The sequence below is a fragment of the Phragmites australis genome, chromosome 1, assembly GCF_958298935.1.
Source record: "Phragmites australis chromosome 1, lpPhrAust1.1, whole genome shotgun sequence".
NCBI lineage: Eukaryota > Viridiplantae > Streptophyta > Magnoliopsida > Poales > Poaceae > Phragmites > Phragmites australis.
Window position 1 is genome coordinate 52,474,577 of NC_084921.1, and position 142,724 is coordinate 52,617,300.

General features: G+C 45.5%; 8 protein-coding genes and 2 long non-coding RNA genes across 13 annotated transcripts; 4 read left to right on the top strand and 6 right to left on the bottom strand.

The window, feature by feature from the left end:
* Positions 1-524: 524 nt before the first annotated feature.
* Positions 525-2,812, bottom strand: LOC133926879 (fructose-bisphosphate aldolase, cytoplasmic isozyme-like). Its single transcript, XM_062373027.1, has 2 exons — positions 2,648-2,812; positions 525-1,811 (listed from the first exon to the last, which is right to left on the bottom strand). The coding sequence occupies exons 1-2, from the start codon at positions 2,673-2,675 to the stop codon at positions 763-765; spliced, it is 1,077 nt and encodes a 358-aa protein (XP_062229011.1). The 5' UTR covers positions 2,676-2,812; the 3' UTR covers positions 525-762.
* A 3,007-nt stretch (positions 2,813-5,819) lies between these two features.
* Positions 5,820-11,134, bottom strand: LOC133926885 (uncharacterized). The gene is made up of 14 exons (XM_062373038.1): positions 10,839-11,134; positions 10,193-10,248; positions 9,923-10,097; positions 9,742-9,843; positions 9,570-9,641; positions 9,035-9,151; positions 8,877-8,954; positions 8,090-8,152; positions 7,900-7,996; positions 7,634-7,712; positions 6,909-7,117; positions 6,648-6,793; positions 6,415-6,537; positions 5,820-6,277 (listed from the first exon to the last, which is right to left on the bottom strand). Exons 1-14 carry the CDS (start codon positions 10,926-10,928, stop codon positions 6,131-6,133), a joined length of 1,554 nt encoding a protein of 517 aa, XP_062229022.1. The 5' UTR covers positions 10,929-11,134; the 3' UTR covers positions 5,820-6,130.
* A 31,450-nt stretch (positions 11,135-42,584) lies between these two features.
* Positions 42,585-62,562, bottom strand: LOC133926891 (vacuolar protein sorting-associated protein 53 A-like). Of its 2 annotated transcripts, none has more exons than XM_062373058.1 (24): positions 62,240-62,562; positions 61,994-62,088; positions 61,644-61,700; positions 61,327-61,477; positions 61,135-61,205; positions 60,845-60,969; positions 60,035-60,195; positions 59,783-59,924; positions 59,459-59,522; positions 58,930-59,118; positions 58,801-58,842; positions 58,585-58,689; positions 58,445-58,504; positions 58,033-58,110; positions 56,934-57,041; positions 56,781-56,846; positions 45,299-45,376; positions 45,058-45,191; positions 44,246-44,339; positions 44,055-44,132; positions 43,911-43,973; positions 43,481-43,549; positions 43,270-43,365; positions 42,585-43,162 (listed from the first exon to the last, which is right to left on the bottom strand). In XM_062373058.1, the coding sequence occupies exons 1-24, from the start codon at positions 62,286-62,288 to the stop codon at positions 42,836-42,838; spliced, it is 2,502 nt and encodes an 833-aa protein (XP_062229042.1). In that variant the 5' UTR covers positions 62,289-62,562; the 3' UTR covers positions 42,585-42,835. The 2 variants fall into 2 exon arrangements, with proteins under 2 accessions (XP_062229042.1, XP_062229034.1); XM_062373050.1 differs by having other exon boundaries at positions 58,921-59,118.
* A 1,605-nt stretch (positions 62,563-64,167) lies between these two features.
* Positions 64,168-69,614, bottom strand: LOC133926901 (uncharacterized). 2 transcript variants are annotated; one of them, XM_062373079.1, is made up of 13 exons: positions 69,375-69,516; positions 68,990-69,023; positions 68,821-68,894; positions 68,675-68,739; positions 68,374-68,466; positions 68,201-68,302; positions 67,900-68,064; positions 67,705-67,793; positions 67,520-67,641; positions 67,084-67,265; positions 65,670-65,954; positions 65,397-65,544; positions 64,168-64,941 (listed from the first exon to the last, which is right to left on the bottom strand). In XM_062373079.1, coding segments are annotated over exons 2-13 (1,668 nt in total). In that variant the 5' UTR covers positions 68,992-69,023; positions 69,375-69,516; the 3' UTR covers positions 64,168-64,600. The 2 variants fall into 2 exon arrangements, with proteins under 2 accessions (XP_062229063.1, XP_062229054.1); XM_062373070.1 differs by lacking the exon at positions 68,990-69,023 and having other exon boundaries at positions 69,375-69,614.
* Positions 69,615-73,329: 3,715 nt separating this feature from the next.
* Positions 73,330-75,924, bottom strand: LOC133926915 (uncharacterized). The gene is made up of 3 exons (XR_009911204.1): positions 75,754-75,924; positions 75,534-75,664; positions 73,330-74,716 (listed from the first exon to the last, which is right to left on the bottom strand). It is a non-coding gene; the product is annotated as an uncharacterized LOC133926915 (long non-coding RNA).
* Positions 75,925-81,188: 5,264 nt separating this feature from the next.
* Positions 81,189-84,565, bottom strand: LOC133926920 (uncharacterized). The gene is made up of 3 exons (XR_009911206.1): positions 84,395-84,565; positions 84,175-84,305; positions 81,189-83,357 (listed from the first exon to the last, which is right to left on the bottom strand). It is a non-coding gene; the product is annotated as an uncharacterized LOC133926920 (long non-coding RNA).
* Positions 84,566-84,807: 242 nt separating this feature from the next.
* On the top strand, positions 84,808-91,097 carry LOC133886148 (uncharacterized; the record flags this gene model as incomplete). Its single annotated transcript, XM_062325888.1, has 12 exons — positions 84,808-85,027; positions 85,116-85,794; positions 86,116-86,200; positions 86,320-86,409; positions 86,550-86,623; positions 87,084-87,168; positions 87,263-87,352; positions 87,481-87,611; positions 89,476-89,557; positions 89,635-89,682; positions 89,942-90,196; positions 90,569-91,097. Coding segments are annotated over 11 exons (1,716 nt in total), but the record flags the coding sequence as incomplete, so codon positions are not given.
* Positions 91,098-95,899: 4,802 nt separating this feature from the next.
* LOC133926927 (lysine-specific demethylase JMJ705-like) lies at positions 95,900-102,912 on the top strand. 2 transcript variants are annotated; one of them, XM_062373105.1, is made up of 7 exons: positions 95,900-97,052; positions 97,152-97,230; positions 97,322-97,389; positions 98,087-98,237; positions 98,704-99,374; positions 100,085-100,756; positions 101,096-102,912. In XM_062373105.1, exons 1-7 carry the CDS (start codon positions 96,203-96,205, stop codon positions 102,577-102,579), a joined length of 3,975 nt encoding a protein of 1,324 aa, XP_062229089.1. In that variant the 5' UTR covers positions 95,900-96,202; the 3' UTR covers positions 102,580-102,912. The 2 variants fall into 2 exon arrangements, with proteins under 2 accessions (XP_062229089.1, XP_062229096.1); XM_062373112.1 differs by having other exon boundaries at positions 98,704-99,359.
* Positions 102,913-109,914: 7,002 nt separating this feature from the next.
* LOC133890726 (cysteine endopeptidase Rep1-like) lies at positions 109,915-111,594 on the top strand. The gene has a single exon (XM_062331239.1). It carries the CDS (start codon positions 110,425-110,427, stop codon positions 111,541-111,543), a length of 1,119 nt encoding a protein of 372 aa, XP_062187223.1. The 5' UTR covers positions 109,915-110,424; the 3' UTR covers positions 111,544-111,594.
* A 21,014-nt stretch (positions 111,595-132,608) lies between these two features.
* On the top strand, positions 132,609-136,218 carry LOC133890731 (protein terminal ear1-like). The gene is made up of 6 exons (XM_062331251.1): positions 132,609-133,326; positions 133,430-133,598; positions 133,690-134,157; positions 134,261-134,392; positions 135,310-135,451; positions 135,561-136,218. Exons 1-6 carry the CDS (start codon positions 132,609-132,611, stop codon positions 135,918-135,920), a joined length of 1,989 nt encoding a protein of 662 aa, XP_062187235.1. The 3' UTR covers positions 135,921-136,218.
* The last annotated feature ends 6,506 nt before the right edge of the window (positions 136,219-142,724 follow it).

Consider the following 142,724-nt stretch of genomic DNA (forward strand, 5'->3'; position numbering starts at 1 on the left):
CACCCAGCGGCGTGCGGGCATGCACACTCGAAAATTAGATTTTACCAAAAAAATAAGTACACCCAAAAGACCTTCAACATAAAAAAGGAGCACGGACAGCAGCGACACATCTGATAAAGTAGATCCAACGAGGGCATCAGGCAGAACTTTCTGCTGCACCGTGATATTCAGAAACCAAAACGGCAAGACATTGAGAACCGTGGCTACCAGCAAGCATATGAAGTAGTACTAGTGAAAGAATAGATTCCTAACATTGCACCATCTAATCAATTTGTTCACGAGAATAGATGGCCTAATTTGCCCAGGAGAATAGATGGCCTATATATATATATATATATATATATATATATATAAATAAAACAGAGATATCAGAGCAAGACGACTGGCTGCACACCGGCCTACTCAGCAGATAGATAGATAGATATCTATATACATATATATCCAGCATTACAGGAGAGATAGAAGACCAGAGAACAAAAGGTGGCTGCAAGATTTACCATCGACAGGGCAAGAATAAAAGGACATTAACACCGAAAAAACTTGTATGCTGATATAAAAAGTAATTAACCATCGTCCACAAGGGAAGCATAAGTTCCGGATTATTAAAACCAAGTTTTGACGTCATAAGACTCTGACGAGCAAAGTTCCGGATTATTAAAACCAAGTTTTGACGTCAGAAGACTCTGACGAGCAAACCACACTCGGCAACCTAATACTCGTAGGCAGGAGGTCCAAAACGGAGAGGCAACACGGAGAGGCAGATCAGTACTTGTAGTCCTTCACGTGGAGGCTCTCCGAGACACCCTCGCCGGCGGCGGCGTCACCCTTGTATGTGCCGAGGGTAGCCTCGGAGTTAGCCTTGCACCTGGTGAGGAAGGCCGCCCTTGCCTTCTCGATGTTCTCCACCTTGCCAGCCCAGGCCTTGAGGGTGCTCGCCTGAAGGGCACGGCCGAAGGAGAAGGACAGAGACCACGGCTTCTTGGTCTTGAGCTTGTTCATGGCGTTTAGGTTCAGGGTAGCCTCCTCCTCGCTCTGTCCACCGGAGAGGAAGACAACGGCCGGCACGGCAGCAGGGACGGTCCTCTGAAGGGTACGGACGGTGTACTCAGCAATGACCTCATGGCTCACCTTCTTGGAGTCAGAACCAGGGGTAACCATGTTGGGCTTCAGGAGGGAACCCTCAAGGAGAACATGGTGCTCGTTGAGAGCCTTGTAGCAGGCAGCAAGGACCGTCTCTGTGACATATGCACAGCGCTCAATGTCATGAGACCCATCAATAAGTATCTCAGGCTCAACAATGGGCACCAGACCGTTCTCCTGGCAGATGATGGCATAACGAGCCAAACCCTGAGCATTCAGGTCAATGGCAAGCTGTGATGGCTCGTTAGGGCCAATCTTGAGGACAGCACGCCACTTGGCAAAGCGGGCACCAGCCGCGTAGTACTTGGCACAGCGCTTGCCAAGGTCATCATGGCCTTGGGTGGTGGTCTCCTTGTCAGTGCCAGCAACCTCAATGGTACCCTTGTCCACCTTGATACCGGGGAGGACACCACCCTCGTTGAGGACATCGACGAAGGGCTTACCATCCTTGGTCTTCTGGTACAGGGTCTCCTCAAAGAGGATCACACCACTGATGTACTGGAGGGCACCAGGGCAGCAGAAGAGGAGCTCACGGAGGGCACGGCGGTTCTCCTCGATGTTCTCAACATTGATGCTGGAAAGGCGCTTGCCAATGGTGCCAGTGGACTCATCAGCAGCAAGGATACCCTTGCCAGGGGTGCCAATGTAGGCAGCGTTCTTGATGAGCTCGTCTGTAAAATAACCAGCACAGATGATTAGCTAAAAAGCAGCTCAAATTGGCAACAACCAATACACGCGTGTCAATCAAACTAGAACACATGTCGCACCAAATAACCTAATTATATGGGATAACACTGCATTATTCGAAACAACCGTGTCACATAAACATCATGATCAAGAAAAAATAGCTTGAGATTATATAAGCACATGATATCACCAAGAGAACTTATGAAAACGATCTATGGATCTACTAATATATATGCAACTTTGCATAGCACTATTACAGAAGAAAGCCATGATGCAACAGGAAAGTATATGGATTTAACAATCTGGTAGCATCACTTGAGACCAATACTAAAAGCTACCCCGTTATGTCACTAGTGCATGCTGGCAAGACAGCATGAAAAATTACTATCCACCATAAACCAACATAATCTGATCCCAACTCCCAAACTCTTCTGGAAACAACCTAGCCCCCAAAACTAAGAAGATACGGACCACTAAGCATCACATAATGTATGGATCTAAATAAAAATTAGCAAATTTACCACCTGCTCCAACTCCAAAACCCTTTCGACAACCACCAAACCCCTAAAAGCTAAGCATATAGGCACCACCAAGCATACCACCCTGTACGGATCTATAAATTTTCCACAAATCCTACACCTGAACGGATCTAACAAAACGCAACGAATCATTAGCATATTCATCTAACACAGATGGATCTGAGGGCACCAACTACCAACAGCAAACAACTAACAGATCTACGCACGACCGAACAGAACCGCAGGCAGATCAAAAAATAACAAGCAGGAGGGGAACGGCAGGAGGAGACGATGGATCGTACCCTTGTACTTGCCGCAGTAGGCCGACATGGTCGATGCTCCCGGGAGGCAAGGAGAATTGCAAGGGAGGTTGGGGGAGAATGGTTAGGCAGGGGGAGGCGGCTGTGGAGGAATAGGGCCGCGAGGGGGAACGGTATTTAAAGGAGGGGTTCAGGCGTGGACGATGGGAAAGAGACGGGATCCCGATCTGGGTGCGCCACCCGGGAGCGGGACCGAACCGTGTGCGCCTCAGTGTGACACACCTGGTTTCATGTGTATTTTCATCGGAGCCCTTGGTTTTGTGTCCAACTGCTCTTTTGTTTCTTTTTTTTCCCATAGGTGTGTCCCGTTTTGCATCGTCTTTGTGTATCCCGCCGTATTTTATTTTTGGTTGTCGTGGAGAGATATCCAGCCAAATTGTATTGTGCTATCTAAGTTTTTTCTAAATCAGCTAGATGAGTAGTCAAACTAACATTACATTCTAACAAGATTGACAAATAATACCGATAGTAGTAATGTAAATACATTATGTGCTACGGTGTCTAACCTATAGATCAATTACTTATTTATAAGAGTACAATTAAAATGAGTATGCATTCAATATTATTTATCTATTAATATGTGACAATCTACTCATATATTATTATATTTTTAAATAAAATCGTAATAAATTTTGTTATAACACCAAACATTCGGATATTCGAACTGATACTCACTATTATGTATCTTTTTTTAATTCAAAATTAAACACAATAGTATTAAATAATATCGGATTCAGATATCAATCATCTTTAAGTTAGTTCACAAGTCTTAGATGGACAGACGAGCGAGCAGAAAATATTCATTCAGTTTTCACCCTTCCTACCCCACAAACGCGTCCGATCCGCCGAGGCGATGCCGGGCGCTGCTGCGGGTCCGAGCGTCACACCTGCGCCCGTATGCCCACCGCGAGGACCCCGCCGATCCGGGGGCGGCGCGCGTCGCGGTTTCGAGCGTCCGCGGACGTAGGAAACCGTCGGTCGCAAGTGGTTTCCGACGGGCGTCCACCTAAACCTGGCTGCTGATCTCCCGTTTCGGCTCGCGGCTGCGCCTCGGTTTTCGCCCGTCCGCTTCCCGCGATCCACACGCACGGGCACGGTTCCCTCCGCTCCATCCAGCTCCCACCCAAATTTGGCTTCCATCTCTCGTCCTCTGCTTCCAGCTTCCTCCCGCGTTCACGGCTCCGAGCTCCTCTCTGGTTCACCGCGCTCACGTGCTCGTTTCCTCGTGAGCCCGCTTCATTATTGGCGATGGCTGCGCGGAGCCACGGAGTACTCCGTGCACAGCGGATTACGGCCGCAGCACGACGTCGGTTCGCCCAGAGCGTTCCAGAGGCTGGATGACCGGCCAGGTGGACGCCGCAAACGTTGTGCGCTGGTGGCGGCGTCGCTGTGCCTGCGCCTGACCGGACTGGAACGGACCTGCTGGACCGTCTCGCAAGTGCGACACGGCAGCTAGCTCCTCGGTCACGACTTCACGTGCTGTGACATATACCAGCATTCGGTTCACCGACCGCCATCGCGACTTCCTTTTTTAAAGGAAAAAAGAAAAGAAAACCATTGCAGCTTCCACTTCCAGAGTTGGGTTTTCAGGAAATTTCAGATGTACTATCAAACCATCACAGGTTCAAAATTGTTTCATCTATACTATCAAAACCAACTCTCACCCTCACAGAAGTTGAACTTCGTTTTTTGGATGAAACTACCCTCCCATTCGTTCTTCGCCGTTGTTTCCCGTCGCTGCCTCCATCTCCATCTCCAGTCCTGCCACCGCCACTCGCTCGAGCCGTGAGCCCGCAAATCGGGTCACCGAATCCATTCACCCCGCTGCCGCCAAGGCCAGCTCTCAGGTCGCCGCCGTCGAATCGGCTCTCGACAAGCCACTGTCGCCACTGACCAGATGTCGAACTGGTCTAGCAGAAAACCGCCCATCAGATACTAAACAAGTTCATCAGAAAGCCACTGACTAGAAGACGCCCGGTCGGCTCCCAGTCCAGCCGCTCAATTTAGCTGATGCTTGCACGTGAATGGAAGCATTTGTACAGAGTTTTTTCGGCAACATTTGTACTGAGTTTTTTTTACGTATGTGAATCGAATTGGCATATTCCATCAGCAAGAATGTGAGCAAAATACATAATTCAAAAATGCGTGAGGGTATTCCTCGCCGAAGAAGGCTATTATATGTGTCGCGGTTTGGGTCAATGTGCAAGAGTATTCCGGGCAATACAAGAAAATGAAACGGGAAAGCGGAATGGCAAATCACAGTTGCTAAGTGTCAGTCGAGTACAATCTCACTGAGCCGGTCTAGATTCGAGGCTTTCCATACTCTTAATGAAATCTCAGTGGCATCCTCCCGTGGTACTCATTTTTTTAATGCCAAGTCACGGTTGGTGGTATGAATGAAAGAATTTTGAAGTTGTGATGATATGGATGGAGGGGGGACTTTTTGATCATAATATTGGGTACTAAGCATAGTTTAATGGTACGGATGAAATTTCCTTTATGCACGAGTGTGCGATGGCTGCGCTATGCGTGAACCGGAAAAGGTGAGGGCGTTATATTTTTACGAGACAGCCGGCTTAGGTGACTGGCTGGCTTCTATATATTTTCGGTCTTCCACGATTCACATCGGTGCCACACCGGCCTTGAAACGGATGCTGGTAATCTGGTCTCTCCGGAAACGAGCTCGATACATCAGTTTGACAGACTTCGAGTTGAAAATACCATCAATGATTGGGGCAGCAGTAGATGTTTCTAATGAGAACCGTCCTGGAAGACATGATCAATTCTTCCTTTGCCTCCCAGCATTTTAAATGGAAACAGCAACAAGAAATTGAAACACCGGGACTTAGAATTTCATTACACAAAAGCAGATGCCAATTCAACTAGTTGTTCTTTTCCCCAGATTAAATATTTAAATGGATCCATCAGGCCTCCAGGATGTAAAGAAAGGCTGCTTGTACAGATATATCATGCCAACTTAATTCAACCTCGCAGAAAAAATGTCAAGTAAGTTTCAACCTTTCAAGTGAATTAAATATTGAGCAATAATGCTTGTATGCGCTGTCAGGCTCCAAACATTTGACCTAACATAATTTTGTCAAATTGCAATGAGAATTAAGTAGCATCATCATAGAATCACGCCCACTCTGAATAACCAACAGCAATGGTTCATCAAATAGCACATTCCTCCGTTCACCAAACAAAGGAACGAAGTCTATGAACCACGAGACCTTCAGACCAATATGGAGCATGTCACTTCTTCAATCAGGTTGTTACATATCTATAATGTTACGAGAACTATGAGGTGCAAACCTTTTAAGTGGTGTCACTTGAACACCACAAAATTCAATATGAATGAACCTAACAATCAATAAACAATCAAAGAAGAGAAAAAGAAGAGATGAAAACAGGAGTGTACAACAAGAAGCCCTGCAAAATTGAGGGCTGAATTCCCGGTTGCCCTTCCTAGATATCGTACTTCTTTGGCTGATGCCATTGCGCTAATGTTCTTGACAGGTAACCAAGCAATGATTTATTATCAGGGTATGTCCTCTTGCCATAGAGATGCTTCCCTCCAAGATCAGTATACTTCGAACTATTCTCTCTTTCGATCTGCACAACAATTAAAATGAGATGTATAGGTAAGCTGGAACATCAAGGGTCATTTTGCTACGTGAACTTTCTCCAAGTATTAAAAAGGCAAATGGCTTATCATCAAAGGAAAAGTGCACAGAATATGTTGCATGTACCTTGCTTATTTTTCCATCTCTCAAGTAGTACCTGATACCAGACCAATTAATTGATTGGGAGAAATGAGACCTGACTGCAGATATGGGATAGAGGAAATTGTCTACCAACACAGCAATGAACACCTGAAATTGAAGTCCAGCCAAAATAAGGTTACTAAATATGTTATCACTTGCCATAGGGGAATAAAACTGAGTCACTGAAAGTTAATTGGTCTACTGGAAGGGACACTTACAAGCCCCCAGTTGAATGAACCAAGAGATACTTTTGGTCCTTCGGGAGACAACATATTGCATAGTTGAATTTCCACCTTTGTCAAATTCCACATTGAAACAAGTTCTGCGAGAGTGCATATGAACAACAAGCCCACTAGTTTCAAACCTGAAATAGCATGCCACAAGATGACAAAAGTGGGATGAGATATTTTGACAACAGGCAAATAGAGGATTGTACAATCAATGAAGTGAGAGAAGGAGCGAGGAGAGAGCGAACTGACCACAAGATGAATCAGATGCTTCCTTTACAATTTCGCTGTATGGTGCTCGCAGAGCAGTCACTACATGCACCAAAGCCATAATATAGGGCAAAACAAATCCCCAAGACAAATAGCAATGTGACGTAAATAATGCGCGGTTCATCATCCAATTGACATTCGATACATATGATTCAAGAACAAAAGTTTGTTTCCTGAGGTAATTCCAGTATCTACACGAAAACCAAACATGTATATGCAGAATGTGATATTAGTCAAGATACATACATTTCTTCTCATAAGCTTATTTGCAGAGTAAATTAAAGAAACCCCAAGTACTGTGGCACAAGTAGTAGAAACCCATAGTATATTACAAAGTGGAAACATAACCCCAGGCGGGTATTTTAGTCTAGAGCCCTAGACGCTGCACAAAGCTACAGGTAAGGCAAGAGTCCCCCTGCCATTGGCACACCTACGCCATCTCTAGCTGCTGCATCCATTGTGGCGCACCAGAAGCCAGAACTGTGCCACCGCCATATATGAGGTATTACGGGTCACTTACCACTACACATTTCAGCACTTTACTCGTTGTGGCTCTTGTTGGGTCTCATCTCTAGCCTACCCCAACTTGCTCAGGACATAAAGCTTTGTTGTTGTTGTGACACAATGTATGAGGCTTACATAATTTACTCTTTCTTTAATTGAGCACAAATAAGATGCATATCTTTCCTATGCAAAATTTGCAGTACCTGGAGAAACTAAGATCACTTGCAAGAGGGTGTGGAAACACAGCAACAGGAGGTGAAGATATGAGCCTTTTGTGCTGTCCTGTGAAAGATACACTTAAATTCTTAAACACAAATTCTATGTGATCAAAATGCATATGCTGAGAGCACAAAAAAAATGATATGAACAAAGTTAAAAGCCTCAAATAGAAAAAGGTTTGAACATCATAAGCAGCACTTGTATACTGCCTTTAAGCATAGAGACGTAACTCCTTGCAAAGAAGAATTACCTGCTATTGCAGCCAGTGTCATATCATCTGAGTAACCACCGTCTCTTAATCCACTGACAACACCATATTGGTCTTGCCGAAAATCATCAGCATGCATCTAAAATAAAGCTGTGTTAGCAACACTACAAACACTCAAAGTTTATATGGAGCAAGTATAGAGAGATTTTGCTCATTAGGAACTAGATTATACCATCATACAACCACCCCACAAGAAGAAAGTCTTCCCACCAGTTGCAAATCCAATTGAGCACGGCTGTAGTATGGTTATTATCAGTAAATAGCAAGGCAAATAAACGGGAAAAAACAGTGAACACACACAGATACAGAACTACATAATAGCTAACGAGTACTTAAAAAAGAATGACAAGGTAAGATATGCTAACGAAGAGACGTCATGCAGCTAATAGAAATAGCACTGTTGTTATGCAAACCTATAATTCACAAAAAATCACATCAATGACCAAAGGAAGAGAAGCAAAACACTACGAAAGGGCCAGATACTGTTTCATTACAGAATACAGAATGATGGTGAGAATTCTCAATGGTTGTCATAGTCCAAACTCATGTTGCTTAGAATGTATTTTGGTGGCACAATAGGTACTGTGCTTAGCAGATAACATGATTAGACCAATAACGTGATTGAACTTTTTTTAAAAAGAGTGAGGCCTTTGGTGGAAGAAAATACTAAAGAAAAAAAAATCAAAGATCTCAAGTTATCAGTAGAAGCAATTGGATGTCAACTACAAATCATCAGAAAACTTCTGCCAGATAGAAGAAGAGGTTAGTAAAGAAATTGTATATGGGCAAGGCAGTGTCTTAGTGACTTAGAATAAACAACTTAATCTACAGGATACAACTGTGCATGATGTGAATTCTAGCTTAACTTTCTTGTATTTAATGATAGCAAACACCCATAACATATGGTTCTGATTGAATAACTTTGCAGGACATTAAATTTTAATGAGAAATCAACATACCATATGATATTCATATATGCAATAGCTACCCAAACTTCCAGAAGGTAAGTCAAGGGGGTATCCAGTTTGGATAAATATCTGCCAGCCACAAAGGAATACAAATGTTAACACAGAGAGGGTGATAGAAGAAGGGAGGAGTGGTTCAAGGAAAAGCAGACCTCAGGATTCTTCTCCATTTCTTTTGTGAGAGCTCCAATCGTCCCAGGATGCAGCCTCACATCATCGTCAAGAAACAAGACATATTTGCTATCCTTGTGCATATTTTCAACACCAATCTGTTTCAATTTGATAATACATGAGCAAAACTCCACTATCCTGTCACTTTAACCTTTTGGGGCATTTTTGGTAAAAAGAAAACAAGACCAAGAGATGATTGAAATTTGTGGCATTTAAGTTCCTCTTCAATACCATCATCCTCATGCCCACAAGGTATACAACTATAGCACTTACAGCTTATCATCTTTTGAGATTCTTTGGATAATCAAAGAAGTGAAGAATGAATGGTATGTAAAATGCAGAAAAGCATATTGGCACAGAAGAGAAACATAATAGAATGGACAGCTCAAATGCATGCACATTCAACAACTCTATTCCGTGCACTAGGCACTTCTAGAAGCATGAGCCAACAAATTTGCCTAATGTGAAAGGATAATGGGATACACATCGAGCATGAGAACGATGTCCTTTACGTACTAATTGATTGTGAATTTTCTGGCTACAAGTTGTTGAGAACCCAGCCACAACCACCTTTGCCTCCAGATTATCCTGAAAATTTTATCATCCAATAAGGTTACAAACTTACAATAGATGAAGAGAGGTTGACGAATATCATGACCATCAATTACTTATGAGGTAATCCACCTACCTTGTACTCTGCCATCAAACGGGAAACGGCATGATAAGCCGGGTCATCTGTGCTCTCTACTACAAACAGGAATTCCAGTGGCCCCCCATAAAGAGAAGTAATCTGTGCTTTTATCGATGTTAAAAGCATATAACAATTGAAAACATAAACAGCATTTGTCATAAATATTTTCCAGTTGAACCTGAGTTCTCCAATTTTGCAAATTATGCTCGCCAAAGCCCTTCAAAGGCATAATTACAGAGACCCTAGGTAAATTCTCCTGAAAGGAGTGCTCAAGCTCATCTATGTCGTCACAAAGAAATGCAAAACTATTTCCATCTACAAGTTTGCGCCTCATGTTCCTTATAACCTTTTTTCTGGTAAGAAAACATAGATTGTAAAGGAAAATCAGGTGCTACACTGTTTCCAGCCTTGTCAAGTAAAATTTTAATCACAAATTTCATTTCTTTACCTGACAAATGAAGCATACGCCCATCCAGCAGCAAGTACTAAACAGATCGCACACCCCTACATAAATGGGACATCGCATTATAAACAAGAAGCAAGATATAGTAAGAAAAAATGTCAATAAATGGAAAGCACCAAGAAGATATATGATGGCAGGTACTTAGCTTCAGAAGAAAAACTTAAAAAGGCCAAAACTTTAAAGAGACTACAGGATTTATACAATGTCATATCCTCGTGGACATTCAAAATGGATCGGAAAAGTCAAATAGCCTACAATTGGTAGCAAGTAGCGCATATAAAAGGAGTAAGACAAATTGAGATCGACAACGAATATGGAAACATCTGTCGGCTTCTCAAACGTAGAAATCAAATTTGCCCATCACCATCTCCCAGTTACAACAATCCAAAAGCACAGTTAACAGGTCTCCCACTGTGAAACTTTACAACCTCACAACACAGTTGCGCCGTCACAACCTCACTTTTAATTTCCAACTGGTGGGAGAACTCTCCGCCGGCGGGCCAAAATTACTCCTCGAAAGGTACCAATAGAAACAACAACAAAACTTTGCGCTCTTCCGCAGCTTCCAAACAATACCGCGCCGCCGCCCACAATCCAACCATAATGCGGGGCGCAGGGGCGAGGGGCTCACCTGGATCTGGACCACGATGGCGAGGATGCTGCAGAAGGCGCGGCTCGCGGCGGCCAGCGCCGCATCGGCTGCGGCTTCCATCGCCGCCATTGCCCACGGCGCCCCCCTCCCTCCTTCGGGCCCCTCCCGAAGCTTCTAGATGCTCCTGGAGAGGGGGAGGCGGAGCGAGAGGCCGCGGTTTCTCGCTGGATCTCCCGGGCGCGGAGGGCCTGACCTGAGCGGTAAGAAGAAGGAAGAGGAGGAGGAAATCGAAGCTAGGGTCTCGTGGGAAATTTGTATGTGCTGCCTCGTGTGTGTGTGTGGGGGGGGGGGTGATCTTGGGCTGGCTGGGTGATCTTTGTGATTAGGGCCACGGCCCTTACTCCCAAAATGCTTCTGTCCACCCTGCTCCGCATTTCTTATATTAGGGCCGCTACACGTACCAAAATGTGTACTCTCTCTGTTTACAAATACTTAATAACTTTGATTTTTACTATTTACATTACATTTTGGCTAACTCTAGTTTTTCAAATTTTTAGTTGATTGATATAACAAAAGTATCACTTGATATGTTATCAAAAGTAGTTTTATAGCATTATACACTTATACATGTTTGTTTATGTATTTGTAAAAAAATTGATAGTCAAATTTTAAATAGTAAAATTAAAGATGTTAATTATTTATAAACGGAGGGAGTAGTACATTATTTGTCTTGGCATGTTTCCTTATGTGTGACTTAGCCAAAAAAATTTACGATTGCTCTTGGCCTTTGAGGGATTTGTTTTCCCCAACAATGTTCCATATATGTAAGTGTTGAATGAAAGTGATGTATCGTAGTTATGTATTTGTGTTACTTTTATATAACAATAACCATAGTTTTATTTTATGTTAATCTCATATACTTTAATGAATTTTTGAAAATTTATTGTGATTATTTAGTTTTAGTATATGTCGGAGGATTAACTCCTGTCGCAGGGATTCCGAGAGACCCTTTTTAGAGATTCGGCCGGGGGGATGATCCTGAATAAGTTCGTCGAAGAAATGAATGAGAGTAAATACAACGGCCGGTGGTGGGGGTGATCGAACTAGTGCAAAAAGAAGTAAATGCACCAGAATTTAGACAGGTTCGGGCCGCACAGGGGCGTAATACCCTACTCCTGTATGGATGTAATAACTGTCCTGAGGAAGTCCCTCAAGGATGTTGCTGGTTACAAGAATATTGGCCTAACTAAGAGCTTGAGGCTCCTTGTTCTTCGGCAGGGACTATCCCTTGTGCCTTGTGTTCGTCTATGGTTCGGTGTTTGATGCTTGGGTGCTTGCGATCTCTTGTTGGATTGTCCGTCGATTGGGTCGTCGGATGTCCTCCCTTTTCTTCTGTGTGCCGGCTCTTTTTGTACTCGCCGGCTGTGACATGCCCCGAACGGGAAGGAGGGGGGCACAAGTTCCAAGACGCCATGACTGGGAAAGACGTGATCATTTCTTCTGGGTGAAGTGACCGGGGGTGGAAAATGCGTCGCACGCCCGGTCACCTATCACCTTAAACGCCCTGGCAACGGGCGCCGTGGAGAGGGCCCACCGGGAAGCCGCAGAGCAACCCGGCGTGCCCGCCCTGTCTTGTTCCTCTGCCACAGCAGGGCGGTAGACGGAACGCCTTGGTCCTTGCGATGTTATCACGAGACAAGCCGGATGATACGGGACGGGACCCGTGCAATTAATAGCCCACGCCTCTCTACCAAAACATGGCAGGAACTGACACCGCGGCGGGAGCAGTTGGAGATGTCAGGCCACGCACGCTCATTAAATGCGGCCTCGGACCTCTGGCTGATTGACACCTCATCGGTGGGCCCCTCGGGGGCCTTTCTGGGTCGTCGGGGCACCGAGTGCTTGGGGGTACTGTTCACCTCCCCGAGCACTCTCTCCCGAGAATGCCTATCATTGTCCTCAGGGTACCGGGTGCTCGGGGGTACTGTTCACCTCCCCGAGCACTCTCTCCCGAGCACTCTTGCACGAACCTTCAGGGAACCGAGTGCTCGGGGGCCGCCACGTGCAGCCCCGAGCACTATCTCCTGAGCACTCTTGTACGAATCTTCGGGGAACCGAGTGCTCGGGGGCCACCGCACGCAGCCCCGAGCACTCTCTCCCGAAACTTAGCTTTTCTGATCATCGGAGGACTAGGGTGCTCGGGGGTGACCGGGCACCTCCCCGAGCACTTTCTTCCCAGTACTTAGACTCTGTGGATCATCGGGGAACTGGGGTGCTCGGGGACCAGCGACTGTGGCCCCGAGCACCTTCTCTCGGGACTTGAGCTTTTCTCACCCCACAGGAGGGACCTCGCGGGATGGCGCCATGTGGCGGATGGCTGGCCTGGCCTCGGAACTCAGGGACCCTCGGTTCTTGATACACCGATAGTAGCCCCCGGGCCTATTGGCAGGTGATGGCACGGAGACTACGGATGGGCCCTTCATCACGAACGAGGTCGAGGCTGGCATGGACGCCATATGGCAAGCTTTCAAAAGGTGGCCATTCAGATCCGAGCCTTTGGTACGGCCCAACGGGGAGACGAATGGACACGCATCCACACAACTCCCGAAGGGCGTGACAACGGGACAGGCGGCACGCGCGGCTGCCACGCAGATCGAGGAAAATACGCCTGGCAGCCGCTGACACCGCACGACCAGTGGGAGATTCGCCTGGCAGTTGCATCGATCGAGGAAACCGTCCCGCCGAGTGCGCCGTGGCAGGAGACGTTTGAATTCTCTGAGGTATAAAAGGGGGAGGGGAGCGATCCGCCCCCCTCTTTACGCCATCTTGCGATCCTGCTCTTGCTTGCTTCCCGCTCCTGAGCCCTTAGAATCCCTTAGGCGATCAGAGCACTTCTCTCCCTCCACCACCCAGACAACCTCCCCCTCCGACGAGATGCCGAGAGCCGGGGGAAGTCGCCGCGACAGGACTCCGGACAGCGTACTGCCGGAGTCTCGCTTGAGGAGCGAGGAGGCGGCGGAGAGGGCTAGGAAACTGCTGGTCCCCGAGGGCCAGCAGGGGCCCTGAAGGTGACGTCGGCGAGCTTCCCGCCGGCGACGACCGACCCCGGGCGCATCATCTTGTTTACGTCGTTCGTGGCGGCGGGGCTGGTGCCGCCATTTTCAACATTCTTTCTCCAAGTCCTCGAGACCTACGGCGTGCAGTTGGTGCATCTGAGCCCCAACTCAGTCGTCGTGCTGACGGTGTTTGCGCACTTCTGCGAGATGTTCGTGGGAGTGGCACCGTCGGTGACGCTTCTTCGGCACTTCTTCGCCCTACGATTGGCCGGGAAGGAGAGAGGGTACTCCACGGCGGACGTCGCGGGCTGCTGCAACCTTCGGCTGCGGGACAGCATGGGGGAGCGGTACATCCCCCAGGTGCTGCGAAGCAAATGGGAGGAGTGGCGGCGGGACTGTTTCTACGTCGACGTCGACCCCCACGACCGCCTCGCCCTGCCAGAGGTGGCGGCAGAGCCCCAGAAATCGACATGGGAGGCACCGCCGCCGTCGGACGCGAGGTTGGAGCCGATCTTCGAGCGCATCGGTTTCCTGCGCGACGCCGGGCTGACCTCGGTGATGGTGGTGGCGGACTTCCTGCGCCGCCGCCTGGCACCCCTGCGGGAGCGAGCCTGGCCCTGCTGGCTCTACACCGGGCCCGAAGACATCACCCGGACCCAAATCGGCGCAAGCTGGGACCTGGGCCCGGCGGAGCTGAGGGGCATGCTCCGGATGGAGACGAGGGCCCCCGAGGATGACTCGGGAACAAAATATTATTGAATGTAAATTCGTCTGAATTTAACCACTCACTGGACAGCTGTCGGCCTTTCAGCCAACCGATCCAGGAGGGGCGTGCGCTCTGAGCTCGGGGTGCCCGGGGGCTTGGTTCCCTCAGCCGGGGCGCCCGAGCATCAAGGGGCGCGCGAGGAGCCCAGGGTCGGGTGATCTCAACCACTCATGCTTAAGCGGTAGGACCACCCGAGGACCCTTGGGGCCGAGCAGCGACCTAGGCATCGAGGCCCTTGCGGTCGAGTTGCTTTCGCTTTGATTGTCGATCTGTGACTTAAGAGAAAATGGAGAAATTCCTTGTTTGGTGCGCTCTGTTAGTGCGGTACTTGTTATAGACTGCTCTCGTTTTCGACCCGAGACCTCTCGAATACCCAGACTGGCGGACAAGAGCGGACAGAGGCATAACCCAGAGGTTCTATGGTTCGGTGGCGCCCGGGTATGACAGACCAGACCGAGCACCGATAGCCCGCCCCTGGGGCCTAGGCTCCGGACTACTCGAGCAGCTCAAGCAATAGTATTACCCAGAGCGCCCAGGGACTCGGTAGTGCCCGGAGACCTGCCACAACACCAAACAACACAGCCTACCACATCGGACGTAAGTCAGCAGCAACTGCCCGCGCGCATACCGGTCTGGATTCTTTTATCAGCGGGGAAAATGAGAGAGCGAACTTTTCTCGCACAATCGAGTATCTCACCAGACAGATTAAACATACGGAATCCAGAAAAACGGAATTGACACACAATTGCACATTAATATTCATACTGAATTGACAATTTTTTACAAGTTTGGGTGACTTACCCAGCTAGTGGTAGCCCCCGGTCAACTTGGGCGGGGGGGAAGCCCCCGGCCTGGTTGACCTGAGCCGCGAGCATGGCCATCTACGGGTAGAACTTACGCAGGCGCTCGATGTTCCACGGGTTGGGGAGCGGTTGCCCGTCTTCTGCAGCCAGCCTGAAAGAACCTTCTTGCGGGACCCCGATCATGGTGAAGGGACCTTCCCACATAGGGGATAGCTTATTCCTTCTTTCGCGTGACTGGACGCGTCGGAGAACTAGGTCCCTCACCTCGAGAGACCGGGCCCGGACATGGCGCTGATGGTAGCGCCGCAGACTTTGCTGGTAATGAGCCGCCCGGACGGCGGCACGCCGCCGGCGCTCCTCCAAGTAGTCGACGTCATCGCGCCTCTGCTGCTCCTGTTCGCCTTCAGAATAGGCATGCACCCGAGGGGAGCCTAGGGTGAGCTCGGAGGGGAGGACCGCCTCAGCGCCGTACACGAGGAAGAATGGAGTCTCCCCGGTGGCGCGGCTTGGCGTGGTCCGGTTAGCCCATAGCACGGCGGGCAGCTCGTCCACCCATCCCTTTCCGTGCTTTGCGAGCACGTCATAGGTCCGGGTTTTGAGGCCCCTCAGTATCTCCGCATTGGCGCGCTCAACTTGCCCGTTACTCCGAGGATGAGCGACGGAGGCGAAGCAGAGCTTGATGCCGAGGTCTTCGCAGTAGTCCCCGAACAGGGCACTTGTGAACTGGGTGCCGTTGTCGGTGATGATCCGGTTCGGGACACCAAAGCGACTGGTGATGCCGCGGATAAACTGGAGCGCCGTATTCTTGGTCACCTTGATGACTGGGGCCGCCTCCGGCCACTTGGTGAATTTGTCGATGGCGACGTAGAGGTACTCATAGCCCCCGATTGCTCGGGAGAATGGACCCAGAATGTCCAGCCCCCAGACCGCGAAAGGCCATGACAGGGGGATGGTGTGAAGAGCCTGAGCTGGCTGGTGAATCTACTTTGCGTGGACCTTGCAAGCTCTGCAGCGCCGAACCAGCTCGGAAGCATCCTGGAGGGCTGTAGGCCAGTAGAAACCTTACTGGAAGGCCTTCCCGACCAGCGTGCGGAACGATGCATGGCCACCGCACTCGCCCTCGTGGATCTCAGCGAGAAGCTCGCCGCCTTCTGCCCGGGAGATGCATTTCAGGAGAATACCGCATGCGCTACGCTGGTAGAGATCCCCATCTACTATGGCATAGCGTTTGGACTGCCGAGCAACTCTTTCGGCAGACGCCTCATCCCCGGGAAGGAACTTTTCCTTCAAGTACCCTCGGATGTCGTCCATCCACAAGGTATCTTGAGAACGTTCAGCAAGTGCAGCGCACTCGCCGAACGGCGGCACCCTGACGGGGCTTCCCACTGAGGGCACCGCCGGGGTCCCCTGAATTGAGTTCGAGGTTTCCCATTCGTCCTGTTCGACAGGCAGGACGGAAGGCCGTGTGAGTCTTTCTTCAAAGACTCCGGCAGGGACGCGCGCACGGGAGGAGGCCAGGCGGGAGAGCTCGTCGGCCAGAGCATTATCGCGGCGAGGGATGTGCCGCAGCTCCAGGCCATCGAAGCGCTTCTCCAGCTTCCTAACTGCTGCCACGTACGCCGCCATTTGAGAATCCATGCACTGGTACTCTTTGGATACCTGGTTGACCACCAGCTGGGAGTCTCCCTTGACCAGGAGGCGACGAATCCCGAGGCCCACCGCGACTCGGAGGTCAGCGACGAGACCTTCATATTCCGCCATGTTGTTGGATGCGCAGAACTGCAGCTGCACGACGTACCGGAGCTCTTCACCCGTTGGGGAGGTGAGAACCACTCCGGCCCCCGTGCCTTTCAGCGAGAGGGAACCGTCAAAGTGCATGATCCAGTACCCGGACGCATCGTGCCCGGGATATGCAGAAATCTCTTCTGGGACGACCTCGGGGACGGGTGTCCATTCCTCCACAAAGTCAGAGAGCGCCTGGCTTTTGATTGCTTGGCGACTGACAAAGTGTAGGTCGAACTCCGCTAGCTCCACCGTCCACTTGACAACACGCTCGGTGCCTTCTCGGTTTCGGAGGATGGGTCTCAGTGGATACGTGGTAACCACCGAGACCTTGTGTGCTTCGAAGTAGTGGCGCAGCTTCCGGGAAGCGATGAGCACGGCGTAGAGTAGCTTCTGAGCCTGGGGGTACCTTGTTTTGGCCTCCCGGAGGACTTCACTGACGAAGTACACCGGTCGTTGTACCCGACGGGCCCGGACCGCTGCCTCACCCTAGGGGCTGTCGCAGCCCCCAGGCTCGGCGGCGTGGTCGGGGTTGACCAGGTGTTCGGGCTCTACTCCCTGGTCGAGAGGAGCCGAGTGCTCGGGCTCGACCCCCTGCTCGGGGGGAGCCGCGAGGACGGGTGAGTGCCCGGGGGCGACCGGGAGCTGGGACCCAGCACCTGGCCCTGCGCACTCGTCGCGCTCCACCACCAGCACCATGCTTACGACCTGAGGAGTGGCCGATACGTAGAGTAGTAGTGGCTCGCCTTCGGATGGAGCCACCAGCACGGGCGGTGAGGTGAGGTACTTCTTCAGATCGCGGAAGGCCTGCTCGGCCTCCGACGTCCAGTCAAAGCGAACGGTCTTCTTCAGAAGCTTGAAGAGGGGAGCCCTCGCTCCCCAAGTTTGGAGATGAAGCGCCCGAGGGCCGCCATGCAGCCGGCGAGACGCTGGACCTCCTTGAGTCGAGCCGGTGGTCGCATCTGCTCGATGGCCCGGATCTTCTCTGGATTGGCCTCGATTCCTCGGCTGGAAACCAGGAAACCGAGAAGCTTGCCCGCGGGTACCCCGAAGACACACTTCTCGGGGTTGAGCTTAAGGCGGGTAGTGCGGAGGCTGTTGAAAGTCTCGGCAAGGTCGTCGAGCAAGGTGACGCGGTCTCGGGATTTGACCATGAGATCGTCGATGTAGGCCTCGACGTTGCGGCCAACCTGCGAATCAAGGGTGATGCGAATTGCGCACTGGAAAGAAGACCCAGCATTGCGCAAACCAAAAGGCATTAACATATAACAATAAGTCCCCACCGGAGTGGTAAAAGCAGTTTTTTCTTCATCCTCTACGGCCATGCGAATCTGGTGATATCCAGAGTTTGCATCTAAAAAACACAAAAGATCAAATTCCGCGGTTGCGTCTACAATCTGATCTATGCGGGGCAAGGGAAAAGGATCTTTAGGGCAAGCCTTATTTAGGTCGGTGTAGTCCACGCACATGCGGAGCTTGCCGTTGGCGTTCGGGACGATAACTGGATTCGCCAGCCACTCGGGGTGGAGAACTTCTCGGATAAATTTGGCGTCAAGGAGCTTGCTGACCTGCTCCCGGATGAACTCCTGGCGCTTAGGCGCCTGCCGCCGGACCTTCTGCTTCACCGGGCGTATGTCCGGGCGCATAGCCAAGTGGTGCTCAATCACCACTCTAGGGATCTCGGGCATGTCGGACGGTTGCCATGCAAACACGTCAGCGTTAGCCCGGAGAAAGGTGACGAGCGCGCTTTCCTATTTGCCATCCAGGTCACCATCGATGCGGATGACCTGGGAGGCGCCTTCGCCCACCACGACCTCCTTCGTAGGAACAGAGGCGTCGGCGGCGAGTCGGGGTTTGGATGAAGAGGGTCCCGGGCCCCCTGTGCAGCCTTCGACCTTGGCCTGGGCTGAGACCAAAGCCATGTACGACTGCTCGGCGCAGGAAACAGCGCCGCCGGAGTCGGCAGTCACGGAGATGGGGCCTGCTGGGCCCGACATCTTGACCGTGAGATACACATAGTGCGCAGCCACCATGAATTTGGCGAGCGCCGGACGCCCGAGGATGGCGTTGTAGGGGAGGGGGAGCTCCGCGACGTCTAAGAGGACGTTTTTCGTGCGGAAGTTGTCCCGACTCCCGAAGGTTACGGGTAGCTCGACCTGCCCGAGGGGCAGGGAGTGCCCGGGTGTCACTTCGCAGAATAGAAGCGACGGCTTTAGGCGCCTGGAGGACACCTGCAGCTTCTCGAAGGCCTCCTTGGAGAGGAGGTTGAGGTCTGCGCCCCCATCGATCAGCACTCTGCCGACCTTGACATTGCAAATGGTGGGGGACACTACCAACGGTAGTCGCCCCACGCCTACAGTACTGGAGGGGTGGTCGGCTATACTGAACGTGATCGAAGCGTCCGACCACCTCAGGGGCCTGGCGGCCTCTTCGCTCGGGGTTGCCGAGCATACCTCGCGCCGCATGGTCTTGATGCCATGCCGCGAGGAAGGCGCGCCTCCGTTGATGAAGGCGACGGTATGCTCGGGTTCCTGGAAGCCGAGCTCAGCGTCGCCGGGGGCGGCCTCAGCATCGCCTCCACCGCGGGACTCATCGCGCTCCCGCCGGCGTTGCTCGATGAGGCCTTTGACCGTACGACACTCTGTGAGATCGTGCCATCTGGTCTGGTGGATGGGGCACCATTTGCCTGGCTCGGGCCCCGCGGGAGCGGGGGCCCTCGCTGGAGCAGGAGCCCGGGCGGGTGTCGGGGCTCTTGCGGGTGCTGGCGCCCTTGCAGGCGCTGGGGCCGTCGCGGGAGCCGGAGCCCTAGGAGAGGCCCTGGCCGGTGCCCTCGCGGGCGCGGGCCGTCTATCGGCGGCCGCCCGTCGTTCTTGCCGGCGGTCGGGCTTTTGCGCCGGCCTATGAGCGGGGCCCTGGGCCGGTTCGACAGGAGCGGCTTCACGCTTTCTTCTCTTTTTCTTTTCCCGCCTGTCGGAGCGGGAAGAACTTGGTTAGTTGGCGGCGGGGCACGGAGCATGCCACGCCCGGGCCTCCGCCGCCTTGGCGCACTTGTCGGCCAGGGCGAAGAGTTCCGCAGTGGTTTCAATTTCGTGCGTACCTAGCTTCTCGAGCATCCACTCGTCGCGGACGCTCTGCCGGAAGGCGACGATGACAGCGTGGGGGGCTATCCGCATTTCTTATATTTGGGCCGCTACACGTACCAAAATGTGTACTCTCTCTGTTTACAAATACTTAACAACTTTGATTTTTACTATTTACATTTTGGCTAACTCTAGTTTTCCAAATATTTAGTTGATTGATATAACAAAAGTATCACTTGATATGGTATCAAAAGTAGTTTTATAGCATTATACACTTATACATGTTTGTTCATGTATTTGTAAAAAAATTGATAGTCAAATTTTAAATAGTAAAATTAAAGATGTTAATTATTTATAAACGGAGGGAGTAGTATATTATTTGTCTTGGCATGTTTCCTTATGTGTGACTTAGCCAAAAAAAATTACGATTGCTCTTGGCCTTGAGGGATTTGTTTTCCCCAACAATGTTCCATATATGTAAGTGTTGAATGAAAGTGATGTATCGTAGTTATGTATTCGTGTTACTTTTATATAACAATAACCATAGTTTTATTTTGTGTTAATCTCATATACTTTAATGAATTTTTGAAAATTTATTGTGGTTATTTAGTTTTAGTATATGTCGGAGGATTAACTCCTGTCGCAGGGATCCCGAGAGACCCCTTTTTAGAGATTCGGCCGGGGGATGATCCTGAATAAGTTCGTCGAGGAAATGAATGAGAGTAAATACAACGGCCGGTGGTGGGGGTGATCGACCTAGTGCAAAAAGAAGTAAATGCACCAGAATTTAGACAGGTTCGGGCCGCACGGGGGCGTAATACCCTACTCCTGTATGGATGTAATAACTGTCCTGAGGAAGTCCCTCAAAGATGTTGCTGGTTACAAGAATATTAGCCTAACTAAGAGCTTGAGGCTCCTTGTTGTTCGGCAGGGATTGTCCCTTGTGCCCTGTGTTCGTCTATGGTTCGGTGTTTGATGCTTGGGTGCTTGCGATCTCTTGTTGGATTGTCCGTCGATTGGGTCGTCGGATGTCCTCCCTTTTCTTCTGTGTGCCGGCTCTTTTTGTATTCGCCGGCTGTGACATGCCTCGAACGGGAAGGAGGGGGGCACAAGTTCCAAGACGCCATGACTGGGAAAGGCGTCATCATTTCTTCTGGGTGAAGTGACCGGGGGTAGAAAATGCGTCGCACGCCCGGTCACCTATCACCATAAACGCCCTGGCAACGGGCGCCGTGGAGAGGGCCCACCGGGCAGCCGCAGAGCAACCCGGTGTGCCCACCCTGTGTTGTTCCTCTGCCACAGCAGGGCGGTAGACGGAACGCCTTGGTCCTTGCGATGTTATCACGAGACAAGCCGGATGATACGGGACGGGACCCGTGCAATTAATAGCCCCACGCCTCTCTGCCAAAACATGGCAGGAACTGACACCGCGGTGGGAGCAGTTGGAGATGTCAGGCCACGCACGCTCATTAAATGCGGCCTCGGACCTCTAACTGATTGACACCTCATCGGCGGACCCCTCGGGGGCCTTTCTGGGTCGCCGGGGCACCGAGTGCTCAGGGGTATTGTTCACCTCCCTGAGCACTCTCTCCCGAGAATGCCTATCATTGTCCTCGGGGTACCGGGTGCTCGGGGGTACTGTTCACCTCCCCGAGCACTCTCTCCCGAGCACTCTTGCACGAACCTTCGGGGAACCGAGTGCTCGGGGGCCGCCACACGCAGCCCCGAGCACTCTCTCCCGGAACTTAGCTCTTCTGATCATCGGAGGACTAGGGTGCTCGGGGGTGACCGGGCACCTCCCCGAGCACTTTCTTCCCAGTACTTAGACTCTGTGGATCATCGGGGAACTGGGGTGCTCGGGGACCAGCGACTGTGGCCCCGAGCACCTTCTCTCGGGACTTGAGCTCTTGTCACCCCACAGGAGAGATCTTGCGGGATGGCGCCATGTGGCGGATGGCTGGTCTGGCCTCGGAACTCAGGAACCCCTGATTCTTCATACACCGACAGTATATTACCCAAAATATACTAGATGTATTCAGTTCATCCAGGATGATGTACCAATTCAGTTGTAGATGATGTGTACATGATGTAAGCAGGTGCATGGTAGGGGGTAACGGGCATAGTGAAGATACACATGTGCTAGAATAAAGCTCAACTAGGCGTCATGGGATGAGTTCACATTTACGGTGAGTAAAATGGTGAAAGCATGACCTACATGGAGTTGAAGGTCATTTGGGTGCCTCATTAGAGTTGACATTGCGATGTAACGAGAGATCATTCACGTCGGTTCTAAATGGTGTGTAATACATTTTTGTTTACGGGCATTTATCGTAACGACACGTGAGCAAACAATTAGCAAAGAAAAAAAATAGCCACCCGAAATTGCTAGATATATGGATTAAACCATGACCCAACCAAATTAATTCTTGTTACTTTAGTTTTCTAAGAATAGCAACTTTGAGTTCTCGGCAAGTTTTGCATCAAGGGTGTCAGGTCCTGTGTGCGCGTAGCAGATAAAACGGTGATCGTCAAAGAAAACAATCGACTCTGGGCTGGGACAGGGAGATACCACTGCATGGATGCGCATCTGTTCCTCGTGGAAACGTCTAAAATTCGCCAGAATTAGTTTTATTTGATTTCATTGTGGCTACAGCCTGTTATGACGCTGCATTTGCCTGTTCCTGCCCCCAGCCGAACCCAGCTCCTCCTTTGAGAAAGAAACGCGCGCGTGCTCACGACATCACTCATCTCAATGAAAGCTAAATTCTGGAGCTGTAGTAATTGGGGGTGAAATTCAGGCTCTGACTTTTTTCTTTCAAATTAGAAATAACCTGTTCCCTGTGAAATTTACGGCCAAAAATAAAATTTGAGCATTGAGAATTTTACAGTGTTACCTGAACACGGATATATGTGTTAAAATCTGACTTAGAGTTAGATATCCGATTTGACAAATAATATTTAAACATGTGAACCATAACTTAAAATCCGTTACAAATATCGGAATCCGACTCACGTTCAGAAGATCCAATTCACAAAAAAAAAAAATGATACGAGTGTCAAGTAGCACTGGATTTTTTAGATTCCTGATGATAGCACCAATGTTCATCGCTTCTGGACAACAAGATTCTGAATGACAGGCTGTCGTCCTAGGCACTAATGATGTACGTACTACCTCCAGCGCTGAACATAACACATTGCCCAAAAGTAGGCTTCTCCAACAATCATACTGGACTCTCTTAGTCTCAGGTGGGGTTTTCTTTGTCCCAGCTGAATGATACAATATTGGACTCCATTCATCTGCATTTGAATTGTTGGTAGTAGATGAACAATTGAAATACTCTGAAGGATGGTATTCTCGAACGTAATAGCGACAAAAATCTGAACAGCCAGCCCATCTTACAGAACCTGAAGAAACGAGCTCTGCATCAGCCAGCCCATCTTACAAGATCTGAACAAATGAGCACGGGCAGCGCAAGGCCGGTTTATTCAGAAACTAGCTACACTGCACTGCTACGCAAAAGCCAAACATGAGAAGACAAACTTTTTCTGGAAAAAGGGTCAAGCAAGTCCAAGTGTCCAACTCCTTTTCAGGATCAAGACTGCTTGCAACGTGTCCATTGAAAAATGACGGTAGCATTGAGTGAGTAGTAAGGTATCGTAGGGGACTGAGACTGTCTCTGAAGCCCAGAAAACAACATGGCAGGTGGAACCTGTCCATGCCAGCACTGCCTTGAATTACGCTGGCATGGTTGGCCGTCGAAAAGAACTGTGATCAGATCAACGAGATGGAATCATGCTGCACTTGATCAGGATTCTTTCTCCTTCCGAGACTGATCTCAGTATGGCCGGTTGGAAAGTTGTAGTGACAATTTCGAGAAAATATTTGCCTGTGCTGAAACTTGGCTTCTCAGTGCGCAAGCGAGAGATGGAACAAGGTCCCGTCAGAGATGCCCTTATCGCTGTGCCAGCTGCAGTCCCGAGTCAGATCCGTATCGTTGTCATGTTCTGCATCTGGAGAGACCGCAGGGAGCCCACGCACAGAGTAAGCCACCGTGTCTGCCCAGTTCATGAATGGATCGGAGGAGCCCGATCGGCTATTCTGCCTATGGACACACGCACATGTGGGCTGGGTTGGCGCAAGACTGGAAGCTTTGCCGAAACGAACCACACAACCGTCGTCACCGGTCACCACCTACGGCAGTTTTGCGGAGAAAGAGGAAGGATTTTTAGATGCTCAAATGGTTATCTACGACAGAACCGGATTCGGTACTGTTGAAAATAATAGCACTTTTAAATTTAATTTAATTCAATTTTTAATATAAGATGAATATAAATAAATATGAATAATCATTTATCGACTAGCTCGGACGAGCCTCAATAAAATTCGAGTAGAATCAACAAGAATTCAATCAACCCTACCAATCTCAACTAGCTACTCGAGAAGAATCTAGACTAGCTCACTCGAGAAATGTATCGACTAAAACACTCAAATAGTATATTGACTAATTCACTCGATTAAACACTCGAGTAGGATTGCAGTGTACGTACCTGGTGGCGACGTGAGATGCAGATGCCTCCTGATGTCGATGTAGTAGGCGATGACGAAGATGAACTAGTCGAAGTTAATCTCGATGTAGCAGACAACGATGACGGTGGAAATGTAAACGAAGTAGCATACGATGATATAGAGGAAACACATCATGAGCAGTCACAACGAGCGCTTCTCAAAAACCTTATGCGTCCTCTTTCGTATAGGATCTCAAGAGCGACGGGTTCTAGAGATCTGCTCTCCCATTCGTCGATGCACGACGATGAAGTGGGGTAGAGTAGTTTACATGCGACGGCGCAGCAGAGAGAAATTGACAAAACCTTAATTGTGAATATGCAACTCGCGTCTCACCTTTATGCGGTGGCTAACAAATATATATAGAGGGAGAGTCGCATGGTTAAAACGCATCACGATTGGAGGCGGTTATGCCGCCACGATCAGAATCTTGACCAACAAGATTTTCATATATTTATCTGTTTGTCTATGCAGCAAAAAGAATTAAACCGCAAAATGAGGCTGCATCTGCATAAGGAACTAGACCTAATTTCGGCGAACCATTCACGCAGGTGACGCGTGCTCACGCCCTCTGCCCCGGCCACGGCCCGGCGTGGCGCAGCGAGCGAGCAAGTACGTGTTCTTCTAGTCCTTCCATCCACACATGCTAAGTGGGTAGAGGAGAGAAACCCTTTTAAGTTAGTCTTCATCCACATCTACTAGTAAGGTGAGACTAAAGAAACACATATCTCTCATATGGTTGGACTTTTGAGATTTATTTAGAATTATACAAATATAATAGACTAAGCCAATATATTCTAACATTCCACCACCAGATCTCAAAGTCTCACGAAGATTTGCCTTTTTATTAATATTGTTTAATATACCAGTGTTTTAGTGAAGACTGTTAAGTTGAACATTCACCTAGAACATCAAGCTACACTCATTCACAACTTGGACAATAAACTAAGACTTGAATTGTAAGTCTTATGCAAATAAATTTCACTTAAAATCATAACTGATACTTGGCTGTTAGTAGGCTACCCTACTGGTAGAGCATATAAGTCATGCTTCATGGTCTCTTCATGAGTTTATTAGATATTACACAAGTCACATAGACTGCGATCAACAGTCAAGCTCATATATATGTGTTTTTCAAGAATGTCCTATAGGTTAGCATCTTCACTAATTAAAGCCAACATAACACGTTAATGCAATAACCAACCTGCCTTACAGATTTCGAGAATCTTGCATCTTTACTCGAGTAGCTTGTTCTTCCTAGGTCCTAATTCACAAGATCTTCGATCATATAGGCTGGGTTACCATTACTGTATAACTCACATAGGTCTCATACCTATCTCCTTTGATGCATTATCTATCACATTTCGTGATAGTCTCTTTGTAAATTCATTTGTTAGATTTTTAGATATTTGGATATAATCCAACGCTATCACTCTGGAGTTCCATAATTTTTTGACAGATTTCAATATTTTTTTTACATGTCTTAAGGATTTCATGTTGTCCTTAGAACTGTTCACTTTGACAATAACCATTGGATTATCATAGTTCATAAGGATGGCCGGTATCGGTTTTCGACCACTGGCAAATCCATTAAGAGCTCACATAGCTATTTTGCCTCAACAGTGGCTATGTCTAACGCTATGAGTTCTGCTTCCATGGTTGATCTCATCAATATGGTCTGTTTGTAAGACCTCCATGAAATAGTAGCATCGCCAAGAGTGAATGTATATCCACTTGTGCCCTTGATCTCATCAATATCGGATATCCGATTTGAATCATTAGAACCTCCAATACAGATGGATATCCAATATAGTGAAGTCCAAGATTTATAGTCCCGAGCAAGTAGCGTATGATTTGATGAAGCACATCACCCGAGTTAGAAGTAAACCGGCTCAATTTGCTCACATCAAATGAGATGTCAGGCATCGTAGCACTAGCTAGGTACATGAGTGATCTGATTATCTATAAGTATCTCAGTTGATCCCTAGCAATTGTTTTATTCTTTCGAAGTATTAAGGTAGGATCATAAGGTGTTGGAGCGATCTTGATGTCCATGTAGCTAAAGCGGCTCAAGATATTTTCAACATAATGGGATTGCGAAAGTGTAATTTTATTCTCACCTCTGATCAACTTAATATTTAAGATCACATCAGCCTCTCTCAGAGCTTTCACAACGAAATTTCTAGACATATATGATTTGATCTCATTAATCACATCAAGATTTGTCCAAAAAATCAAGATATCATCAACATATAAGTACAAAATAACTCCCCCACCCCCACCATAGCGATAATACACACATCTATCAGCTTCATTAACAACAAAACCCGTAGATGTTAACGTCCTATCGAACTTCTAATGCCATTGTTAGGAGCTTGTTTAAGGCTATACAAAAATTTCAACAACTTACATACCTTATCCTCTTGACCTTCTACTATAAACTCATCAGGCCGATCCATATAGATTTCCGCATCCAACTCTCCATTAAGGAAAGTTGTCTTAACGTCTATCTAATAAACGAGAAGATCATGTGAGTTAGTCAAGGATAATAGTACTCTTATTGTGGTCAGTCTAGCGATAGGTGAATAAGTATTAAAGAAAATTTCGCCTTCTTTTTCTGTATAACCCTTAGCTACAAGCCGAGCTTTATACTTTACGGTAGTACTATTAGACCTAAGCTTCTTTTTAAACACCCACTTACAACCTACAGGTTTACAACTATAAGGTTGATCTGTGGCATCCCAAGTCCCATTGGAGATAATGGAATCCATCTGCTACGAACAACCTCCTTCATGTAGTCTACATCTGAAGATGCATAAGTTTCTAAAATCGACTTAGGAGTGTCATCCATAAGGTACATAGTGAAATCATCACCAAAGGATTTTATTATCTTTTGTCTCTTACTCCTTCTCGGAGCTTCACTGTCATCCTCCTCTGAAACTAGCTCGAGTGGTTGTTCAGAATACTCTAGTGGTGTGATAGGTTTAGAAATTATCTTAGATATTTGACTACAAGTGTTATGTATATCCTTCATAGGAAATATGCTCTCAAAGAAAGTGGCATATCTAGACTCTATAATTATATCGACTAGCATGTTAGATATATTGGATTTAACTACTAAAAACTATAGGCAATGCTCTGATGAGCATATCTCAAAAAGACACAATCCATTGTATTAGGTCACAACTTGTGCTTTTTAGTTATTGGCACATTAACTTTCGCCAAGCATCCCTAAGTGCGTAAATAAGAAAGTAATGTTTTTCTCCCTTCTTATTCTTCATATGGGGTTTTCTACTTATTCTTAGTATGAACTCTATTTAGAACATGACACGAAGTCAATAAGGCCTCTCTCACCATATCTTAGATAAATCCGTAGTGTCTAATATGGTATTAACCAGGTCAGTTAGGGTGCCGTTCTTCCTCTCGGCTACCCCGTTTGATTGTGGTGAATAAAGAAGTGTTCTCTCATGAATAATTTCATGTTTCTTACAGAATAAGTCAAAATCACTCAAGAAGTGTTCTTTACTACAATCCGACCTAAGTCTTTTGATTTTCCTTTCTAATTGATTTTCAACTTCCGCCTTATAGATTTTAAAGTAGTCTATAGTCTCATCTTTAGATTTCAACAAATACACATAATTAAATCTAGATACATCATCGATTAAAGTCATGAAATATCTTTTTTTACTCTTCATCAACACACCATTCATCTCACAAAGATATAAATGTATGAGTTCTAATGTTACAAAATTTCTCTCATCGACTGTCTTGTAAGGCTTACGAGGTTGCTTAGATTGTACACAACTTTGACACTTGGAACCTTTGATAATGGAAAAAAATCGAAATTAAATTCAAGCTGGAAAGTCGAGTCATATAACCAAAGTTTATATGACATAACCGTGAATGCCAAACACTAGACTCATCACCATTAATATTACCACAAATATGGTTCATAGATTTATTGTAGAAACCAGAAAGAGAAAAGCAGAACAAGCCTCCCCACTCATAGCCTTTACCAATAAAAAGTCAATGTTTTGATAGAACTACTTTATTGAACTCGAGTACCATCTTAAACCCATCTCTATAGAACGGGAACTGATAACGAGATTCTTGTTTATTGAAGAAACATGTTGCACGTTCCTCAGTTGTAAGATCTTTCTCGAAATAAACTTCAGATCTACCGTGCCAACACTATAAGCATGAGCATAAGACCCATTCCCCATTAAGACGGAATAATCTCTAGTGATCTGATAAGAAGAGAACATTGAACTATCAGGACATAAGTGTACATTAGCCCCGATATCAATCCACCAACTGGTAGACTGATTCACTGAAAAAACAATAGGTAGATTATCATACCCACTAGTTCCATCTCCAGTGTTGTCAATCATCACGTTGAAAAACTTGGTGTTCTTCCCTTGATTAATCTTTCTTCCTTTGTGATCTTGGCAATCTTTGGCCCAATAGCCAACCTCGCCGCACACGAAGCAAGATTTATCATCTTTGTTTATCTTCTTCTTCTTGAAGTTGATAGTTTGTTTGTCCTTGTTATTTTTCCCTCTGTACTTGCCATTAGATGACTGTTGCACCATATTTGCGCTAAAATGTCCATCAACTCCTTTGTTATGCACATCCTTAGCTCGAGCTTTCTCCTTAACATCAGACTCTCAACAGAAATCTTTTGTCATGTTTTAGAGCAGTGACAAAATTCGTCCACGAGAAAAGTAATTTGACGATGATGCCCCCAGTCACAAACTTGTCCGGTAAGATACACTTTAGGAGCTTTAGTTCTTTTACAATGCACTGAATCTCATGAGACTGCTCGACTACCGATTCATTATCGATCATCTTGTAGTCATGATATTGCTCCATGATACATAATTCATGATCTACATCTAAGGCACCAAAATTTGCATTCAATGTGTCCCATAACTCCTTTGCATCCTTGTGTATGTATACATCACAGAGACAATCGGCAAGAGCGCTAAGAACACATCCTACGAAGAGTGTGTTGGCTTCCTCGAATTTCTTCTCCTTATCAAAGGAAAGAGTTCCTTTAGGTATGCTAGACGCAACCCAATAGCAGTTCATAGCCACAAGCCACAAAGTGGCTTTGACCTACCATATCTTAAAGTGCACACCGGTAAACTTGTCCGGCCTTAGTGCATTGGCAAAACCAGCCATCATTAAATCAAAGTGCATACGATAAGGTTTTTGGATTGTTGGAAATAATAGCACTTTCAGATTTAATTTAATTTAATTCCTAATATAACATGAACATGAATAGATATGGATAATCAATTATCAACTAGCTCAGACGAGCCCTGACAAGATTCGAGTAGAATCGACTAGAATTCGACCAACCCCAATCAACCTCGACTAGATACTCTAGAAGGATCTTGATCAGCTCATTTGAGAAATATATCGACTAAAACACTTGAGTAGTATATCAACTAGTTCACTCAATTAAATACTCAAGTAGGATTGCAGTATATGTACCCAACGACGACGTGAGATGTAGAATCCCCTATGATGTCGATGCAGTAGGCGATGACGAAAATAAAATAGTCGAAGTTGATCTTGATGTAGTAGATGGTGACGACGGTGGCAATGTAGACGAAATAGCACACGATGATATAGAGGAAGCAAATTGTGAGTAGTCGCGGCGAATGCTTCCCAAAAACCTTATTTGTCCTCTCCTATTGCAGGATCCCAAGAGCGACATGTTCTAGAGACATGCTCTCCCGTTCGTCGGTGCACGCTGGCGCAGCGAGATGGAGTAGTCTACGTGCGATGGCACAACAGAGAGAAATTGGCAAAATCTTAATTGCGAATATGCAACTCGCGTCTCCCTTTTGTGCGACGATTTTCATATATTTATCTATTTGCCCACACAGCAAAAAGAAGAAATTGTAAAAGGATGTTGCATCTGCATAAGGAACTAGATCCGATTTTGACAGACCATTCATGCAGGTGCCGCGTGACCGTGCCTTGACCAAGACCTAGCACACCGCAAAGAGCGAGCGAGCACGTGTTCTTCTAGTCCTCTTATCTACACATGCTAAATAGATGGAGGAGAGAAATCTTTTTAAGATAGTCTTTATCCACATCCATAGTAAGGTGAGACTGAAGAAATACATCTTTTTTATATGGTTGAGACTTTAAAATTTATTTAGAATTATATAAATATAATAGACTAAGTCTATGTGTTCTAACAGACACTGCAGAAAGCTTGGTAGGCCTGCTACAGATTTTGATTGTTTCGTAGGTAGCAGATGACCTCATTGCTTGGTAGGTGAAATCTAAATGGGAAAAAATCTGGAAACATACAGTTGAGATTAGAGCGACACACGTTGCATGGATGGATGGGCTGAAAAGGTAGGATACGAATGGACAAGTTGATCTGCAAATGTGTGTGATGTGTGTGGATGATGCTTACTTGCAACTCCCTGTAATTGCGTAGTGTGTTGCTTGAACCCAACTTGCAGGTATCGTGCCAGAGTGAACGATGGCCCGACTGAAGCAGGAAAAGTCTTCAATGATTGATTTTATTAGAGAATATTCTTTTAGCAGGGTGCATATGCTGTTCCTAGGTGCTAAGCGTCTCGTTCTCATCATCCCATGCATCATGTATGGAACTGAAGGGAAAAATAACATTTGTATTTTGATTTCTTCTAAAGTTGTTTTGTTGTAAAAATATCCTAAGATTCGGTTTTGTTGAAAAACATTTCCAAAAATTCAAAAAAAATTAAAATAAATCAAACAAAAATCTAAAAAAACTAGAGACAATTCTAAAAACTTCTGTTTTTTTTTTCAAAAATAATATTCTTTGCATCATATTTCATGGAGAGTAAGTTTAAAAAAAACGTACAGCTCATTTATTAATTCGAGTTAAATACATAGTTAATTATTTACTAATCCAAAAATCATGAAACCAATTTTTTTAGTCTTCTTACATGATCCTCTATCTTCTAAAAATACATGAAATCTTAAAATAGTTATTGTAACGTGCAGGACTGAGTAAATGTGTTACAGATAGATTAATTTATAACTAATCCATAACACCTCAAAATTAGTGAAATCACTTTTATTAGTTTACTTAAACAATGATTTGTGTAGGAAAAATAATTGTAGACATGAAAAAGTTAAAATAACATGAGTTAATAAATGGCTGCACGTTTTTCTTTTTTTCCAAACTTTCTCTCCATGAAATATGATGTAAAGGATATTATTTTTGAAAAACAAATTCACAAAAAGGTTTTAGAATTGTCTCTAGTTTTTTTAGAATTTTTTTGTGATTTTTTTTGAATTTTTTGGGGGGTTTTTTGCACAAAGCCAAACTTTTGGAGGTTTTTTTTTTTAACAAAACAACTTCTTTGGGAAGTCAAAATCCAAATGGTTTTTTGGGAGTTTTTGCATTTTTCCCGGAACTGAATGACCAACAATAAAGTTTATTCTAATATCATTTAACACACAGAGGATACACACCTACAAATTTACTTGTAGAATTTACACAACCATTGAAGTCTTCACACATGGAAATATGTTACGTTAGTTTATAATCCAAATGATGCAACTTCACTAAAACATTTAGTTATTTAGTTATTCTAGAGGATTATTCAAAGTATCTATAGTTTTTGTCGGAGGGGTAACTCCTGTCGCAGGGATCCTGAGGGACCCCTTTTTAGAGATTCGGCCAGGGGGTGATCCTGAATATGCTCGCCGGAGAAATAAATGGGTATGAATGCGATGGCCGGTGTGGTGGAATGATCCAATGCGAAACAGAGTAAATGCACTGGTGTTTAGATAGGTTCGAGCCGTACGGAGGCGTAACACCCTACTCCTGTATGAATACTATAAAAGCTCTGAGAAATTCCCTCAAAGATGTTGCTGGTTACAAGAGTGTTTTTCTATCTTAGAGCCTGGGGCTCCTTGTTCTTCGACCTGTGTGTAGCTGCCGGCCTTGGGTGCTCTTGATCTTCTCTTCTCTGCCTGTCTGAACCAACTCTCTAACGCCCTCTTTCCTCTTTTTGTGCCGCCGGCTGTTTTAAATACCCGCCGGCAGTAGCGCGCCCCGAACGTGAGGGGGGGCACGAGTTCTGAGATACCATAAATGGAAAGGACGTCATCATCACCTCTGGGTGAAATGACGGGGGGTGGAAAATACGTCCCACGCCCGGTCATCCGTCACCATAAATGCAGAGCGGCCCGGCATGCCCGTCCTATCTTGTTCCCCTGCCATAGCAGCGCGGCAGACGGAACGCCTCGGCCCTTACGACGTTATCCCGAGACGGGCCGGATGGCACGGGATGGGACACATGCAATTAATAACCCCACGCCCTTCTGCCAGGACGTGGCAGGAACTGACGCTGAGCGTGGCGGGAGCATTTGGAGGTGACAGGCCACACATGCTCTTTAAATGCGGTCTTGGGCCTTTGACGGGCTGATACCTCATCAGTGGGTCCCTCGGGGGCCACTGTCATGGGGCTTTCTGGGTCGTCGGGGAACCAAGTGCTCGGGGGTCACTGTTCACCTCCCCGAGCACTCTCTCCCGAGGATGCCCTTTGTTGTCCTTGGGGAACCGAGTGCTCGAGGGTACTGTTCACCTCCCTGAGCACTCTCTACCGGGCACACTCGTACGGATCCTAGGGGAACCGAGTGCTCGGGGGCCGCTGCACGCAGCCCCGAGCACTCTCTCCCGGAACTTCCTTCAGTGGGTCCTCGGGATACTTGGGTGCCCCGGGGGCCACCGCTCGCGGCCCCGGGCACACTTCTTCCAGTACTTTAGCCTTCCTGGTCGTCGGGGGACTTGGGTGCTCAGGGGCCACCGTATGCAGCCCCGAGCACTTTCTTCCTGGTACTTAGACTTCGTGGATCATCGGGGAACTGGGGCACTCGGGGACCACCGGTTGTGGCCCCGAGCGCCCCCTCCCGGGACTTGATCTTTTTTATCTTGGGGAGGAGACTCCGCGGGATGGCGCCATGTGACGGATTGCTGGCCTGGCCTCGAAATTCGGGGACCCTCGGTTCCTGATACACCGACAGTTTTACTTCCAATATACTTCGTGTGAATATTCCACCTGAAGAATACATCCGTGTGAATTTTCATGCAGCAATCACAAGACAACAAAAATAAAATAAGTGCCTTGTGAAGTAAAAAGAATTTTTATTTCTATTTTTAAATTTAAAAATTGCAAAATTATGCGGCCATTTTACAAATTTACAAAATACTATCAAAATAATCATGAAAAAAACAGAGAAACAATATGTGGTGTAGATGATATTATCATCTAGCGCTCCATAAAGTTCCGATAAAAATATGACTTGTAAGATGAGAAATCAGAACGACAAATTTCAAGGATGCTAAAATCTGTCATTTTTATTTCTCATTGTACATGTAACTGTTTGAGTCGAAATTTTGTGGAAGCATACTCTGCAAATTTCCGACAAAAATATGACTTGTAAGATGAGAAACCAGAACGACAAATTTCAAGGATGCTAAAATCTGTCATTTTTATTTCTCATTGTACATGTAACTGTGTGAGTCGAAATTTTGTGGAAGCATACTCTGCATGACATATTTTTATCGAATTTTTCATAACTATTTTGATTGTGTTTCGAATGTTGAGATCATTAGAACGTGGTATTTTTATAATTTTTAGACCCATTCAGTGGACGATTTTTCTTTTGCAAATTTGGGCACATAATGTTTTAATTTTTAATTAAAAAATATATAAGTACAAAAGTTTATAAAAAAAAGCACAAGAAACACACAAAGCAGCCCAGGTAAGCAGTGGGCAGCCACCCATGCGGCGAATAACAGCTCAAGACGTCGTTCGTGGGGGCTCTGTGAGCCGTATGGGCCGGTCTCTGTGCCTCCTTCCGATCGCTTCCGCACAGGACGCCTTAAGATTCGGGCTGGCGGCAGGCCCAGTAAGGCTTTGTTTCCTCTTTGTATTCTGGACCGTAAATTGTGGACCGTACAAGTTCATTTTGAGTGTATTGTGAATTGTGTTATAATTTAGATATATATATTTGTAGAATTTATTTTCAAAATCTGATCGTTTGTTTGTAAAATCCATAATCTAGAATCCGCAATCCAGGAACAAACAAACATGACCTAAGACGCCACACGTGTTGACGTGTGATTGGACTAATTCAGACATATATTTACAGAATCTACTTTCAAAATCTGATTGTTTGTTTGTAGAATCCACAATCTAGAATCCGCAATCCAGGGGCAAACAAACAGGACCTAAGGCGCCACACGTATTGACGCGTGGTTGGACTGGCAAAATTTAATTTAGAACTAGCTAAGTTTCTGTGTGTTGCAACGAAAATTCATGTTCTGCACGAAATAATTGGATTTTACACATTAACTATGTGTCAATCAAAACATATAAATTTGCACAATGGAACATGTGAAGCATTTCAACATTTCATAAAACTTCGAAGATGAAATTGCTTTCTATATAAACAAGAGCATCGTTATTAGCTAGATTAGTATGAAACATATCTAAAACATCAGACATCTTGTATGCAACATAGAATTAAATATCAAAAGCACACAAATAAAGTAATTTCTATCAACGAATTGCTATTAATCAGTTCAGTTTTCATCATTAAAGCCAATAGAAAACAAAAATTAACAACAACTAAATTCTCAATAAAAACTCAATGAACAAAACATTTCTAGTTACGATTCCGATTTGCCTACCGGAAGCACTGCAATTGTCTTTATCAGGCTGGTACTCTGAATTATATAATGGTCGTGAATTGCTAGTAAGATTATTGTAATCATAGAGAGTAGTAGTGAGCCGAATACAAATTGGTTGACATGAAACCCAACAAAAGAAAACCAGACCTAATGAAATCATGTGTAAATCATGTGTGTAGGTGGCTAACAATGGCTTTACTCATATTCTATGACTCATGGTCCCAAGTGTACAGGTCCACTCACTTACAAACAAATGAAAGGTGCAGAATCTTGAAGACCACAAATTCACACTTAGTATGACCTTATTACCCGTAACTTGTGTCATTCAGGTTACCCTCCTTGTTGATCTCGATTAACACTCCCACGAAGCCCCTCTTGGCAAGAAATAAGCACCAAGTTCAGCAAGAACTTATTTTTTTCGATGACCACACAATCAAGGACCAATGGTGAGTTACAGAGAATTGCCACACAAAAATATACACATATGCGTAACTCTAAAATCATGAAAAGAAGCCTAAAACAAGCAAGATGATCTTGCTTATCACAAATGAATCCCAAAACTCATCATCCAAAGTTTCTAAAGGTGAATATCTGAACCATTACAATACTCTTGAAAAGAATTAAAATCATTATTGCTAATTCAATGAACAGATTGGGAAAGATCGTCACCTTTATTTTTCAACACTTTAATCACGTACTCCAGTATATAACTTTCAACACTGTATCTGAAAAGACCCAATCAACCCAACTTGATAAGAACAGATCATACAGTAGTGGAGAGTCAGAAGGTTGTGTCCTCGTTGTGGTGGAGAAGCATTGTAGCTGTGTATCAGCAACCGTTGCCCATGCTGTCACCACCGTGGGTGATGGCGGAGGTGGTTGGCGATGGTGATGGTGGAGGGGACATCGCGCAGTGGGAGCCGGAGGAGGAGGAAAGGTGGAGGACATGGTCCCGGCCCCGGTGTCCGGGTCGAATAATAGCACATTGAGCGCCTAGAGCACCGCGACGAGTACTCACCGAAGTAGGCTGAGAATGCCTTGTTCTTGTCTGCGGCCACAGCAGCAGCCATGGAGGTGTGTGAGTAGTGCCGCACGCGGATCTCGCCAGAGCAGCTCACGCGACATTGTACATGCCGCTTGACCAGTCGGCCAGAAGCATCGCCGTGTGACCCGCATCCGCCTTGATGTGGAGGGGGGCATAGGGACACGGCCGCTCATGTTGTTGGGACAGTGTGCTTGAGGTTGGGATTTTCCATGACACGACCACCGCGGGGCTTGGGACACCACCAAGATACACGACCATCGCATGCCGTTTCCACGGGCTCTATCGGCTGCGACGGCATGTCGGGCACGCGTGAGCACGGCCCTCCTCCAGTCATGCTTGAGCACAGGAGACGGAACAGTCGCGTGGTAGAGCTTCACCAGCCAGCAAGAAGCACTGCTGCGAAGCATGGGACGTCGTCAGGGTGCACGACCACTGCGTAACCGTCTCCACCTCTGTCATCTGCGATGGTGTGCCAGGGCACGCACGAGTGTGTCCCTCGTCCTTTTTGGCTCTGCGCAGGAGCCAGACGAAAGAACCATGCGCCAGAGCTTCACCAGCCATCAAGATCCGCCTCGACATGGAGGCGGCAGATACCTCGAGATGCGATCGCTCGTGCCATCGAGATGGTGAGGTTGAGATTTGGATTTTCCACGGCAAGGTCAGCCGTCATGCGGTTGCTCGGGGAGGATCGTCATCGGGATGTGCATCACCACTGCCATCACCACTCAGCTGCCAGTTGCGATGGCGTGCCCTCCACTCCTCTTGTCCTGTCTCGCACCATGCACACGAGAGATGGAACAGCCACGCCAGAGAGTTCCACTGGTGCCTCGTCATGCCATGGTGGGAAGGGAAGAAAGAGGACGAGCTATGGTTCTCCGGTGGTGGGCTATTGCAGCCCACCGCTTGGCCCCGCCGTAGATCGCGTCGCCCGAAGCCGCGCGCCGCTCGTAGCCCACCGTAGATCACTTGAGTTTAGTCGAATCCTACCCGAGCGCCGCTTGTGCCCGCCACCGATCGCAAGAGTTGGGCAAAATCCCGCCCGAAGCAGTGCGCCGATGCATCACGTGAGTTGGGCAGAAAAAGGACCAAACTCGTGTGGTTTTCTCTGGGGTTTTTTCAACTGTTCCCGAAGGGGATCGTCCTCTTCCTAGTCTCGATGGGCGTTTGACCCAAGAGGAGGAGGGGGACGTATGAGGGTTGCGAGCTTGGGGTGGCTGGTCGAGGGATTGGAGCGAAGAAGGGAGAGAGGGGGAGACATGGATGAGGGTTGCAACAGCACATGGATTATGCAAAGGAGCGAGATTGGGGAGGATGGAACGCTCAGAGACGAGGGACCACCTGCCAACGTAGTATTAAGAGGAGGGGGCAGGATATCCTACTTGATATTGGAACAACGACCACTACATCTTTTTTAAGTATATAATATACTAGCTGAGTGCCCATGCTTTGCAATGGATTCTAGAATATTCTTCTAGCACTAAGTGAATCAACTAATTCAAATATGCCGACACATATATCGATAGACTACTCATTTCATTGTTCCCTATTATTTGCATCCTTTCAATTAAAATTGATAGGGTAATGAAAATGTACAATTGAAAATAATGAGGCATAATTGCAAAAGACTTATACCCATCGGCACACCCACAACATGCCAAGTCGGCCTCCTTCATAGCCTCACCGAGTAGCACACCACCCACCCACAAGCCTTATCTCTCCGATGGCATCATTGTCACCACACCAACTGGAGCGTCGAGTTTTCTACTCGTAGAACATCCTTCAAAATCTCACAAGTGAATCATAATTGAACAAAATATACCGTAATTGTTTTGTTTTTCAAGGAAGGTAATCAACAATATAAGGGACAATATAATAATTAGGCACAATACAATAATTTGATAAATCAGGATGCATATAATCTAGCTGGAATTTACATGAAACTAAACGATGAGCCCATTGCTGAAACTTATATGATAGCAAAGCATTCGGAAGAAAGATGGAAGTGTTAGCAGTTCTCTGGCTCATTACCATACACATCCGACTTTACTCATTCGCAATCTGTGGAACCCATCAAATCTTAACAGGAAAAAAAATTGAGATATGAATTGCCTTATCATCTAGCCTAACCATAAGTTCATAACATAACCTGAATGAAGAAAATCTTCAACTTCATCATCTCCTAGCTCATAGCTGCCCCCCATGTTTGAGTAAGAGGTGCTAATACCTCACTGAAGGTCCACTGTCTTGATCGATCAATCTTATAGACAAAAATTGGCTTCTCGAGTTAATATTTTGTGCTTGCTGCATCTTGAGCGTGTGCAACCATTAGTCTCAGTTCCTTCTCTTAGGCACGCCATGCCTCTTTAACCTCCACATGTCAATTTGCTACAACAGTACTCTCATTTTATCAAGAGAGCAAGTATATATGAAACTGATGAATCATGCAAAGAAAAGACAAGAAGCAAGTTGAGGTACATCATAACTGCAACCATATGGCTTTTGTAATTGCGGTTATATTAAAGCCTGAGGCATATAAAAAATTGGCTATTACATGCAATAGAAAACAATCTGCATTTACTAATTGTAGTTGATTAGCTAGGCTCCTAGTCTAAAGTCTTAACTACAAGAAGAGACCACGGAACCTGCCGGAAATTGTGGAGAGCTAATAAGCATGCAAGCTACAATTCATGAAATAGATGAGGAGAAATTAGTATTGATGAACTTATAGAATTTGTGGCTTGCAATAGACTTCTGTAGATAAACACACACATTGTACCTTACCCGCCCACCTTCAGCGACAGCGACACCTCTAGCATGATCTACAAGAAATACTGCTTGGGAATTTTGCGAATGAGGAAACAAGAGAAAAATACTGAGAGAACAGTAAATTTCAGGAACACAAAGTCTGTAAACAATATCGTTTACACAGAATATAGAGAAATGTCTACTGTCGTGTTTCATACCATCGTCGGTTGGGTGGGTATGCACCGATGCACGTAGATACCATGGCGTTGACGACCTTGCCAAAGCTTGTAGAAGGCCCTTACTTGAACTTGTGCTCGTCTGACGTCCATGATAGGACCTCCTTGTCGTTCTCTTAGCCATGGACACCTCTTCCGTGTGGTTCTCCATCTCCACTGGCACCATGGTATTTTGGGTTGTCATCCTCTGGCTCCTTAGCGGGGTAGCTCTCGTGCTATTGCTCCTCCCTGATCACCTTGACAACCGACCTCCCCAGTGCCAAGAGGCACAGAGTCATAACCATCTCATCGATCCTGTCCACCTAATCCACAAACTAAAACCTGCATCAACTATCACCCCATCACAAAACGCCTCATGGGCTTGAAACGCAAACAAGATTCCCAGGCCAATTCATCGAAACTAATGGGGGAAAATTGAGGATGCTCACTGAGGTCAGAGCCTGAGGGCCTTGGCCATGGCGTTGGTCATGTGGATCAAGAGGTGATGGTGACCTCCACCAGATCCAGCAGCTCATCTCCAGTGGTGGCCACGGCATCGCCACCAGATCTAACCACCACGAGCTCATAGAACACCTTGGTGGAGAGGTTAGGCGAAGATGGCAGCAGCGATGACGCTATTGGTCAGCACCAACCTTGTCTCGATCGAGCTAAGGTACCACGCAACCACAAGTGCCTCGACCGCACCGCCCCTCCTACTGCTAGGGGCACGAAGGTGGTGGAGGGAGGCACCAACGGTGACGGCGGCGGTGGGTGCAGGGGAGAAGGGGGCTTGGAGGAGATCAATTACGGCAGCAGGTGTGCGGCCAGAGGCATCAGGGGGAGGTGAGCCCTTGTCGATGGCGGTGCGGTCGGGGACGACGGTGGTGCACTGCTTCAGTCAGAGACGTAGCAGTGGGAGTAGCTTGGTCGTCAAAAATGCGACGATGGAGTGGATCGGTTGCTTGATTAGTGGCATAGGGGAGGAGAAGGAGGCGACGGCGGCGGGCCTGGCAGAGAGGAGGCAACGAGGGGGTGACGGGGAGACGTGTCGCTCAGGAGAAGATGGAGCCATTACGTAGGGGCCCATCTGGCGACGCAGCTCTTATGTGAGAGAGGGGATGGGGTGAACGATGGACTCATGGGATCCCTATGAGCACATGACTTATTAGAAATTTTTTAAGTAGTAAAGATAAGTAGAGATTGAAATTTTAAATGCATTTTTATCTCAAATTGTTTAACTACTTCAAATAAAACATTTTTGAATCCGTTTAACTACTTCAAATAAAACCAAGGAAATATAAAAATTCAAATAAATCTAGAAAAATCTAATAAATAAAAGAGAGCATGTTGAACCTAAAAAATATTTCTAGCTCATGATAATATTTATGATAATGTTAAATTAATTCTAAGTCTCATTTAACTACTTTTGTATTATTTTTTATCATTATTTTTGTTAATTAATTAATGTACTATTAATTTGCTAATGTGACATTAGGTTGTTACACCTTACCACAATGTTATGGATTTATGGAGAAATAACCCCCTCGGAGTGCGACACTAGTATGAGTGTTTGTTGTGCTCATGTGGTCACCGAGTCTGGATGACGACATCCTTCGATTTTTAAGTAGTAAAGATAAGTAGAGATTGAAATTTTAAATGCATTTTTATCTCAAATTGTTTAACTACTTCAAATAAAACATTTTTGAATCCGTTTAACTACTTCAAATAAAACCAAGGAAATATAAAAATTCAAATAAATCTAGAAAAATCTAATAAATAAAAGAGAGCATGTTGAACCTAAAAAATATTTCTAGCTCATGATAATATTTATGATAATGTTAAATTAATTCTAAGTCTCATTTAACTACTTTTGTATTATTTTTTATCATTATTTTTGTTAATTAATTAATGTACTATTAATTTGCTAATGTGACATTAGGTTGTTACACCTTACCACAATGTTATGGATTTCTAGAGACATAACCCCCTCGGAGTGCGACACTAGTATGTGTTCGTTGTGCTTGTGTGGTCACCGAGTCTGGATGACGACGTTCTTCGATATGGAGATATTTGGTAGGAGATTCTTCAAGTGTCCTAAAATAGACTCTGATTGCATGGTATGTTCCCATTTTATGCTCTTTCGCAGCTCTCAATTACATATTTTGAACTACACTCCTTATATCAACAACCACCTTATCGCTTTAAGCAATGGATCGACACGATAAGACCACCGTATAACAGGGAATGAATCAGAGAGGCTGAAACTAAATATGAGTGTGTCCTTAGAATGGAAGAAGCATCCCTAAGGCAGGAGACACGTCAGATGCGACATGAGGAACGTCAACGATGACAACAATAATGCAAAGACAAGATGAGGACTTTCAAAGGCGGGACAAGGAACACCGCCTTCGAGAGTAGGAATTAAAGAGGCGAAAGGACAAACTTCAGATGCGTAAAGAATTGCTTCAGATACGTCAAGCTCTCCTACGTTGCTAAATAGAGGAGCACGAGAGAGGCAAAAAAAATGGTCTCTGATATTCTAGTATCCTCATTCATGTACCGTGGTCTTTATAATAACCCTAGATATCTTATATCCACATCTATATGTCAATAAAAATATCAAGTTCTACCATCCAATGAAAGTACTACTACATAAAATTAAAAAAATGTATTATCTTATATAAATTGTTATCTCTATAGTGGAGAATATAAATTTTATAAAAACACTATTCTCTCCCTTTAAGTGGGAGAGAAATATTTCTCGACCACACAAATAGTGAGAAGACCCTTTGCATAGCCACGTTGACATGCCATGTCAGTTCTGAGCAGGTGATCCATATTGCTCACCCATTTGGCGGCCGAGAAATACCTATTTTTATTAATTTTGAAAACGGTCACATATTTATGCTATTTTTTTTATGAAAAGGCGGTTCCGACTCGCCACCTCGCTGCTTGCGCTACCGACACGTTCGCTCTCACCAAAAAGAAAAGAAAAACGACTGCACGCTCAGATGAGTTCCTAACCTGAGTTTTCAAGCACAAAACTAAAAAATTCTTATGCCATAACTAAACCTATCTCAAAATCTCTTTAATACAACTGAACTACTCGTTCTCCCAAAAACGGGACAATCTGTCAAAAAGGTTAACTTGTCATACACTGAAGGTTAAGAGTAGAGATGTAGGTGTACACAGTGTGGAAAGAATTTCCTATAACTATGTGCACTGAAGAGGGACGCAACCTATGAACAAGCACGAGCAAAAATTTAGGGGTTGAAAAGCTTGCGGAACGGACCGTCCTTTCGATCTTTGGCCGCCTCCGTCAATGCAAGGAACCTCTTGAATCCTGTGGTCGCTGCTCCCCGCCCAAGCGCTGCAGCTCGGGCAAGCACGTCCTCTCGGTTGGCCAGAGCACCCGTCAAGGCAGCCATGCTCGGTGTAATTGAAACGGCCGGAGTTGCGACCGGTGCGATCTGGACGGATGCAGTGGGAACCGGTGGCGCAACCGTCGGAGCCACGGTCGGGTGCTTGATGGCGGGGGCGTGCTTGTTGAAGTCTTCCAGGATAGCTTGTTGGTCTGCTTTCTTCAGGCCCTGTGACAGAACAGTATCAACCATGGAGAATGTCAGATTAACGCAAGTGATGGGAGGTTGTACTTGTCATCGAAAAGAGGCCAGATTTTAATGTTAAAAGTGAAAACCTTGAGGTCAAGTATTCGCTGAAACTCAAGAGGCGTCCCTTCTGGAAGTAGGGCACGGTATGTATTAGCAACAGAATCAACTGGTGACAAAATAACCTGCATGGAGTCATACCGTTAGCTTGATACTATCTGGAGGCACTCATCTGCAAAGTGCTTGTTTCAGCAATAATGATGTAAATAAGCAACACTCAAGCTCATTTCCCCAATTTACCTTAAGGAGTGCTTCAGCTTTACTCATTTCCCGGCTTACAAATTTTGAGTAACTAGCTGCAACTGTACTCTGTTACATACAATGAAAAAAACACACACAAATAAGATATGCAACATAACTAAGAAATCTATCTTCTCGTTTATGATTGCAATCCAACATAAACTACAAATCCGCTAGATTTGCAGCCTTTATCTTTGAGTAAACAAATTTGTTGCATTTCTTCAGCAAAAACCTTCTTTGAATACATAAGAACAAGATTATTTTATCTGCACAATTGCACTTCCCAGTGCCAAATTTCTTCCCACAGATTCAAGAATACTTGAAACAGAAAAACCATTCCACTTGGCAGGTTCCTCAACCAGCAACTATATTATATAAGGCATATCGACCATGTATTACGTTGATGATTTTGTGCTGATTGGAAGGTTACCTGTTTTCCAAGAGCTGGGATGTCTAGGAGAATAGTCTTAACTGCTTGAGTGTCCAAAAGCATCTAGGGGAAGAAAATGCAAAGCGATGAGAAATGTCCTAAATAGTGAATAAAAAAACAACTTCATATGGAATTAATATCTACCTGTTGTGCACCAGTTTCAGATATATGCTTGCACTTGTATATATTGAGATAAAACCGAGGACCAAGAGAGGCTGCAAGCTGCATGATAACAATCAAGTATAATAGACTATGATAGCCAATATGTAGTTTATAACAGAAGATGAAATACCTACAAGGTTTTTTGCCATAATAAATATGAATAGTAAACTTACTTTGTCCAGGAAATACTGGAAGTAGGTAGGTGAAAGCAGGCTGCCAAGCACAGGAATACTGCTGGACAGAATAGAGCTGATACCATTCACATATCTGGCATAGAACAGTGAACCCTCTTAGCAGATGTTAATATACATGAAAATGATAATATATTGTTTTGGCTGATCTGAAAATTTTGCAAGGCACAGAATGCTTATAAAGCAAATTAAGATATTAATTTTGTTTTAAAAAAAGAAGAAGACATTGTCTCAAAATTTCAAAGATATATTTGATGTGTATATGGTGGCAAAACCATTTTGGGTGCTACCATGCTAATCGGTGACATTTCAATGGACTATAGTTTAGGAAAACTTGATGGATGGGATCACAAATACAGAATTTCCCAATTTATTAGGGTCAAATTGTCCATTCATGCAACCCCAAATCCACCTTATCTTGTTCAGTCCAGCAATCCAATATTTGTGTTCTAGTATATATGTAGTCTACGGTAAGACAGTTTTGCAGTCCACAACGAATGGACTGCAAATTGGGAACTGTCTTTCTGGTCAAATATTTGCTGGACTGCAAATTGGGAACTGCCCTTCCGGTCAAATAAAAATGACTACACCCACTGCAAATATGTGATATCATTGTTATGCTATGAGTTATGATAAGACTCCCAAAAATTTCAATTTTCAATCAAATCTAGGCTGTGGGACTTGGACTTTTGTAAAGCGTGTGACCTGTGTTCCATATTAGCTTCAAAGCACACAAAATGAATTTTAACAGAGAATGTAACATAATTACATAAAAGGATTCAACAAGATCATACTCTGATTGGTCACCGACGCTTTCAAGGGTGGCCCATGGAACACGAGTCATTGCAACCATTTCAGCATCAAATTTGGTTTCAAGCCCATGCACAAGTGTCATCAATGCTTTTGTGATCACAGCCGAGAATTCATCCTGCAAGTATTGAACTATTGACTATTGAGGCCTGAGAACTCTAACAATAACTGCCATATTCACATAAGGTGGGGGGGGGGGGGCAACAAAAGATAACGATCAGTCACCTGAACTTCAGACATGTCCACCTTGTCAGCAAACTGAGGGTTAATCATCTTGGCAACATTCTCAGCTAACTCGCCGGACTGTAAAAATTTTGCAGATGTAATTAATAGCACAACAAGAGTTTGAGAGAAACTCAGTCACACATGCAAGCATGTCACACACAAGGGAAAAAGATTAGCTACATGCTGCTGCGGAAGTGCTAGATTTGCAAAATGCCGCTGCAAACATCGGATAGCCTAATAACAGAATTTTGCTCCTAATCTTTTCTACTAACAGATTTTTGCTCCTAACTTTGCTCATAATTTTGCTCTCTGCCAGCCTAATTCCGTCCTCCAGCCTTTCCTCTTACCCCAGCGTTCCTCTTTTTTCCTCTAAGCAGATCTGATAAAAGGGCCAACCTATGGAAAGCTTCTCAACAGGAAATAGCCCATTGGAGATTCCTAATGCCAACTCCTCTCAGCCTGCTGAATGCCACCGCTGAGGGCAGCATTGATGGATAATGATGGCAAACCAGTTTACAAGATACTGTTCTAGTCTCAAATTGCAATCAAGACATGAGTATCTCATCTTTAATTCTTTTGAGTTTTGATTGATCTCCAACCAGGAACCATTGTGGTGCCCATTTCCAGTGCCACCCACTCCCAACACCAGCCTTCCAATGTGAAATGGTGCCATGGAGATGTTCCATCGGGGAACTGGAGAAGTGGTGCCCATGGAGAACTATGGACTAGTAACATAAATTTGACAATAGAGAAGGGCAGGCCAGGAGCCCAGGATACAAGAGTTCTGAAAATATGCAAGGGGAGATTTGGTATTATTGGATTACTATTATTCTTTTGAAATCAGTAGTATCATTTTGCAAATTAATCAATGTTTACAGTACCAAATCTCAAAGAGGCTTGCTTATAGTGGCACTTTGCAAGTTCGTACCAATGAAATGGCATAAATATGTAAACATTTACTGAACAGAAATGTCACTCATAATTGAATGTGTGAAACTAGAATGTAGTATGTACGGACCGGCATGGTGGTTCACTGGTTTGTACGGCCCCCAAATTAAAGCTGAGAAAATTATTTTTATGCAGGAACTCAGAGAGACCAGGGAGGTTTGTGCTGGTCAATGGTTAGTGGCTGGGGATTTCAACTTGATCTATCAATCCGAGGACATAAATAATACTAATATCAACAGAGCTATGATGGGATGGTTCTGACGGCTTGTTGATGACTTGGAGCTGAAGGAAATCCCTCTCTTGGGACATTGTTACACATGGTCCAATGAGCGGGAGGCCCCTACGTTGGTCAAGCTTGACCATGTTCTATGCACGGCTGATTGGGAACTGATGTTCCCGGGTTGTTTGCTGCACAACCTTGCTACGGAGATATCTGATCATTGTCCACTTCTTCTCGGGTTGTGTGATGGCACAAGAGCCAAGAGGAGGTTCCATTTTGAAAGTTTTTTCGATGAAGATTGCTGGATATCATGATGTTGTTGCCACCTCTTGGAACCAGCCGCTTCACACCTCTTGTCCTCTGGAGTGTATTTCAGTCAAGCTCAAGAGGCTCTCTTGAGCTCTCTAGTCTTGGGGTCACAAACAAGTGGGTAATGTTAAGCTCCAATTGCAAGTGGCCAGTGGGATTCTACACTGGCTTGACATGGCTCGGGACGTGAGAGCTCTCTCTCCAGAAGAAAATTGGCTTAGATGTGAGCTGAAGCGGCATTGTCTTGGGTTGGCCTCTCTAAAGAGGGCCATTGCTCACTTACGCTCCCGGGTTGTTTGGTTAAAGGAGGGAGATGTTAACACTTCTTTCTTCCATCTTCAAGCCAGCTTCCGGAAAAGAAAAAACTTTATTGCAAGGCTCCAAGATGGGGATCAAATAGTGACGAGGCAATCTGAAAAGGAGGTGGTATTTGATTTCTATAACAATCTCCTTGGCACGGCCGAGCAGAGATTGTCTACTTTAAATCTTCCTTTCTTCCACCAAGACTCGATTGATCTTTCACCATTAGATGATCCATTCACAGAAGAGGAAGTGTGGCACGCAGCGAAGCAGCTGCCCATGGATAAAGCCCCCGGTCCAGACGGGTTTACGGGCAGTTCTATTGCACTTGCTAGAATATTATTAAATGTGATCTGCTGGCTGCCTTACATGCTTTGCAGCAAGGAGATGGTCGCAAATTTGGGCTTTTAAACTCAGCCTACATAACCTTATTGCCCAAAATGGTAGATGCGATACATGCCAAGGATTTCCGACCAATAAGTCTTAATCACAATTTCGCTAAACTGGTGGCAAAAATATTGGCCAATCGTTTAGCCCCACAGTTGTCTTCCTTGGTCTCACCCAACCAAAGTGCTTTCGTCCGTGGCCGATGCATCCATGATAATTACATGCTTGTGCAACAAACGGTGAAGTATCTTCATAGCCGGGGATGACCATGATTACTTTTGAAATTAGATATCACCAAAGCCTTTGATTCGGTTTCTTAGTCCTTCCTGTTGGAGATTCTTAATCATGTGGGATTCGGACGGGTTTGGTGTAACATCATTTGTCGGCTCCTCTCCACAGCTACCACTCGGATCCTTCTAAATGGGTAGCCAAGTGAGGTGATCAAGCATCGACAGGGCTTGCGCCAAGGTGATCCACTTTCGTCGATGTTTTTTATTCTTGTGATGGACGTGCTGAATTCTCTCAATAGTCAAGGCGGGTGAAGCGGGTCTTCTATCACCCTTGGCTGCAAGGGCATGCTCATAGGATGTCTCTTTATGCGGATGATGTGGTGCTCTTCCTTTGACCGGTGCCCCAAGAATTGCAGCTAATCAAAGACATTCTCATGGTCTTCGAACAAGCATTGGGGCTAAAAACAAATCTCCAAAAATGTTCAGCGGTTCCCATTCAATGTGACGATCATGATATTGAGATCATGGATGAGCTCTTGCCCTGCCCTATTAACAACTTTCCTTGCACTTATTTAGGCCTCCGATTTCAGCCAAAAAGCTCCGCAATACCATACCGTTGAAGTGGCAACTACGGTTTTGTTTGGCAAGTAGATATGTACGTGAAATTAGTTGTTTAAACTAGTCCATAAGAGTGGTTCAAAAGATGGAACCGAGGATGAATCAAAGGACGACCTTCCCTCTCCTCTCCTTTTCGCCTCCGCCCGGTGCAGCCCACCCCCATAGCCCCACGCTGGCGCCTACTCTAGGTCTGACGGCCATAAACCAAAGCCTATCATCCCTTCCACGGCAGGCCTCCCCTATCTCCCATGCGTTGGGGTCCCATTCTTCTCCTTTAGCTCCATCTGTTTTCCCGACGGGTCGTCCAAAGGCGTTGCGTTGGCACGACGGCATCCCTACCTCCGTTGGGTCTGCCAAGTCCGTTGAGTCGGCCTACCCTCGTTTGGGTTCTTATCGCGACGCTGTTCATGGAGAGCTTCCCATGGTGCTGGCAACGGCACCTCCGGTCACCTCATGGTTGCTCTTCTGCCTACGGCCTTGGTGGCGGGGCGTCAGTCTGCAACGACGTCGCTCCCATCCAGGGCTCGTGTCCTCGTCCGTTCTGAAGCCCATCGTGTTTCTGGTCTATCTGGCGATCGGGCTGATGGTTGGTGGCTTGTGGAGGGTCGACATTCTAGGCGGCAGCGACTCTACCCTCCTCAGTTGCCACGCAAGCCGGTTCCAGATGATCTCCGAGGCAAGTGTTTTAATTGTTTCTCTGTGAGCCACTGCGTTGCGTAGTGTCAGCGCCCTTCTCGCTGTTTTCGCTGCATGGCCTTGGGGCATTGTTCCTTCGATTGTCCGCATGCTCATCCATGTCTGGCGTCTTCCGTTTTGAATGGTCTGCCCCTCGCGGAGAAGCGGCGGTTCGACTGGCGCCGCCTCTCTCCTCTGTCGGCTGCGGGTGTTCCTGTTATGCTCTTAGGTCAGCGGTTCGACTGGCGCCGCCTCTCGTCGCCGTCAGCTGGGTGGGTTTGTTCTGTTGGCTCCCCCCCCCCCCCTGGTTGTTCAACAAGGTGTGGAGGGCCTAGATTCAGCCACCGTCATTTCATCATCACAGGTTTTTTCTGTGATCAATCGTTCTTCAAGGATCGCGAGGGCAGAGGATGACCTTCGTCGGGTTGTGTTCATGACGGTCGATGGCACCAGGCCGATGGTTTCCTCACGTCAGGTTTGAGTTGGATCCCGTTCTCTGGCTATTCATTCGTCGGCACCTGAGGATTTCCTCCTCTTCCTCCCTGATGAGATGGCGGCGAAGCTGGTTCTTGATTGTGGTCGGTCGGTTCGCGCCGCCGGTCTCACGTTGCTTATTAAGCACTGGACTAGGCAAGTTCATGCATCTGACAGAGTTTTGCCTTATAAGGTCGAGCTGGTTCTTCATGGAGTCCCGGCACATGCGTGGGATTTGGCAACTACGGAAAGGTTGCTTGGGGCGTTCTGTTGGATTCAGCATCTCCATCCTTCCATAGCTGATCATTCAGATCTATCTTCATTTCGTTTCACGGTCTGGACTCTCCATCCGGACCTTTTGCCATCCTCTATGGATCTTGTCGTCGAGCCGGCAGGGTCCGGTTCGGTGGATGGACTTTCGGTAAAGATGACGCTGTCGTATATGATCAATATTGTTATTGCTGATGTTTTCGAGCCCCCTAGATCTCCTCTGGATTTGCCGCTTTGTCAGTGTGATTGTGTGGATGGTGACAGGAGGCAAAGGCGGCGTACTGGACCTTCGTCGGATCGTCCTGGTGCTTCTGGTGACTCCGGCGATCGTGGTGTTCGCACTGCTTGAGTTCCGATGAAGTCTCGGCTGGGGCCCAACAACGTCGGGTCGGGTCGCGTTGTTTCTGGGGAAATGGCAAGTGGAGTTATTCCTGACACTTCGGGAGTGAAAACTGCTTGTTCAACGCCGCCAGCTGCTATCTTGGTTGATTCTCCTCAGGTTTCAATGTCAGTCGTTGGCTCTGAGGGAAACGAGGTGGAAGTGGAGTTCATTATAATAGATCCTTGTGCCGCAGTTGGGGATTCTATCGAGTTTGAATGCGGCCTTGCTGATTCCTATTTGGGAGATCCTGCTTGCTCTACAGCCTAGGTGGATGTCCTGGGGGGTCCAAGGGTCGTTGTTGCGGATAATCTCCAGAGGCCGGTGGGACTGTATTCTCCAATGAAGCCTTATGCTACCTCGCCAACCTTGGTTATTCAGGCGCCTGCTCCTTCTAGGACAGTAGATGTTTCCTCCAAACCTCTGCTTGTATATTCGAGACGACATCACCGGATTGTGGGCCTGTGTGTCCCAGTCGCTGGCCCGGTCTCTTTGGATGCACCTTCCCCTTCGTTTTGTCCGACTGATGTTCAGTCACGCGTTTTTTAAACCGTGTGTCTAAGCTGGTGGATGGCCTCCTCCCTCAACCAAAAATTTTGAAGAGAAGGCCAAAAGGTCCGCCGCCTGGTTCCTTGCTGAGGCATAGTAGACGGGTGGCTAGTTGTGCACCTTGGTCTCCAGAGCCTAAGGTTAGGAAAACTGAAAGGAGCATCATGCTGAAGTTGGGCCTTATGTCGGACAGGGAACAGTTTGATCAATGTGCGCAAAACTCATATAGCAAGCTCTTTGACCAGCCTCTCTCCTCTACGCATATTTCCGCCTTGGCTGCTATCTTTGGATGTCTCTGGATGAAGCGGATCAGGTCAGAGTGACAGAAGGGTTAACTGTTTCAGTTTGAGTGCTCTGATTTACGTGGTTGTCTTGGTCGTCTCTGTTTGTTTTGTGATGAATCAGTCTAATATATTGATTTGAAATGCACATGGCCTTAACAAGAAGGTGCGGCGTGATGCTGTTAGGGAGGTAGTAATTTCTTCGAGGGCTGATATTGTGTGTCTGCAGGTGACAAATGTGGCCTCAATTTCTGTTAGTTTGTTGCCCTCTATCATGGGTGCTGATTTTGATCATTTTGTGGCCCTACCAGCTATCGGTACAAGGGGTAGTGTCATCATCGCCTGGAAGGGGGCAGTTTGCAGGCTATAGGGACGAGGGTCGATAACTATACCATTTCAGTGCAATTCGCCCAATTGAACGGGCCCTTGTGGTGGTTTACAGGGGTCTACGGTCCTCAAATTGATTTGGGAAAGCTATTGTTTCTCTAGGAGTTGCGGGATGTCCATGCTCTGTGTGATGGCCCTTGGTTTGTCGCTGGCGATTTTAATCTGATTTATCAAGAGGAGGATAAGAACAATTCGAATTTGAATCGTGCTATCATGGATCGTTTCCGTCGTTTTTTGGATGACATTGCAATCAAGGAGATTTCCCTTTTGGGCTTGTCGAGGGTAAATCCCTGACAATGATTTCGAGGTATGTTGGATAGTGAGTGCATGATCGGCGTTCCAGGTGTGCCTGTGGAATGTGTGTATGTTTGTTGCTCAAGAACATCAGAGTTATCCAGGTTCAGACCCCCCGTGGAGTAATAGCCCTACATCATGTATATTCTTCTCTATCCTCTCCTTTTACAAAAGATATCCCCTTTATATTCCAGGGGGAGAAGTCTTACAAGTGGGCCCAACAAAGACCCATACCTGCCTAGAGAAACAATATAAACAATCATTACAAGCATACATTTGTTGTGCCTGCCCTGGGTCCCGGCGGCGCCCGTCCCGTCCATCGGTCGCACCCCCGTTTGTCGCGCCCGAAGCGCTCGGCTTGCCCTGTCCTGTCGCAAGCTTCTCAAGCGCGCCTGTTGCGCCCCCTGTCACATCTGCGAGCCCGTCTCGCAACAATTAATATTTGCAGGATGGGATAAGGTAACTCTGCGCTGACAATACCGCCTCAGCCGGAGTGGACTGCCTGGGGAAGGAAAACGGCGTGAGTAGCGGCATTAAATGAGGTTTGACTGGCCTAGACGAGTACCTGCCCCGCGACCAGTAAGGATTGGTCGCGAGAAATCCTGCGAAGGCCCTGGCCATGGTCGCGCTGGTGTCGACTGGTCGTACGAGGGTCATGAGCCAATGAACGAAAGTGGATACTGCCCAAAACTGACCATTGCGGGCCATCCCGGTGGGGGACCCCTATATTCTTTACATCAACAGGGCTGAAAGTTCACTTGGTCTAATGAACGTGCTTCCCCAACTCTTGTAAAGTTGGATCGGGTGTTCTGCTCGGTTGATTGGGAGGACATCTTCTGGATTCCTTATTGCAAAGCTCGGCGTCTACGGCTTCTGATCATTGTCTGCTTAGTCTCAGCCTTAAGATCAATACCCGAGGCAAGCGCAGATTTCACTATGAGAGTTTCTGGCCTACTCTTCATGGTTTCCATGATGCTATTCAGCAAAGTTGGGACGCTCCGATGTCATCGGTTTGCCCCGTCACGCGTTCTACATCAAATTGGCACGACTAAGTAGAGGTCTCGAAAGTTGGAGCCAATGGAAGGTGGGAAACATTCGAGCCCAACTTCTTATGGCTAAAGAGGTCCATCGTCTGGAGATTGCGCGTAATCTTCGGCCTCTCTCTACTGAAGAAGAATGGTTGCGCAGGAAATTGAAGTTGCATTGCCTTGGTTTGAACTCGCTTGAGCGCACCATTGCTCGACTGCGCTCGCGAATTCTCTATATAAAAGAGGGTGATGCTAACACTTCTTTTTTCCATCAACATGTCAGGTTTTGAAAGAGAAAAATTTATACCAAACCTGCATGTCGGCGATCAGTTTTTGACAAGCTAAGAGGAGAAACATGCTGCTGTTTTTGAATTCTACTCCAATCTATTGGGAACGGCTGCAGATATGTTACTTCGCCTAACCTTGATTTGTTTAATCAACATCAGAATGAGCTTGCTTCCTTCCTTGGATGAGCCTTTCTCTGAGGATGAGGTCTGGACAACAGTTAAGGAACTCCCTCCGAACAAAGCATCGGGACCCGACGGTTTTACGGGTAGATTCTATAAGTCTTGCTGGTCTATAATTGAAGAGGATCTTCTGGGCGCTATTGTGGCTCTGCATCAAGGAAGGGATGCTAAGTTTTGGTGTCTTAATACAGCTGTTATCACTCTTTTGCCAAAGAAGGTCGATGCATTGCAAGTTAATGACTATCGTCCCATCAGTTTGATTCACAATTTTGCTAAATTGGTCACCAAAATTTTGGCAAACAGATTGGTGCTAAACTTCCTTAGTCTCGGTTAATCAAAGTGCTTTTATCTTGGTTATGGATGTTCTAAACTCGCTTATCAGCCGAGCATGTCAAGTAGGTCTGCTGAAACCACTCCCCGTTCGAGGTCTTCATCGTAGAGTTTCTCTATATGCGGATGATGTGGTTGTTTTTCTTAGACCGGTTGCTTCTGATTTGAGTTTAATCAAGCACATTCTTCAGCTTTTTGGGGAGGTTTCGGGCCTCAAAACTAACATTTTGAAATGTTCTGTGTCTCCGATTCATTGTCTCGAGGAAGATACGTCAGTCATAAGGGGCTTCCTGCCTTGTGAGGTGAAGCATTTTCCGTATTCTTATCTCGGCCTCCCTCTGGTGATTGGTAAGCCTTCCAAAGTTGTCCTCTGACAACTAGTTGATAAAGTCTGACAATCTCCTGAGGAGAAAGGCTTATTTGTTGAACCAGGTCAACAAGCTCATTCTAGTGCGCATGGTTCTCACGATAACTCCCATTTATCAAATGATTGCCATGGATCTCCCCAAGTGGGTTCTCAAGGCAATAGACAAACGAAGCCGTGGCTTTCTTTGGTCAGTCAGGACCAAGTTAAAGGTGGCAACTGTTTGGTGTCTTGGCAGCAAGTGTGTCGCCCTCTTCATCTTGGTGGTTTGGGTGTCCATGATTTGGCGTGTCTTGGTTGGGCTCTTAGGATGAGGTGGTTATAGCTCCAAAAGACTAATCTGTCGCGGCCTTGGGCTGGTTTTCAGGTGAAGGTTCATCCAAATGCTCGTGCTTTGTTTGCCATGGCTACCGTTTCTTTGGTGGGCGATGGCACGAATACTAAGTTTTGGATTGATCATTGGTTGCATGGTACAGTCGGTTGCTGATTTGGCTCCCAATATTATTTCATTGATTTCTCAAAGGGCGATCTACCAAAGATCGGTTTTTCAAGCTCTATTTGATAGGAGTTAGGTATCTGATATCAAGGGTGCCCTATCAGTGAGGGCTATTATGGAGTACCTTCATCTTTGGGATATGTTGGATGGTTTTTCTCTGCAGCCAGGGGTTCAAGACCAACATCTTTGGAGGCTTTCAGCTTCTGGAATGTATTTGAGTAAATCAGCTTACAACGCTTTCTTTGTTGGTTCGATTGGGTTTGCTCCATGGAAGAGTGTTTGGAAGTCCTGGGCACCTCTGGAATGCAGGTTTTTCATTTGGTTGGTTATTCTTAACTGTTGTTGGACGGCAGACAGATTGGCTAGGAGAGGATTGCCGCATCCAGAAGCTTGTCCACTTTGCAATCAGGCTGATGAGACGATGCAAGATCTGTTGGTTTCTTGTGTGTTTGTTCGTCAAGTTTGGTTTGATGTCCTGCAAAGGGTTAGGCTGCCCTTGGGCGTTTTGTGTTCTCGAGCTGGTGGAGTCGTGCTATTAAGAAAGTCCCTAAGCAACGCAGGAAGGGACCCAACACTCTTACTATCCTTGTTGCCTGGGAGGTTTGCAAGCACTGAAATGACTGTGTTTTCAATGGGATGGTCCCAAGCGTTAGTTCGGTGCTGAGGTCGGTCGCGGTTGAGGCCTCCCTTTGGTGTGCAGCTGGGGCTTCTTGGCTTCAATCTTTGTTAGCTGGATAGCCTCGTTTTCTTCTTCGTTTCTTGGTTTTTGGTTTTTGTTTAGCGTAGGTGTGTGTTTGTGTGTGTGGGGTGTTTGTTTGTCTGTTTGGATCTGGTTTATGTTGTTGGTGTTTCTTCCTTCTTAATTATATGACACACAGCTCTCCTGCACACTCGAGAAAAAAAAGCTCCGCAAAGCAGATTTGCTGCCAATCATTGAGAAAGTGGCGGATAAGCTTCCGGGTTGGAAAGCTACTCTAATAACACGGGTTGGTCGAACAATTCTGGTCTGTGTGGTGCTCACGACCATCCCCATCCATCCATCTTCTCTTTGCCATGGACTTACCCATGGACGGCTCATGCTATTGATAAGATATGCCAGGGTTTTCTTTGGAAAGGCAGAAAAGATATCAATGGAGGACATTGTCTAGTGGCGTGGGAAAAAGTTTACATGCCGCTAAACCTTGGAGGACTAGGTATTCATAGCTTGGAGAAACTCGGTTGGGCTCTAAAGATGAGGTGGTTGTGGTTGAAGAAGACTTAACCTGACCGACCTTGGGCTTGTTTTCAGATCTCAGTGCACACAAATATCTCTTCCATGTTCGCTATTTCCATCACCACTCAAGTGGGCAATGGCCACAACACCAACTTTTGGTCAGATAGGTGGTTGCATGGGCATTCTCTTATGGATTTAGCTCCAAATCTGGTTGCAGCTGTTCCAAAGAGGATTAAGAAGTAGCGAACGGTGGCTCAAGCCCTTGAAGATCACCTTTGGGTTAGTGACATCCAGGGTCCTCTCACAATGGTAGTTTTGATTGAATACTTGCAAGTGTGGGAAGTCTTGGAGGAGTTTGAGCTGCGCCCATAGGTACCTGATGTTCATACTTGGAAGCATTCTTATTCGGGCCTTTTCTCCACAAGATCGGCATATAAAACATATTTCATGGGAGCCGTGGATCTAAACCATGGAAGAGACTATGGAAGTCTTGGGCTCCTTTGAAATGCAAATTCTTTTTATGGCTGGTCATTCGCAACCGTTGATGGACAGCTGATCGTTTAGAGCGCCGAGGGCTTGATCATCCCAAACATTGTCCAGCATATCCTTACCAATTGTGTGTTTGCAAGAAGTGTTTGGCGTCAGCTATTTCAGCACCTTGGCCTTCAAATGCTTACCCCTAATCAGATGGATTCCAACTTCTCTGATTGGTGGAGGCACACCCATAAGAGAGTAGAAAAGCATCACTGCAAGGGTTTCAACACATTGGTTATTTTAGTTGTGTGGTGTTTGTGGAAACATCGCAACGATAGTGTCTTCAACGGTCCTGCTTCGGATGGACATAGGGTGCTGAATGCCATCAAGGATGAGGGTCATCTCTGGTGTATGGCAGCGGCTAGAGATCTTAGGGAAATTTGGCCGGGTTGAGGATGTTATTGTTTTCTGGTCATGTGTTTAGGTCGTTTTGTTGTTGTCTGTAGTGTTGTACAGGTTTCAGGGTGTGGTGTGAGTGTTTTTGGCTCCCCTAGTTCGGGGCCTTTCGATGTATTCGGACTCTATCTCCTTTTCTTTTAATACAAAGATAAGCAGCTCTTATGCATGTTCGAGAAAAAAAAAAAGAATGTGGTCTGAATATGGTGTTTCTGTCAAACAAGTGGTAAGTGAATCAGTGATTAATAATTCCATAATTTCATTCCATTTCCTTCAACACCAGGCTACCAGTTATTTTGTGGTAATCACTGATTCAAGGGAAAATTGACTTACTGTCTGGTGACAATATTCTGCAGTGTTAACAATGTAGCATATCGTCCTCTCATCCCTGTCCGAGGTCTGCAGTAATTGCCACAGGACATAAATTGCTGCTACTAGATGAGGAAAACAAGAGGAGAAAAAACAATTCAATGGTGACTATCATACCCTGATCTGCCCATCGGTGCCAGTAGCAGCTGCAACAATACCAGTACCACCTTTTGGTAACCTGGCATATAACCTAGCAGCATAGGATTTAAGTATTCTTTGAAATACCTAGCAAAAACAGAGGGGAAAAATGGTAATGAATCCATTCGAAGCCCATACTTCATCAGCTTTGATAGAAATACCTAATAGTAAAAAATCAGTGATTAACCTGTTGAAACTCAATCTTCATCAGCTTTGGTACTATTATAAAATCTAAACATCAACAATAATAGTCAACATGTGCTCAAAGAATTTCTAATATTACAGGGGCCGGTGTTCACTCAACAGAACTACTAACCCAGACTCAACACAATTCATACGGACGGTAAATTTCATTTCATATGATAGCTTGTGCAGGTTAGCTCATGGTGCATTTTCCTTCTGTAGGTATGTAGGTATGATTACGGCTCTGTAGCCTCTCACCAATTCAACAGTGCATAAAGATCAATAGCAGAGGTAGCAAACAAGAAACAATGATACTAAATAATGAAATCAACAGTCTTCACTGCATGCCACTTTAGGCAATAGAATCATGAGACCACCCATTGTTATGCCCAAAATAAACTTTAGAGTTTCAGCAAAGTAAAATATTTGATATATTGGATTGGGGTCTGTTCACAAGAGATTTAATATCCGAGTATCAGTCAAGCCCACTAAAAGAAATAGTAGATAGCACTGCAGACCAAACTGCTCAGGAAGCATATAAACAGTAAGAAGATTAAATAAGAAAATAAAAGGCACTGACAGCTGCATAAACAACATGCATCAAGGAAACAATTATGTGTTTTTCATGTTGTTACACAATTTAAGTGATTTTTCATCATCTGAGACATATATGTGAACTTATTCGCATTCGATTCGTATATATTCCATCTTGGTATTCGATGTATCCATGGTGACAGGTGTTCCTATTTGTTTCCACATCTGGGGAAAATTATGAAAGCAAGCATTGTAGTCCATTCATATTCGATCTGTTTCACCCCTACTTGGAGCAAACAAGGAACTGTACATAAAAGGGAAAACTTCCAAGTGCCAACAAAAGCTGGAAATAATTGCTTACCTGAAACAAGTTATATAATGTTTGGTTCTTTGTTAATGCGCTGCACCTCTTTAAGCTTTTCCTGATCACCAAGAAAACCTGCACAAGTGAAATTGTAAAGCAGATCAATATAGTAATTTGGAAAGAAAAAAAATTGCCGAGCACAAAATGGCAACTATCACATAAAATCTACCGGAAGGCTAGCTTTGGAAAAGCTAGACCTAGCTTGGCAGTTTCTACCAGTCCACACACAAGGTTGATAAATCCTTCCACTAGAAATCCAAGAGGAAAAACAAGATAGCAGGAACTAGCCACTTTTTGACCAATTCCATAGGCTTTGTTGTTGTTGTTGTTTGACAATGCGTGGAAACTGCTATCAGCCAGCTGGAGTAAACCTTCTAGAAAGAATATTGTGAATCATTATATTATCTACCTGCATGCTACTTGATAGAATGTTTGTCTGACTTCCTTCCTCTATTTCCCATCTTTCTTCCTGACAGAATAGAAGGGTGAGCCAATGGAAACAGACCTCAAGTACCATGGGTTCCAATTATATGTGAATGTAGCATGTACCTGGACAAGTTTATCTAATTGATCCACTAAAGATTTCTCCTCAAGTTCTATGTACACAGACATATATGGTTCAAAACAAGAAGATATGATTCCATGGAAGTTGAACTGCAAGAACACGGGGCAAAATATGAGATGAATATACAGCATGGATCATAATCCAAAAGTTATGGAAAAAGCACTAAACATGCACTGCACAATGGCTGATAGACTACTAACCCCAGCACCAGGAACTGACAAAGCTTTGTGTTTGTCTTTGTCCTGCCAGTAAAGAGTTGGTAGAAGAGTTGGAAAAATACATAATAACAGGAAGAAAAAAATTAAAAGTTAGGACTCAACAGCAGATACTTGTTCAACTTCTTCATTGGATACTGCCAGTTTCTTCTCGTATTTCTTCCGTATGTCTGAAACAATTTTATTGCGTTCCACACCCTCATCTTCATCATCACTCCCGGACTCTTTATTTCGAGCACTCGTAGTTCCACCACTGAATTTCTCTGCCAATTCTTCCTCAAATTCAAGGGTTCTTTGGAATGCCTGCATTGCAAGAATCTCAAATGTTCAGTACAGAAGTTCCATTGTCAAATGAATCAGTTCACATACTCAACTCAGGCATCCAAAAATTTCACAGATATCTCTACCACTCCAAGACTTGTAACACTACAACATTATGAAGCACACAAATTTGTTTGTTTTCTTGATCTTTTGTTACATTGCAGGAAATGGGGCCTTGAAGCAAAATAAGACCACTAAAAAATCAGCTAAAGGCCTACAACACTAAAAAAAGTAGGCTATCAATCATTTGCACAGCATTGTAAGATAAATGGCACATAGTCATCTGTTATCCATGCTTCCAAAACATAACAAGGGAAATTACCAATAATAAAGTTGCAACATCTGGCTTTTCTTTGAGATTGTTAAGGATATCAACAAGCTGGGCCCTGAAAAGAAGACTTTTCATCAGTAAATTGATTAGCAAGGAGGAAGATAAGAATTGATCATAATGTTGTAGCGTAACTTTTGCAGTTGAGGGGAGACAATAATAGATTAAAATTTAAGAAACCAATTTTGTAAAACCATGAGTACCAATATAATGCAGCAAACAAGAAGTAAAATCAAGTGATGATACTGCTTTAGTTCTATGTAATCTTAATTTGGAGGAAGATCATTAACTGCAAAACTAGAGAGGGTGAAATCAGACCTTGTAATCTTACAGAACTGGATACACAACAGATAGTCAACATGCCAGGAAGGTGGAAATATTTTCCAGGTGTCTTCATTTGAGCGTAGTCGGCGTTTAATCCATGCATATCTCCTTTCAGTCTTATCTAACTTGGCAAGTTCTGATTTTTTTTTCAGAAGTATCAAAATAATAGTGAAGAAAAATGAGTAGGTAAGTTTATACTAAAATTATAAAACAGACTGATCTACGTAGCATATGCAAGGTTTTCACCTGCTCCTTCAAAAATCTGCCTATATGAGGTGAGTTCCTTGCTACAAAAATTCTTTACTAGTTCTTCCCTTACAGATGGTTCCAATGCATCAACCACCAAGCAAGCATCAGATAGCTGCTGCAATAGCATGGAATCTTCTGTTTCCTTCCCAGTTCCTAAGCTGCAAAAGTTCCACTTAGGTGGTTTATTTCACAGTACAAACAAATAGACATAGAAAGCAGAACAATTGCCAACTAAGTAAAGCTTTGAATTGTTTCATTGTCATAAATTTATCAAGCACAAAATATGCTCTGGGTTACCAAACTGTTGGTTACCAGCAGGGACCAGTATTTGGTAAACCCAGCTCTTTAGGGGACATATATTACGATGTTTTAGAAACAGGTCTACTAGGCCATGTAAAAGGCCATATACAAGGAACTGGTGCCCCTACCAGTTACCAGATGATTGCTGGTTAGGCCACGTAATCAGGCCAGCAAGGTCGTATAATCACTATACATTTTACCGATTTTAGTACCTTAATTACATTTTTTTTGTTCATTACAAGCTATTCTGTACTACATTTTATTTGAATTATTATGGTGAAATTCCACAATATTACTTGAAAAATGGAAAACAGACGAAAAGGTTGCCACTCTGCAAATTAGGCCATTTATTTCCAGCTGACACGTGGACTTAACTCGTCCTGTGCCAGGGTCTTCCTCATAACACATGGCTAATTTACTGGTACGGGATTGGCCAGAATCTGGCACTGGCACCAAGTGGTACTAGCCTTTTTTTTCAATAACAAAAAGAGTTTAATAACTGTGCACCTTGAAAAATCTGAAAATACATGAGATTTGAGGATTTTCTTGATGTTCTTTAATTTCTCCCTGAGCTCTGTAATCTTCGGCACATCCCTATAAGCTTCAAAATGACTGCATAACTGGTTTACTGCCTGAAGAATGAAATAGAATTAGGAATTTTGTCAGAACTTGTCCACACAATTATTAGCATTGGCATGACAATCATGCAGAACGATCACAGTAAGTATTAAATATTGCAGGCATTGACATCAATTCTAGAAGGTCTACAAGTGTATAAGCAGCTAGTTCTACTTTACCTCCAGCTGTGCAGCTGCTTCTTTATACTGCCGCTTTGAGGCCATAACTTGAAGTTGCTCGACAGCAGAAACTGCATATGAGCATATAGACATATAATTTAGCTAAGGTTGATGTATTTTTGCTATTGCATCACTCTTTTTTAAGCACAATAGCACATCGACCCACAGAAAGGAAAAACAAAAGAAACTAACCGAGCATAGTAAGACGGTGAAGAGCAGTTATTGTAGTTGTTATATGCCTCTTGGCGCAATCCAACTTTTTTATGTCGCGACAGATTTCTTGAACCATTGTTTCGCTTTGTTCAGCCTTTGTTTTTATCTCATGTATCTTGTGCATCAGTTCCTGTTGGTAGGCAAAAGAGTTAAGCTCCAAGCAACCCATTAAGTGTCACTCTAGTTATCTGACAAACTTTTCTTTCCAGGATCAAATTGAAGATAGTAGTGCAAACTGCAAAGCATGGTGCTCAGTCCGTTGATCCAGAAAGTTCATAGTGGGCAAATTTAATGACCTGAACAGCATTTGTTGCTGCAGCAAGCTCCTCCTTAGCCTTGGTTCCCGAGTTGCTCTGTGGAGTAAAAAAACAACTTTCCATTATCCGATACAGTACAACCATAAGCAATAGGAAGCGCATAACAATCATTTAGTCCTGTTCTTCAAGCAGCACAATTTCATTAATTTCAAATCCTAAGTAAATTCATTTACAAGTGCACGTCCAGTCGGCCATAGCACTCATCAAAGTATGAAACACGTCAGTTTAGTCAGTTCAGTTTAACCGTTTCCATTCCAAAGAGGGTACACATTACAAACCGCAGCATTGCACGACACAGAACGTGAAACGGTGAGACCAAAAGGCCGGACCTGCTGCCGGACGGCGGCGAGGATGCTGGCATCCACTCGGCGAATCTCGCTCTGTATCTTCTGCATCAGCGGCTCGACACCCGACAACGACGCCTCTGCAAGTCACAACAAAATCAAAAGCAAATTGTTACCCTAGGAGCACCGAACAGCAGCGTAGCTCAAACGAGCGCGTTGCCGCAGTAGCATTGCGGGCTAAGTCCCCGTGCGAGTGAGGAATCGACGATTCGATTCGAGCGGCGAGCGTACCGGTGGGGAACATCTGGTTGATGTACTCGAGGGCGCTGGACTTGTCCATTTCTCTGGCGAGATCTCTCCCCCGCGCGCCCGCGCTCAGAGGATCTGCAGAGGTCTAGAAGGATCTGGAAAGGGAGGGCGCTGAGGAGGGGTCGATCTGGTGGGGCCTTGGCGGCGGGCTGCCCCTCGCGCGCGCCAGGTGAGGTGGTGGCGGAAAAGGAAGAACCGCCGTCGCGGACTCGCCGTCGTCGACTGCTGCTCGGCCGTTCAACAGGTGGCGTCCAGTTATGTTTTATGAGTCGGTTGATGTTGCTGCTCGCGGAATCCGACGACCCGCGCCCCAGACGTAAACGGAGTATTTGCGTTAGTATAATAGTATTACACTATTTTCAACGGTTTTTTTAAAAGGGTCTGAATCTCTTCACGATAGAATTTTTATTTTTTAGTGTTTCAACGGTTTCTATTTACAGTTCTCATCACGAAGGGATTCTTAAAGTCATATCTTTCAATACAGAATTCTCTTTCTTTTTCCTTTACGATTTTCTTAAAAAAAATTGTTAGAGATGGATGAAAATAAAATGAATGGAAACGAAGAAGAGAACCGAGAAGTGAACGAAATGAAAAACTGTTGAAGCGCTGAAGGGAACGAAAATTTCATCATAAAAGATTCTGACTCTTAAAGAAAAATCGTTGAAGATAATCTTACACTTTAACAGCTTACAATTCCAACACAGAAACCCTAGTTAACAAACTAGAGTTCTGAACAGTCTAGTTCCTAACGGGCTAAGGTACGGCCCTGCTTGCCTGCTCGGGTATGGGTGAAAACAGTTGTTTGGTTGAACAAGTATGTGAACAGGTTGACGGCAGGAGAGAGGTGTGAGCTAATGCGCTTGATTTCAGACGCCTGAGCCTGATAGGGTTTACTAAGTCAGGGTGCTACTCAGGTTAACAACCAAACATCACACAGAAGCACTCAGCCATGGTCAGGCTCAGGCAAGTCTCACTCAGGGTAGTAACCAAACGGCCCCTAACTACTCAAGTTTCTAAACTATAATGTGAAAACTTCCAAGTTGAAGACTCAAATTTCCATCTTGAAAAATTGGACTTCTATTTTGATATTTTGAACTTTCAACTCGCTGGTCCAAACTGGTGAACAATTCTTGATCAGTAAAACTTTCAGTTCTAAACTTACACATTAACTCGGATTTTGAAACTTTCATCCGAAGATTTAAACTCCACTAGGATTTAGACTGCAATACTAAAATACTACTAAATAAAGGGAAATTTGTTTGCTATTCTTTCTCGGAAGAAGTATAATTGTGTTCCTAATCTCTTATCAAAATTCAGCTTTTGCCTCAAATTTCAATGTTTACTTTCTGCGCCATACAGCATGTAGTAGATATCCAATAGCTGATAATAGGTTAATTGGATCGGCCGGTAACTGGACCTCAGCCGGAGACCAGAAACACCAGAAATTACCCGAAATTTCTTGGTGTCTGTTCATATCACTCTAAATTTCTGCTCTTTGAACCCTCCCTGGTAGCACAGTGCACAAACACAAGCTTGAATGCTCTATTTGAAAGTCCACATCGTACTACACGTCGGAATATGTTAAGAGTTGAGATGCTTGGGGAGGACTTGTCTTGTTAGAGCTTGGCTTGTGGGTCCATGAATTTGGCTGTTCGGAAGTGCGTTAGCGTGCGTATGATTTATTTCGTCCAGGGTCTGGAACTTTAATTTGTAAAAACCAATTAACTGTGGAATAGTAAAACCCACAATTTTATATATTAGGAGAACGACCTTTCGATTCCAAAGTGAAGTTGCTCCAAAGTTGTTCCGTTCAATCTCGAAATTTAGAGACGCCCGACTACCCATGTAGTATGTTTTACGAATAAGCAGAAGCAACAGTTGCTGACTCAAAAGGTGGCTGGTTGGTAATAGAATGGCAATGGTCGTCAAATTCACCCTCCAGGTAACACTGGATCTTCAGCACGCATGGCAACTTCAGGCGTATATACAGCAGCAGTGGGGACCCTGTTTACGCACATGCTTGTTACAACGATTTTTTTTTTTTTACTGCACATATACTTAAAAAAATGGGCCCTTCCTGGAGTGACGCACCATTAAGAAAATATCACATCAACTGCTGAGCCTGTGCACCTCCCGACTCGGCACGCCAAGGGCAGCATCTCTGTCACATTCCAGGGCAACCATAGGAAGCTGCACTTCTGAAAAACTTCTACTGTTGTGAGAAATCATGAGCCACCATATCATATCTGACCCGGCCATTGAGACACTCCAGATCAGAGATTTGGTGACAGCGCTTCCATGTCTGAAGCTCCAGTGGACGATCATCTTTCGTCTTCTCTTGTTCTACTGTTTCTTTGACAATGCAAGGACTTTTGCCAAGTTCGATTTGGCCGCATCAAGCAGGGGATCAGATTGCAGGGCTTTCTCAAAACAGATTATAGCATCCTCCCAACGGCCCTCCGCGACAAATACAAGCCCCAGGTTGTTGTTGGCAGGTGCATATCCAGGACACAGTTCCAACGACCTCAGTAACATCTTTCTTGCAAATTCATAGTTCCTATGCTGCCGGTAAAGAATTCCAAGATTAGAGAAGATTGCATGCAACTGCTGGCTTGAAGATAGTACCAGTGCCCGCTTATATACAGTTTCAGAAGACGAGTCGTCTGATAGTTGCAATGCAATACCTGTGGAAACAGGAAGTTATTATCGGATAATGATCATATAGTGAATTCATTAGTCATGAAGTCAAAGTATAGAAAAGTAAACAGGAACCTCCAGTAAATTAATTACATGGTGATTTAGAGCCTTTATTCAGAGGAAAGGCTTGGGGCATTTCTGTAACTGATTAGATGAACTGGTAAATTGATAAGATTGCTAGGACTTGAACCGAATAAGTATATTAAGAAATCATTTTTAGACATTTCCATTGGCAAAACATAACATCATGGCATCCCCCCAAACAAAAAGAAAAAAATAGTTGTTTGTGAAAAAAATAGTTTAGTAAATAATTGAAGTCTTAAGTGCAACAAAAGTTTGTATCAGTTCAAGTGCACTCAAGGACATTGGCATTGGCATCATTCGATTCTACTGGATTATCGACTTGAGGAATAAAAATAACTGAACACAGCCCAAAACTTACCAAGATTTGACCAAGCATAGCTGCAATCTGGGGAACGAGCTAACGCAGCTTTAAGAAAATTGACAGATCTGCTGAACCGAGTCATGCAAATATTATACAAGCCAAGTTGATGCCATTGAACAGCGTCATCTGGGTCCTCTTGGATTGCCTGAAAATAAGGTTTCAAAATAAGAATATTTATTTCATTACTTTCTAGTGCCCACCTTTTACCTTTGCCAATTCAGATTGAAGCAAATAACTTCAGTGTTATGGTAATAGTTTGCAAAACATCACCTGTTTTAGTGTATAAAGAGCTCTCTCTTCTGCATCATTAAGATTGATATGTTCCGCATCATAAGCAGCTGCAATTTCATGTTGTGCCCTGTGAGCCATTGCCAACCCTGCCCATGCAATTGGGGCATCAACTGCTGAAGGGTCTCCTTCTTTTAGAACTGTTGCCATTTCATTTGCAGCCCAGTGAAGTTGGTCATCACAACACTGTGACCTTATAGCATCTCTGATACGGTGAACTGCAATAGCATACCGAGCAGGCATATGATTGGGTTCCAATTTTGCTGCCTGTGAAGCATAGTGCAAAAGACGAGTTTATCACAGGGTTTCAGTACCCGTCTCGCATTGAATGCAACATTGCTGGCCATCTAGTATCAGAACATATAAAAAAAAAGTACAAACATTGTTGAACATATTCAGTAATGGTCACTTGGCCAGTGGTGGAGCTGGAAGAAAACTTGGTGCTAGACAAGGTATTCTCAAGTTGACTGACCATAGTTTTCACTTGAGTTTATAAGTTATAGCCGTAAAGTCATGGTCATAACAACATGTGCAGACTGGTTTAACCTGAAAGAAACAGTCAGATGGGCCAAGCACCAAACCTAGTAAATAATTCTACCATAACAAGCTTAGAACATCAAATCTTCCCTTGGCAGCAATGCAGTAACCAACTCCCGCAATAGGCCACAGTTCCTATGGCCACATTGCCAAACAAAATGAATCATATTACTGTACCATGGAATAGCTTCGCCACACAGAGTTTGTTCAATAGCTAGAGTATTACAACATGGATAGTGGGCACACACAAATATAAGCATTCTAATTTGTAACAAAAGATCACATTATTGTCAAATACATACAATCCATACAGTTCTTGTTAACCAAAATGTATATTTCTTAAAGACCCAATACGCGAACTAGTGAAAGAGAGGTCGGCCAGGTCAATTACTAACAGAAATTTGGTAACTGTGTAATCGGGATACTTGTTTTAAATCATCTAACAGTTGGGAGAATTTAGTTCCTTGTGTTTTAAAAAATTTACGGAATTAAAAGCATTGCCTATTGAGCTAAGATCTGCCAATCAGCAGCGAACCAGTGGACTGAACACTTGCGCCATGAGATCACTGATCTCCTTATAAATATGCACGATGTGTTCAGTTAATGCCACAAGCTCACAATCTTCAAAGGGCCGGCCTTTGGATCTAAGCTACAACAAGCTTGAATTCATGGGTGCTTCTCCACAGCAAAGAGTGAATTGTCATCAAACAAGTGCAAGCTAGACAGATGGACAGTCTATTGTGTTGTCATCAGAGCAATTTCTCCAGCAGTTGACAAGATATATGGCAGCTAATTTGAGAAATGCATTCTTCAACAATAATGCCAATAAAAGGAAAACAAAAACAAGAACAGTTGTTACCTGCTCCAAACACCTTTTTGAATTTCTATGTTCACCAGCCATGTAATATGCATTTGCAAGATTAACCCACACTGATGCAGCTTTAGGATCAGCCTTCGCTGCTGCAAGTAAGCACTCTTTTGCAACAGCTAAGGCTTCTCTCTGATGTAGATAAGGCCCTGCGCTGATGTTGCCCCCTGCCCCTGAATTGTAATAATACATTAGACAGCAGCTAATGCAAACTACCGCAAAGGTTCTGCTGGTAATGCACCCTTCATGGCTAGCAAGTTGATTATGGGTGAATCAAACTAATGCAAAGGTTCTGCACAGCTCAAAATTTCCTGAGCTTTATTAACTCAAAGGCATGGTTCTAAAATGGAATGTGAGAATTCAACTTTATGATATGGAAGGAAAAAAGGCAAGAATAGAAGAGTATGGCAAACAAGTGATGGCACACCTGCAGCCAAAGATCCATATTTACAAAGGAGGAGAGCTGCATAGTTCAACAGAGCCGCTGGGTGGTTTTGATCCTTTAGAAGAAGCTCTTGAAAGCATTTTGCAGACAGCTCTAGATCCCCACTGGAGGTTGATAAATATTAAAGTCTGAATGAAGGGAATGAAAGCTGAAATGATATTGCAAACCTTTGAATATACGCAACACCAAGATTCGCAAGGGAGTCCAAGTAGTCTGGAGCAACAGCCGTAAGAGAAGATAGAACTGAGATAGCACTCTGGACAGGATGCACAAAATCAGCAACCAGTTCTTCAAAGACGTATCATTGCAAAAGCTGCTGCATGATCAATGGAAAGAGTTGCAACAGGTTCCGCACATTGTACCTGAAGTTGGCCACCCCGTAGAAGAACTAAACCGAGGATATTCCAAACAGCTGCCTGCCTGGGATCCGATTCAACTGAACTCTTCATCTTAGCAAGTATTTCATCCAGCTCACCAGTTCCAAGCTCTTCATCAAAACTATCGCCCATGCTTGTTTGCAAAATGCACTGTATGGGGAACAAACTGGGTCAAGAGGGACTAGAATCTTTTTATTAGATAGGCACCCAAAAAGAAGAGCTGTCAATAGCATAAACAAAGGTCAAGCTACAAACAAGGTAGGTTTTATTTATTAAGCTGATGAACCTGTGCATGATGTATCCTCACTGATGAGAGTAAATCAGGCCTCCGCACTTCTTCTTCATCATGTAACAATATTTCAGACGACTTTTCATACGCTGATATTGCCTGAAATGTTTCTGCTATTGCTTGAGCTTTATGGATGCTAAACAAGTTCAATTTTTCAAGTGAAGATTTACCTTTTGTGGCTGACCAAGCCTTTGATACATCAAACCCAACATAAAATGTGCATGAGCATTCTTAGGCATCTTCCGAGCCACATGAACCAAAGCCTGTAAAAAGGAGGGAGGGTTAAGCTCTTAACCACATTTATGTTGACCATTTCCATTCAAATCACCCAGTGTACTACACTTCACAACAAAGTGATACAACATGTCAACATCACAGTTCATATGATATCAAATGGTATTCAAATACAGTGTCACTTAGATATAGCACACAAAATAACCATTTGGATTGGCATTAAAACCAAAAACTCACAGCTTTCAGGTTGCTAACTTTCTCCTCACGTGGAGCAGAAGCCCCTTGACAATGCTGATCTGCATCTGTTCATGAAGAATAGTAAGTAATCAATTCACAACAGAAAATTTTGCCTCCACTGCTTTGCATGTTGATTATCATGTCACCTTCGCATTCAACAGTATCAGCGTCCTTTGTTGCAATCACATTTTTTGCCAAACCGCCCTCCTCAGTGCCACTCCTGCAAGCACAACCCACCAATTGTCATTGTCTAAAAACTCAACCGAGAACTGCTGGCCTGTAAATTCATATATTTAGAAGGATGTGGATACTAACATCCATTATCCAAGCAGGACCAACACGTTATCTCCTGTTCAAATAAGTGCCAATTATAATACTGCTAAAGTGCTATGCAAGGTTCAAAGTTTATCAGATGAACATATGCACTAAATTCAGAATCGTGTGGATAGCATCTTGTTGAATTCAGAACAAACCACCCGAAGATTTTTTTTTTAGTTATTACATAATTTTCCTCCCACGGCAGCAGCCAAAAAAAAAAACTCCACCAAAACATTAGGGTTACGTCTCTCACGAGTCACGACCGTGAGCCGGCGAGGACTAACGCCCAATTCCGAACTATTAGCAGTGGGCACAACTGCCCAAGGGCACAAGTAGCAGAAATCCCGTACGGTCAGATCCAAGAGTAACTTCGTAACGTTACCTGGTGGAGTCGGCGGCGGTGGGGTTGGGTTTGGGGGTTGGTGGGCGATCCTCGCCGTCGCTCTCCGTCGGCTCGAAGTTGAGGTCGGCGAGCATCACCGGCCTCGGCGGCGGCGGGTAGGTCCCCGGCATCGTCTCCGTCGGGGCTCCGCAGGCTGGGGGTTCTGTGCGCTCCGGATGCGGGGTACGTAGACTAGACCTTGAGAGTGGGATGGGATAGTTAAATGTACAGGGATAACAAGCAGCGAGTTTAGGATGGGGAAATAGGTTTTTCGGATCTATACGGTTAGAGATTGAGATATACTTTTTTTTTCAACCCAAAGCATTACACCAATCTATTAAAGTTAGGCTGTATTTGGTTGGGCTGAGTTTTTTTTTTTTTTACTGAAAAGCTGGCTTCTAGCCGATGGTTGATGTTTTTTTATTGGTTTTTTAAATAAATTTTTAGCTTCTTAACACGCTTGTCGGAGGATGAACTTCACAAGTGGGGATTCGGAAGTACCCCTTTGAGATTCGATCGGGGATGATTCTGAATCTATATTGTACGTGAAATAAATGGGAGTAAATGAGATACAGGTGGAATGGATGATCGGATGCCGAAGGAAATAAATGCTCAGGGGATTTTAGACAGGTTCGGGCCACACGGAGCGTAATACCCTACTCCTGTGTGTATGCTATGAATGCTTAGGGAATGCATATCTAAGGATCTCTTGAGTTACAAGGATATTTGTGTAAGTCTAGAGCTTCGTGAGCTTGTCTCAGTCTTGAAGAAGCCGTTGTCTTCTGTGTGTCTCGATCTTCTCAGCCCCTGAGTTCTTCTTTTTTCTTCTCCGGGGAGCCCGCCCCTCTTTTATACCCCATCGGGACGGGTAGCGTGCCCAGAAAGGATGGCGCGAGTTCTGAGGTGCCATAAATGGAAAGCAATCATCATGGGCTGCAGCTTGATGTTACGGGGAGAGTTGAAAACGCGCCCCCGTCCAGTCTTATCGTCATCATCTTGCTTTTCGACAGGTTCTACGGGGAGGGCCCACTGGGCAGCCACCGAGCACCCCGCGTGCCTGCCCGGTCAAAGCGAGCCTGACACAATAGGGCGGCAGGCGATATGCCTCGAGCCCTGCGACATTATCCCGAAGCGCGCCGGATGACACGAGATGGGACTCGCGGATTAAATGTCCCCACGCCTCCCTGCTAGGGAGTGACAGAAACTGACAGCAGGCGTGGGGGGAGTGGTTGGAAATGACAGGCTACGCGCCCTCTTAAATTCAGCATCGGGCCTCTCACCGAATGACACCTCACCGCTGAGCCCTTGTGGGGACCACCGGCGAAAGACTTCTCAGATCCTCGGGGACTACTGTTCACAACCCCGAGCACTCTCTCCCGGATATGCCTTTTCTTAGTCCTCGGGGAACTGCGAGTGCTCGGGGACTACTATTCATAGCCCCGAGCACTCTCTCCCGGATATACCCTTTCTTGATACTTAGGGAACTCGGGTGCTCGGGGACCACTGTTCATGTCCCCGAGCGCTCTCTCCCGGAACTGTGTCTGCTCGGGTTATCGGGGAACTCGGGTGCTCGGGGACCACTGTTCATGGCCCCGAGCACCCTCTCCCGGAACTTGGTCTTCTCGGATCTCGGGAAGATAATCCCCGAGGGAAGGCACCACGTGGCATTCTGCTGTCCTGGCCTCGGGACTCGGGGACCCCCGGTTCCCATGTCACCGACAACGCTAAAAGCCAGAAAAAACTTCTTTCAACCAGCTTCTTAGATTTTAGTTCATTTTCTCATAAGCCAATTTTTTAGCTTTTCAAAAGCTAGTTTCTCAATAACATATTTGGTTGAACTTCTGACTTCTGAGAAGTAGAAACCAGAAAAAACCCAACCAAACAGGACCTTAGAACGTCCGCTTCTATCCTTACCGAGCCAAGAGCCCAGGATTGCCTCCCACGAGCTTGATGTAGGGCCTTGGATGGAGAGACCGCATGGCTCTTGGCCTGCCTCAAGTGTGATTCGTAGCCTTAGGCGAGGAGATCTGGCAGTAGCAGCAATCGTCAGTGACATCCATCCAGATCTAAGTCAACACCCAATCCAAAATTGAATTGATGATATCCACGTCCATCCTTGTCCAAACACATGAAATCCATGCTCCGTTGCGGCTCGGCTGCAACTCTGAAAGTGAGCGACCTCCCATGGCTCCGATGGCGAGCGACCTCGCATGGCCCCGAAGACAACGAGCTCCGGGTGATCATTAGGCTTCGGGGACATTGATGACGGGCTTTGAGCGTTGTTGTGGATCTACCGGCCGCTATGGCGGCAGGTCTCCTCATCGGTGCTCCAGCGCAGGATGCCATAGAATAGATGGCGGCGGAAGGTGAGAGAGATTATTTCCCACCCAGTAACCTACCCTCCCGTCGGGTTTAGATCGATGGGATACGAGTGCTGATATCTCATCCCCTATCCAACTGCATATATCATTCCCTTTATCCAAGCATACATTTAAATCTATCCCACCTATTTCCTTATCACACCCCTCATTTCCCACGAATCAAAGGCCATCAGACAGTTCTACCACTTGCAAAGGCAAGCCGCATGAGTTTTTTTTTAGAAGTATGGTAGAGTTTTTATTCAATTGACCTCATGATCGGTACATGGATGAACTCCGGTGGACGTAGGGGCCATAGGTGTCTCCCAGCTGATAGAGTACAAGAACATTTAGCTATACCATGAGCATCAATATCAGAGATTCTACCCTCATGCTTAAAATTAATCTCCAAGATCAATTATGAAGACTCTGTATATCTTTGAGGTCCTTATAACACTAAATTTTTAATTTTTACAATAGTTTAAAATTTTGCTAGAATTAAATAGGAGTTATAATTTTTTCAAATAGAAAGAAATTAATTTCTAAAATTAATTTCCCATATGTTATATTCGTGTTTGATGCATTAATGCTGTAGTAATTGCAATACGTTTTTTTATGAGTGAAAAATATTTGCAAAAGTTCGCTAGATGGTGTCGTTTAAAAGCGCTTTGCAAAAACGGTTTAAAAGTTAAAATAAAAAGCCTTTTCTTTTTCCCTAAACCTTTCCGGACCAAAATCCTTCTCAACCCGGCCCGAGACCAATCTCTCTTCCTCTTTTTTTTTCCCCTTTCCAGGCCACCTTCCACCTCTCTCTTTCGCTTGGGCCCGACCCGGCCACTCCCTCGTGCCCCTCCCTCTCCTGCGCGGTGGACTGAGCCGCTCGGCCTCACGCTCAGGTCGCCTCCCTCCCGCCTCTCTCTGCCACATGGGACCGCGCCGAGCCGCCCCGCCCAAACCAGCTCCCTTCCTTCCACCTTCCGTCGGCTCGATCTCCTTCGCCATCGCCGCCGTGATTGCCGCGCCTCCTCGTGCCCTCTCCTCTCCCAAAAAACGATCGAAATTAGTGCATTAACTCTCAATCAAGTGTCCCTTCCATTTCCCTCTTCTTTACCCTCTCTATTGCTCAATCAAAGCGGAAACCACCACCATTATACTCATTGGAGTCACCGACCGTTTCTCTGAGCCCCGATCGGTCCGCTCTACTTCTCGCGTATATAAGCCATCCTTCACCTTCTTGCCCGTGTTCTCGCTCGGTTTTGCCGTTGGTGCCATTTTCTTCCCCATCTCCGGTGAGTGACTCAGTCGCATCCATTCTCCACCGTCAGGCTCTCATTGACCAAGTCTATCCCCTCACCGTGTGCACATGTGCTAGTGGATTCCTTTGCGCCGGTCATCGACCTCTCTCCACCGCCGGAGGCTGCTGCGTTGTGCCCGGCACTTATTAAAACGACTGTGTAATTTTGCCAATATTTTAAAAATAAAATCCTAAGGTCCCACCTGCCAGTCAGCTAACCAGGCCCAGCACGCAACGCTGGTCCCTTCACACTTCCACGACTGCCGGCTGAACCTCCGATCACTTGAAAGATGGCGGAGATCTGTCACACCCGGTTTTAAAGGAAACAACCAGATGTATTCCACATGTATGCCAGGATCAAGTTTACATACATGCAGCGACGTCATTAGTGATAACATAAACGGTGTCTTAAATAACGTAAACAATCCTTACAAAAGGACCCGTAGGTCTGAAAGAAAATACTAATAAATCTTCAATTGGCAGCGGAACACCCATCCATCCACAGGCGTTGTCCGGGGGAAACACCAGCCTAGGACATGGTCTTCAATCAACGCCTTCTTCCTTCTAGAAATCAGCGTCCTCGCCCGGGACTTCCTCGAAGACTTCACCTTCTGAGCAGCATCCGAGGGTAGGGAAAAAGGCAAGCGTGAGTACATAAAGTACCCAGCAAGTGGAGGAAAAATATGACATGCAGGCTATTGACAAGGAAAGTTCAACTTGGGAATTTACTGCGACTATGCTCAGCTAAAACAGACTCAAACAACCTAGCAATCCTATTTACTAGATTTTATTCCAACAATATAAGAACATAACTCATCGGATTCCATCCGACTACCAGACTCACCAGATATCCCATATCCGGCTACCGACTCATCGGGAGTACCACCACCCGACTACCCAAACCAACCCTTAAAGTTCCCATCTAATCCTGAAGAAGTCCAAGCCGCTCTTGACCGTGAGCACGGCTGATCGATCAGTTATTTACTCTGCAGAGTTTGCACACTTTACCCACGAGTCGTGATTCCCTTTTTGCCTTACACTTCCGGGGTGTATGGCCGGGGTCTCACTACAAGGCTGTTACAAAGTATCTTCACATCTATAAGCACCCACTAAGGTTTCACCGCTAACAGGGATCCCATCCACTGCAGAGGCCCCCTCTTGTGCCACCGAACCAACCATTGGTGCGTACAGAATGCGAAAAACACTAATTACTTAGCCAGGCCGTACCCATATAGGCCCCATGGTTGTGCTGTTTTGCCAGGTTACAGGCTCCAAGAACCGGTCCTTAGGATCCCACACAAGAACATACACAAACCCTGCTGTATAGCTCCACCACATACTAGCCATCCAGTTGGGATCCCTAAATTCAAGTTACTACAAGATTATCAATTCTCCCAAGTACTTGTTCCATAGTTATTAATCAAAGTTCATAATGATTCTAATCCATGACTGCACTAGCATGACTACCCTTTTACAGGACCCAAAACCCCAAAAAGGCTACAAGGAATGGCCATACAAATTCTAGTAAACCCTATTCATGGGATTCAAAATTAGACAAGCATGCAACTAAGGAAAAGTAAACTATAATGATCTATGGTTAAATCAAGGTGATCAAGGACACTTGCCTTCGTAAGCTGGCTGCTCAGAATCTTCGAAAACTTGGTCTTGGATGCTGGCACTCTGCTCTCCTCCTAAGCCGAAGAACACACCGGAAAGAAAATAACCAAAACAGCTAAGTACAACACACTAAACAGGAGAAACTAACTCTAAAAAGGCTAAGAACGGAAAGTACACGCTGCTACGATCTCGGGGGTGCGAAAATCACCTAAATCGGAGGTCGTATGGAAAAGTTACACTAATTCTACTCTACAGGGGCTTTTCTGAAAGTTTGCAGGGACTAAATTGTAAAACAGATAGTTCTAGGGGCTTAAGTGCAAAGTTCAGGGACCTAAACATAATTACCCTAAAATCCAGGGGCCTAATTGCAATTATCCTATAGTCCAGGGGCCAAATTGCAATTATCCAGAACTATCTAAGGGCCTAAATGCAAAAACAGTGAAGCCTAGGGTCTCCTTGCAAATCTCCCTATTTTCCGAGAATAGGTGGAGTTCTTTTTATACTGAAAATCCTAATTAATGCGCAATGCTGACGTCACAGGCTGACTGGGCTGCTGACTGGGCATCCACTGCTGACTGGGCTCTGCCACGTAGGACAGGGACATCCACGTGGCGCGCTGAGGTGTCTTGACTGCTGACTGGATTAAAGAGGACACGTGGCGCAACCTGGACGGCTAGCGAAGGGGTATCTTGCGATCTAATCAGGAACGTTCAAAGGGGATCCGACGGCTGAGATTGATTGGGGGAAAAACAGACCGGCGGCGATCGGAACACGGCGGCGCCGCCTCGGATCTCGCCGGAGGATCGCCGGAGACACGCTAAACTACGCTACGGGCTACCAAACTCTACGGGGAAAGGCGCAAACGAACGGGGAGCGCACGGGGAAGCTCACCGGGGGCTTGTCGACGGCCGGGGAGGTCTTGACGGCGACGGGCGACGACAATGGCGGGCGGCGGCGCTCGGAAGTCGACGGGGATCCGGCTGCGACGGCGGAGAGGCGAATCCGACGGGCGGGGAAGCTTCCTGGGGGGCATGCAGTGCCGGAGGGGGGGTTAGCTGACCGCGGGGACCATCGGGCGATGCTAGCGACGATGAAGGGCGGCGGCGCTTACCGGCGAGCGGAGAGAACTCGGTTCCGACGGCGGAGAGACTTCGGCGAGCAGCAAAACGAGTTCCTCCCGCTACTGCGAAGCTGGCGGCGAGCTCGGACGCGGCGGGGAGGACTTGGCGCGGCGGATGGCTCGGCGACGGCGGCTATGGCGCTCGGCTTCCTCGGGTTTTTGCGCGTGTGCAGGGAGAAAAGGCGGCGCTGCTGGGTTATATAGGCGAGGCAGGCGCGGGTTGTTGCGGGGCGCAGCGCGTAGGGCGGACGGCGCGACGAAATCGGACTCGGCGCGCGGCAGCTGCGGGTTCGGTTCGGATACGGCGCGCGGGGCTGCGGGGCGCGGCGGAGACGATAGAGCTGACGGGCGGGTCCCACTGGGCAGCGGCGCGCGGACGGGGTGGGCTGGGCTGGAAGCGGGCGACTGCTGGGCTGGGCCGCGACAAGGAAAACGGGCGTCACAAACCTACCCCCCTTAGGATGAATCTCGTCCTCGAGATTCGGACAGATCGGGAAAAAGGCCGGGAAACTCTGCTTTAAGATCATCTTCTCTTTCCCATGTAGCTTCTGCTTCTGAGTGATGCTTCCATTGTACTTTACACATTCGGAGCCTTTTGTTCCGAGTAACTCGTTCAGATATTTCGAGAATCTTGACCGGGTATTCTGAATAGGACAGATCCTCCTGAATATTCAGTTCCTCCATGGGCAGCTGCTCTTCCGGGACTCTCAGGCATTTCTTCAGTTGCGAGATATGAAATACATTGTGCACACCAGAGAGCTGAGGTGGTAGATTCAGTTGATAGGCCACTTCCCCTCTCCTTTCCAATATTTGGAAGGGTCCAATGTATCGAGGTGCTAGCTTACCCTTGACTTTGAATCTGCGAAGACCTCTGATCGGGGAAACCTTGAGATATACGAAGTCTCCAACCTCAAAGATCATCTCTCGACGTCGATTGTCGGCATAACTCTTTTGCCTAGATTGTGCGGTCCGCAAGTTGTCCCGGATTTCCTGCACTTGCCTTTCTGCGTCCCTTAAGACTTCTGGGCCAAACACTTGGCTCTCTCCGGTTTGATTCCAGAATAGTGGGGTCCTGCACTTTCTTCCGTATAGTGCCTCAAAAGGGGCCATCTTCAGGCTGGCTTGGTAACTGTTATTATATGAGAATTCTGCATATGGGAGGTTCTTATCCCAACTCTTCCCATTCTTTAAGGCGCATGCCCTCAGCATATCCTCTAGAATCTGGTTGGTTCTTTCTGTCTGCCCATCGGTCTGTGGGTGGTAGGCAGAGCTGAAGTCCAATCTGGTGTCCATAGACTCGTGCAGTCGTTGCCAAAATCGTGAGGTGAACTGGGTACCACGATCAGATACTATCCTCTTGGGTACCCCATGCAAACACACGATCCTAGACATGTACAATTCTGCGAGCTTTTGCCCCTTGTATGTCTCCTTGACTGGTATAAAGTGAGCGACCTTGGTCAGCCGGTCCACTATAACCCATATAGAATCGTACCCGGATTGGGTTCGGGGCAATCCCACTATAAAATCCATACCAATCTCCTCCCACTTCCATTCGGGTACTCTTAATGGTTGGAGTAATCCGGCAGGCCTCTGATGTTCAGCTTTGACTCGCTGGCAGGTATCACATAGGGCCACATACTCTGCTACTTCACGTTTCATCCCGTACCACCAATATTGATCCTTGAGGTCCTGATACATCTTAGTGCTTCCAGGGTGAATAGAATAAGCTGAGTCATGGGCTTCTCTTAAAATTGTTTCTCGAATAGTTCTAATGTTCGGAACACATATCCTTCCCTTGTACCATACCACTCCCTGCTCATCCTCCGTAAATCCTGGAGCCTTGTCCCTTTTAATGAGTTGTTTGATCTCCAATATTTTCTCGTCTTCCTTCTGACCTTTTCTTATGTCCTGGTCTAGTGTAGAATCCACCTCCATCACCACTGCTTCTGTATTGGACACAATACTCAGGTTAAGTTTTTCAAACTCGCTACACAGTCCAGGCTGTCTTTCCCGTAGGGTCATCATCCTAACATAAGCCTTTCTGCTCAGGGCGTCTGCTACCACATTTGCCTTTCCTGGGTGATAGTTGATTCCTAAGTTGTAATCCTTGATAAGTTCCAACCATCTACGCTGTCTAAGGTTAAGGTCAGGTTGGGTGAAGATATACTTCAAACTTTTATGATCAGAGAAGATCTCACACCTCTGCCCAATCAGGTAATGTCTCCATATCTTGAGTGCATGAACCACAGCTGCTAGTTCCAAATCATGGGTAGGGTAGTTCTCCTCGTGCTTCCTCAATTGTCTTGAGGCATAGGCTATCACATGGCCCTCTTGCATTAGCACACACCCTAACCCTTGCCGCGAGGCATCACAGTACACCGAGAATGGCTTCTGGGTGTCAGGCATAACTAACACTGGGGCAGTGGTTAGTCTCTTCTTAAGTTCATTGAAGCTGGCCTCTCGTACAGTGGTCCATTTGAATTCCTTTCCTTTCTCCAACAACTCTGTCATTGGTTTGGCGATCTTGGAAAATCCCTCTATGAAACGGCGATAGTATCCCGCCAAACCCAGAAAACTCCGAATTTCTGAGACAGTCTGTGGTGGCTTCCAATTTAGAACCTCTGTTACCTTACTAGGGTCCACGGCTACTCCTCCTGCCGAGATGATATGTCCCAAGAAGGACACCTCTGACAACCAAAACTCACATTTACTCATCTTGGCATATAACTGATTCTCCCTGAGTTTCTGCAAAACCATTCTCAAGTGCTCCTCGTGTTCTTCCTCATTCTTCGAGAAGACCAGGATATCATCGATGAACACCACTACAAACTTGTCTAGATAATCCATGAAAACCTTGTTCATGAGATACATGAAGTATGCTGGGGCATTGGTCAATCCAAAAGACATCACTGTAAACTCGTACAGACCATAGCGGGTGACAAAAGCAGTTTTAGGGATATCCGAGGCTCGGATCTTTAGCTGATGGTACCCCGACCGCAGGTCAATCTTGGAGAAGACACCTGCTCCTTTTAACTGATCAAACAAATCCTCAATCCGAGGCAAGGGGTACTTATTCTTAATGGTCACCTCATTAAGTGCACGATAATCAATGCACATCCTTTGGGTTCCATCTTTCTTTGGCACAAAGATAACCGGGGCTCCCCAGGGTGAAGTACTAGGACGAATGAACCCCTTATCTGATAACTCTTGGATTTGCTCCTTGAGCTCAGCCAATTGATTAGCATCCATACGGTAAGGCCTTTTATATATGGGGGCAGTGGCAGGTACTAATTCAATAACAAACTCAATGTCTCGATCTGGTGGCATACCTGGCAGTTCCTCGGGGAAGACGTCCGGGAATTCATTAACTATCCTGACTTCTTCTACTGCCTTGGCTTGGTTGAGCTTTACATTTCCTCCAGATTCTGCTGTGGCCTTGAATTCCACCTTGGTGCCGCAGGTATGTGTTAACTGAACTGTCTTGGTGGCACATCCTATTACTCCATTATACTTGGCTAACCAATCCATCCCCAAAATGATATCTATCCCTTTTGATTCCAGGACGATAAGGTTTGTAGGAAACTCTATTCCTTCTATGGTCAGGTTTATCTTAGGGCACACATATCTTGATTCCATCTCTCCTCCTGGAGAGCTAACTAACAATCGGCTTTTCATTACGGCTATGGGCAGCTTGTGTTTTTCTACGAACTTAGTTGAAACAAAAGAGTGTGTGGCTCCGGAATCAAATAAGACTGTAGCAAGGTGGGAGTTGGCGGGGAACATACCAAGCACCACATCTGGGGAGTCTTGAGCATCCTCTGCGGCGACGTGGTTGACTCGCCCGCTCATGTAATTCTGACGAGATTGCTGCTGCTGCTGCCCTCCGGTACGATTCTGCTGCTGTTGGGTAGCTTGAGCCTGCTGCTTCCTAGGACACCTATTAGCGAGATGTCCAAAATTCCCACAACTGAAACAAGGGCCGATGGTATTGGTCCCTTGGCCAGTGCGGCCTTGCTGCTGCTGATTCTGGTTCACCGGGCGTGAGGCCTGATTAGTCGGGCGTTGCTGCTGCTGGAACTGCTGCTTTGGCTGATTAAAGGTCCCTGCAGCCTGGTTAGGTGCTCTCTGTTGTTGGTTCTGGCCAGACTGACGATACACCTGTCCTAGAGGGGGTGGGTTGAAACGGGGACGGACATTGCTGCCTGAAGACTGTCCAGGCATCATCCTCTTGCGTTCTTCATTTATATTCTGCTCCTTCTTTTCCAGAATAAATGCTCTATCAACCAGCTTCTGGAAACTTGCATACTCACAGACCGAAAGGGAGTAATTGAGTCCCGAGTTTAGACCCTCCAAAAAGCAATCTTGCTTCTTCTCATCCGTGTTCACATCTTCAGGGGCGTAGCGAGACAGCTGCGTGAACTTGGTGAGGTACTCGCGCACCGACCTGGAGCCTTGCTTTAATGCCAAGAACTCCCTGCGTTTCAGCTTCACTTCTCCTTCTGGCACATGGTGCTTCCTGAAACTGTCCTTGAATTCTCTCCAGTTAATCTCCTGTGGGTCCTCGTGGGCAGCGGTGTACGCCGTCCACCATTCCGACGCGGGTCCCACAAGTTGGTGTGAAGCAAATAGGACTTTCTCTCTGCCGGCGCATTGAGATATTTGCAGCTTGCTTTCAATTGCCCTGAGCCAATCATCTGCGTCCATCGGCTCTACTGCTTGCGCGAAGACGGGAGGTTTGGTGCTCAGGAATTCCTTCAACTTGTTTTGTGGCTGCATCTGTGGTGGCGGGGCCTGATGAACTGGGGGCGCTTGTTGGAGTCTCGCCACTGTCTGTGCTAATCCTTGCAGGATCTGAGTCTGCGCAGCCATCATCTGCATCGCATCCACCCCATTCCGATTGGTCCGCCTGCTCCAGGAGGGGAACGTGTCCTGGTTGTCATCCTGGGGGTGAGCATTTGGATTGTTGTCTTCGGTGTTGTTTCGGTTAGCACCAGCACCATTCGGGTTCCTCATGTTCACCATCTGGCGATTGCAAGATTATGCGATTGAGCTCGAGAGTAGGGCAAAAACAGATGAAATATAAAGGCAAACTCAAAACTGATTTATTGATTGATTGATTGATAGGGGAAACAATAGCGAAAGACACCACACCGACACTAACTAAGCAACCTTAACAACTAACTCAAAGCAAAGCACTAAGCAAACATCACACTAAACGACGACTCTAACGATCCTGACTATTATTAGGGAAACTACTGCCTAGGAACTGTCGCCACCCTCTGACAAATCTTGAGGTGAAATCCGTATAGCAGCTTCCAGGCGGAGCCTCTTGCGGGAAGGAGAGTGTGGCAGCTCCGGGTCAGGCCTCTCCTCTGGCTCCTCCTCCGAATCCTCTGACATCTTTGCTTGCAGATCTCGAACTCTTGCCTCAGCTTCGGCGAGCCTCAGGTGTGTATCGTGTAACTCGTCGAGGGCTCCGTCCAGCTCCCGTGTCAGGATATCCGTGAAGCGAACCTGCTCCACCAATCTTGCATCACCTTCTCTGTTGGAGGGGGCGAAGGTGACTTCCAGGCTACCACTGGCTCGCTGAGGGTAGTAGTGGTAGGGGGTGGTCTGAAGAATGCCATGGTACTCTGCACAAAGCACTGCCAGGGCCTGGCGAGCGGCATCGCCAATCCCGGCAGCAAAACTCTCCCTCGGAGCGATGGCTGCATGGATCCTCCGTACCTTGCATCCGTCGCCATCCGGAATCTTCTCGTAGATAGCCACCTCCACCATCCAAGAATATCCATTGTTGCTCAGTGGCGTCCTGACCCCCTTGTAGACCGGGGCCTCCTGATACCCCAAGCCTTTGAGGATCGACCAGAGTTTGCGGGGTAACTCTCCCGCATGCAGTCCGGTGGTGTGGAACTCTGCAGGTGCCTGATGTGCCCATGTGACGTCTGAGGTAGCTCTTGCAGGGGTGAATCCTCCCACTTGCTTGCGGGCTGTCAGTCTCGTGCGGGCCATCTAAAATTTTGAAGAAGTGAAAATCAGTAAACATTTTAAAGATTTATAAACAAGGGCCAAGGAAGGGAGGACAATAACACTGGTGGAGTAAAAGAATTTTTAAAACCCCCTTTTTTTTCTGCAAAGCTCAATCCTTAATATCGACCATTTCTAACTAGGCTTGCGTCCTACGGTCAACACGGCTCTGATACCACTTCTGTCACACCCGGTTTTAAAGGAAACAACCAGATGTATTCCACATGTATGCCAGGATCAAGTTTACATACATGCAGCGACGTCATTAGTGATAACATAAACGGTGTCTTAAATAACGTAAACAATCCTTACAAAAGGACCCGTAGGTCTGAAAGAAAATACTAATAAATCTTCAATTGGCAGCGGAACACCCATCCATCCACAGGCGTTGTCCGGGGGAAACACCAGCCTAGGACATGGTCTTCAATCAACGCCTTCTTCCTTCTAGAAATCAGCGTCCTCGCCCGGGACTTCCTCGAAGACTTCACCTTCTGAGCAGCATCCGAGGGTAGGGAAAAAGGCAAGCGTGAGTACATAAAGTACCCAGCAAGTGGAGGAAAAATATGACATGCAGGCTATTGACAAGGAAAGTTCAACTTGGGAATTTACTGCGACTATGCTCAGCTAAAACAGACTCAAACAACCTAGCAATCCTATTTACTAGATTTTATTCCAACAATATAAGAACATAACTCATCGGATTCCATCCGACTACCAGACTCACCAGATATCCCATATCCGGCTACCGACTCATCGGGAGTACCACCACCCGACTACCCAAACCAACCCTTAAAGTTCCCATCTAATCCTGAAGAAGTCCAAGCCGCTCTTGACCGTGAGCACGGCTGATCGATCAGTTATTTACTCTGCAGAGTTTGCACACTTTACCCACGAGTCGTGATTCCCTTTTTGCCTTACACTTCCGGGGTGTATGGCCGGGGTCTCACTACAAGGCTGTTACAAAGTATCTTCACATCTATAAGCACCCACTAAGGTTTCACCGCTAACAGGGATCCCATCCACTGCAGAGGCCCCCTCTTGTGCCACCGAACCAACCATTGGTGCGTACAGAATGCGAAAAACACTAATTACTTAGCCAGGCCGTACCCATATAGGCCCCATGGTTGTGCTGTTTTGCCAGGTTACAGGCTCCAAGAACCGGTCCTTAGGATCCCACACAAGAACATACACAAACCCTGCTGTATAGCTCCACCACATACTAGCCATCCAGTTGGGATCCCTAAATTCAAGTTACTACAAGATTATCAATTCTCCCAAGTACTTGTTCCATAGTTATTAATCAAAGTTCATAATGATTCTAATCCATGACTGCACTAGCATGACTACCCTTTTACAGGACCCAAAACCCCAAAAAGGCTACAAGGAATGGCCATACAAATTCTAGTAAACCCTATTCATGGGATTCAAAATTAGACAAGCATGCAACTAAGGAAAAGTAAACTATAATGATCTATGGTTAAATCAAGGTGATCAAGGACACTTGCCTTCGTAAGCTGGCTGCTCAGAATCTTCGAAAACTTGGTCTTGGATGCTGGCACTCTGCTCTCCTCCTAAGCCGAAGAACACACCGGAAAGAAAATAACCAAAACAGCTAAGTACAACACACTAAACAGGAGAAACTAACTCTAAAAAGGCTAAGAACGGAAAGTACACGCTGCTACGATCTCGGGGGTGCGAAAATCACCTAAATCGGAGGTCGTATGGAAAAGTTACACTAATTCTACTCTACAGGGGCTTTTCTGAAAGTTTGCAGGGACTAAATTGTAAAACAGATAGTTCTAGGGGCTTAAGTGCAAAGTTCAGGGACCTAAACATAATTACCCTAAAATCCAGGGGCCTAATTGCAATTATCCTATAGTCCAGGGGCCAAATTGCAATTATCCAGAACTATCTAAGGGCCTAAATGCAAAAACAGTGAAGCCTAGGGTCTCCTTGCAAATCTCCCTATTTTCTGAGAATAGGTGGAGTTCTTTTTATACTGAAAATCCTAATTAATGCGCAATGCTGACGTCACAGGCTGACTGGGCTGCTGACTGGGCATCCACTGCTGACTGGGCTCTGCCACGTAGGACAGGGACATCCACGTGGCGCGCTGAGGTGTCTTGACTGCTGACTGGATTAAAGAGGACACGTGGCGCAACCTGGACGGCTAGCGAAGGGGTATCTTGCGATCTAATCAGGAACGTTCAAAGGGGATCCGACGGCTGAGATTGATTGGGGGAAAAACAGACCGGCGGCGATCGGAACACGGCGGCGCCGCCTCGGATCTCGCCGGAGGATCGCCGGAGACACGCTAAACTACGCTACGGGCTACCAAACTCTACGGGGAAAGGCGCAAACGAACGGGGAGCGCACGGGGAAGCTCACCGGGGGCTTGTCGACGGCCGGGGAGGTCTTGACGGCGACGGGCGACGACAATGGCGGGCGGCGGCGCTCGGAAGTCGACGGGGATCCGGCTGCGACGGCGGAGAGGCGAATCCGACGGGCGGGGAAGCTTCCTGGGGGGCATGCAGTGCCGGAGGGGGGGTTAGCTGACCGCGGGGACCATCGGGCGATGCTAGCGACGATGAAGGGCGGCGGCGCTTACCGGCGAGCGGAGAGAACTCGGTTCCGACGGCGGAGAGACTTCGGCGAGCAGCAAAACGAGTTCCTCCCGCTACTGCGAAGCTGGCGGCGAGCTCGGACGCGGCGGGGAGGACTTGGCGCGGCGGATGGCTCGGCGACGGCGGCTATGGCGCTCGGCTTCCTCGGGTTTTTGCGCGTGTGCAGGGAGAAAAGGCGGCGCTGCTGGGTTATATAGGCGAGGCAGGCGCGGGTTGTTGCGGGGCGCAGCGCGTAGGGCGGACGGCGCGACGAAATCGGACTCGGCGCGCGGCAGCTGCGGGTTCGGTTCGGATACGGCGCGCGGGGCTGCGGGGCGCGGCGGAGACGATAGAGCTGACGGGCGGGTCCCACTGGGCAGCGGCGCGCGGACGGGGTGGGCTGGGCTGGAAGCGGGCGACTGCTGGGCTGGGCCGCGACAAGGAAAACGGGCGTCACAAGATCGCCAGCGACGAGGTCCCATCGCCACCTCCATCTTCCGTTGCTGGAGAAGCCTCCGGAGGATCGTCTGCTCCCGCTTCCAGCTCCACCGGCGGCAGCAAGCCGCCGTTGCGCACGACGAAGCCCGGCGCGAAGCGGCTAGTTCTCACCGTCTCCGTCATCCTTTCCTTCCTCCTCGGTACTGATCCCCACCTCCCCCACCTCCCATGGTAGGGTTTTGTGTTTCTCCGCATAACTCGCGCGCATCTCTCTGTGTGTCTCTGTAGGACTGCCCTTCCTGCTGAAATCCACCGAGATCCACCGCTCGCCGCTGCCGTCGGACGCTATCGCTGCCCTCGCCCGCCGCCTCCACTCCAATCCGCCCTCGTTCCCCTGCGGACTCCACGCGGTCTTCCTCCGGTCCGGCCCTGGTCCCTCCGATGCCTCCCTCGCCAGTCACCTCGAGCGGGCAATCTCGGCCCAGCTCCATCTCCTCTCCGCCGCTTCCTCTGCCGGTAACGTCTCGGTGTCAGTCACCGTCGGGTCGTCGGGTGGCTGCTTCAGCAGCAGCAGTGTTGGCTTGCGTTGGCAATGCGGCGCCGTGACCACTGCGGACCTGGTGCGCGGTGATGAGGTGTTTGATGAATTGCTGCACTCGGCATCGGGAGGCAGCGGTGGGGATGGGATGAGGGTTTACACTGTTGTCATTTTGGATAGCGATGATGCGAAGGGAATGAGGATTGTAGTTGGGAAGCACCGGCATGCTTGGGTGGTCGGGAAGGTAGATGAGGCTGAAGCTGTGTCAGTTATTGGGGAGGTATTTGTCAAGTATTTCATGAATGGCGGTATTGAGGAGGGTGAGGCAGGCATTGGCAAAGGCGAGTTCTTGCCAGTTGGATCAGATGGAAATGTTGTTCTGTCATTTAGCTTGTTGAATGCCGATCCAAGCGATTGGGTGTATGATTGGTAAGAACAAAACTCGTGACTTATGTTATACCTTTTGTTGTTCCTTTATTATTGTGTGAATACTCCCTTCTATATCACGTTGCTAGAAAATTTCAAATTACATATCTTCTAAGTAAAGCACAACATATTTGACTACATCAACAAGGCGCCTTTGCAAAACATTACGGCATATAGACTATAGACATATGCTAACATCTTCCTTATTTATATCAGTTACATGTTCTGTAGGCTGTGTTTAGCTGCTTGGAAAGGTGAAACTAGTTTTCCATTTACTGCTGCTGCCGCTGTTGGAATTCTTATACTTAGGTATTCTACATACAGGGAGTTTGAAAAGATTGGTGAGAGGATGTTGCATCCTGTGGTTGAGGCACTGCTACCAATTGCGGAAATTAATATAGAGAGTCAGGTGCAAATTTGCAATACTTGAACTAAGCTACCTTCTCCCATTTCTTGTGGAAGTGCTGATGTTTCTTTTTGTGTTAGGATTGTCAATTTCAATAAGAATAATTCTAATACTTCTTTCAGGTTCTGTACCACACTCCAAAGTCATCCTATTCTTATTCTGATGATAAACTGGGTGGCAATGTCCTTAGTACGGGAGACATTCCTTTCTTTGTATGTTTCTGACTTGTCTTGTACAAACCATTTTCTCTTGCTCGTCATTGCACTCTATGCATAGCTTCCTGCAAGAATCTGTATTGGTTAACTACCAGATCCACCAATTTAATCATTCCGTGACAATATGACTTCGACAGGTAAACTCAAATGAGTGGCACTTGGATACATCAATTTCAGCTACAGGACGATCGAAAGTCCTTCAATTTGTGGTGTATGTTTTTTTGGGTCAGACTTGCGTATTTGTCTCCGTTTTTGTTTTCGTTGTTGTATACACTTTACTTGGAGTCTCAGAAACACGATATAATTTGTTCTCTCCAACAAATTATGAAAAATATTAGCAGAATGTATTTCATTTCCTTTTCTTTTCACCATCCTCCTCCTGCTCTGAATTTTCCATACTTTTCTTTATTGCACTCTCCTTTTTTCCTTTGTCGAACTTCTGGTAGATATGGTGTGGCTGTGCTGTTTGTTTTTTCTTTTCAAATTTGATGAAAACCTACGAGCCCAACCAGTTACAGAATATGTCATACCTAGATTTCTGATTTTTCAATTGTCAAGTGTAGTGTAGGCAGATAAAAGACGACATGTTGTTTTTTTGATTTATCAAGTTTGCTATTAGTTGTACAAACATTTCTGGATGCTCATCTGAACTTTTATTCAATAATCATCAGATACATTCCATGTGCAAGGGAATGCCCATTGTATTTGCAACTTCCTGATGGTGGACTTTCAAAAACTAATGCATTTATATCCCCAGTAAGTGCTATTGTACCTAGCTATTAAAAAGTACTACTACCTTCTTTCTATTAGCCATCTTGCTATTACTTAACAGCATTATCCTGTTACATAGATGTGGGGAGGTGTTCTTATCTGGAACCCGCCAGACTGTTCACTTGGTTCCAAGAAGACTCATGGGACCCGGAATAAAATGTCCTCTCAGGTGTGTGAAATTGATCATTTGCTGCCTCTTTGATATCCCAGCATTCTCATATGCAAAGGTCACTCTCCTGAGTCCTGAAATACCTTCTTTGCAAGAGCATTATTTGATGACAGGTCTATATGAAACAGGAACTTATGGAGACTCTTGAAATCTTCATTGGACAGCTAAGGCAGTTGTTTGGTCTAAAACCAAATTATCTTGCACAAGACATGGATGCTACATCTAAATTTATAGTTAGTGAAAAGGGATTCACAGAATGGTAAGATTTTTTTTCTCTTACTTGTCTTCTATCGGAGGATTAACTCCTGTCGCAGGGATCCCGAAAGACCCCTTTTTAGAGATTCGGCCGGGGGGGTGATTCTGAATATGTTCGTTGGAGAAATAAATGGGAGTGGAAATAAATGCAACGGCTGGTGGTGGGGGATGATCGACCTAGTGCAAAGGGAAGCAAATGCACCGGGGTTTAGACAGGTTCGGGCCGCACGGGGGCGTAATACCCTACTCCTGTATGGATGCAATAACTTTCCCCGAAGGGGGATCCCTCAGGGAAAATGTCTGGTTACAAGAATATATGGTCTAACTGAGAGCTTGAGGCTCCCTTGTTCTAGCTCTACTCAAGCTTGCTTGCGGTGTTCTTCGGATGATGTCTTTGATCGTCTCGATCTGTCTTCGGATGTTTTCTCGTGTGTTCGGGTTGTCTTGGTCTGTGTTCTCGATTCCTCTCTTGGTCTACCTTCGATGATGTTTTTTCGATCCTCTTCTTCTTTCTGTACGCCCATCCTTTTATGCACTCGCCGGCCACGACATACCCCGAACGGAAAGAGGAGGCACAAGTTCCGAGACGCCACGACTGAGAAAGGCGTCATCATTCCCTCTGGGCGAAGTGACAGGGGCGGTGGAAAAACGCGGCGCGTCGCCCGATCGCCCGCCGCTGTGGACGCCCCAGCGGCGGACGCCGTTGAGAGGGCCCACCGGGCAGCCACAGAGGCATCCGGCGCGCCCACCCTGCCTTGTCCTTCTGCCTGATCCCGGCAATGTTATCCCGAGACACACCGGATGATACGGGACGGGACTCATGCAATTAATGGACCCACGCCCCCCTGCCAAAGCATGGCAGGGACTGACACTGCGGCCGGAGCAGTTGGGGATGTCAGGATGTCAGGCCGCGCATGTCCATTAAATGCGGCCTTGGACCTCTGACTAGTTGACACCTCGTCGGCGGGCCCCTCTGGGTCGTCGGGGCTTCGGGTGTCCTCGTGCGAACCTTCGGGGAACCGAGTGCTCGGGGGCTGCCACGTGTAACCCCGAGCACCCTCTCCCGAGCGCCTTTGCACGCACCTTCGGGGAACCGAGTGCTCGGGGGCTGCCACGTGCAGCCCCGAGCACTCTCTCCCGAGCATTTCTGTAGAACCTTCGGGGAACCGAGCGCTCGGGGGCTGCCACGCGTAGCCCCGAGCACTTATTTCTTCGGCCCATCGGGGGACTAGGGTACTCGGGGGCGAGCGGGCATCTCCCCGAGCATTTTCTTCCAGGTACTTGGACTCTGCGGGTCATCGGGGAACTGGGGTGCTCGGGGACCAGAGGCTGTGGCCCCGAGCACCTTCTCCCGGAACTTAGAATTTCCTCATCCCGCAGGAGGGACCTCGCAGGATGGTGACGCGTGGCGGACGGCTGGCCTGGCCTCGGGACTCAGAGACTTCCGGTTCCTGATACACCGACACCTTCTATATTTACCATAGTACAAAATTCATTTTGATGTCGTGAAACAAAGTATATCACGAGCTGTAATTTCTATTCAAATTCATGGTCCCATTGGACAACATTTTGGTCACCATAATTATTAAGTCGTTCTGATTACCACAGTCTGCGTATTCTCAAAACATCAGCACTATAGTATGCACCACATTGCTTGTACGAGATACACTATAGAATGTGACCACCTCACCTTTTGACCTCTAAGTTTAAGATCAATCAGTGTGAACCGGCTAGCGTTCACCAAAGGTAGATGGTCTCAACTAAATTGTTTTAAGCACAAGTGTTGGCAATTACAAACCATATGTTTGATGTCATGCCCTAATCAGCATTACTGTGTTTCTTATTTCGTCCTCTTCTTTTTCTTGCAGGGAGTTAGATTTATTATTTCGACACCATGCATGTTCCAATCTATTGTCATGTCTCACCACCTTGGAGTCTCTTTCCAGTCTGGTATGGCCCATTTTAATGTAGTGTTTAGTGATATATAAAAGGCTGTTCTGACACGCTAATGCTATTTCTGTTGGCAGGTCCAATCTCTCCCGAGAATGATTGTCATGGATGAAATTGGAAGACAGGTTTGTCCTTCTACACTCTTGCTACATGGATGGTTCATTGCTCTGTAATTTAGTTTTTTATCTTTCTTCCATTTTGGTTGCAAATGCTTAATTCTTATTTAATCATTTCCCTGAACCTGCATGGTATATCTCATTGTATCTTTACCTTGTGCTTAACACTTGTACATGGGTGGACCTAATTATTTATGATCTTGGTTATAGAAAGATCACTTTATAGAGAGCTTAAGTTTGTTCTAACTATTTATGTTTTCTTTGCCAGGTTGAGCTTTCTCTTGAAGCTGCAAATTTAGCTCAAAGAAACGCAACTCTTGGAATAATTGACTTTGCAGCAAGCAAGTTTATGATAATTTGTTTTGCACAGTGTACTAATACTTTTACAAACATAGGCTAAGAATTGTGCTGTTTTACAGAATCTGCAACAAGAGCGCGGGCATTGGCTGAGGATGCATTTTTTCACCCATCCATTATGTCAATCAGCTATGCTTCAATAGAGCATTATTTCGCGATTTACATGGTCAGTACATTATTACAGACTTCTGTCAGTTGAAAATTTTATGATTGGCACTCATGCTTTTCTTCGATACTGAAAGTAAACATCATAGTTACTGTCTATTCTTTAATCGTGGATTTTAAAATCTCAGATTTAGAGCTTACCAGTCTGCAAGTAACCTTTTCAAATTATATAGTGCTGAAATAACAGCTGTATAGTGTACACTAAAAAACACATGCATGTTCAATGGGTTCCAGATATTTACATTGTTGATTCAACAATAGTCCCTCAGTGTTTCAGATTACAGGCTATTCTAATCATTAAGGAACTACGCTCAGTTTGGGCTTATACTTTATAGCTGAGACTGATGGAGTTGTAAAATGGTACTTCTTGCAGCCGTTTTTTGCACCAGTTTCCTTGCATGTGCTGTTGGCAGCGATCAAAGAGCTAAAACGTTACAAGGTAGAGCGAGCAAAATATTCAGCATTTCTTGCTTCCCGGGCGACCTCCTGATCTGGTGGTGATTAGAGCAGCATCACTGCATGTTGCATCAGACTAGTTTGACAGGTGATGGGAGGTCGATGTTCGTTATTGGCATTGTCACATAGCCGAGACCCCTGACTTGTTCTGGTGCACACGGAGAGGCGAACTGGCTGGAACGTCCCGCTGATACTAGGCGGAGAAGTAGGCATACTGGGTTGTTTGTAGAGCTAGCTGTAATCTATAACATGGTCGATTTTGCTAGTCCAGGTGAAAGGTTCTTGTGACCCAGTTTCTGTTCTTAGATGCCTCATGCCTGCTTACATGGAAGATTCTTTCGTTTTGGAAACAAAGCATGTTCACGTTTCAAACCAAAGATATTGTAATGGCTAAAGCATCGATGTACAATCTGAGTGTTTGACAACCGAGCTAACTGGTGTGGTTAGTAGATACTGTCATACTGAGAGGTTTGATATATCTCGTTTTTGGTATGCTCTTAACAATACGAAGTTCCAGTCTTCTCCAAACCAAAGCTTGTCAATGCTCTTGTGTGCGGGACGCAAGGAATTCACATTTTGGAAAACTGTTCACCGCAACTGTTACGGATGAAGCTAAACAGTCGAGACGCTTCTGAAGGATTAATGGGATCGCCACGAAGTGGCGCGCTTAGTTTGCACTCTGGGTTCGAATCGGACCCGTGAAAGGGAAGTCATATCCCTAGCAATCCAACCAAAAAATCAATCCCAATCCAGCCCGAGCGTGGACGGCGTTGCGGTCTCTGCTGTCCACGGTTCTGCGGCATGACGGCTTTTCTCGCTGGCTTCTGAATCGCTACGGCCACGACGGCGATCGGTGAGGTGAGGATGAAGAGGATAATCATCATGGCCTAAGATCGACCTAAGTATAATGAGTTTATGACCGCAATGAGAGGATAGCTTACATAGCAATTATTTGTGGAGTTGGAGAACTAGCTAGCTAATCAAGAGCCATTAGCTAAGCAGATGGACGGTATAACCCGGTGAAGGAGAAGTGGATAAGAGGTGAAAGGTGGTGTTCAATGGAGAGCCACTATTGAGGAGAAGTGGACAAGAGGTGAAAGATGATGCCCAATGGAGAGCCGCTATTGAGGGGAAAGTGGACGGGATGTGAAAGGTGGTGTCTAATAGAGATATTATTGAAGGAGAGTTCAAAGAAGAAGACTCGACATGACAGGGTGTAGAAAATACAAGAGAGTGACAAACAGTGGTCAGACCAAATATGTATTGAGTGTTGAAAAGTGCAATGCATATTTGGGAAGCATCTAAATAAATTGTGAACATACATGAGTTATGTTGCCATGCTTCATGGTAAAATAAGGAAATTTTATGTGATCTCTTTTCAGCTATGATTCTCATTTTGTACTTCAACTGTGGTCGATACTTTGCATGTATAAACTTGCGATGTGCATGAAGACTATTGCGGACTTGAGATGATGGTCCATGTGTGGTTCTTGTTGTGAATGGTAGAATTGTGTTGATCTGTGATATATATGGCATGCGCTGGTATATGTTATGTTATTGCTCGTGATATTGTTTGTGATACGTGATTATTGCCTGTGATCTGGTATATTATCTGGTAGCCGGTGTTCAGAAGCCGTCAATGATAGGTTCAATTATCCCACGCTGTTCATAGAAGGTATATGGACATGTATCCGAGATGGCTCATGGATGGAGCTGTCTGGGATATGCACATGTATTAAGAGCTATCTAAGCTACGACTTATCTTAAATAGTTCAGAAGCTATTGAGGATATATTTGGCATCAGTGGTGAATCTAGAATGGTAGGTAAGAGTGATCCGATTTAATATAATTTAATATAAATTTATCTTGAAGAAGTTTACACACCTATATACCTCTTAGGCTGATGTAAATTCTTATAGCGGTCCACGGCTTACCATAGACCTCAGCTGGATGTATCATTGCCCTGCATATTACTGACTCATAATAGTAGATGGCTAAAAAACTGTGAGATTTTCTTATGTGTTCTAGTGGGTGCGTGGATTTTGTATTACAGTAAAGTGCTAGCTGATCTATAGCTACACACATGAAGCAAACATACTGGTGACGCTTAATAACCAATCTGTCGGAGGATAAACTTCACAAGCGGAGATTCAGAGGGACTCATTTGAGATTCGACCAGGGGATGATTCTGAATCTACCTCGTACGTGAAATAAATGAGAGTAAATGAGATGCAGGTAGAATGGATGATCAGATGCAGGAGAAAATAAATGCTCTGGTGATTTTAGACAGGTTCGGGCCGCACGGAGCGTAATACCCTACTCCTGTATGCTATAAATGCTCAGGGAATACTTCTTTGTGGATCTCTCGTGTTACAAGGATATTTGTCTAAGTCTAGAGCTTCGTGCTTCTTACTCTTCGTTGGCTTGTCTTTTGTGTGTCTTGACTTTCTTCGAGTTCCAGAGTTGTTCGTTCGTCTTCTCCGGGGAGCCCGCCCCTCTTTTATACCTCGTCGGGGCGGGTAGCATGCTCAGAAAGGATGGTGCGAGTTTCAAAGCACCATAAATAGAAAGTAACCATCATGGGCTGCAGCTTGATATTACTGGGGGTTGAAAACGCGCCCCTGTCCGGTCCTGTCGTCATCATCCCGCTTTTCAGCGGGTGCTCCGGGGAGGGCCCACCGGGCAGCCACCGAGCACCTCGCGCGCCCGGTCATCGCGAGCCTAACACAACAGAGTGACAGACGATATGTCTCGAGTCCTGCGACGTTATCCCGATACGCGTAAGATGACGCGCGATGGGACCCGCCGCATTAAATGTCCCCACGCCTCCCTGCCAGGGAGTGGCAGGGACTGACAGCAGGCGTGGGGTGAGTGGTTGGAAGTGACAGTCTACACGCCCTCTTAAATACAACATCGAGCCTCTCACCAATTGACATCTCATCGCTGAGCCCTTGTGGGGATCACCGGCGAAAGACTTCTCAGGTCCTCGGGGAACTGTGAGTGCTCGAGGACTACTATTTATAACCCCGAGCACTTTCTCCTGGATATGTCTTTTATTGGTCCTCGGGGAACTCGGGTACTTGGGGACCACTGTTCATGGCTCTGAGCACCCTCTCCCAGAACTGTGTCTTCTCGGGTCATCGGAGAACTCGGGTGCTCGGGGACCACTGTTCATGGTCCCGAGCGTCCTCTCCCGAAACTTGGTCTTCTCGGGTCATCGGGGAACTCGGGTGCTCGAGGACCACTGTTCATGACCCCGAGCGCCCTCTCCCGGAACTTGACCTTCTCGGACCTTGGGGAGATAATCTCCGAGAGAGGGTGCCACATGGCACTCTGCTGTCCTGGCCTCGGGACTCAGGGACCCCTGTGTTCCCATATCACCGACACAATCCGACCGCCATTATAAAATTTTATACATGAGTTTGATTTAAGTTTGGTTTGAGACCTTAACAAGTCAAGTTTAAATCTAGCTATAAGTTCGTGAGCCTATCAAACTCGAACTCGAATAGCTCATCAAAAACTCAGCTAACTCTAACCACTATTCGTCAAGGCAAAATCGGTGTCCATTTATTTTAGCAGAATTTGTTTTTTTAATCTCACCATTTAATCTAAAGTCCAATCATTTAACCTCAAAACCACGTAACTACTACACGTACGGCTCATAGATAGTATTATAAAAAAACTCGAGATTTGAAAGCTACTCAAACTCGACCCGATCATAACAAGCCAAGTTTAAGACTGGTTGTAGACTCGGTTAGACCTTTAGCTTGGATTGAATTTAGCTCGAGTTTCTAAACTTAAGTTTAAGACGACAGCTCGTTTGAGCTCAGGTCGTTGGCGGCCCTGACGGACGACGCCTCACAGCAAGAACACCTGCCGGCGGATCAGTAACCCATCGCCGCGGCGCCGTTGGGTTCGTGCTTTGTGGTTTGCCCGGAGGCGACGGCGCTGGATAAAGAGGACACACTCTTTGCGTCGGAACTGGCTGAGACTTGCTTTCCGTCGATCCGGCCGACGATGACTGCGTGGTCTACTGCCAGCGGCATCAACATGACGCCAGATGCGGCGGCCCAAGATTCTGATGAGGAGCTGCTGCTGGCGTTGGATGATATCGTCGAGTTTACGGAAGATGCAACTGATGACTTGTATGTGAACACAGCAGGCTGGCTCCGATCCGAGAGGCGACGGGCGAGGATTCCGTCAACTTGTTCGACGAGTTTTGTGGACGAACTACCGATCTCTTCATCGTGCCTGTATGATCTATGATGCCAAGGCGTTGCTCTGTTCTTGTGGTGCCAGGTATGCCGCTGATCCTATCTCTGAATTATTAGTTCTAAACTTGTAATCATGTACTCCTTTTCGTATGAATTGACATTTCTTCTTCTTTTCTTGTTCTTGTTTGACATTGTGACCAGAATAAACCATTGTTATTTTCCATGGATCACTGCTTCGGTATCATAAAGTTGCAGTTTACCTTTATGGATACATTCGTCAATACTCAATAGTCTCGACAAATTGTACACCGAGTTACTGGCAGACACCAGCAATACTTACTCTTCTGAGCTAGCAAGATTTTTTTATTAAAAAAAGAGACAAAATAAGATATACACCACTTCGAAGCATGATATTTGAAAACGCCACTTATTCCGTAGTACGGTGTTTCATGCCATTTTCATTGTTTTTCCTCTCACTTACCATTTGTAAAGGGTTTTAATCCATAGACGTCTGTAATTAACTATTCAAACTATGTTCACCAACTGCCTTTTAATCAAATCAAATCCTGTCTAAATTTGACACATGGGGCACATGAACTTACACAATAAAAGTGCGCTTTTACACCCTCCATCGTAATACCAGAGATGACAATCAAATTAATCATAACTCTACTACCACTAGAAAAAAAAATAGTTACTATATTTTAACTATTTTTACTTTTTTAGACGATGTAAGCATCTTCCTCCCGACGACTCCCTCACGCTCGCGATCCTCCACCCCATAGTCGAGCTCGCGTACTCGGACCTCACCTCTTGCCCTCCTCCACCTGTCTCCGCCAAATCTATCGTTATCATGCAAATCCGACATCCTTATCTCTCCTGCCTTAGCATTGGCCTTCCTTCGCTGTCTACGACCATGGTGCCCTCACCGTCTTACCGCTCCGCTTTACGTACACCTCCTTCACCTCATCAGCCTCCACCCTTCTTAAAAGACCTCTTCTAAATCCGGTAATAAAGAAGCCCCCAAATCAACTCGTCCCCTAAACCGCCAGGTCGTCTGATCATTGAGAGGTGTGACAAAAAGAAGCAGCAGCAGAAAACTGTCCGCAAGTGCAAAGAGCAAACCGCACCCCTGCACTGTACCGGCGACACTGCAGCACCACTCCGCGAGCGCCGAGCGCCACCACCAACTGCACAGCAGCGGTTGCAGTAAAGCACACACACGCACGCTCCCCTGCCCTTCCCCTCCCAAACCCCTCTTCCCCTTCTCCGCTCCGACCGAATGCGCGAGTAACGCGCCGCACGCGAGATCGATCCCCTACCCGACGGCCGACGCCATGCCGTCCCCTCCCGGGGAGCTGGTGCCCCCGTGGCTCAAGTCCCTACCCATGGCGCCCGAGTTCCGCCCCACCGCGGCCGAGTTCGCCGACCCCGTCGCCTACCTCCTCAAGATCGAGCCCGCCGCCGCGCCCTTCGGCATCTGCAAGGTCGTGCCGCCGCACCCGCCGCCGCCCAAGCGGACCACGCTCTCCAATCTCTCCCGCTCCTTCGCTGCGCTCCACCCGGACGACCCCACCCCGACGTTCCCCACCCGCCACCAGCAGCTCGGCCTCTGCCCGCGCAGCCCGCGCCCGGCGCTCAAGCCCGTCTGGCTCTCCTCGCACCGCTACACGCTCCCGCAGTTCGAGACCAAGGCTGCGGTGGCCCGGAAGGCACTGCTCGCCCGTCTCAACGTCTCCGCCTCCAAGCAGCTCTCGCCGCTCGACATCGATGCGCTCTTCTGGCGCGCTGCGGCCGACCGTCCCGTCGCCGTTGAGTACGCCAGCGACATGCCCGGCTCGGGGTTCGCCCCCTGCGCCGGCCTTCCGACGCACCAGCCCGCGGCAGCGGCCGCGGCGCAGGTGAACGTGGGCGAGACTGCGTGGAACATGCGCGGCGTGACCAGGAGCCCCGGCTCGCTGCTGCGGTTCATGCGGGAAGATGTCCCCGGGGTCACCTCGCCGATGCTATACGTCGCCATGATGTTCAGTTGGTTCGCGTGGCACGTTGAGGACCACGACCTGCACAGCCTCAATTACATGCATTCCGGTGCCCCTAAGACGTGGTACGGGGTGCCGCGCGACGCTGCGCTCGCGTTCGAGGAGGTGGTGCGCGTCCACGGCTACAGCGGGGAGGTGAACTCCTTAGGTGAGGCGGTGGCATTTCGTCATTTTCAATAGAACATATGTTCTGTTCTGTTGTGACTGTCAGGTGATTGATATTTCGGAATTGTGATTTGGGGTGCAGAAACCTTTGCAATGCTGGGGGACAAGACGACGGTGATGTCCCCTGAAGTGCTCGTGGACTCCGGGATTCCCTGCTGCAGGTTGTGCTATTGCTTCCTTCCGTTACTGAATGACTTCCTTTGATACGTTTGGTGGTTGATTGACACTTGGTTCTTCTGTGCCTGGGAAAAGATTGGTGCAGAAATCAGGGGAGTTCGTGGTCACTTTTCCTGGATCATATCACTGTGGTTTCAGCCACGGTGAGCACTTTCAAGAGTTAGCCTGCCGAAAATCCTTCCTTTTACCTCGCTGAAAAAAGAAGAGAGAAGCATTTGTTTCTATGCTATATTTATGTCTGATGCATTGCTTACTCAGTATGCCTGTCCAACTCATGCCTTGATGTCGACCCTCTTTGTCCCTAGATATATGGAACTAGATGTGTCTTAAACAGTAAGGCAGCGAGGTGATTTTTGCAAATGCTATATCCATTTGATGCTGACCTTTTATTGTATGGCGGGAAAAAACACCTTTTTGGCCTCAATATTAATTTTTAGTGGATACAAGGCTCAACGGAAAAAAAAAACAGAGGTATCTCTGGACTGTTTGAGTTTAGATTAGACAACTGTAGGCCATTTGTCGTAGGTATTAGCATTTGCTAATCGAAGGAAATCATTTATTCTCTAGAAAATGGACTATTACCTTTCTGATAAACATCTTCGATCTTACCCTTTTATGGAGTCTTCGCCAATCTATGCCAGCTAGACTGGCATGTAATATGCAAATGCAAGATGCGTATTTGCTGTGAACACAATAGTGCATGTGCATATGACTGCAATATGATTTTTCTTTTTATCACATGCCACTAAAAAGCTAACTTAGGCTGTTGGTCATCACTTTGCTGCCTTTTGTGATTAATTCTTCCAATCAGCCTTGTGAAGAGTATTTGTATTTGGGCAGGATTCAACTGTGGGGAAGCATCAAATATAGCTACTCCTGAATGGTTGAGAGTCGCGAAAGAGGCAGCAGTCCGCAGAGCCTCAATCAATCGTCCTCCCATGGTTTCGCACTATCAATTGCTCTATGAACTTGCACTGTCAATGTGCTTGAGGTATTCTCATATTTTACATGCTTCACGGTGTACACCTTATCTTATGAGATAATGGTTGGCCGCCTGCACCCCACCCAAAAAAAAGAAAGAAAAATGAAAAACAGTTACAGCCCAGTTTGGTCATAGAGCCTGTCTTTTCATGGGTCCAACTTTCATCATGCTATGACCAAAAATAGTAGGTGTGCAATCAAGAACATTCGTGCATTAACTTATTCAAGGCTCTATTCTCAGTGGTGTCTATATTTGATATCTCCATTTCCATTTCTGCAATATTTGAAAATAAGTTGCATAGTATTTTCTGCTTTCGTATATTACAGTAGCCATGACTTTATAACATAATGCTTCGATCTGGTAACCATTTGTCTGGTATTGAAGCTGCATTCTGTTATTCTATGCTTCACCAAGTCCCTCATTATATTTGTATCTAGATCTTCATTTGATTTGTTTTTAACTTCTATGTTTTTAGGGATCCGTCCAGTGGAGCTATGGAACCACGAAGCTCTAGACTGAAGGAGAAGAAGAAAGTTGAAGGGGAACAGTTGGTCAAAAAGATATTTGTCCGAAATGTTATTGAAGACAATAAACTGCTTAGTCATTTTCTGAGTGATGGGTCTTCTTGCATTATTCTTCCAACAAATGCCCATGATGGTCCTGTACTATCAACTTTACTCTCAAAATCTCAGTCAAAAACTAAATCCAGGATATCGGATGGCGTATGCAGTAACGGAGAAGCACCGAAAGACTCAGGATGCTTACCACCGAATGGGGCACTTGATAAGAATGGGGCATTGTCTTCATCCAAAGAAAGTTCATTATCAGTCTGCTCAGGAAAGAAGTTCCCACCTACATGTATGGATGACCGTGTAAACATGTCTAGCTCGTCAGATGCACATAATGCAGAAAATGATAAGGGGGATATAACCAGTGTTGCTGGCCTTTTAGATCAGGGTTTATTATCCTGTGTCACTTGTGGGATTTTGAGTTTTTCATGTGTGGCTGTGATCAAACCAAGGGAGTGTGCAGCAAAATGGTTGATGTCTGCTGATTATAATTTGATCAATAATCAACTTGTTGGTTCTGGAGAAAGTCACCTGGCAGATGCATTAAGAAGTGTGAGCACAAGTAATGGCATATTACGTGAGTCATACATCTTGCAATGTATTTGCATACATTTTTATCTTTTTGCTTCTTCAAATAAGGTTTGTATTTTATCTTTTAGGAGGTAGTCCCAAAAAATAAGAATGTCTTTTGCTCTCCTGAAATAACCGACTATTCAGAATTCAAGGTAAAATAACAGATGTAGATTTGGCCTTGTGGATCTTTTTTTTTATATAAAAAAACATAACCTCCTTTTGGATTCCACAGCTAACAGAATAACCAGCATATCGCATTCTCAAGGTTCTGAGATTATGCCACTGTTCGGCAATTATACCTCAGGATAGTTAATGATTTCTACAGATGTTAGCTAGAAATTTGTGCTCCATTGGTGAATCTTAAATATGCTTTAGTTCAACCTTTGGTGTTTTAGTTTTGGGGTTATTTCCTTGCATTTTTCTTGTCATGGAACTGAATAGTTTATGATGCGAATGTTATGTTTGATTCCAAATCCTGTAATATTTGTCTACCTGCATGCATCATGGGGCCCATCATAGACAATTCCAAACACAGAGAGACACAGGGGCTTGCGGATGTTTGCAGCATGAATGTTCATTGTTCCTTGTGTAGCTCTATTTGAATTTATAGTTTATTCTGTATTCCAAATGACATTTCATCTTAGCTTCTTTGGTTCATGGCAGAAATCATTATTTTCTTCTGATGCAAGGTATGCATTTTTAATTAACACGCAGGATCAGATTTTGAACTGAATGGCGAAAAAATAATTTCTGATGCTGCACCTCTCAATAGGAACTCTGCTCTTGATCTTTTGGTATCTGCTTATGGAGATCAATCAGATTCTGATGAAGATGTTCTGAACAAAAAAAATCAGACCTGTAATGACTCCAATGAATTATTGAGTCACATGACTGAATCACAACCCAATAGCTCAAGTAATGTTGATTGCGATGGAACAAAGGTGTCCTCAAGTAGCAAAGAATGCCAACAAAGACCATCTTCCCAGAGCTCACAGTGTATTGGTAGCACAAATACCTTGAATGGACTAATAGGTGTTCGCACAAGAAATAAGTATCAACTTAAGATGGTGCTTTCTGAAGGTTTTCAACCAAAAGATATGTATTCCTCAATGCAAAAGAAGGTTCAATCTGAACCATCAAGCTCAAACAAGACTTCAGTGGAACCACATCGGGGCACAGATTACGGTGCTAGTTGTAACAGTACTGCAATCTCTATGGATGGTAACAAAAACTTTACAATTATGATGAACAACTTAGCTACATCGATTGTGAAATTTGATAAGGATTCATCAAGAATGCATGTATTTTGTCTTGAACATGCTATCGAGGTTGAGAAGCAACTTCAAACTATTGGTGGTGCACATATTGTTCTTTTATGTCGTCCAGGTCAGTCAAGGCTTGCTTAGTCGCTGTTATTGAATGCCATCAAATAAGTTCCTTCTTTAGCTACTATTTTGAGAACTTGCTGCATGCTCTTCAAGACTGCATGAGTCATCATGACCGAGCAATGACACTTTGAATACATTAATGAATGGGCCATCCAACATGTTGTTCTAAGTTGTCATTTTTTTATTCAAAAGCACGTTATACTTCCATTAACATTGGTAAAGTGAGAATAAGTAGGTTCAGACTTTCATTGCTTCAGCTGTTAATAGTACTCGATTACCACCATTGCTTCCTAGGTTCCCAAAGCCTCAAATGACTCGATTATTATGATTTCTACAGAATATCCCAAAATAGAAGCAGAAGCAAGATTGCTGGCTGAAGAAATGGAGGTTGAGTATGATTGGAAGGACATTCATTTTAAAGAGGCCAGCATGGAGGACAAGGAGAAGATACAGGAAGTAGTGCAAGATGAGGAAGCAATACCAACAAATAGTGATTGGGCTGTAAAACTGGGTATTAACCTTTACTATAGTGCTAATCTTGCTAAGTCTCCTTTATACAACAAGCAATTGCCGTACAACAGAGTTATCTATATGGCATTTGGCTGCAATTCTCCCAATAACTCACCGGTAAAGCTGAAGACTTATGCCAGAAGACAGGGCAGGCAGAAGAAAGTAGTCTTGGCTGGGCGGTGGTGCGGGAAAGTATGGATGTCAAACCAGGTCCATCCTTACTTGGCTCACAGAATCGAACGTCATGAGCCAGAAGAAACAAGCAAGAGGGAGAAAGAACCTGTGGAGAAACTAGAAGCTGAACCAGTTGACGATTCAAGTAGAGAGGCAGTCTCCACAAGAAAGAGTGGCAGCAGAGCAGTTGTAGAACAAACAAGCAAGAGGGAGAAAAAACCTGTGGAGAAAGCAAACACCAAGAAGCCAAAACATAGTGAAGAGGACAATTTCAAAGCATTAGAAGGTGCTTCAGAAGCCTGCTCCCCCTCACCAGCTGGGATGGTACTCCGTAGTAGTTCTAGGATTGCCAATAGGAAAAACAAGCTGAAATTAAAGATGGAAGAAGGGGAAAATGGTCCAGCTAGCCATCCAAAGTCAAAGCTGAAATTAAAGATGGAAGAAGGGGAAAATGGTCCAGCTACCCATCCAAAGTCAAAGGTTAAAGAGGACAATGATGATCCTGCTAGCCATTCGACATCAAGATCACTAAGTCAGAAGACTAAAGTAGATGTGAAGAAGCAAATGAAGAAAACTAGAGGAGAAAAGCGAAGGGCTCCAAGTCCAACTGCTCTAAAGGATGAAGAAGAGCAACCATCTGATGTCAAGGGATGTTCTACGAGTTCTGTCACAAAACAGCAGCTGTCTTCACGTAAGCAGAAGATTGAAGTAGAAGCAAAGCAGGAGATGAAGAGAGAAAAGAGAAGTGCTCCATGTGCTCCAGAGCATGAAGAAGAGTACAGATGCGATATCGAGAGCTGTTCTATGAGTTTTGGCACAAAACAGGAGCTGTCTTTGCATAAACGGGATATATGCCCGGTAAAGGGCTGTCGCAAGAAGTTCTTCTCGCACAAGTATCTGCTGCAGCACCGTAAGGTTCACACTGATGACCGTCCGCTGAAATGCTCATGGAAGGGCTGCAATATGGCATTCAAGTGGCCATGGGCTAGGACAGAGCATATGAGGGTCCATACAGGCGACAGGCCCTATGTTTGCCACGAGCCAGGGTGTGAACAGACATTCAGGTTTGTCTCAGATTTCAGCCGTCACAAGCGCAGGACAGGTCATTTAGCCAAGATGGCGAAAACAAAGAGATGAGCCGAAGCAAGCAGTAACTTACAGTAGTTGTGGAAGGAACCGGAGACAGGTTGTATATTCCATTGGTACCCAGAGCCCATGGTAGATCGGTAGTCTGTGCTCACAATTTCATTAGTTGCTAGTTAGTTTAGCACTGATCTCTTTTTAACGGATTCCATTGGGGCCGCGATCATCGTGTTCCCTTGTCACTAATTTGGTTATCATTCACTAATTATCATAGTTAGCCATGTTCTCCTCTGCTGTTTGATGTAATGGCCCTTGCCAGAGTAGGTCAGTAGCACCTACATTCATGGTTAACCAGAATATATTCTGATCTGCCCCTGCCCTGCCTTATTTCGTTGTGCATTGACCTTGTGCTGGATGATTTCTTGGTTATGGTAACTACATAATTTGTCGGTATTTGGCCTTATATCGATGTTACTGTCTCTCCTGTAATCCTAGAATTTCTCTAAGCTAATAAAAAGATTTGCTGCTGCGCATAAACAAAGCGAGGGTTCCTTTGCTTAAGCCTGCCTGGGTATGTTGTCGTTGTTTTGGTGTTATCAGGCTTGAGATCCTTCTACCTTATATTATTGACTACAAACGCAGACTCTAGGTTGAGCCACATCATCAGGAAATTAATCACCGTCTGATCTACCGTAGATATTTTGGGCTGTTGTTCTCTAATCCTTCATTTAAAAAAAATTATTCTCTAATCCGTAACTGCCCAGTTGCCATTAACTGCTACTTGACCAAACAACACAATTAACTACTGGCTGACCAACCGACGCCTGCTTGAACAGACAAGAAGTGGTTGTTGGAACCTGGAAGAATATTTGAAAGATGATCATCGGGTAAATCAGAAAGGCACAATATTAGAGGAAGGATCGATGCATTAGCTTCGTTGTTGGCTCGTCGCAGGTCGCAAGTAGAGGAAGAAAGAAGGCAGCGTGGGAAACGGGAGCGCCTGATGAGGCCACTGCAGTCCCACCGCTCGGTAGTTGCTCAGACTGCCAAGTCCTTCATCTGCCACAGCAGGTCTGACCAGCATCAATTCTGCTCCTCAGGCCTCAGCATGACCCATGTCGTGGAGTAGCGCCGTAAACGTGACCCATGTTGCACAACAGCTTTATCCCTCCGCTGCTCACCGTTGTGCCGTTTCTGCTGTCCCAGCCGATGCCACAACCTACTGTAGGCCTAGACTACCTGCAACACCATCAGCCTAACCACAATTCGAGATTTGGGAAGACGGGATCAGGCATTCAGGTGGGGTGCTTTTTATTTTTTCCCCTTCCATGAGTACAAGGCAACTTACAAACACCTTGATGCATTGGGATCGTATGAGATGTCCGTCAGAACACCTTCCTGTTAATGAAGGAGAGTCATTTCTTGCACCCTGTAGAAAATATATATTGATGATACTCAATAGTGGGTCTTACGCTAATGCATGGCCAAAAAGAAGTGCAAATACATTGCATATTTATTATTTTTATGATTACAATGATGATGCAAACATGCAAGCACCTCCATAATGCAAACATGCAAGCACCCACGACTGTGCCTCCGATCACGTGCCTATAGCTTTTGCGGCCAAAAGTACCCGTGTGTATCTACGTCACAAGCATTTCAATCATAGCGAGTGTAGTCGTACTCTTATGAGTCCACTACTCCAGAAGGTGGTTCTTAAATACATTGCATATTTGATATAAAACGGTATGAAATAGCTAAAAGCCACAGTAATATGATGAAATAGAATAGATAAACAACCTATTCGCACGAAGAACATTATATTATTCAACGTATTTTGAATCGATCGAAAATTGCAACAATATATCATGTTTATGGTCCATTGATCAACTAAACTCTGGTATGATCTAATCATTCTTTTATTTTACACACTATAGCATTCCTATTGGTTTTATGTGTTGATGATTGCACATAGGCAATAAATACTCCAGACAATTACATACATGTTTGGTGATGTATACAAGGTATAAAGATATATAGATGCTAAGCTGTTGATCTATTGCCATACATGCAAATGTGTCTTTTATCAAAACACATGTATTGAAATTGTTGGTGAACAAAAAAATATTTAGTCATATTCATCATTTAGTCGATTCACGGTAGAATATCCCTTGAGAATGACAGTGGCATTAAAGATGTCCGGCTTTTGTTCAAGAGAAAAAAAAAGACTTCGATAACCATAATAGGTGAATTTACAAGGCGTCAGTGGTTCTTAACAAACATTTTAAGACAAGATTGGACATTTGTTTTGTTTCATAAAAAAGAAACGAATGCTTAAATTTGTACCATGTAAATCATATTTTTTATTGTTAATTTTCATATATCCTTTTTCTGAGAGAACATTGCTTTGAAGAAGATATATAATTTTTAACGTATTTTGGTTGTATTGTTCGCAAATTTATAGAGTCAAATGACAAAAAGAAAAGGACGATCATTTGCCAATAATATGTAGTTAAACTGAGAAATCAAATATGCACCTGATATTGGCGGAGGTGCACCAGATTATGTCTAGCATTCTGAAACCCCCACGTATTTCTCAAAAGACAAAAGAAATAAAATTTGTTAAATTGTGCCTCCAGGTAGCCTCAGATTTTTTAATAATATTATTTTATTGAAAAATTATAAAAATAATAGTCAAATTAATAAAATTATAAGAATAAGAACTTATCGGTACGCGGAATACCGGTAAGTGAACTATCGATACTTCGAATACCGACATCCTTAGTGGCATTGGGCCTAAGGACCTATCGGTAAGCGCTAAGCCGATAGGTGGTGGGTCCGGCTAAAAGGGTGCTATGTAGGATTTTCGTGTAGCGTAGTGCTCTGTTGACATTCCGCGTGCCGACAGGTGATACCTCATGACCCGTCGGCATTCTGAGTGCTAATAGGTACCACCTTAGGCATGTTGACACGCAGAATGCTGACAAGCCTATAATAATTAGACAGCTGCTGATTTCCCTCTCAGCGTTTCGTCTTCCACACACACGCAGGCGTGCGGCGAGGCGGCAACAGTGGCGACGCGCAGCGGTGGAGCAATGACAAAGGCTACCGCTCCCTCTCCCGCGAGCTACAGTGCAGCACGTGGGAGAGGGAGCGGGAGCGCGCGGAGGGAGGAACTGGCGGCGTCGTACAGCTACATTCGCTGATACATTTTTCTTCTTTTTTCTTTTTTATTTATATTAGAATAGAAATAGTAGTAGGTAGAATAGAAAAAATGTAGGTAGAGTAGAGACAAATTCGAGTATATTAAAATTAGGTTTGAGATATAGTTGTGTAGAATAATAGATAGAAAATTTAGAGTATGGTATTTAAAGTGGTTAGAAATTTTAGTGTAGGATTTTTGCGGTATAGATAGAAATTTTAGAGTAGAATTTTCGTAATATAGATAGAATGTTTAGAGTTGAATGTTAAGAATATTTAGACTATAATTTGTACGTAGAATATGTACAATTTTTTAGTAGAATGTTTAGAATTTTGCGGTACATGTAGAATAGGAAATAGTGTAGACCTATAATTTTGGAAATTTTGGTATATTCAGAGTAGAAATATTCGATACATTTAAGATAGACAAGATTTGGTACAATGTAAATTAGGTATATTTATTTAAAGAGTTGGAAGAAATTTTATAGTGTTTGATAAAACATTTTTAAGGCATATTATTGATTATGTGCACCTTATTGTTAATTTATAGTTTTGGTTAGATTTGGTAATTTTATGTAGCATTGATTCTAGAATGCAACATCAATGTTCATCGATATATTATTAATTTATAGGTTTGGTTAGATTAGGAAATGTATATACAAAATTTAGGATTATAAAAATTTACATACAAACATAGAAATAGAGACATAGACTTACAGTAGAGGAAATGTAGAATCTGTAAAATAGAATAGTTGCAATGGAGTATGTTCAAATGTTGAAATTATTTAGAATGTATTATGTAGTAGTACTTCATTTTGATTAGTAAAAATCTAGGATTACAATATTTAGGGCAATTTAGAAAATTAGAGGAGAATGTTTGCAGTAGGTACTAGATATTGGTGAAAATTATAGGTATATAATATAGAGAGTATATAGGAATATGCAGTATGTTTAAAATTGGATTTGTTGGTTGGAATATTTAGGTAGCTGGATATAATGTTTTTAGCATTTTATAGTTATTTTAGTATAACGGGTAAGGTAATTATAGTTAATTTATGGAATATTAATATTGTATATTGAATTACGGATATCAACTGGAGTGGGGTTTAGGGTTTTTTATAGCACTAGATATGTCATGTATTGTAATAGTGGGGTGGATTTGAGTAACTTTCAGTATTTTTATGAGCACTAAATATTTTTCTATAAATTATAGATTATTTTAGCCGATTTATTAATAATATTCTTTTTGGTATTTTCTGGATTTTCCGACTTTGAATGGTTGCCGACGGCGAACGATGGCGGAGCTTGGCCAGGGAGGGGTACCAAAATGCTTAACGCACTGTGGCGAACTCGTTTAAGGGGTCGACAGCGGTATGTACGGCGGCAAGCACGACCGAAGCGACCATGGCAGGCGGCGGAGCTAGGCCGACGGTGGTAGCACGCTACAAAGGGAGAGAGTGGAAGGGAAGAGAACGACGAGGTTCCCTGGACCGCGGTGAAGCTCACCGTGAATTCGGCTCGGGAAGAGACGGCTCACGGCCCAGAGTTCATCGGCGAGATAGGCGAGCTTGCGGTGGTGGCCAGCGGAGCTAGCGCATGCAAAAGATTGAGTATAGCACTATGAAGCTCATCGAGTAATGGAATTGGACGAATAGGGTTCAGAAGTGGTGATGCGTCCGTGAGGATGATGAAGGTCGTCGGGGACGATGTTATGCTCAGGCTTGAGGGAGGGCCACTGTTTTATACTGTACACATCACTACCGGCTCATCCCACCAGCCGGCAGTGATGTCCAGCTATCTCTGTCGGTTGGTGGCTTAAGTCGGCAGTGATGAGACGGATGAGCATCACTGTCAGCTCAAGCCATCAGTCGGTAGTGATTCTCCTTATCATTGCCAGTTCATAAGCCACGATGGTTGGTTCTTCCCATACGGCCTACAATCTGGCAGTGATGTCCTATCATTGTCGGCACGTAAGGAACTGGTAGTGATGGGCTGGCATATAAGCCCGATTCTGTAGTAGTGTATTTGCACAATAAATATTTTCGGCCATTCAACATCCACACGCCTTATTGCCTCAGCCTCAGTGTAGTCGTAGTTGATATTTTCGATAGAGTTTGACTTCTTTTTATATGATGTACACTGAGCTATGTCTGTGTCTCAATAATAATTACATGATATCTCCCAAATTATTAAAAAAAACAAGTAAAATAGGGTGTTATCTGTTGGTCTATAGGCAAATGGAATGTCGATACGCGGGATGCCGACAAACTTTTATTTGCATAACGCATGCCGATAGGCCTCCGAGCCCATTGCCATGTTGGCTATCGGCATTTGGAATACCGATTGGCTCATTATTAATACTCCGCATGCCGACATATACTTATTCTTACAATTTTATAAAGTAGCTATTATTTTTACAATTTTTTAATAAAATAATATTATTAAAAATTCGTACCCTTTAGCAACCAGGGGTCAAGTTATCATAGATATTGTTCATGGGTGTCTCACATATGTATACATATATATAAGGATGCATATACATATAAGTATATGATATAAGTACATATACGTATATATATACATATAATTTTCATTTTTGAAAAATTCTAGAAAAATATCAAAATGAATATTAGTTATATTGATAAATTGGCTAAAATAATCTAAAATGCAAAGTAAAATATATAAAACTCAAAAAAGTATGAAACAAATTTTGTTAGGTTCGTATTACTATTGTCTACATATTAAAATAATGTGCATATATGAAAGTACTAATGTTTTTCTTATAATTAAATAAATATGTTAAATATTGATAAATTCATAAATAAATATTAAGATGTCTAAAATTAGTAAACCTAATTTTTTTCAATTTTTTATCATACTCTATGAAAAAAAACAGGAGTAGCGTAAACGGGTTAATCCGCCTAGTTGCAACTAAAATAGCCCGCCAGGTGCGTCAGCGTTATGCAGTGGATCCGCTGGAGAAGCTCTGCTCACCGACCCCTGAAACTGATAGAGATTGGTAAAAGCGGCGAACGTGATGCATGCTGACAAGTTCGTTTCCTTTTCAGTGCTCCTGAATCTCCTGATTAGACGTAACCTCGGAGCTTTCTTGTTACTCCCTCGGTTAGGAATACTTATTATTTTTTGATTTTTTATGGTGTTTGATATACAATTTTAATAATAATTTTTTTTATTAAACTATAGTTATAATATTTAATAAAAATATAATATTATAAAAGTATTTTTAAGACAAATTTAAACATATAATTTATATGTGTTCTAACTAGCTATTGATGGTTAAAGTTAAAGTTTTAAAAGTTAAAATTTTATGTTTTCAGTTAAAGTTTTAAAAGTTTAACCGAATTTTAATTAAAACGATGAGTATTTATAATTAGACGAAATACTAGCAACTGCACATTTCACACATGCCCAACAATTCAGGATATATCAATACAAAGAAATAATAGATTATAATGGTTCACCGGCCACTGAATCAGCTCCATCCTGTACACTGCTGTGCGTCACACTACACGCAGCACCAGAAAGAGGAAAACGGACAGAACGTAATTAATCTTTTTCTCGAATACGTAGCAGATTCATCGAATCCTCTCTTCCTTTTGTTTCACGGCAAGATCGATCTTTTTCTTACTCGAGGACTCTGAAAAAATAGAAGATTTTTACGGTACACCTAAATGAGTGTATACCATCTATTTTCTTTATCCGGTGGTTTAGATTGGCCTAATGATACTCTATCGCCCACCAGTATTATAGGTATCATTAAAGAGTATCATGGGTATCATAAAAGTAGGATTGGAAAAAAAAAAACATGATAAATTTGTAAATTATATGTTTAATTAAGGAAGGTCAAAATGTTAGTTTATTTTTCGAATAAGCTTTCACTTATTCTGTTCATTTCATTTATTAGGGTTTTCACCTTCCGTCGGCCGATCGATGATGGGTGGCGAAGATCCGAAGTTCGATCAGTCAATGACGTAATTACCCCTAAGGGTACCAAGATAATTACAATAATATATATTAAAATGGACGGTTGGATTACAACAATAATACTCTTCACCATCTAGTATCATGATGTACTGTAAAAGTTCCAAAAGACCATCACGAATGCGATAGTTGTCGCAACCTAAGTTAATACCGCCGCCTCGGCCTCCGCAACTGCCATCAACACCGCACTTGATCTTGTCGACGGCCATCAGTATAACTATGGCTACGGAGTAGCATCCATAAAATTGCACACCTATCGATCAGGCCGGCTACCACCGCACGAACGAACCAGAACGATCAATCCATGTGGGATGTAGCAGACGCGAATGAATCTAACCTGAATCTTCGATGCCCCAATGGCCAGCCCAAGAGCTCAGCTGACGATCCGGATCAGGATTTGGATCCCTCAGCTGAAGCTAGCGTGCAACTTGCTGCCACAGCCATCGATCCCAACTCCCGAGCAGAATCTGACACCATCTCCCTCCGCTTTCTGTTACCGCCATCAATTCAATTCAAATCCTTCCCGCCGCAAAGGCGAAGCTCCTCTCGCCGCTCCGCGCTATAAATACGCGCCCTCCCTTCTCCTCCCCAATCATCAGCTCACACTCCAAGCCGAGTGATCGAGCCCACCATTCTGAAGGCACTCACTACTACAGCTCGTAGTAACACAAACTGGTGTTAGCTTGTACTTGCACGATGGCGCAGCTCGCTAGGCAGCTTCTTCTGGTGGCCCTGGTGGTGGTGGTGTCGTCCATGGCGGCCGTGGAGCTGTGCCGCGCCATCCCGTTCGACGAGCGGGACTTGGCATCGGAGGAGGCTCTGTGGGACCTGTACGAGCGGTGGCAGGTGCACCACCAGGTGCAAAGGCACCACGGCGAGAAGGGACGCCGGTTCGGCACCTTCAAGGACAACGTGCGCTTCATCCACGCGCACAACAAGCGCGGCGACCGTCCCTACCGCCTCCGCCTCAACCGCTTCGGCGACATGGGCCAGGAGGAGTTCCGCGCCACGTTCGCCAGTTCCCGCATCAACGACCTTCGCCGGGAGGGCCCCCCCGCGCCGGCCGTGCCGGGGTTCATGTACGCCGGCGTCAGTGACCTGCCGCGGTCCGTGGACTGGCGCCAGAGGGGCGCGGTCACCGCCGTCAAGGACCAGGGCAAGTGCGGCAGCTGCTGGGCCTTCTCGGCGGTGGTGGCCGTGGAGGGCATCAACGCCATCCGGACGGGGAGGCTGATCTCCCTGTCGGAGCAGGAGCTGGTCGACTGCGACACGGCGGAAAGCGGTTGCCAGGGAGGGCTGATGGAGAACGCCTTCGACTTCATTAAGGCCCACGGCGGCGTGACCACGGAGGCGGCGTACCCGTACCGCGCGGCCAACGGCACGTGCGACAACGTCAGGGCTCGGCGCAAGCCGTTGGTGGTGATCGACGGGCACCAGATGGTGCCGGTCAATAGCGAGGACGCGCTGGCCAAGGCGGTGGTGAACCAGCCGGTGTCCGTGGCCATCGACGCGGGCGGCCAGGCGTTCCAGTTCTACTCGGAGGGCGTGTTCACGGGCGACTGCGGCACGGACCTGGACCACGGCGTGGCGGCAGTCGGGTACGGCGTGAGCGACGACGGCATGGCGTACTGGATCGTGAAGAACTCGTGGGGCCCCGTGTGGGGAGAGGCCGGGTACATCCGGATGCAGCGCGGCACCGGCGACGGCGGCCTCTGCGGCATCGCCATGGAGGCCTCCTTCCCCATCAAGACTTCGCCCAACCCGGTGCCCAAGCCCAGGCGCGCTCTCATCTCCAAGGACAGCTCCTCTCAGTGATGCATCGGCCATCGCTGCATGCATCCGAACGTAACGCACCACACATATCTACGAACGTTAAAGTACTAGCACGTAAGCACGTAGCCAGGATTACTAGTGCTTGCTTCTATTAATCGATTGGGTTTGTACTTGTAGCTTAATTGCGTCGGTCTCGGACAGGGACGAAACTAAAAATAAAGTAGTAGCGCGTGTTCGCGCGCAATAAGTAAGATTAGGGTGTGATATTGTTCTGCAGTGTAATGTAATGTAATACGGTGTGGCATCGCACCGGGTTATATATTGAAAGCTAGCACTTGCATGCTTTGCATCTGCCTGTGGTCTTCTGTTCGTGCACTGTTCAACGCCTGGATCAGTTTAGATCAGACCTGATAATACTAGATCATCAGAAGTTCGGAAGTGGAGGAAGTTGCTACAAACCGTCATTCCAAAAGATAATAATGTGATTAATTAGACTATAACTACATTAGGCAGTTAATCAATGTAAAGGCACCCGTTGGGGTTACGGACTTCCCCGGGTGTAAATCCTATCTTTCATGAGCTATATATGTAACTATTCACACAGTTCATGAATACAAGATTTTTATTCTCTCAACTCTACTTTCTAGTCTACTGTTCACTTCATTTGGTATAGCAAAACATTATCAGCACATAGCCTCTATCATTGATCGGCAAGAATAGAGGCCAATAAGCCAAACAACAAGTAAGCATGGAGAGGCCCGGCCTCTCCCAAGAGGTAACCATGGCAAATCCATTTTTTTCTATTCATGGCATACCTGTATCTTTCTTCTTCTTCATCTTCGTTCGGTTACATCGTCCACGCCGTCACCGCTCTCACCATCGTTTGCGCCAAGGTGCTGCTAGTCACCATTTCGGCCGCCACAATAGCCCTGTGAGTGCCACACCCCCTGCAGCAGCCTCTCCTCCCGTCTAGCTACCGCCATCACAGCCACCAGCTTTGCTGCCCTTGCCACTCTTCTCTTTTGGAGCTCGGGCACCTGTAGCGCCAGCCACCAACGTGGGTCCTTCACGGCGGTGGTTACCACCACAACGACGATTTGCTAAGGACCACCGCCTACTATGGTAGCCCACCGAGGTGTTGTCCCTCTCTTCAACAGTCCGATGGCGGTTGTGTCCTCCTCCTCACAGGAGGATCCAGAGGAATACACCCCGCTTACTCCTTCAACGGGCGATGACGCCGCACCCATTGCTCCCTCCTCCAAGACAGTGACACTGGTTATTGTGCCATCCGGCACGATGATCACTCGTCGCAACTGGATCTTCAGGATCCATCACGGCAGAAGCCTCCCTGGAGCCATGGCGAACTACAACATCACTTCTTTTTCTTGTGGCTTCAACCTAAACATGTTGACCGAGTCATCCTCCTTCGCGCCGACCTTCATCGACTCCCAGCCTCGATGTCAAGGAGACGCCCTCTGATATGTCCTCTACCTCGGCCTCCATCAAAGTCGTGTCATCCACCTTCACCTTCGGCTCTGACAGCGGCATGACACGGCAATCCGATATTGACAATTGTTGCGATTGCCGCAACCGCTCACGGAGACACCGAGGCCTCCCCTAGCGCTCTGGCCCAACGCATCCTTCATTGCTTCATGACAGTGGCGGCCAACCGTCGTAAGGGTCTTTTACCATGGGTTATGGGCTCCCGCAGCTCTCGGCCTCCCCTCCGACGGCGCCTAAGCGCGCCCAGGAGCACGCACATGTAAGGGGAAATGGGTTTTTGGATCCCTTCATGCACGCGTGTGTAGGGGAGGGGGCGGCGCACCCCCAACGCCAGCAACCCACTATCGGCATGACGATGTGGCTTCGACGTGACTTCATGGCGGCGCGGCCTCCATCCCGACACAGGTCGACTCTGGCCTTTCAACTGCGGCGTCGATGGCTAAAAAGGGGCGGGTGGTTAACCGCTGGCTCACCCATTTTATATGGTGTGGGGAGGGGTAGCGTCCGGCCGGGCCATGGACGGAAAGGCCTAAGTCCAAGTTGTCTCGGTCCAAAGGTCGAGATCTTTGGTGGACTGGCTATTTTTCCAAAAAAAAAGGTTTCTTCATGATTATAGCTACACCCAATATTTATTATTTACAATACTACCAATTTATGTTTTAGCCCATGTCTTTAACTATAATTGTATTAGGTGCTATTTCATGTTGTAAATTGATGCTCTAGACCCTATTTTATCTGAAATTTTATTATGTCCCATGTGTTTGCCCTTGTGCATTCCCTATGACATACCATTATGTTTAAAACTTTCTTATTTTTGCAATTGAAATACTATTTCTTGCAAAGACACTTATAATTTCAAGTAGAATTAAATAATACAAAATAAGTAACTACCTCCAATTAATATTTGTGAAACACAAGGTGATGGAATCAAGCATCTACTGCCCCTTTGCAGATTATGCTCCATCACTGATAGGTCTACATAATGTTATTTTGACAATACGATTGCCTTCAAAGTGTCCCTCCAAATATTCAATTTTGCATAACACAAGGTAGAAGGAATATAATCATCTACGGACTATTATCAGACTATGCCTCGTACTACTATGCGATCTACAACATATTTGGTGATTATCTTCAACGTGTTAGCTACATAATTTGAGGTCTACATTATGCAAATCAAGTCTTAACTTGACTTTACAAAATTTCATTATTATAATATTACCATGATTTTTTAATTTACCCAAAGTGTAAAGTTATACAATCATTGATCATTTTTGTAGGATAAAATATCCAACGTCAAGTTTGATAGACTCGAGTTAAATGGCTGAAACTATCTAACTTGGACAATAGATATGAAGATAAGTATATCGTCTCGTGGACTAATAATAGCGATTAATCCTCATCAAGAAGGAGATCCACCACTTCAAGATCAAATCAAGTAGGGGGCTTAATACTTCATAAGGCATCATCTTCATCCAGATTTAAAATCTGAATACATGATGGATGAAAATCCATATGATGTATGGAACTCACTCAAAGAGTGGCATGAACAATAAAAATCAGTCATATTGTCTGAAGCACAACACGAGTGGTCCAAAATTCGCCTATAAGACTTTAAGTCCATTGGAGAATACAACCATGTTGTTCACAATATCTACTCTAGGTTGCTATGTTGTGACAAAAGTCCCACAGATGCGAAGAAAATTGAAAAAAAAAACTTTATCTACAATGTTTCTTGCCTATAGGGTATTACAACACCAATACCATGCTAGAAATTATCAGCACTATTCTGAATTAATTCACACATTACTTTAGGCTAAAAAACATGATAAACTTCTTTTGAAGAATCATCACCAGCACCCTACAGGCATTGCTCCTTTACCTAAAGTTAATTCTAATATTAAGAATACCAAGAAATTCGATGACAACAAACGCCACCCCAAGAACTTCAAAGGCAAGAAGAATCACAACGAAAAGCATAAATTTCATGGACCCAACAAGAGGAATGGCATTTCCAAAACAACAAAGACAAATCTGACATTTGTCGTAAGTATGGTTGCTACAGCCATACAATTAAGAAATATCACACCCTAAGACACTCGATTAATCTCTACCTCAAGTCTGTTGGACGATGCTGACCGGCTCAAGGCGAACGATTTGAAACACATTTCAAATCTTCAACCTAACACCACCAGGAAGGCTAGTTTTTCCCACAATGTTCCTCTAAAACCGGACAATGACATTACTCTACAACAGTAAGAGGATCTTGAGAGCACAAACAACATGATCATAAAATTTGCTTCCAATAACTTATTTGGATCCCTTAATTAGTCTCCCACTTAATTAGATATTGTTATATCTATGTTCTACATAGTGTTGTAATAGGTTATTGTTATGTTATACTATATTGTATATTTCAAAAAATATATCAGCACATTGATACTCAATAAAATTGTATGTATGCTATATATCTGTGAAGAATTTCATTTTAAATTCTCCATTTCTGTATATGGATGTGTACGGGGGATAATCCGATGAAAGAGGAAATATGCTTAGTGGATAGTTATACCACTAACTCTATAACTAGGGAAACTAAATATTTCTAAACTCTTAAAAAAAGTAAAAAAAAAAATTATGACAATCGCTAGACGCGATGTTATGATTGTTGGCTCTGGTTGCACCATAATTACTCTCCATATAGATACTCAAATCACAATCGATGATGTATTATTTTATCTCGATTCAACTCGTACTCTACTAAGTTATAGGGATATCCGTCAAAATAGTTTTTATATCAAAACTCATGATGACAACAAAGATAAATATCTCCTCATTAAAAAAATAACGGATATACCAAACAAATACTAGAGAAAATTCTCTCTTTATCTTCATAATTGTATTACACATACATTAAACCCGTACCACATGTTACGTATAAGGTAATTTTTCATAATTGACTCATTCCAAATATGGCATGATCCCCTTGGTCATCCTGGCGTCGGGATGATGCGAAAAATTATCAGCAATTTAATTAGTCATGACATAACTACTGTCAAATTCCCACAATCCTCGGATTTTATATGCACTGCATGTGCCACAAGGAAATTAATTTTAAGACCCTCTTATCTTAAAATCTGAACTGAACCACTCAAATTTTTTGAATGCATTCAAGGCAATATATGTGGTTCAATCCAACCATTATTTGGACCGTTCATGTACTTCATGATTCTAATTGACACACCTACACGATGGTTGCATGTGTCTTTTATCCACAAGAAATCATACTTTTGTCAAAATAATTACTCAAATTATTAAATTATGAGCACATTATACTAAACATGGGATACAATCCATTCGAATGGATAATACAGCTGAATTCACCTCATATGCTTTCAATGATTATTGTATGGCCCTAGAAATTCAAATCTAGCATTCAATGCCCTGCGTCCATACTCAAAATGGTTTGGCTGAATCTCTCATCAAGAGAGTCAAACTCGTCGCACGACCATTATTAAATAATTGTAACTTACCAACTTCATGTTGGAGTCATGCAGTCTTACATGATGTGACTTAATTCAATTATAATCAACTGCATATTACACAGCTTCTCCCACTACAGTTAATACGTAGAAATCTTCCTAGTATTTCTCATCCGTGAAAGTTCGATTGCGCTGTATACGTACCGATCTCACCACTGCATCGTACATCAATGGACCCACACATGAAATTGGGGATCTATGTGGGGTATAACCCTCTGTCATTCATAAAATACCTCGAGCCCCTCACAGGGGACCTATTTATAGTCCAGTATGCTGGCTGCATATTTGATGAGGACCATTTTCTAGCATTAGTGAGAGATTTCAAGTACTAGAAAGAATATCACAAAATCAGTTAGAATGCCACAAACATTTCCTCCTAAGATCCACATCCTCAAGATTCTAAACTCTAAGTTTAGAGAATCATAAATTTCTAACATATTACAAATAACTTATCAGACATATTTATTGGCAACAAAGGTGTCACCAAATTCTACATTCTCACTAGGAATGTGCCGAAAAGGGTGAAGGTACCAAATAAAATCATTCAACTCTCAAATCATAATAAGAGAGGGAGAAATACGATCATAGAGGACAAAACTTCTTGCAAGCTACTGTGGAATAGAGGACAAAACTTCTTGCAAGCTACTGTGGAAATAGAGGAACGATTCCTTCAAAATAGTAAATACAAATCAATGTCAAGTTGAATAACACCCAAGGCCTTTGGATATTTTACATCTAGCGGATGATCAACATCTACATCCCAGCTCAATCGTGCACACTAATATTGATGCTGAGACATCAGAATACCCTGACTATATTATAATGGGAAATCATGATGGGTCGGAAAGGGTAGATGAAATTTTCATTAATTATATTGCTTCTCGAAAATCATTTGACCGAAAGACTACAATTGTGTACACTTATTTCTTCTCAAAGATTGCAAACGACTTTCATAATGATCCAGATCACAAGACCATGGCAGAGTGCTGCAAGCTCTTGGACTGGACACAATGTAAGGATGCAATCCAAACAAAATTGTGCTCGCTCTACAAAAGAAAGGTATTCACATTAATAATACCTACTTCTCTTAATATTTTCCTATGGGATAAAAATGGATTTTCGTCTGCAAACAGAACAAAAATAAAGAGGTGGTGAGATATAAAATGAGGCTTGTAGCACAAGAGTTTACGCAGAGACCCAACATTAATTTCAATGAGACCTATTCTTCAGTAATGAATGGAATAATGTTATGATATCTAATTTCATTAACAGTTCAAAATTATCTATCTATACAATTGATAGATGTAGTGACCGCATACCTATATGCGTCACTTGATTCGGATATATATATATGAGAATCTCCGAAGTACTAGAAATTCTGAATCCAAACGCAAACCGTAACATGTATTGTATAAAACTTAAAAAGTTACTATATGACTTAAAATAGTTAGGAAGAATGTGGTATAACCGACTGAAAGAGTTCCTTCTACAAAAGGATACTCCAACAATGATGATTGCCCATGTGTTTTCATAAACAAAATCCTCAATAGGTTTTTATATCATCTCTGTATATATTGATGATCTAAATGTCATTGGAAATATAGAAGATATAAATGAAGAATGCAATTATCTAAAGACGGAATTTGAAATGAAGGATTTGGGTAAAACCAAATTTTGCTTGGGTATACAAATCGAGAATCTTCCTTCAGGTATTATAGTACACCAAGCCGCATATACCCAAAAATATTGAAGAAATTCATATCCATCCAAGACTCCCATGGTTGCTCTATCTCTTGGTATGGAGAAAGATCAATTTAGACTATAGGAGGAGGAAGAAGAGATACTAGGACTCGAGGATCCTTATTTCTGTGTCATTGGAGCGCTTATGTATCTTACAAATTGCACCATACCTGATATCAGATTTGCAATAAACTTACTAGCTAGGTATAGCACTGCTCAAACTAAACGTCATTGGACGGGAGCTAAAAATATCTTTTGATATTTTCAAAGCATCGTAGATCTTAGTCTTTTCTTTAAAAGAAGATAATGGATATGATTAGATGCACCGACATTGATTACTTATCATATCAACATAATGTCATATCGCAGACATGCTTCATATTCTTACATGGTGGAACAACTATTTCATGGAAGTCTTGAAAATATACTCTAGTGGTTATATCCACAAATCATTCTGAAATAATTGAATTATATGAAGCATCACGTGAATTCGTATGACTTCGCAGAATGATAAATTACATACAATAATTATGTAGTATTGGTTTCATGGAATCACCAACCATTATTTATGAAGATATTTATGCATGTATTTCTCAAATGCAAACATATTACATAAAAGTTATATAACCAAACATATCATCATGAATTACAAAATAATAGGGAGATAGAAATCTTGCAAATTAAATGATGTGATAATCTCGCCAATTTATTCATTGAGTCCTTACCAAGTTTCATATTTCAAAAATATATTCATAGAATTGGTATGCAATGACTACGAAATTAGTAAGATTCGGAGGAGTTGATCCCTGAACAATAACATGTTCATTTATATTGCACTTTTTTTCTTTATGAGTTTTTTCTATATGGTTTTTTATATAGAGTTTTTAATGAGGCAATATCTATCACATTCCTCCTATTTTCTCAAGAGGTTTTTTAGAGGTTTTTATATGATATATAAATCATAATTATTATTTTTTAAGCTCACAAATGAGTTTTTTCCTATCTAAATTTCTCATATGAGCTTACACTGAGACAATGACTAATATGTGTCATATCATTTTCTTCTTATATTTTTAATTAGATTTTAAAGAATTTTTAACAATATAACAATATATTATTTTCTTATATTTTTCACGGAGTTTTTTAAAGAGTTCTAACAAAAAGTTCACATTCGACCTAATTGTCCAAGAGAGTGTTACAAACTGACATTGCAAAAGATAATAATATGATCAATAAATGCATTAGGCAATTAATCAATGTAAAGGCAACCATTAGGGTTACCGACTTCTCCAACAAGTGTAAATCCCGTCTTTTCAACAGCTATATAAGTAAACATTCACACAGTTCAGCAATACAAGATTTTTATGGTCTCAACTCTACTTGCAAGTATACTGTTCACTCCCTTTCGTATCGCAAAAGAAGTATTTGCGCTGATCTTGTTGCGCCTAGCATGGTTCTGCGGACCTCTGCTGGCTTGTTGATTAGTCCGGCTGGAGGGAGCGACAAAGCGGCGTCTAGGTTGGGCTGCAAAGCGCTTACTTTCTTTTCATGGGCTGGGCTGGATTTCGTCCAGATATCACCGTCTTTCTCCGTAAAACTCCCGTTCCAACGATGGCAACGGGCGGCCGCGACGGCGACAAGCTGCCGCTCGGCACGGACAAGGGAGCGGTAGCCGGTAGGACGCTACGAACGCGTGCAGACTAGTCCAGAGTTCAGACTTCAGAAAGCTCAAAGCTGTAGCAGAAGGAGGGAGCCCGGGCGTGTTCCGAGTCCGGCAGGTAGGCAGGCCCAGCTCGCGGTCCAATCCCTGACCCTGATTGGTGCGCCGCGCCCCCCACGGCGAAGCACCACGCCGGTGTGGCCGGTGTCCCGCAGGGGCGCGGAGGCGCATTTTTGTCGCCTGAATTACGCAATCTCCTGTTAGAAAAAAAATGCTTGCCATCAATCTCAATCCACTGTGCGAATTTTGTGGTCGTGCTTGTGCAGCCCCTGGCTGCACCAAAAATCTCTTCCGCGCGTGAGGAACCTACAATAGTGCAGTAGGGCCGTAGGGGTACGTATGTATAGATGTGAATACACGGGATTCCGGCAGGAAGTCAAGGTGGTTCACCCAAGCATACTCCCGGCTCGAACGGCTGGACCGATTAACGACCAGCCTAGATGGACGTCTTGCTTGTGTCGGACTCTTGGCAGAGAGAAGTAAACGGTTTGACGGACGCATCATGGTTAAAATATAGAGCACCCCGCTTCATCAACCCTTTTTCAGGAGCCAGTATTTCCTGACGTTATTTTTTTGGGTGCAGGAGGCAAGATGCCAAGACAGGAGCAATCGACCTCAAAAACCGAAACCAGGTAGAACCAGGAGTGTCGACCCCTGGAAGACTGGAACCATGCATATGCATGTTTCTGTGTGTTAGAGTACTTGCATATATTCCCATACATGCATGCTTCAAGTTGCCCACTGGTCAAAACACACGAGGATGGCATGATGCGCCCATCCAAATTCCAAAACAAGAGCAGCAGCAGCCCGATCAAGTGGAAGCATGGCAGCATGCATGCACATGTGGCCTACCTAGCACCACTCACTTCCGGTCAAACTCAGTACCCCGTCTCTCCATTACTCTCTCTCTCTCTCTCTCTCTCACACTCCGAGACCAACCACAAACCTCGATCTCCCCCCCCCCCCCCCCTCTGTCTCCGATCTCTCGATGTCACGATGTGTATGTATATACGGAAGTGTTTAGCGAGGAGAGTAAAAGGTTAGTTGTGAGTGGTTAGTTCTTGGTAAAAAGATATTCAGTCCGTTTAAGCTTGGTTTTTAAGTATATTTTAACTAATTTTTTTTATAAAACATATCATTTGTAACTATAAAATCCTATAAAATATGAAATTATTTTGAATTATGAATCTAGTTATATAATTTTTCACACTTATTACATTTTAAGAGATTTTAGGCGTCCATATAAACACATCGCTGCTGGATTAGAAGAGGAGGGTTCTCGAGTGGATGGTTCAGGGTACCAGATTTAGAGGGAGGCTGGAGGCAACGGTCGGACCGGAGGTGAACGACAGTTTGATGGTGTGACGAGGTGACGGTGGTTGCGCCGGTGCCACACGTGATAGATGGGCGGTGGGCAGGGTTAGCGGCGGGTAGCGTGAATATGAAGTGGTTAGCGTGGCGAGGGTGACAAGCGCGGATCCAACAGTGGGAACATCGCTAGAGACAACTACGAGTAGGTGGGAGGCGAGGGCGCAGCGAGGTGGGGTGAGACGGCCATGGACGTGAGGTTAAAGACAACTGAACAGTTCATAACAATTGTCTAATTTTTAAAAAAATTCAGATATCTAAAGAATAGAATGATCTATAATTTTTATACACTAGATATTTTCATAATTTAATTAAATATTAGTTAAAATATATAAGATTTTACTTTTTAAAATAAAATACGTCCATCATTTCTGAACTAAGTGGGTAGGATCCGAGAATCCAAACGAGCTACTGCTGCATGGTACTGCAAGGCATGCAGAGGTAGCCAAAAGATCTCTTGCCTCGCACCCTGCCTGGCTCAGGCCAAGGACTCCGCGGCATATAGCTATCCCGTATAGGAGCATTGCGTATGCTACGTATAGGTACAGGTACGTGAAAATTCTAGCTAGTAACCTATTGGGCTCCGTTTGTCCCGCGCGCATAAATAAGGCTGGTCTTCGATCGCCTCGTACGGTCCACCCATCCTCGCGCCCCCGCCGCGGCCGGCGCGCGCGTACGACGCGACCCGGAGCAAACTGGTTTGGGAACCAACCGTATATCTGGCGCAGGATCGCGTTTCCGGCGGGGCCAGCCAGCGTCATTTCGGCGCAACGGCCGCGTGGGCGTGGCGCAGGGTCGTGCATCAGCCCGCGGCACAGGGCGCAGGCAGCACGTACTGCACCCAAGGGGCATGGGGTGCGGAGCGGGCGCGCGGCCGGCCGGGGCCTTTGATGCGTGGGCGCGCGGACGGCTTGGCCGCATGAGAGGGGATGGGACGTGGGCGCGTACTACGGCCTACGTGCGTCCTAGCATGTCGTCAAGCCTTCTTGGGTAGGACCGTAGGAGCAAGGGATGGCTTTGCGACATCGGGGGCTGCCTGAGTGGAGCGCGTCCTACTGGTGATAGTACTGCACCAGCGGTGGTCTGCTGCTAATTAAGCGTGGATTCATTAGCGAGAAAGGAGTAGTTAGTGGACAGTCTACATGCACCGTGGTGAGCTCGGCGATTCGTAACCGTGATGCACCGACGACCGATGGAGCCGCAATACCGAAGCCGGGAACCATCGGGCCGTGTGCCGTCGCGGTGAGCCGGGAGCCGAGACGTCTCGGCACGGGAAGAGCGCGCGGTCGGTGGGCGCCGACAAAACAAACCGCCTCGGCGATCGCGCGCGGACATGCTGACTCGGATTGGGAACCGCCGAATGAGACGACGCCGAGCCATTGGTGCCCTGCCCAGTGGAACGGCCTCTCCAAGCGACCGGTTAATCGTTTCCACGTACTGCTGCGCGGCTGCGCCCCGATCGACAAGCTTTAATCCTTACATACATCACCGACACAGTTTTTTTGGTTGATTGTGAGGTTTTAACTATTCATCTTTTGTGGTATGTTGAGATAAAATTGGCCACGTTTTACCAAATTTTTATTATCAAAATACAATGAATGAATCAATATGATAGAATGATGTCATGCACATAAGTAATTATATGTCCATCTCATCAACTCTCGAAGTTATCTATCAATAACAAAAAAATATATCAAATATAAAAACAATATTTATTTATAACTTTACCGTAGAACCTTCTAATTCATTCAACTTGCTTATAGTGACCATCCATATTAGCAACATTGATCTTATGTTTAAAAAAAAAAAGTGACACCTTTGAGGAAAGTTTCCGTCCATCATCTTCCGTAACTGCAATTGTTCCTAGGTGATATAAATGAGAGAAATAGCATTAACAATAGCTTATTTCCTCTTCTGCAAAACACCGACTAAGTCATCTGTATACCTAAATAGCTCTTCCATCAAGTGTACCATTAAAATAAACTCAAATAATGTTAACATAGTTTGAGCCACTATAGCCTCCCCCTCCATTATAGCCTTCCTCAATTTTGATGAGAACTTTCCAGATCGAACAATATAAATCAATAACATGCAATACAATTTTATAGCGAGTTCCCATCGAGTATCATCTAGGTTTCCCAAACACATATCTTGATTCAAACCCTGATTGGTTTCAATATCACCAAATTCTAATGATTCAATGATAGACTTGACTTGAGCCACTGGAAGCATTCTTATCTTTTTATAAGACATCCAAAGAACATTCAACAAATATAAAAGTTGTTGAAAAAACTATTGATAATCACCAATCTCCTTAGCAATGATAACCTGAGTTAATTGAAGTTGATGAGCATAACAATGAACATAATAAACAAAAGAAGGCTTGTTGGAGTATTGAGTAAGAAGGTGTCCTGCCTAACGGATTCCACAAGGGATATGACGACTGGCGGGGGATATTTTCTGAACCCTGCCCCATTGTGTGAACAGGTCAATGCTCGCTCGACCAGCGCGAGGCTTGCATGACCAGCCTTTACTGATCACGGGACATCCATACTTAACATGTCTAATCGTATTTATTGGTTTCTACTTAAAAAAATTCCTTCTCAAGGCACCTCCTTCAGTGAATAAAGTCATGGCCAGCGCAGATAGGCAGTGCCCCGTCCCGTAGCATTAAATGATACGGAGTGGGGTTTTGAGGACCAACTTTGCGTCACGTGACAGATGGGACAAGGTCTGCAAAACAACTAGGCAAGTGGATGAGTTCGCAGGCTGATTCACGGAAGGCTGGGAAGGAGCAGCTTGGCAGATAAGCTTGCGACTCACGACGAGGGGACAGATAGGGCTTCTGAGGTAAAGTAAAAGTAGAGGCGTCCAAAATGATGGGATGGGCCCTATAGTACCACCGGCGCAGGGTGCAGCGTGCACGCTCCGTGTGGTGACGACATGAGAAAAGAATATCTAGCTAGGTATGTGTCTATTAAATGTGATTCACTTGTAAGTTCTCATTCTCTTGTATATAAAAGGGGGAGGAACATGTCTAAATTTGGAGAGAAGGAACTCATCTGTAACTAGTTCACAAACACTCATAACAAAATACATAAGACGTAAGTTTGTTATCCTTCGGGAGGCTTGAACCTAGAAAACCCCTGGTGTTCTTAAGTTTATAACACTGTAAGCATTGTTTACGCGTCCATCGACCAGCACACCCTGGAATTATTGTCTGGGATTAACCCACAACAGTTAGCACGCTAGGTAGGGTACGTGTTTCGGTTAAGATTGGCAGTGGGTTGGGTCGGGTAGGGACCCAGTGAGGACGGGTTCAGGTCTAGAAACTGCCCCGCGAGGCATTGGGTCGGGGCTCGATTCGAGCCTGGTTCTAATTTAGGGTTTAATTTGGCCCCGTGGGTGCCCATAGGCCACGAAATAATGAAAGCAACCCACGTCGTCTCATCGTCGCTGCCAGCCCATCGTAGGGCCATTGTCCTCATTTCCTCTCCACGATCCGCTCATGTAGTCCTGTACGCTCACTTCCACACCACAGACCCCAACAAAACCCCAGGCGACGCACGATGCTACGATGTCTGGTGGCTCCTATGTGGCGTCAACAGCAACGACCACTCCAGTCTCTAGTACACATCACTCCTCCCACTCAGCACTCAGTCCCTTGCCCTCGCGGCCTCCTCTATGTGTTGTGCGCTTGTGTGGTTCCTGTGCGGCCAGCGGCCTACACCACCACCACGGCACGACATCGATTTGAGCGATTTCGTTGATCCATCGTTGGAAAGATGGACCTTTTTGGTCACTGGTTTGGGGATTCGTACAATTTCTTGGTTCGTTCTGGTTTTTTGGAGGTTGTCGGTGACACAGGAAACAGGGTCCCCGAGTCTCGAGGCCAGAACAGCAGAGTGCCACGTGGCGTCTCCCTCGGGGGATATCTTCCCGAGGTCCGAGAAGACCAAGTTCCAGGAGAGGATGCTCGGGGCTATCAACAGTGGTCCCCGAGTACCCGAGTTCCCTGATGATCCGAGAAGACCAAGTACCGGGAAGAGGGTTCTCGGAGCCATGCACAGTGACCCCCCAAGCACCCAAGTTCCCCGATAACAAGAAAAACCAAGTTCTGTGAGAGAGTGCTCGGGGCTACGAATAGTGTCCCCCGAGCACCCGAGTCCCCCAAGTATCCAAGGGAAGTCAGTTTCGGGAGAGAGTGCTCGGGGCCGTGAGCAGCGGCCCCCGAGCACTCAGTTCCCTGAGGACCCGAATAGTCAGTTCCGGGAGAGAGTGCTCAGGGCTATGAATAGTGACCCCCCGAGCACTCGGTTCCCCGAGTACCAAAAGAGGGCATATCCGGGAGAGAGTGCTTGGGGCTGCGAACAGTAGCCTCCGAGCACTCACAGTTCCCTGAGGGCATGAGAAATCCTTCACTGGTGGTCCCCACAGAGGCCCAGCGGTGAGAGGTCTGATGCTGCATTTAAAGAGGGCGCGTGGCCTGTCACTTCCAACCACCCCCCCACGCCTGCGGTCAGTCCCTGCCACGGCCTGGCAGGGAGGCGTGGGGACATTTATTCACGGGTCCCATCGCGCGTCATCCGCCGCGCCTCGGGATAGCGTCGCAGAGCTCGAGGCACATCGCTCGCCGCCCTGCTGTGTCAGGCCTGCTCTGACCGGGCGGGCACGCGAGGCTGCTCGGTGGCTGCCCGGTGGGCCCTCCCCGCGGCACCCGTTGAAAAGCGGCATGATGACGAACAAGACCGGACGGGGGCGCATTTTCAACCCTCCCCGTTACCTCGCGCAGCAGCCCATGATGGTTGCTTTCCATTTATGACGTATTGGAAGTCGCGTCATCCTTTCTGGGCACGTTACCGCCCCGACGGGTATATAAGCGGGGCGATCTCCCCGGAGAAGAGATCAGGACCAACCAGAGAACAAATCTAGGAGCCTTGACGAACACCGAAGCACGGAACACACCAACGAGTCTCGAGGAGCAAGGAGCACAAAGCTCTAGACGTAGACAAATATTCTTGTAACCCAGCAGATACTCAGAGAGACATTCTCAGAGTATTTATAGCATACACACATGAGTAAGGTATTATGCTCAGTGCGGCCCGAACCTGTCTAAAAATCCCTTGAGCATTTATTCCTTTCTGCATCCGATCATTCCACCTCCACCTGGATCTTATTTACCCCCATTTATTTCACCTAGGAAGCGGATTTAGAATCATCTCCCGACCGAACCTCAAAGGGGTCCCTCCGGATCCCCGCTTGAGGAGTTCACCCTTCGACAGAGGTAGATTTGGGTTCTTAGGTGGGTTAATGTTTCGATTGGGGAGAACTGAGAAGCTAAATTCACACAGCTTGCACTAGTTTCATTCGATTGCTTCGACAATTCGTAGTAGTAATGTTCTATTTCTAAGCTACGACTATTATTTTTGTAATTTTTTCATCCAGTTTTTGGTTAATGCAACAAGTCTTGGGTCCCCGTCCCCGTCGGGGCCAGGGTGATTTTTCACCTGGAATGTATATCGGGTCCGGGTCGAGTGTGATGTTTTGGGTTTCGGGTCGGGTGCGTTCTCGCTCCATCCGACCCCGACCCGACCCGTTGCCGCCCTTAGTTTCGGTAAGTGTTGGAGATTAGATTAGTGTTCTGAGTTCATCACACAGTAGGCGTCGTTCACGCGTCCATCGATCGGTACACTTTGTAATCATTGTCTAGGATTAACCCACGATAAGGCTCATCTATAATAAGCTTCTGTAACCCTTCATATTACTAGCTGCATCATATTGTTGTTCACAGACCATATAAAAGCTCAATTCATGATCCATAATCAAATCTCCAACTGTTGTTTTAAGTGTTGAAGAGGTAGTATCTTCAACATTGACAACACCAAGAAAACTCTCAACTGGCTTTCCCCTTTTATCAACATAACACAAGCAACGAGCTAATTATTCATTTTGGGACACATCACTAGTTTCATTAGCAAGTATTGAAAAATACTTATGACCAAGATTCTCTATGATAAACTTAGTAGTTTTCTTGGTACAAGAGCTGATGAGATCCTTTTGTATCCTATCACCTATCATTTTACTATTTATCGAAGCATTATTTAGAACCACCTTAACTTCTTGAATTTTTTTTTGCTAGTCAGTTTAAAAGCTCAAGGAAACTTCTTTTATTTCTGGAATCTTCACTTTTATCATATCCACGAAAAGTTAACCCTTATCTCAAGAGAAATCTTATGCACCTAAGTGACCATGTCAAGCGGGATATGTAAAGAAACTTGGTGTTTTTGGTGGCCGAAACAAATGACTATTCAATTGATGTTTTAGGTTTTACAAATAAATCATATTTCTCTTGTGTTTGATTGTAAACACTAATAATATCACCAACGTATTTCCTTAACTGCTTTGTATGGTTATAATTTCTAAATCCCCCATTAAAAAAAACATCTCCACGAGTATTATCCTTAAACAAATAACAAAACAAATTTAGTTAGATTTGGGCGTCTCCACTAAATGTTATCGTGACTAGCACGTGCGTCTCTAGAAGTCTAGGTTTAAGACAATCTTCAGCAGCTACCTTAAATTTTCATACTCAAAAATATTATTACAATATCCTCTATTAGTGCACTGTAGCACTCGATACCGATTCTTGTTGGAGATGATTTTCAGTGCTACAATACCCCGTAAAGTACTGTAACACTGAATACTGCAAATTTGGAGCAACTGCTGGAGTTGGTCTAAGGCGTTGGGACATCGGGAGCTAGTGTCACAGGCGTTAGCGCACTGGGAGCATTGCACATTTGGGCGTTGGATTGGGCCACCGGGAGCTGCTACCTATGGCAGTGAGAAAAGGGCAAAAGTCCCTGAAGGCTCAGAGAGTATGATATAGTCAATTTTTTTCAAAAATATTTAGATGTAAGGATGTACATCTATGTCCTAACTTAGGCTGACCCCTAGTCAGGGGCAACAACGCTTGAAATAGTTGTCACCAAAGTTGTAAGGTTAAAAAATATCAGCATATCAGGATGTTTGGCATCAAGGTTTTGTTTGCACACATGACGCGACATTAGTGGTCAACGGATCCAATATTTTGCTCACTTCGTGTAAACAAAATCGCAGAGGGTACTGTGAAATTGGGCTAAGCCTAACTGGTTTTGGGGCTTCCTTTCACCCATCAAACTTGCACTACCCACGAATCTACCGGCCCGACGTCGTTTCGTCTCCACAGAGGCGAGTGAAAGACGTACAAAGGATGACATGTCGAGCTATCAGTCACCTGCTCCGAGTACCATGTCGAGCAAAGAGAGATTATGAGAAGACGTGAGAGAGCGTTGTCCGCGTGAGAGTGTTGCGTTGCGCCCTGTGCGAACGAACGCCGAGCCCGGCACGATAGCATGGCTGCGCGCGCGCATCGATTTGTTCTACGCACCGAGCCCACGTGCCATCTGCCAGCCCTGCTACGAGCGTTTCCTTCCGCCTGCCCAACAGCTTGTCAGCTTCGGCAAAAATATCGTCCATCCGCGTTGCGTGGTGGGAGGAGAGAGACCTTCCGGCAAACCGATCTCTCGCTCATGTGACGTGAAATAGACCGCATTCCCGTCGAATTCCTGTGATCCGTGCCCACTCTTCATGGCCACTGCTACAGAACCAGTGCACAACCAACAGTGCCATCAGTTGTTTTCTCCTCGTCGCCACGGCCCATGTGAAGATCGATCGATCCATCAGTTGACGGATGAGAGGAGGCTAAGCAAGAGCCAACAGGAGGTGAAAGGCTGATGAGGAATGACGATACAGGTGTCAGGCAGGCTGCGGCGATAAGGATACCTACCGTGGATAAATACACCGGACATCCTCTTACGGTGGGCACGTCTAAACCCATGGCTCGACCATTGCTTGACGACGAGATCCTCGCGCCGGCGCACCGCCTGCATGCTTTTCAATCTCTCAGTTACGATCCCAACAGCGGAACCAGCGTGCGTGTGACGTCTGAAGACTTGGTTGTAAGGCAGTCGTATGAATCAGGCGTACATGAAGCAATTTCCGTAGCACTAATAACCAGCAGTTAATCACGGTCTTCTTTACAGGTTTACGGACACTCCGTTCACCCCCTGTTTAAACTGAGTTTCAACTATAAAACTGTATTGTCCGTTAACCGCGGGACTGTAAAACCATTACCGTTAATGGCAATACATGTGCCAACGGTAGTGATGAGGCCACAATTAACTATATTGTATGACACATAGTTCATCACCATTAACTATAAACCGTAGGCGACTCGTGAAACCATCGGTCACATGCTAATCACCAACATGTTTTATTAATACTACTGGTCATTTTATATCTTCTGTTGGCAAAAATCAGAAATTTGTAGTTTGATACTCATTCTGTTTAGAAATAATAGACGTATTTTTTGACTCAGTTTTTGAAATTAGATTTTAACTAATTTTTTCTCTTAAAATATATTATTTATAGCTACAAAACTTATATATGATGAAATTATTTTTAATTATGAACCTAATTGTATAATTTTTATACACTAGATATTTTTATAATTTGATTAAATGTTAGTTAAAGTATACAAAATTTAACTTTTTTAAGAAGAAATACGTTTACTAATTAGTAGAAACTTTTTGAAGATGGATACCATTTCCCGCAATAAAGTAGGTGCTAAGAACAAGAGTGGATAGTGAGCAAGGAGAAGGGTTTTGTGAGGAGTTCCTTAGGATTAAATTTCATTCGTCAGTAGTTTCTTTGTTGGGGAGGTGTTTTTTTTTATTGTTGTCAGAGGGTTAGCTCCTATAACGGGAATCTGGAGGGACTCCTTTTGAGATTCGGTCGGGAGGATGATTCTGAATACGTCTTGGATGATGAGACAGGTGGGAACCGGTTGGGCCAATGGACACGGAGGATTTAGACAGGTTCGGACCGCACGGAGACGTAATGCCCTACTCCTATGTGTATGCTATTGTATTATGAGGGCTCTTGGAATGCACTTTTCGGATCTCCAACGCCCCGAGGCCGGGGAAGGGATTACAGTGGTATTTCTTGTCTATCTATTTGGAGCCCGGGTCTTCAAGTGCCGGACTCTTTGAGATTGACGAACTTCCCCTTTGAGAGCTTGCGGAGCATTCTGTCTTCCGGTCTGGCTATCGAGTCTCAGGGACTCAGCCTCTTGAGAGAGTCTATCTATCTTTTTTATCCTCTTCCAGTGCTCCTCCTTTCCTGATGGAGTGCTCCCCCTTTTATACAACTGGGTGAGGCTTGCGTGCCCAGCCGGGGGCACAAGTTCCCGTAAACATAAATGTAGAGCAGCTATCCTGACGCTACAGTTTGATGTTACAGGGGTTGACTACACGCTCCCTGAGTTGTCCCGTCAGCCCTCACGTCCCAGCTTTAGCAGACGCAGGGGAGGGGGCCCGCCGGGCAGCCTCTGAGCCGCCCCGCACGCCGCTGGGTCAGAGGGAGTCTGACACAGCAGGGGGGTAGGCGATAAGCCTTGCTGCATTGAATGCTCCCACGCCTCCCTGCCAGGCGGTGGCAGGGACTAACGATAAGCGTGGGGGGGAGTGGTCGGAAATGACAGGCCATGCTCCTGTTGAGGCAGCATCGGGCCTCCCACCGATTGACATCTCACCGCTGAGCGCTTGTGGGATCTAGCGGCAAGGAGCTTCTAACGTTGTCGGGGAACTATGGGTGCTCGGGAGCTATGCCCGAGCACCCTCTTCCCGGTACTATTCATCTTGGGTCGTCGGGGGACTCGGGTGCTCGGGGGCTACTGCTCCTGGTCCCGAGCACCCTCTCCCGGTGCTGTTGACTTTGTGTCTTCGAGGAGCTCAGGTACCCGGGGGCCACGTGGCCGTGGCCCTGAACACGCTGTTGCCCGGAAATGTCTTCCTCAAATCCTCGGGGAACCGAGTGCTCGGGGGCCACTGCTCTTGGCCCCGAGCACTCTCTGCCGGTACTGTTCATGCCGGGTCTTCAGGGGCCACTGACCCAGGCCCCGAGCACTCCCTCCCGGAACTTGACTTTTCTCGTTATCGGGGAACCTGGGTGCTCGAGGACCACTGCTCACGGCCCCGAACACCGTCTCCCGGAGCTTGTCTTCCTTGGGCCCTCGGGGACCTCCCGGGGAGGTGACCCCTAGGGCATGGCGTCACGTGGCACTACTACTGACCTGGCCCCGGAAGTCGGGGAACCCTCGATTCTATTTCGCCGACAATTGTATTTCCTAAATGTCTCATGAGAGGAGAATGACTTGGCACCGCCAGCACCACTGCGAAACAATAGCTTCTATAGCTCTATTGGCACTATCGTCTAATACCAGATTTCTCTTACAACACAATTCAATTATCTTAGGGTTGCTATTGATATGCATATTCTTAAGTCATTACATACTAGTTGCACCGACTGAAAGTCTCCTTTTTGAGATAGATGTAAGTATATGTGGCATTTTGAGATACATGTATTCAGAACTTTTAAATTATAGACACTGATATGTCTATGTATACTTTAGATAACAGGCATGTGAAAATGAAATGCGAAGAAAATATTGTCATATATTTTTCAATTAAGAAGATAACTCCTTACTCCTGCGGCCTCCACTGCCCAAGAAGTTACATGTTTATATGAATCAAGTGGGAATGTTTTATTGCTTCGAAAAGTTAAGGCCAAACTAGAAATATAAATTGGAATGGAAATACAAAATCTAATGAAAAATCACCCCCAGCAAAAAGAAGCAGCTGTGGGCCTGTGATGTACTCGCACGGGGGCATGACCTGGGGCGAGAGCAACAAGGTCGTTGCAGAGGATCCGAGCTAACAATCCAGCACAACGCCACTCCTCTTCTCTCCTCTCCACCGCACCGCCCTCCTCGACTCTTCTCCTCCCCTCTCCCCCTCCCTCTCATCTCTCTCCCCTGTGTTCCTGTAGATTTCCAAATAAGAGCCCACCGGTTTTCTTTTCCCGCGACAATTACCATAAAATGAGCTCACACACTCTCTCTCCTCTCTCCGGCCCCCTCCCTCTCCCTCGTTTCTGGCGGTTGTACCACCACCACTCTCGCTCCACACACACGAAGGATACAACTAAGCAGGAGAGAGAGACGGGATCCCCAAGTACAATTCTCGCCTGGTTCTTGATCGAAGGCATGATACAGAATCACTAGAAAGTTCTAGATCTTTAGAGTTTAGACTGGCGTCTACCTCGGCTCGTCTCGGGTTCTTTTGTTCCGAGGTTTAGCCATGGAGGGAGAGGGAGGGAGTGGAATGGGTGGGATCCCCGGAGTCACGGGGAATCTGCTGGACGCAGGAGCTCAAGCGTTCTACCCTGCTGTCGGTGCCCCTTTCCCCTTGCAGTTACAGCCGCTTCCGCACCAGCTCTACTGCCCGCACCCGTACCCAGCCATGCCGCTGCCGCCGCCGCCGATGGCCATGTCGGTGCCACTGCCACCGCTGCCGATGGCGCCGCAGACGCCGGGGCACTCCCTGCCAACGGCGACGGCGGTGGTGGACGGCCCGTCGAGCCGCGCGGTGGTGTTGGGCCTGGTGCCGCTGCACGCGCAGGAGACCGACGTGGCGCAGGCGATGGCGCCGTTCGGCGCGATCCGCGCTGTGGACGCGTCGGCGGTGGCGTCCGAGTGCGTGGCCACCGTCCACTTCTTCGACATCCGCGCCGCCGAGCTCGCCGTCGCCTGCGTCCGCGAGCAGCACATGCGGCAGCAGAGCCGCCTCGGCCAGCTCTACGCGGCGGCCGCCGTGACCCCAGCCTGGCCTCCGCCACCGACGACCCAAGCCTGGGACTGGCCCCACGACGACAGCCGCGGCCTCGTCCTCGGGCATGCCGTGTGGGCCCACTTCGCCGCCGGCGTTGACGACGGCGACAACCGCGGCTCCCTTGTTGTGCTCAGCCCGATGCCCGGTGTCTCGCTCGCCGACCTCCGCCAAGTCTTTCAAACCTTCGGTATGCACCACCGACCGAGCCCACCAACTAGCCATTTCGTTTTCCCACGCTCGTTTCTTGTATTTCCCGCAGCAATTGTATTGGCCCGACCTCGTGTTCGCAGGGGACTTGAAGGATGTGAGGGAGTCAGCGCAGCGGCCGAGCCACAAATTCGTCGACTTCTTCGACACGCGCGACGCCGCGCGCGCGCTCGCCGAGCTCAACGGCCGGGAGCTCTTCGGCCGCCGCCTCGTCATCGAGTTCACGCGCCCGTCCGGCTCCGGACCCCGCAGGTTAGATTTGCGCACCCCGCAATTTCACTCAGCTATCCTTCTCACCATCCACTGGGCGGCTGAAATTTTGCCGTGTGCCTGTCGCTCGTAGGCGCGGGCTCGTGCTCAGTCACCGGCCCAGCGCGCCGACTCAGCCAAGGCATCAAGCGGCTTGGCGACCAGCCCAGGCGCCGTCGCAGCCGTCGGCCTCGGGGAGGGCGAGGGAAGGAGTGGTGCTTCTGAGGAGGAGCTCTGGCAAGGCCAGCGCTGGCTATCAGTCCAAGGGCGGCAATGCCGGCACAAGCAATGAACGCAAGAGCAAGGGCAGCAAGAACGTAGCGTCGGCGTCCTCGTCAGCTCCCTCGTCGTCGACCGCGACAGCGTCCGGGAAGCAAGGCCAGAAAGGTGCCGGGAGCAGCAGCGGTTGCGGCGGTAATTGGAGAGGCCGGAGGAGCGGGTGGGAGGCGCGCTTCTTGTTCAAGGAGCCTGATGCCGCCGGCGTCGCCGACACGCAGGAGCCGGCCTCGGAGAAGGACACGAGGACCACCGTCATGATCAGGAACATACCGAACAAGTACAGGTATCCTCGCTAATCTCCACATTGTTGCAACAATGCTATATTTCATGGGCGCCGCACGCTTAGAATTGCCATTCTGCTGATGCTTGAGGCCTTTGTGTTGCAGCCAGAAACTGCTCCTTAACATGCTGGATAACCACTGCATCCACTCCAACGAGCGGATCACAGCGAGCGGCGATGAAGGCGAGGGGCAGCCGTTCTCCTCCTACGATTTCGTCTACCTCCCCATAGATTTCAAGTGAGTCGGCTCGCCAATTACATTAGCTGCATTTATATTTTATGGTGCCCAATGCAAGAAAACACACTTGGAAGCTTAAATTCGGTTGTTTTATGGAAAGTTGGCGCCATGAAAATTGTTGAAATGGAAGAACGAAATGTGGTGGCCTTGAAATGGGAAATGGGAGGAGTGGAAGTCGAGGATTTCAGCTGGCTTGCAGTGTGAGCTTGTGGATCGAGGTGTCTTATCTTTGGGTGGTAGTGTACAGTGTGGCAGACATAGATGGCTATGGCCTTACTAGCCCAAATGGAAATAAATTTGGCAGCCCAAGGAGATCGCACCGGATCCTTCTCGTTTTGATGCCATGGATTCTTTCGTTGCATGCATCTAACATCTGCTGGCGAGGACCTGTTCACCCCCTTCCTTTCTCGCCGCTGCCCCTTGGATCTCCTCCCTGCCTGCCTTTCTTGCTTTGCACAGCTGTGCACTTCCATAACAAGGCCAACACAAAAAGGAGAGAAGTGTTGGGGGTAGACGTACAGTAGAGACAGTGCGACACCGTGGAGTAGAATTAAAAGTTGCATCACTGCAAAAAAACACTTTGTTTAGATGTATAAAAATTAATCTTTTGATAAAAGTTTGCGTTAACAATTTTTAAGCACTTCGTTTTGCATTAGCAGCTTTTCTCTTGCACGAAGCAAGTTGAGAAAAGACCTATCAATGCTCAATGATGAGAGGACATTGGTGGTTTGAAAAGGCTCTTCACATACGTAGATAACGTATTATCATGCCACAGCTTTTTACTCTGTTCTCTGCCTCAATTCTACTAATATAGTTGTCTTGGTAAATACTCAATGGCATCCATTCTAAATTTTGTTCTCTAACATGAAATGAGAATTTTGTTGTGTTCAATACGATTTCCTTGATGCAAAATGCAGCAACAAGTGCAATGTGGGCTACGGCTTCGTCAACCTGACCTCGCCGGAGGCCGCCGTGCGGCTCTACAAGGCGTTCCACAGGCAGCCGTGGGAGGTGTACAACTCACGCAAGATTTGCCAAGTCACTTACGCACGCGTACAAGTAATATACTGCCGCTGCTCTTCTCCTAGTTGTGTGCCAAAAAAATTGTTTACACCATCCTCACAAGTTGCAAATTGTGTAACTTTCGGTCACACGCTCACATCCATAGGGCCTGGAGGCGCTGAAGGAGCACTTCAAGAACTCCAAGTTCCCGTGCGACAGCGACGAGTACCTGCCCGTGGCGTTCTCGCCGCCGCGCGACGGCAAGCAGCTCACCGAGCCGGTGCCCATCGTGGGCCGCTCGACTGGGCCGTCGTCGGCGTCAGGAGCGTCATCGCCTCCCAAGAGCCGGGCGACCAGCGTGGACCCGCTGGAGCAGGAGCTCATGCCGCCGCCCTCGTCGTCCGGCGACGGCGCGTCGTCAACCGCCACGTCTGCCGACGACGACAACCCGGCGAGCAGCGGGGGCGACGACGGCGACGAAGACAGGCTCGCCGGGGAGCTGCGGCACCTAGGCTACACCGACTAGCTAGGCGGCCTAGCTACATCACAAGCTGGCGATCGGCATGCGTACGTAGCGTTGCTTCGAGAAGTGGAGGCAATGATGATGGCCAAGCTTTTTATGATCTATAGCTTCTGCACGGGCTGCACAGCCAGCAAGTGGAGTGGAGTGGAGTGGAGGGGCAATTCATTTATGGCACATGAAAAAGAAAAAAGGGTGTAGTGGAAAAAGACTTGGGAAAAGAAGGGGTCGACTTGATCGATGTTGGTATTCGTTCGCTCGTACTGCAGGCAGAGAGGCAGCACCGCGGCAGGTGGAGTCGTGTTCTTTTGGGTTTTGGTTTTAAGTTTTCTTCTTTGAAACTTGGAGCTAGCTAGGACTATTCTTCGTCATGCGTTCGTTCCTTACATTAATTACAGCTTTACCATACTCCATATTCCGAGAGCCGTGCCTCTGATATGATGAGCTGATACGTAGATTTGATCGAATCTCTTAAATCTTCTCCCACCCCCCTCCTCTCTCTTTCGCAGTTTAGTTGATTTTTTTATTATGTTAGCATGACTGAATTATTTGTGATGAAATCCCTCTGAATTTTTATAAGTTTCTGCTTATGAAAATCCTGAAATGTTTGGTCTTCCATCTAAATGTAGCCCTGTGAATGATGAAATAATGAAGCAGCCACCTCTAGATGAACACTAAAGTAACATACTGCTAGCATGGAAAAATAGTTCAATAAATCTCTTTATCAGGCACCTGTTAAGGTTTCATTCCCTCCTAAATCGACTATGTCATACTTTTCAGCTATCTCTTGCAGTTGTCTTCCACCTAAAGAGTTAAAAAATGTAAGTCATTTTAGCATTCTCCACTCTTTGCAAAATATAAATCGTTTTAGCAGTTGAGGTTGCATACCATTAACTAAAAGGTACCATATTCATCTTACTTTTTTATTTAATTATTTTGTCCAGGTCTAAAACTGACTTGTATCATTTTAAATCGGAGGAAGTACATTAACTTGACACATAATAAGCTTCATCTATTTCTTGCAGTTATCTTGAAAGATATTTTAAATAAGCGTATACATTAATTTGACATGCACTAATAAGTTATTGCATGGGTCTCATGGTGCACCTATTTGAATTTTAACTTGATTTATGGTGCATCATGTTAAATTGACTGAGTGTTAAGTTGGCTTCATATAGGAAATGGGTCTAGTTTAGTTTGTGTGAAGTGTTGGTGTACATCCCCACCACTTAAAGTTGAAGATCTCTCTGGCTCGAATTTATGCGCTCATTTTTTTTATTTACAATGTTACCTAATTTTTTCAGATTGGTCTAGTTAATTTGGGCTATATGACAGGATTCCTTCCTCAAAGCATGACAGGAAGAAAAAAGTGTAGGGGGCTGACAAACGTTTAGGGAAAGGAGGTGTGACCAAGTTCTCACTTTGGTCTTTGGCACGGTTTGGAATGATATAATTTCACAGGACTCGGAGGGAATTATATTGGTTCTCAACCAATGAATTTGAGAAATGAAATACGAAGTAAAACTTTAGAATAACTTATCGAGATTTTGTGATATTTTCGCTTATAGACACATGAAACGTCTCATAATCTTTCTTAGAAGATAAAATTTCGGGGCAACTACAAACATACAAGAAAACAAAACTGTATAATCCCAATTTAGAAGCAAATACATAGGAAAACACCTCTAAATTTTTTGAATAAGATATTCCACGTTGTGAAGCATATATGTAATTGTGATTGAAATTAGTAGTCTGGGCCTATAATAACGCAAAACATGATGATATTTTTCAATTTATTACTTTTCTTGTTCTGTTTGCGCTCCATTTATTTGGTAGATGCACGTACCACTAGCAATCTGCCGGTGGTGTACTTTTCTATATTTCATGTGTTAGAGCTCGTCTTCCTGCAGTTTGAGGCTGCCTTGTGGGCCAGCACCCTGGGATGGTCGCGGCCCCACACCACATTCTGACGGCATTGGCCGCTTTAACGGCCAGGGTATTTTACATATGGGTCACAACGATAAAACGGATACCGAGTCGTGTGGGTGCGTGTCGGTCGTAGTGCTTCATTTGACCGACCGGCGTACACTAAACAACACATCGTTGCCTTCGTGCTAGTTAACCTTACGCTAATGCTGTGCAAGTACTACATGTCACCACGAAGCTGGCGTAGAATACGGCGTGCGTTTTGTACGACGCGGTGGGCCACATGCATGGAAGCCGATCGAGCAAAATGGCCCGTGGATTTGTTTAAGCCGATCGCTCAGATGAGATCAGATGTGGTCTCCATGATCGATGCTGGAGAGAAGCTGGAGACCTTTCAGGTTAGACTAGATTGAATGTAATTAGAGACATCTAAGAATAGAAAAACCATTGTTTTCTTACCGATGAATGTAGTTATTTTTATATGGTGAATAACTATGTTCGTGTCCGTACACAGGCATCCCTCTTAACGGATATCTATTGTTCAACGGGCATGGGTAATCGCATGGTAGTTGCCTTACAGTGTCTAAGGTTGGTCACTTCGATTTGTAACACCCCTTAATCAATGCTGTTAAATGTATGTATCATATTGAGAACTTTTTTTAAATCCTATAGGAAAATTATGATTAGAGTGAAAATAATAATATGGTGATATGCCGTAAAAAATACGAATGAGTTTAGAGGACAATATGTATGATATGTGGATTAATATGTCTTTAATGTCTCTTAAAAACCTCAGTAGAAAAAATAGAAAATATAACATCTATTCTTGTATGGATATTGCTTCATTAAAATTTTTTATGAGAAAACTTGTTAGTAAAACTCATAAGAAAAAGATTATAATATGATGTATGAACAAGTTAAAATTTAGGTGGAGACTCTCCTGAATCTTGCAAATCTCGAAGTCACCGTATACCAATTCCATTAATATATTTTTAAAATATAAAAGTTGGTAAGAACTTTATAAATAAATCTATGAGGTTATCGTAAGATTTAGTTTGTAAAATGTTTATCTCCTAACTTTGTTGTAACTCATAAGGATAAAATAATTTAGGTGTAATATATTTAGTGATATTGCTTTTTATCTAACCTATTTACATCCAAACAACACAAACAGTATTATCTTCATAGATAATGATGGCCAATTCAATGAAATCAAAACCACAAGACGGTTGTAAAGGGTTGATTATTATGTGAAGCCACATGCATTTATGTGATGTTTCATATAATGTAATTATTTCAAAATGATTGATGGAGGTAGCTAGAAGATTTCCATGATATGGCTATTACACCATGTAGGAATACAAAGCCTATATGTGATCTGACGTTATGGTGATATAATAAATAGTTAGTGTCAATGTATCCAATCATATTTGGATCCTATTTTCATAAAAATTGAAAGAATACGCCAAGATTTTTGGTGCCTTAGAGATATCTAAGGATATTCTTTACTCTTGTCCAATAGTATTTAGTTAGTGCAGCGCTATATCTAGCTAGTAAGTTCATTGCAAATACAACATCGGGCTTAGTGCAATTTGCAAGATATACGAGCGCTCCAATGACACTGAGATGTGTAACCTTAAGTCCCAGTATCTCTTTTCCATCATCCCAAGGTCTAAATGGACATTTCACTATATCTAGAGATCGAACAACCATAGGTGTTTTAGATGGATATGATTTATCCATATCGTTTTTTTCAATATTTTCTGGATATAATCAGCTTGGTGTACTAGAATTCCTGATGGAAGGTGCTAGAGATGTAAACCCAAACAAAATTTGATTTTACCCAAATCCTCCTTCTCACATTCTATTTTTAGATGATCGTGTGCTTTGTTTATATCTTGTGAGTTGCCGATGATATTTAGGTTATCAACATATACTGAAATGATATAAAATCATGTTGAGAATTTCTTGGTAAAAATACATGGGCAATCATCATTAATGGAGTAACCCTTTTGTAGAAGGAACGCACTGAGTCGGTTGTACCACATTCTTTCCGACTGCTTTAGGTCATATAGTGACTTTTTAAGCTTTACACAATATATGTTGTGGTTTGTATTTAGATTCGGAATTTGGATTCTATCGGAAACCTTCAAGTATATGTCCGAATCAAGTGACTCATATAAATATTTGGTCACTACATCCATCAACTGCATAGATACATGAATTTGAACTGCCAATGAGATAAGATATCGGAATATGATTCCACTCATGATTGGAGAATAAGTTTCACTGAAATCAATATCAGGTCTCTGCATGAACCCTTGTACTCCTAGCCTTGCTTTGTATCTCACCACCTCATTGTTCTCATTACATTTTCGGATGAAAACCCATGTGTATCCCACGGGAAAGACATTTGGATGTGTTGGTATTACTAATGTGAATAACCATGAGCTATCTCTACTTAGATTGCATGCTCCCATTGAGCCCAGTTCGAGACACTCTACCATGGGTTTTGGATCTGGATAATTTTGGAGGTTGTTTGCAATCATTGAAGAGAAGTACGTATCGATAATTGTTGTCTTTCACCCATATGATTCTCCAGAATCTAGATAGTTGGTGGAGATCTCTTGTACCCTTGTAACTTTTTTATGGTTTCCCAACATGATAGAGTTAGGGTATTCAAAGTCCCAGCATCAGAAACTGACTGCATTGTTGAGCCGGGTTGTGGATGTTGCCTATCCACTAGTAGGTATACATTGTCCATTGGGTGTCTATCAACTTGACGTTGACTTGTATTTACTATTTCTGAGGATTTCTTTCTCTGTTTTCACTGACGCTTGTAAGAAGTCGTATCCTCCTTTGTGGTCGTACTCCTCTCCTCTTATTTTGAATAGGGAGTTGAGTGGTTTTATTTAATACCTCTACTCTTTTGGGCACATTTTTAGTAGGATTGTGGGATCCGGTGACACATTTATAGTCAGTAAATGTTTCTAGCAGATTATTTGTAATGTGTTGCAATTTTATGATTTTCTAAACTTGAAGTTTAGATTCTTGAGTACGTGGACTAGAGATAGAAATATCTTGAGCATTCCAATTGATTTCCTGGTATTATTTTTGGTACTTGAATTCTCCCCTAATGCGGGAAAATGGTCCTCATTCAATATGCAATAAGTGTACCGAGAAGTGAAAAGGCCCCTGTGCGTGTCTCGAGATATTTTATGATCGACAGAGCTTGATACCCCATGTAGATTCCCAATTTCTCATGTGGGTCCATGGATATACGCTATGGTGGTGAGATCTGTACAAATCTAGTGCAACCGAATTTACTCAAATATAAAATACTTGGTGGATTTTCACATACTAGTTGTAGAGGGGAAGTATTATGATATGCAGTATATTGCAATTGTATTAAGTTAGCAGCGTGTACAACTTTGTGACCCTAACAAGAAGTTGGTAAGTTGCAATATTGTAATAATGGTCATGCAATGAGCTTGATTCTCTTGATGAGAGAATCGGCTAAACTATTTTGAGTATAGATATATGGGACTGAGTGCTAAACATGAATTTGTAGGGCCATACAATAGTCATTGAAGGCACATGAGGAGAATTCCATAGCATTGTCCATTTGAATGGATTGAATTCAATGTTCAGGATAATGCGCTTCTAATTTAATAATTTGAGCAATTATACTGGCAAATGCAAGGTTTCATGTGGATAATAGACGCACGTGAGACCATCATGTAGATGCATATATAAGGATCATGAAATACCTGAACGGTCCAGACAATGATTGAATGAGACCACTTATATCATCTTGAATGCATTCAAGGAATTTGAGTGGTTTAGCTCAACATGGACTTAATATTAATTTCCCTATGGCACACACAATGCACACAAAATCCGAAGATTGTGGGAATTTTTGCAGTATTTAAATCATATCAAATGGAATTATAGATACATTTTCGCATCATCCCTATGTCGGGATGACCAAGGTGATCGTGCCAAGTTAGGAATGTTTCAATGTTCTGAAAAAGTTACCTTGTACGCAACTTGTGGTATGAGTTTGATGTATGCGTAGTATAATCCTGATGATAAAGACACAATTCTTTCATGTACTTGCTTGCCATATCCGTTGTTTTTTGTTAAGAGGAGATATTCATCTTTGTTGTCATCATGGCTTTCAATATGGAAACCATTATGACGGATGTCTCTATAACTGAGTAGGGTATGATGGAATCGTGATACAATAATGCATTCTCAATTGTAATTTGAGTACCCATAAGGAGTATGATAATGTTGCGGCCAGAGCCAACTATCATTGCATTACGTCCAACGATTGTCAAAGCATTTCCTTGTATTTTTGTAAGAGTTTGAAAATATTTTGTGTCCCTAAGTATAATATTTATGGTACAACTGTCCACTAGGCATATTCCTCCTCCATCGGATGGACTCCCGTAAAAATCTATATATATAAATGAAGAATTTAATATGAAATTCTTATTAGATATATAGAATATATCAGGGGACAACCCCTGACAACAAATCTGGGGCATACCGGTCAATGAGCATGTTGATCAACATTTCTTAGGGTTGGATCTATTGGATTCAAGAACACGATAATTTTATCTAGGTTTTGGTCTTTCATGGGATAATAGCACTATGTCCTATGTATTTTCTTATAGATTGAATGAACTTGTGACATAATGTGTTTTTCCTTATATCCTCACAAGTCGAGTTCTCCCCTTTTTATGTACCAGGGGAAAATATGTACAAACAAACAGATCATGCTTAGCTCTATGGCTGACCTATACCTAGCAAAGCCAATTACCCTATCCCATCATGACAAAGGATAGACATGCCCATCCTACTCTAGTCGTGTTGACG

Excerpts from the sequence above, each read along its gene's own strand:
- LOC133926879 (XM_062373027.1), bottom strand. The coding sequence starts at position 2,675 with ATGTCGGCCTACTGCGGCAAGTACAAGG. Across the intron at positions 1,812-2,647 it reads CTACTGCGGCAAGTACAAGG|ACGAGCTCATCAAGAACGCT; the intron begins GTACGATCCATC and ends GTTATTTTACAG.
- LOC133926885 (XM_062373038.1), bottom strand. The coding sequence starts at position 10,928 with ATGGCGGCGATGGAAGCCGCAGCCGATGCGGCGCTGGCCGCCGCGAGC. Across the intron at positions 7,118-7,633 it reads AGTGATCTTAGTTTCTCCAG|ATACTGGAATTACCTCAGGA; the intron begins GTACTGCAAATT and ends GTTTTCGTGTAG. Across the intron at positions 6,278-6,414 it reads GAGATGGAAAAATAAGCAAG|ATCGAAAGAGAGAATAGTTC; the intron begins GTACATGCAACA and ends ATTGTTGTGCAG.
- LOC133926891 (XM_062373050.1), bottom strand. The coding sequence starts at position 62,288 with ATGGACAAGTCCAGCGCCCTCGAGTACATCAACCAGATGTTCCCCACC. Across the intron at positions 59,523-59,782 it reads CAGTTCTGTAAGATTACAAG|GGCCCAGCTTGTTGATATCC; the intron begins GTCTGATTTCAC and ends TCTTCTTTTCAG. Across the intron at positions 44,133-44,245 it reads TCCAGTATTTCCTGGACAAA|CTTGCAGCCTCTCTTGGTCC; the intron begins GTAAGTTTACTA and ends GTTATCATGCAG.
- LOC133926901 (XM_062373070.1), bottom strand. The coding sequence starts at position 69,505 with ATGCCGGGGACCTACCCGCCGCCGCCGAGGCCGGTGATGCTCGCCGAC. Across the intron at positions 65,955-67,083 it reads CAAAAAGGTGTTTGGAGCAG|GCAGCAAAATTGGAACCCAA; the intron begins GTAACAACTGTT and ends TATGCTTCACAG. Across the intron at positions 65,545-65,669 it reads CTCTTTATACACTAAAACAG|GCAATCCAAGAGGACCCAGA; the intron begins GTGATGTTTTGC and ends CCTTATTTTCAG.
- LOC133926927 (XM_062373105.1), top strand. The coding sequence starts at position 96,203 with ATGCCGTCCCCTCCCGGGGAGCTGGTGCCCCCGTGGCTCAAGTCCCTA. Across the intron at positions 97,390-98,086 it reads TCACTGTGGTTTCAGCCACG|GATTCAACTGTGGGGAAGCA; the intron begins GTGAGCACTTTC and ends GTATTTGGGCAG. Across the intron at positions 98,238-98,703 it reads GCACTGTCAATGTGCTTGAG|GGATCCGTCCAGTGGAGCTA; the intron begins GTATTCTCATAT and ends CTATGTTTTTAG.
- LOC133890726 (XM_062331239.1), top strand. The coding sequence starts at position 110,425 with ATGGCGCAGCTCGCTAGGCAGCTTCTTCTGGTGGCCCTGGTGGTGGTG.
- LOC133890731 (XM_062331251.1), top strand. The coding sequence starts at position 132,609 with ATGGAGGGAGAGGGAGGGAGTGGAATGGGTGGGATCCCCGGAGTCACG. Across the intron at positions 133,599-133,689 it reads TCCGGCTCCGGACCCCGCAG|GCGCGGGCTCGTGCTCAGTC; the intron begins GTTAGATTTGCG and ends TGTCGCTCGTAG. Across the intron at positions 135,452-135,560 it reads TCACTTACGCACGCGTACAA|GGCCTGGAGGCGCTGAAGGA; the intron begins GTAATATACTGC and ends TCACATCCATAG.